This window comes from Schistocerca piceifrons, chromosome 9 (genome assembly GCF_021461385.2).
Source record: "Schistocerca piceifrons isolate TAMUIC-IGC-003096 chromosome 9, iqSchPice1.1, whole genome shotgun sequence".
Lineage (NCBI taxonomy): Eukaryota > Metazoa > Arthropoda > Insecta > Orthoptera > Acrididae > Schistocerca > Schistocerca piceifrons.
In genome coordinates this window covers 105,153,580-105,297,758 of record NC_060146.1, presented here as the reverse complement: position 1 = coordinate 105,297,758, position 144,179 = coordinate 105,153,580, and the positions used below count along the sequence as shown (strand labels likewise).

The following is a 144,179-nucleotide window of genomic DNA, read 5'->3' as shown; positions in this document are numbered from 1 at the left end:
GCCGTAGGTAGCGGCCACCTACTGCAGTAGTAGCCCTTGTGCGGCCTGAGCAAGGCATGTGATCGAGTAATCCTGTCTCTCTGTATCTCCTTCATGTTGGAACAACATCGCTTTAGTTCACTCCGAGACGCCTGGACACTTCTCTTGTTGAGAGCCCTCCCTGGCACAAGGTAACAATGCGGACGCAATCGAAGCGCGGTATTTACCGTCTAGGCATGGTGGAACTACAGACAACAGGAGCCGTGTACCTCCTTCCTGGGGAAATGTCAAGAACTGATCGGCTATTGGACCCCCTCCGTGTCATAGGCGCTGCTCATGTATTTTTGTTTACATCTTTGGGTGGGTTTAGTGATATGTCTGGTCAAAGGAACTATGTCTATGATACAATATCCACAATCAACTTCTATCGTTAGGAGTTCTGGGAACCGGGGTGATGCAAGCCTTTTTGATGTGTGTATTTTGGAACTTAAACAGCGTTAAATATGACGAATTACTTTCAAGGAAACGATCTGTTGACAAGTGGGCAACAACGATTCGAAAAATATCGTGCTTCCGAAATACAACTAGGTCCTTATTCAAACATAGTAAGAAATGGTATCGATAGGGGATCCCACACTGACTGCATATTTCTAATACTTCCTGAAGGCTTTTGACACTGTTCCTAAGAACCGACTTGCCGTGCAGTTCTGGGCGCTACAGTCTGGAACCGAGTGACCGCTACGGTCGCAGGTTCGAATCCTGCCTCGGGCATGGATGTGTGTGATGTCCTTAGGTTAGTTAGGCTCAATTAGTTCTGAGTTCTAGGGGACTTGTGACCTCAGCAGTTGAGTCCCATAGTGCTCAGAGCCATTTGAACCTAAGAACCGACTTCTAATCAAATTGCGTTCCTGGGGAGTATCGTCCCAGTTGTGTGACTTTCCTATCAGAGAGATCACTGTTCGTAGTAACTGATGGAAAGCCAGCGAGTAAAACAATAGAGATATCTGGTATTCCCCAAGAAAGTGCCATACGCCCTCTGCTTTTTCTTACCCGTATAAACGATTTAGAAGACAATCTGAGTAGACGTGTCAGATTGTTTGCAGATGATGCTGTCATTTACCGTGTACTAGAATCATTAGAAGGTGAAAACCGATGGCAAAAAGATTTTGACAAGGTATCTCTACGGTTCGAAAAGCTGCAATTGAATCTAAATATTGGTAAGTGTGGCGCAATCACCATGAGTGCTAAAAGGAATCAGTTATATTTCGGTTACACGATAAATCACACAAATGTAAGGGCTTTGAATTCAAGTAAATACTTGAGAATTTCAATTATGAACAACTTAAGCAGAAACGATCAGATAGATAATGTTGTGTGTAAAGCAAACCAAAGACTGTGTTTTACTGTCAGAACACTTAGTAGATACAACAGGTGCAGTTAAGAGACAACCTACACTACACGTGTCCGTGCTTTGCTAGAGCTTTGGTGGGTAGTATGGGGTCGTTAGCAGATAGGATTGACGGAGGACATCGACGAAGTTCAGAGAAGGGCAGCTCGTTTTGTATTGTTGCGAAATGGGGGAGAGAGTACCACGGATTGAAATTTTGAAATTTCAGTCACCATCTTTCTCCTTCGAATCTGAAAATATTTTATTGACATCAACTTGCATAAGGAGAAATTATAATAATCGTAATAAAATAAGATAAATGAGAGCTCGTACGGAAAGATCTTGATGGTCATTTTTCGCTATCGCTGTTCGAGGGTGGAACGGCAGAGAAATTGTCAAAACGTGTTCGATGAACCGTCTGCCAGGCGAATATGGGTGAAGTGTAGAGAAGTCATGAACTCGTAGATGCACGCTGAAGCGAACTGCGATTTGCTAATCCTGTTCAAATGTGATTCTGGTTTCTTTACGTTTGACGTTGTAGGTGAACGTATTAGCGAATTGCATGTTGTCTGTTAGCTATTGGAGGACGCACTTGTGTGTGTAAGGGACACCGACTTTGTACCAGAAAGGGACACCGACTTTGTACCAGAACTTTATATCCTACACTGCGGCACTGGAAGGAGCTTTCGGAAAGATGTCCAGTCAGATAACGCATGTGGAACGAGATAACAGTGCCACAAACCACTGTCCCACTGCCTGGAAATGAGGTCCAACAGATTTCTGCCCCTACTGAAGCAGTTTTAAGCAAACTGTAACTCATGTATGGTTCGTGTGCTTTTCTTATTAAGACTGTCACGTTACGTTTACGAATGCAAGGTTTCGCTGCGATATGTACTGGTATTCTCTCTTGCTTTGAGCCTCATAAAGTAATTTAAAATACACGAGCGTTGGGTCAACCACGGTTCGGCATTGTCAAGTGGAGACGGTCTTTTTTTGCCGCTGCAGTCTGTAAACAACCGTGCCGTCCTCTGTGACGTCTTTGGTGCTCGCTATGCGTCATATAAGGTAAAGTTTTTGATACATGCTCCCTTCAACCTTCCGATGGGCAGGTAGAAAGCGGACATCGTATTGCTACAATATTATGGAAAGGACAGTTGCTACTCTTTATATTGCAGAGATGCTGAGTCGCAGAAAGGCACAACGACGCCTTCGTCGAAAACAGACAACACACACACACACACACACACACACATACACACACACACACACAAACGCCACTCACACACACAGGACCACAGTCTTTACCCGACGAAGTCAGCTGGCTTCAGGTGCCAGAGACTGTGATCATGTGTGTGTGAGTGGCGTTTATGTGTGTGTGTGTGTGTGTGTGTGTGTGTGTGTGTGTGTGTGCGCGCGCGTATGTTGTCTGTTTTCGACGAAGGTGCCATTAACCGAAAGGTCACTTCCTGGCAGTCTTTTTGTTGTGCCTTTCTGCTACTCAGAACCTCCACTATATGGTGAGTAGCAACTGTCCTTTTCATACTACTGTTACATTCCATCCTGGATATCAAATTGTTTGATTTTATAGTATTTCAGTCTACGAGACATTTGATATTACACGGATTAATAGTTTCCGAGACTGTATGATAAAAGAAGCGATCGGGATAAAAACTGGTGAAAGCCCTGAATAAAGACTCCAGCCTATAGCTAAACATGTCTTGCGACTCGGCCATGGGAAGCTTTAAGCGTGCGCATCGGATACGCAACGAAAAGTTTTCCTTACACTTCACTGACGTCGCAGAAGATAACGTGGCTGTATAAGGATTGTAGCAGCAACCCGACAGTTACCACTTGACAATGGCCAAGGAGTACTCGGCAGAAAGCTCGTGGATTGTGAACCGCCTGATGCGGCTGTAAGCGCGAGAGAATTTTATCTGTCATATCAAGTATTGGCAATGTTTACCTTGAGCCGAGATAGATGCTGAAAATGTATTTCGGACAGACGTTACTGCCCACTGAATTTCATCTGGACTTATAACAAAACAGACTCAGGTAAATTCATGTTTTGTTGAAGTCGTCAGTGATTTCTTGTAGATATTTTGCTTTAATTTTCCTCACAGATAAATATGCAGACATGTAAAGACAAGGAGGCATGTCGGCCTCTCCAGGAGCCTGTTATAAAATCTAACCTCTTGTTGTTGGGAACACCGGCTTGCAGCGACAGTCTCCAAGAAGACACCGAGAATCCTGCGGCGACCTTCCGCAAGCTCTTGTAAACGCAGCGCACATTGCATAGCTCAGAAAGGTGCGGCGTTTGCCATAGCTTGCTGAAAGCGCTGCGCTGCGCCGCCGCCGCCAGAGAAGACGGGGGCGGCGATGGAGGGCAAGAAGGTGGCAAGAGGACGGACCACGAGGTGGACGACGGTCTGCGTTCAGATTGTTGTATTTTTTTATTGTAATTGCTATTTTTCGAACACCCATCAATAACGTAAAGTGCCAAATCCACAACTCCTGCCGATATATTCATCATGTAGCCTGTTGTCCAGGGATGCATGTCCAGAGTTTCATACGTTTTCAGATCACCTTTTAACTTTATATATAACATTGAAACACTTCTTGAAATAAGACAGTCTTAATTGTAAGATCTATTTTGTTCACAGGAAATGAAGCGTTTCTCCGTTTTTTGGGAATTATCAGACAAGTGTAAAAATTAATGTGGAAAACCAACATTTGTCGATTAATGCCATACGTGGGCATTAATGGATCAATGTTGATTGTCGAACGTAATTTTTACGCCAGTCTGATGATTCCCGACGGCCGCTGTGGTTGAGCGTTTCTAGGCGCTTCAGTCTGGACCCGCGCTGCTGCTAGGTCGCAGGTTCGAATCCTGTCTCGGGCGTGGATGTGCGTGCTATCCTTAGGTTAGTTAGGTTTAAGTAGTTCTAAGGCTACGGGACTGATGACCTCACATGTTAAGTCTCATAGTGCTCACAGCCATTTGAACCATTTGATGATCGCCCAAAGGGGCGAAATGCATTATTTCCTGTAAACAAAAAAGTTTTTGCAACCGAGACTGTCTTATTTCAAGAAATTCATAACTGGTTGCTGTTTCAAGCGCTCAGTGTGGAATGGAATCAATTTTACAAAGAAACAAAAAAATGGTTCAAGCACTATGGAACTTAACATCTGAGGTCATCAGCCCCTAGACTTAGAACTAATTAAACCTAACTAACCTAAGAACATCACACACATCCATGCCCGAGGCAGGATTCGAACCTGTGACCGCAGCAGCAGCGCGGTTCCGGACTGAAGCGCCTAGAACCACTCGGCCACCGCGGCCGGCACAAAAAACACATTGAATAATATTCGTTTATTATACGCAATGCAACAAACAGCACGGCTGTTCAAACATTTTCGAAAATGTAGGCGTTCGTTACGTATTTAGATCTACTGAATTAGAACGTGGTACTTAAAACGTTTTATCACCCACAGTTTTTGCAGAGATCGAAGACACTTGCAATACTGATAACATGCACAAATACACCATTTGAAGCAACTGAGTATGGGAAGAAAATTTGATCAGAATTTCGTGGAGGTCCATATACCTATCCGCAGCCTCTGCGGATGTTAGACGCGGGTGACAATCGTGACAGAGATATCGCGCACGAGACGGATGACATTGGCTTAGAAATGGGCACAGATGAGGGCCATCTTCTCTTCACCCAACCATATCTAAATGATTTAGTTAGTGATCAAGTCTGCATGAAAGACGTTTGTCAGCAGGTGCGACATCCGTTACATTTTACAGAAAAAGGGACTCTGTGTTCACGCAATATTTTGCTCACAGCGTTTGGTTAGTGTACTGCAGTGACCTACGAGGTTTGATGCGTAAGTTCAACGTCCCATACGAGAAAGGTGACTGGAGGATGTTTGGATCAGAGCAACGTTCCGTACGTGCCAGGTAACTGGAGACTGGTTATTGACTCCTCTAAATGAAGCATGAAGGCATTTCTGGTGCACAGTGGTAACATGTACACCACAATAATTGTCGGCATTTCCGCATACCTGGAGGAAACACATGAAAACATGAAAGTGCGTTCTTACTGCCATTCGTAATCAGGATCACAATTGGATGGTGTCTTGAAAGTGTTGGATGCGGTTCTAGGACAACAACTAGGATATACCACGTGCTGTGTACGACTTCATAGACGACGGTAAGGAGAGTTGGGCAACAGAGCGTTGCGGCAACTCTCGTCGAAGGAAAGCTGAACACGAGCTGAAATGATTAGTGAACAAGTTAACACAATAAACAGAAGATTTACTTAACTCGAGTTTCTCAAAGTGTATGAGGGCTCATTACAAATAATGCAGCAAGATAGTGTGTTCGGGTCTCACTGTTAATAAGGATGAGGCTTACTAAAGTAGGTACGAACGATAATGTCGGAGTCGTGACTAGGTGGTATTTGCATAGCGTAGCATAGCGAAGAGGATCCAAGTGCGAGTTGGTAGTATCGCGGCAGCAGAAGGCGCTCGTGGTCCAGAGCTGCTCCAGCGGGCGTACTGCGTTGGATCCAATGGATACTGCAGAACTGCTGTTAGCGTCTGGCAGAAAACTGCAATTCCCTTGCCAAATTTGATTCCTTCAGGGTGGTATTGATGCGTGATACTACTTACCTCCTCACCATCGTCGAGAATCCACATACGGCAAGGATCTCGCGATGGCGGGAGAAATGTCGGTATTTGGGAGAATGGATGGCTCCAAAGGAAGAACTTCCCCCCGGACATTCAGAGAAGCGGTCCATATGGAGGTGTCTCAATAAATTACGATCAACCACGACGAGATGCAAGACCAATCAGTGGACTTGGGGTTTCTCTGTGGACTCAGTTCGTTGCCAGTGTGGCGTTGAGCAGACTAACAGCTGTTTCCTTTTGTGTTCCTCATCACCAACCACCAGCGCAATGCAACACCTTATAAGAGCTACACCAAATGCACTATATATATATTATTCTCTCAGAGACAGGAAAGGACTTCGAATAGCAGTTGAACGGAATGGACAGTATCTTGAAAGGAGGATAGAAGATGAACATCAACAAAAGCAAAACGAGGACAATGGAATGTAGTCGAATTAAGTCGGGTGTTACTGAGGGAATTAGATTGGGAAATGAGACACTTAAGGTAGTAAAGGAATTATGGTATTTGGGGAGCAAAATAACTGATGATGATCGAAGTAGAGAGGATATAAAATGAAAAATGGCAATGGCAAGGAGAGCGTTTCTGAAGAAGAGAAATTTGTTAACATCGAGTTTAGATTTAAGAGTCAGGAAGTCGTTTCTGAAAGTATTTGTATGGAGTGTAGCCATGTATGGAAGTGAAACGTGGACGATAAATAGTTTTGACAAGAAGAGAATAGAATCTTTCGAAATGTGGTGCTACAGAAGAATGCTAAACATTAGACGGGTAGATCACATAACTAATGAGGAGGTATTGAACAGAATTGGGGAAAAGAGGAATTTGTGGCACAACTTGGCTAGAAGAACGGATCGGTTGGTAGGACATGTTCTGAGGCATCAAGGGATCACCAATTTAGTATTGGAGGGCAGAGTGGAGGGTAAAAATCGTAGAGGGAGACCAAGAGATGAATACGCTAAGCAAATTCAGAAGGATGTAGGTTACAGTAGGTACTGGGAGATGAAGAAGCTTGCACAGGATAGAGTATCATGGAGAGCTGCATGAAACCAGTCTCTGGACTGAAGACCACAACAACAATATATACTTTTGACAAGATAAATAAATGAATAATCGTATAGTGTAGATAAACGAACGACGATGTGGGACGCCAGATACTTGTGGCAATAAGGAGAGGGTAGCTAAAACTGAGGTTAGTGTTGAGCTCTCATTCACGCCCTGGTGTACACCTCGAGCCTGCCCAGGAACACCAGCTGAATGACTGGGCAGAGGATGTGCACCCACATCCAGAGGCCGAATAGCATACATAGATGGAGACATCTTGAGGGCTGCCCTAGGACCCGAAGTGGCACGTGGTACAAATCCCGAGAAGAGGGACCCATCCCCAGATGACAGTGGCCTTCGAGATGGCGACGGCTGTGAAAGGGGTTCGACTTCCATTGGCTCCAGGACCGGCGCCGACGGCGCGGGAACCACGGATACGGATGCAGATAGGGTTTCTGGGTCCGGAAAGACATGGATCAGAAAGCACAAAGCCAGTGGCAGGGTCACACAATGCTCATGGGTGAATTCGATTGTAGTGGCGCTTCAGCAGACATCTCGGTACCTGTAGTAGAAACATAGAACATCCAAGAAGTCGTACAATGGTGACTCGCTCCCAGCGTCTCCGCCCGCCATACAATCTGCGAAATACCGAATCGCTAGAGCAATACTTTGCCTACCTGCGGGGAGTGGATGCCGCCCGCCATGACGGATGCAGCAACTGAAGTAAGGTGCGGCGGCCTCGTCGATGTAACAACTCCGCCGGCGATGGTCCGTTGCGTGGCTGGCAGCAGTAGGAAGACAAGAACAGCAACGTAGCTTGATCCTGTGTGTGGCAGGGACGACGTTTGTCCATCTGTTGCTTAAAAGTTCGCATAAAGCCATCAGGTTCTTCGTTGAATTGCAGGTCAAACAGTGCACTCGTAATGCGGTTGATGCCAGAGGCTGTCAAATCTGTTCACTCAGCGTTAGAAAAATGAGATCCGTTGTCACTCACAATCATTTCAGGTAACCCCTCCTGGCGAAAGATCAACGACAAGGTCTGAGTTGTGCAACGAGCCATACTAGAGAGTATGCAACCATGAAGCGATATTTGCTGAGAGCATCAACGATGATGAGCCAGCATGTATTCCAGTAAGGACTCGCGAAATCCAAGTGGAAACTTCTCAGAGGTGCTTGAGGTTTGGGCCATGCAAGCAACTGCTGAGGTGAAGCTGACTGATGTTCAGTACGGGATTAGCACTTAGAAATCAAGTGTTCTATTTGTGTATACATTCCATGGCAAGTGCAAATGACATCACGCCAACTGCTAGGTGTGAATGAGAGCCCAGTGAATTTGTTGTAACCAACGAATCACTTCAGGCTGGAGAGCCTGGCGAACCACAATACATGGCTGGTCATTAGCTGTGTGAAGCAAAATGACACTGCAAGGGTGTGCCTATGCGCAAAATATCACCAAACCGTAGAATTGTCTGGCTGGACACGGCCAACCATTGCGTAAGTAGTGCAACAGAATCTGCAAATCAGGACTCTCTGCTGTGGCCTGAACACTTTTCCGGTGATTGAGCGGAAAAAGTTAAGCAAAGCATATCTGTCTTGTGCACCAATGTAGCAACAAGAAGCACAGGTCTCGTCCACTGTTGAATCAGGGACAACAGGGTGGCCAGAGAGATCATTTGTATTGACATGTTTGGATGTGGGCAAATACACAATCTTATCTTGGTTATCTGACAAAATAAGAGCCCGCCCGTGCAGCTTCTGCGCTCTGCGAGTTGGGACTGACTGAGAAGTGCTAAACAAAAGTTGAAGAGGTTAATAGTCAGTCAGCAAGTAAAATTTTCTTCCCGAAAGATAATGGTGAAACTTAGCTATACCATAACCAATGGCGAGAGCCTCATTTTCAATTTTGCGGATAATTACATTGAGCTTTGTTCAACAACTTCGAAGCAAAAGCAGTTGGTCTGTCAAGAGAACCAAATTCATGCGAAAAAGCTACACCGATTCTGCAAGAGGAAACATCTGCAGCCAAGACCACAGGTTTAGCTGGATCAAAACGAGGAAGGCCTCGATCACTAAGCAAAGTGTCTTTCAAATTCTGCGATCAAACAAAAGGAACAGTCTTCTTGCGCAAGCGATGCAAGGGAGCCGCGATGTAGGAATAAATCATATGTAATACGTGAGCTTCCCTAACGTAGACTGCAATTCCCGCAAATTGTGTAGATGTGGGAGTTCATGGATGGCAAGCAAATGTTACTGCAATGGGCGAACACACTGGCTATTAGTGACATGTCCTAAGTGTGGTGTCACCGCCAGACACCACACTTGCTAGGTGGTAGCCTTTAAATCGGACGCGGTCCGGTAGTATACGTCGGACCCGCGTGTCGCCACTGTCAGTGTTTGCAGACCGAGCGCCGCCACACGGCAGGTCTAGAGAGACGTCCTAGCACTCGCCCCAGTTGTACAGCCGACTTTTCTAGCGATGGTTCACTGACAAATTACGCTCTCATTTGCCGAGACGATAGTTAACATAGCCTTCAGCTACGTCATTTGCTACGACCTAGCAAGGCGCCATTACCAGTTACTGTTGAAGCTGTAAAACATGTACCGTCTAGAGCGACGTTCACCATTTGTGGATTAAAGTTAAGTATTCCACCAGCTACGTCAGTTTTTTCTAAGTTTAATTTCCATGTCCTGTTCCAGACCTCACGCCAGCCTGCGTGAGCTAAAACGCGTGTCTTTCTGCTTCCTCTAGTAGTACCGGGTTGGCTCTCTTGTCAACCCACAACACTAAGTACTCAAGTTAAGTCTGAAAAAACACACATTTGACTGCAGACAACACTTGAAACAGAGTGCCAAGATTGTTCTTATGGAGTGCGACCTGAGACGACAGCGTCATCTAAATAATTCGAGCAAAACGGAACTTTTGCATTCAGCTGCTGCAGAAAACGCTGAAATATGACGGATGCAGAAGCACTGCCAAACGGCAATCTTAGAAATGTAAGAGACTCACATGAGCGTTAATGGCAAAGATCTCTTTCAGCTGCTCGTTTAGAGGGATCTCCATATAAGTGTTGCACAAATCAACTTTAGAAAAGTAACGACTGGCACGTAATGTATCATTCAATTCTTCTGAGTGCAGTTAGTGATGACTGTCAATGACTGGGGATTTACGAAGTCGACCCACGACTGCAGCCAGCAAAACGGCTTCATTTGAAGAAAGTGATGGGGCGCCCACTGACTGGCAGTAGTGGGTGCTGCGACCCCGCTGTCTTACGTACCAGTAAGTTCCTGATACACCTGTTCTCGAAGAGCAAGAGGATCAGGACGAGCTCTAACAAAACGTGGCTGTGCATTGTACTTCATTGTGACGTGGGCAACGATATTATTAGCTTTGCATAAACAATCAGAAAGCAAACCCTGAAATTCTGCACACAACTGAGTAACGCTGTACCAATATCAAAGGATGAAACAGAAAGCACATGGTGATTATAATTAAAGTTAAACTTTCAAACCGCTGTAGGAATAATACCACTGGTCAGAATGACGTCAAATTGCAACGGAGTATTATCGGAGAAGGGGAAAAACGCATGGCAGAAGAAAAATAAATAGTTATAAAATAGAGCATTAGATGGCGCTGTAAACACCTTAATTTAACAGTGGTCGACTACAAATCACAAATGAATCATACAACAATGCCTTAGGTGTACATCTGACATTAAACATACTGTATTACTCAACGTGCATCGGTATACAGATGTGATACTGTTAGTTACGTAAGCCCATACATCACGCAAGATCAGATAATATCACATCGGATGGGAAAAATCGGTTTTTCATTGCCTTAAGCCATAAAACTGCATAAAAAGCACCAATCACATCGGTTTTTAATTGTCCTGAGGCCAAAAGCCGCATAAAAGCATCAGTCAAAATCAAATCGGATTATTAACATACGTTTGACTGGCGCAAGACAAGTTCAATATGCTGTCCGCCGATTACCGTAGCAAATTGAAATCGAGAAACAGCATGTTCCGCAACTGATCGAAGTGTTTCCGACTCACGTTCAGAACGTGCTGCGCAATGCATGCCTTCAATGCAGCTAAGTTTGCAATCGGAACACTGTACACATCTTTCAGATAGCCCCACAGCCAGAAGTCACACGGATTAAGATCAGGTAATCGGGAAGGGCCAGGCTGTAGTAAAATGGAGGCTGATAATTCTACCATTTCCGAAATGGCGCTTCAGCAGCTGCTTAATTGGATTTCCAATGCGATGAAGTGCGCCAACTTGCATAAAAATGATATTCGAACCAAGACGTGGCTCCGTTTGCAACGCCGCACACGAACTCAGGCGAAGTCCACCGCCCGTAAGCCAAACTTGTTATGTAAAGGGAAGCTCTGCGCTTCGGTTGCCCGCTGCCTCAGAACACTGGAACACAGACCACACCCGACAACAGGAGGCCAAAAAACTTTTAACTTTAACATTCAAGACTGGAATAATCTCTTTCAAATTCTGAAGGTGGCAGGGGTAAAGTACAGGGAGCGAAAAGCTATTTACAATTCGTATAGAAACCAGATGGCAGTTATAAGAGTCGAGAGACATCAGAGGGAAGCAGTGGTTGGGAAGGCAGTGAGACAGGGTTGTAGCCTATCCCCGATGTTGTTCAATCTCTATATTGAGCAACTAGTAAAGGAAACAAAAGAAAAATTCGGAGTAGGTATTAAAATCCATGGAAAAGAAATAAAAACTTTGAGGTTCACCGATGACATTGTAATTCTGTCAGAGACGGCAAAGGACTTGGAAGAGCAGTTGAACGGAATGGATAGTGTCTTGAAAGGAGGATATAAGATGAACATCAACAAAAGCAGAACGAGGATAATGGAATGTAGTCGAATTAAATCGGGTGACGCTGAGGGAATTAGATTAGGAAATGAGACACTTAAAGTAGTAAAGGAGTTCTGCTATTTGGGGAGCAAAATAACTGATGACGGCCGAAGTAGAGAGGATATAAAATGAAGACTGGCAATGGCAAGGAAAGCATTTCTGAAGAAGAGAAATTTGTTCACATCGAGTATAGGTTTAAGTGTCAGGAAGTCGTTCTGAAAGTATTTGTATGGAGTGTAGCCATGTATGGAAGTGAAACATGGACGATAAATAGTTTGGACAAGAAGAGAATAGAATGTGGTGCTACAGAAGAATGCTGAGGATTAGATGGGTAGATCAGATAACTAATGAGGAAGTATTGAATAGAATTGGGGAGAGAGGAGTTTGTGGCACAACTTGACTAGAAGAAGGGATCGGTTGGTAGGACATGTTCTGAGGCATCAAGGGATCACCAGTTTAGTATTGGAGGGCAGCGTGGAGGATAAAAATCGTAGACGGAGACCAAGAGATGATTACACTAAGCAGATTCAGAAGGATGTAGGTTGCAGTAGGTACTGGGAGATGAAGAAGCTTGCACAGGATAGAGTAGCATGAAGAGCTGCATCAAACCAGTCTCAGGACTGAAGACCACAACAACAACATTCAAGACTGACCAATAAATTAACACTATAATATCAAGGCTAAACAACAGCTACTTTCACTCGCAAGTCCTTTCTTTGACTGAAACAGTACGTAATAAAGAAAGGCTAAGAGTTGAAAATGAACTGGCTCACGAGAAGCGACTCTCACTAGAACTTAATGACACACATATTGGCCACTTTAAGTGGGCCTGCAAAGCTCAAGACGGTAATCTTCAGAAATAAAATCTCAGAGTGCCCGAAGGGACATATTGACATGGATTAACCGATATCGTAAATAAATTAAATACTTGCTAATAATAGCTAATGAACTAACATTATGGAAAGACATCAATATTATGCGGAAGCAGAGCACACGCTCAGTAAGAGGCGTCAAATGAAATCGAACACACGCGTCACGCGTCCGGCAACGTCTTACTGTACCAAGAGCGGTCACAATCACAGTTAACTAAGCGCCCTTAGTAATCAGAGTACTTAGCTGGGTGTCTTGGTGCTGGAGCGATTTTGCGAAGATGTCAGACCATAACAGCGTGTCCCTCCAACGAAGCGGGCACTTCCACAGCTCACGAGGTTGCAGGAGAATCCACAGTGCCGGCCAACTGCCGCCGCCTCTAGTATAACCACGTGACAACCGCCGTCCGGCCTCAGGTACGCCGTCTTCGCTTCTGCCCTCCAGCCAATCGCCGAATCGCGCACCGCCGCCTTCCATTCTCAAAGCGTCGTTTTTGTTACTCGCGGTCGGCACTCGCTTATATCCCGAGCCGACCCAAGCCCCAAGCCCCAAGACAAACCTCTGTACTAGGAAATCGATCGTACTCACGTCAGAGATACTACAGGCGCCGGTCCCGCCTCGGTTCATTGGTGTCGCAGGATGTCAGGCTTTTTCCCTGGTTCGCCAGACTTGTCGCCAATCGAAAATGTGTGGGATGTGTTGAAACGACACGTGCCGTGCTGTGTCCCAATGCCAATCACCACAGATGAACTTTGGAACCAACTGGATGCAGCATGGATGGCTATACCATAGGACGCCATTTGCGCCTTGTACGCGTCGATGCCATCACGCATGGAACTATCAAGGCCCATGGTGGAACCTGGGCACATGCTGCACCAAGGTTTTTTTTCTGCAGAACATACTATTGTAAATGTCCTGTGAATATGAACGTCCTATCTCCAGTCTTTCGAGGGTTTTTTTCTGGACATAATTTTACGCACAAGCGATGATCAGTCGCTCACGTCACGGCCAAGGAATACGAATGTTTGTCGGTACCCTGTACGTGATGCGCTGCGATGTGCACGTTGAACTTGGTCGGACTCGTTACAAATACTGTGGACAGAAACTGTGCCTCTAAGGGTTTGAATTGGTGCCAGGGGACAGAAATATGAAGTGTGACCCTCTAGTGCAAAGAGACAGAATACTCTTGTGACCTGTGCGCATCAAGCTAGGCACTACGAAGCAGTTTGTCAAGGCACTACATAAGCGTGCCAACTGATTCAAATATCTGTGTTACAAGTTCCCCAACCGGTCAGACGCTACATTGAAAGAGGGCATTTCTACTGGTCCCAGTATTCGGAAATAATGGTCGATGAACATTTCCCGCCGGCCGCGTTGGCTGAGCGGTTCTAGGCGCTTCAGTACGGAACCGCGCTGCTGCTACGGTCGCAGGTTCGAATCCAGCCTCGGGCATGGATGTGTGTGATGTCAGGTTAGGTTTAAGTAGTTCTAAGTTCTAGGGACTGATGACCTCAGATGTTAAGTCCTATAGTGCTCAGAGCCATTTGAAGATTTCCCTCATTCAATGAACGCCGTGGAGAGAGGAGTCTGGATCAATTTTAAGTGTGTGGTTCAAAACTTCATGGGAAACAATAGTAGCCCAGAGTATATCGACATTTTTGAAAACATGTTGAGCACATCCAAAATGCTGAAATGCTGGATGAGTTGGAAGTTACATTTTTTTAAACTCACTCCTTGTGTTTTTCCTCGAAGCCTGGATGTTATAAGTGGGGACCAGGGTGAAAGAGTCTGTCACGATATGCGGGGCGCGGAACGACAGTACTACGGAACTTTGGATGTTTGGATGATGGGCGGCTTCTGTTGAATGTTTGACCGTGATCATGCAGAAGTGCTGCATAAGAGGAAAAGCAAGGCACCCTCCATGACAACAGAAATCGCAGAATCAGTTTGGTTGTTTCATGGTTTTCACCAATATCCCCGCATGCGTATGTTCCCTGTGCGCATATTTCAATATGTTGTTGTTCTAAACTTGTATTCTACTTCACCATTATTCATCTGCCGTATATACAGGATGACTATTATTGAACTATATAAAATAAAATCGTCATAACTTCTGAAGGGTTTGCATTAGGACGTTCAAACTGCAGACTTTGCCGTGTAGTATAATGGGATTTAGTATGTTGGTTTAGCGACGAAGCCCACTTTCATTATGATGGGTTCTACAATAATCAAAACTGGCGCATTTGGGGGGCTGAAAATCCGCATTTGGCGATCAAGACGGGTGACTCTGTGGCGTACAATGTCCAGTCACGGAATAATCGGTGCGACATTCCTTGACGGCACGGTGACTACCGAACGGTGCTTTAAGGTTTTGGCAAATGATTTCATCCCCATTATCCAAATTGACTGTGATTCCGACATGATGTGGTTCAGGCAAGACGGACCGGGCGAGGTGGCGCAGTGGTTATCACACTGGACTCGCATTCTGGAGGACGATGTTTCAATCTCGCGTCCAGCCATCCAGACTTAGGTTTTCCGTGATTTACCTAAATCGCTTCAAGCAAATGCCGGAATGGTTCCTTTGACAGGACATGGCCGACTTCCTTCCCTAATCCGATGAGGCCGATCACCTCGATGTTTGGTCTCTTCCCCTCAAATCAACTTAAGCCAACTCATGCAAGACGGATCTCGACCCCCCATCGAACCAGGGGAGTGTTTGATGTCCTGGAGGAACACTTTGGCGTACTCAGAGGCCACTGGCATGGGCCTCGATTGGTCGCCATATTCTCCGGATATGAACAAATGCGACTCATTTTCGTGAGGCTTTATTAAAGACAATGTGTACAACAATAACCTTGCTGAAAACAGCCATTCAGGAAGGCATCGTCATCGTCGGTGTTCCGACGCTTCAGCGGGTCATGCAGAATTTCGCTTTTTGCGCCACCTCGTCGCCAATGATGGCAGGCATATTGAATATGCCATGCCCTAAATTCGAATATCTGAAGTGACGTTTACATGTTGAATGAAGTTTGTGCAGCTGGCCTGTGTGGCCGAGCGGTTCTAGGCGCTTCAGTCTGGAACCGCGCGACCGCTACGGTCGCAGGTTCGAATCCTGCCTCGGGCCTGGGTGTGTGTCATGTCCTTAGGTTAGTTAGGTTTAAGTGGTTCTAAGTTCTAGGACACTGATTACCTCAGATGTTAAGTCTCATAGTGCTCAGAGCCATTTGAACCATTTGGTAATCTCTTACTAAAATAAATCGATAATATGACAGTTGTCCAATAACAAAGCGAAATAAAGGCATAGTCCGTTCATAAATAACATTAAAAATCCCGTAAGTATAAGTGACATACAATCAGCAAATATATACATCGTGTTTCGCAACTCTAATTACAGGTTTCTAAGAGATGTAGGTGGGATTTAGTAGAAGACGTTGTTATAAGGAACCCATGTCCAGAGATGTATTTCTTAGATATGAAATAAGATCGAATAGCGGATCACTTTCAAATCTCATGCTTCACGGTACGCACACAAACTGAGAGCACTGTTGTCAGCCCCTGTTGCAATTATGACGTCACATGCCATTTTCGTGTGAAAACAAGAAAGGACTGCGAGAAACTGGTAAGTTCACAAGTATGTAGGAGGGATCACTGTGTTGCTACATGGACGTACTGAAGAGGATGTTCGTCGCCACATTGGCGAGAACCTGACAAAGACTATTTGAAACATTGGCGATGCCATGGGCTACTATGGCCTACATCAGATGGGTTACAGGTTAATCTCTCCGCTGTGGCTGTACCGTAATGCAGGAGGTTTCATAGCGATCTCATCTCCGAACTCATTTTACCTCCAAACGGTATATTTCTGGATGCGAGTTCCACATCAACACTTCATCTGCTAAGCTCTCTCTACAACCCCTAGAATCCTGTAACAGCAACTGCGTAACACTCACTTTAATGACTTGACTTACACATGCTTATTCAGCTGTTCGTACTGCTAGTTTCCATGCAGTCCACAATGCCTTTAGATACCACGTACAAGATTTCCATATTCTCTTGCTCCCTACATGCAAGCTATTAGTCCTACAAAAAATGAACAAGACCTTTTTGTAGGAAATTTAATGGACTAATATTTTGTACTTGGATTCGTTTCTGCTAGAGGCCATAGTTTTCTAATTATTTTGAAAAACGTACAAAAGCGATCTTGAGGCGCGTTTTTATTGAATATCTCGAAAGCTTGGGTGTCCAGCAAAAGCGTATCCCAGTGCATAATTTAACTACATTAAATTTCCTACAAAAGTTCTTGTTGATTCTTTCTGTGTGACTAATGGTTTGTGTGTAGCGAGTGAGAGAGTATGAAGATCTTGTTCGTGGTATTTGAAGGCATTGCGGGCTGCATAAGACCTAGGAATAGGCGCAGATGAATCACCATATCTGTAGCTGCGCTTGAAAATGAGCCATGCTAGATACGAGTAGTCGAAAAGTGAAATAATATGGTAGTTTTGGTGTGATGCACATAATTGTATTTCATACAGTTTATTGAAGCTGAAGCTGCAGAAGAGCATACACAAAAAAATTTTTACTGAAAGAAACTGGTCTGAAACTGGTACAGCTCGAAATCGGTGTACAGTGGATCACCATGCATACAGTAAAAGGTAATTTTGAAGCCGTGGGTAAATCATGTGGCCGATGAGTTCTGTCGCGTAGTGCAGATAGCAAATGGAATTCCTTTACGGAATCTAATTTCATTTCGAATGACACTGGATGGAGAAACTGAATCGATTCGTGAATACTGCTGAATAATATTGTTAGAACGTCCAAAGAGAGAGTGCTGATATGATGTTAACATACGCAGGAAGAATAGAGAATTTGTTAGACACTACGCGATTGTTATTCGAGAACATTTTCCACCGCGCGGCAACGAAACTCCGGGCGACAAGAATAATATTTTCACACCCCTCGAACGGAATTTGTGCGTCCACCGCGGCTTGGCACAGCTGCGGAGAGCGTAATGCAATTGTTTCACCGAGTGACGTAATTACACCGTACACGCGGTCGAGCTGCGTGTCCGACGTCGCACAAAAACGCGTTGGCAAACCCTCTGCCACCGCCATCGCGTTACCTCATTCCCGCCCACTATATTGGAATAATATTTTCACTGGCGATCGCCGCTGGCGGAAGGGTGCGTTAAAAGGGTAGCTTACTGTTCCACAACTCGGCAAGACTTTTTTACACTCCCAAGCACTTTATGGAAGCAACTGAATAGAGAATATTGAATTGTCCCAGTAACGACCCTTTCACTTTCTCTGCCACACCTTACAACTGCATCCTTTTTTTCCATTTTCTTTCTCCACTCCCCGCTATTTTTAATTCTTTTCATCATTGAATCGATAGCAAAAAAGGCCTATGTAATATTCAGGCGAACATCCTTTTTTCAACCTTATGCAACCGTCACACGGAGATCCGACGATAAAAAATGTTTGGATATACTGAAGTCGAGTTTCTTTATAAGTCCGTAATAATTTTTCGTGGAAGGCAGAGATCTGGGTTGAACCCCCAGATGGCAGACCATTTTATTTATACAACCCGATCTCTTACATCCAACCAAAGCTAAACGCACAGAATGCGTTTTATAGCACAGTTACTTAAAGAATGCTAAATGTCAATAAAATGCTAGTAATAAATGTAAAATTGCAATCCGAAACAAAACTTGAATGTATCTAATGCTATTTGGATTAACAGTACTCGCTTAACAACTAACACTAATATCGATGCTAATACTCCTTGTGGCGCAGGAAATCAATTCAAAGTCCGTGAATAAGGTCAAACACAAATGAAATACAGGGAAATGTTTTCGTACTTGCGAATACGGGCAACTTCTAACTGTAGAATGGAATGACGGCATTGAAAATCTGTGCCGGATTGGGACACGAACACGATGTGATATTGCATAGTACTTCTTACAAACATCTAACACGGGGGAACATAGCACAGAACTACACAGCGCTACAATATCGTACAAATAAAATAGCCAGCGTTCAGTGCGCAAGACTACTAAACTTAATATCTAGTACAATCTAACAAATACTAAAATACCTTGCCCCTCGTAATCCATTTAGTTATATAATAATGAGACTACGAAACAATGTACAAGGATGTCGAAACAATGAAGGAAAATTGGAAATGAGCGATTAGCGTCATTACCGGGAGGCCCCAAGCGGAGCAGGTCCGGCCGCCTTGGTGCAGATCTTATTGCATTCGACGCCACACTGGGCCACCTGCGAGCCGGATGGAGACGAAATGATGAAGAACACAACACAACTCCCAGTCCCCAGTCCCTGAGCGGAGAAAATTTCCGACCCAGCCGGGAATCGAACCCGGGCTCGTAGGACGGCAATCCGTTACGCTGAGCACTCAGCTATCTTTTATTTTATTTATTTATTTATTTTCATTTTGTCCGATATAGTTCGTTGCGTTTGGTCTGGGATGACATCACAAGACATCCGTTCAAGTTGATCGTTGATTCCTTGAGTCAGTTTCTTTTTTCTATTGCAGAGAGCACGCTGCCCGCTGACCGAACACGCTGAGCTACCGTGCCGGCAGCTGTCGGGGCGGACATAACAATGAAACCTGTAAAAGAATGACAAGAAGCAAATGATGTAATGAGATACTAGCTTAGGGCGCAATATAAAAAAACAGCAGAAGACGCCACTCTAAAATCCCAGAGTAATACTAATACCCTCAGTTAACAAAAGGTACAGTAAATAGTTAATTAAAACACATTGAACTAGGCTACCCATTGCTGACCACAGGCCACAATAAATGAGATCAATAATTTATCCGATACCAGCAGTAAGAGACAGAACAGGCAATGCGTCGAGCACAGTTAACAATGGAATATTGATCCCTTGGAGTTTAACACAGTAGGCCCTGCAGCAGCGTTAGCAGAGCCAAAAAATGTCGACTGGTGGAAAAAATTGGTGTAGTCGCAAGTGTTTGCACTGTGGTGGGAGAGAGTACCGTCAATAACACACCACAAATCCTGACCAACGGGATGAAAGTGTTGGGGTTGGGATGGAGACGGGGGAACGTTGCGAGGTCATTTTTTTATGTTTCTCTTCAATAATTCGAAAACTACGGGTTTTAGTGAATAATGCTTTCCCAGTAAACTTATATTTAATTCCGTATGAAAAAGGTCCTGTTCATTTTTTCTCTACGGCTAATAGTTTCTTCATTGCAGGGGGTGCAAAAATAGCGGGTTAATAAATATTGTTTTAACGGTGTAAAAACATTTGCGTGCACCAGCATTGCACTCTTTGGGCAGCAATGGCACAGATCACCGTCTATCCTACTTTGCAGACCAGTAAGCCTCCGAACGCTAGGTTCGCTGAAGTGTAGTGGACGTCCAACCACCACAGATCACCGTCAGACCTACTTTACAGAGCAGTAAGCCTCCGAACCCTAGGTTCTGTGAAGTGTAGTGGACGTCCAACCACCACAGATCACCGTCTGTCCTACTTAACAGAGCAGTAAACCTCCGAACCCTAGGTTCGGTGAAGTGTAGTGGACGTCCAACCACCGCAGATCACCGTCTGTCCTACTTTACAGAGCAGTAAGCCTCCGAACCCTAGGTTCGGTGAAGTGTAGTGGACGTCCAACCACCACAGATCACCGTCTGTCCTACTTAACAGAGCAGTAAACCTTCGAACCCTAGGTTCTGTGAAGTGTAGTGGACGTCCAACCACCACAGATCACCGTCTGTCCTATTTTACAGAGCAGTAAGCCTCCGAACCCTAGGTTCACTGAAGTGTAGTGGACATCCAACCACCAGAGATCACCGTCTGTCCTACTTAACAGAGCAGTAAACCTCCGAACCCTAGGTTCGGTGAAGTGTAGTGGACGTCCAACCACCACAGATCACCGTCTGTCCTACTTTACAGAGCAGTAAGTCTCCGAACCCTAGGTTCGGTGAAGTGTAGTGGACGTCCAACCACCAGAGATCACCGTCTGTTCTACTTTACAGAGCAGTAAGTCTCCGAACCCTATGTTCAGTGAAGTGTAGTGGACGTCCAACCACTTAGCGCCTAGTTGTAATTTCACTGTCCTTCTACCGCTTCCCATAAACGCTCACGACAGTAGCGCGTGAACGTTCGACAAGTTTCCCCTTTTTCGAAGCACTCGTTCACAGGCTCTGCGTAATAATAATCTGCTCTTTGTCATGGCCTATTATCTCAATTGATTTCCCCATTAGCAGCCCATATTTTCGCTTGGAAGATCCACGCTCCGTGTTTGCTCTGCTTACATATTTTTTTTACCGCGTCAGGTGCCCGCGACGCCACATGCCTGTATTCGACGCTGAATGGCTGAAATATAGATTGATAAGCCAAATCGTTACAATCATTATCGTAACGTTTTGGCTTATCAGTGTATACTTCAGTCTCAAACTGCACAGTGGTATCATTACTGGTTTCCACTTCTTACAGACAATTTCAGTGCCATTGTTTGTAGCTCCCAAAAAGAGAACTCAACAGGCCACTGACTAAATGCGCGAGTAATTTCCTCTGCTGGGAACAATTCAATTTGGTTCTTCTACCGAGATACTGAAACATTTTTTTAATTTTTTTGATGCAGAAGGATCTACTGTTTAACGGAATTGTGAACTTATTGGAAAGACATATGCAGGTTTATAACGTCTGCTGGGATTCATAGCAAAATTTTGGCAAAAATAGCTGTGTAATTATCTAGAGGCAAGTGCCACGGTGGCAACGACCTTGCCGCAATGGATATACCTTTTCCCGTGAGATTACCGAAGTTAAGCCCTTTCGGGCGTGGCAGGCACTTGAATGGGTGACCGTCCAGGCCGCCATGCGCTGTTGCCATTTTTCGGGGTGCACTCAGCCTCGTGGTGCCAATTGAGGAGCTACTCGACCGAATAGAAGCGGCTCTGGTCACAGAAAACCAGCATAACGACCGGGAGAGCAGTGTACTGACCCCACGCCCCACCTATCCGCATCCTCAGCTGAGGATGACAAGGTGGTCGGATGGTCCTGATGGACCACTTATGGCCTCAAGACGGATTCCTCTCTCTCTCTCTCTCTCTCTCTCTCTCTCTCTCTCTCTCTCTCTCTCTCTCTCTCTCTCTCTCTCTCTCTCCCACCTCTAAGTGCCATGGTAAGCTACAAACCGCCGTTTCTCCTACACTAAAGGCGTAATCATCATAGAACAGAGGTCCACTCGTTGCTAGTAACGGCAGATGGGTCACACATTCAAGATGAAGGCAGTGCATGTCCCCAGTCGGGCATACAGTTTACGATTCCAAGGATTTTCTAAATCTCTTAATGCGAATGCTAGGATGGTTCCTTCGAACGACATAGCAGTTCTACCTCCCGGCCCTTCACCATTCAGAGCTTCTGCTCCGCCTTCAGTGAATTCGTCGACGACGCATTCTTAAGCCCTGAACTTCCTTACAGCCCGGAGTGTTGGTTAAGGGAATCGCAGATACGTACACTACGTATTAGTGGACGTTAATATGGGAGTTCTCCATCACTTCCATTTATGATGTCGTGAACGCTTTCAATGAAGTTTCTGAATGTGTGTGTGTAGGAATGGGAGCCTATTCTCCCCCAAAAACCGAAAACATTGAAGGTGGTGTTCTTGAATGCTGGGGTTCGCAGCGGTCCACAATCTAATTCATCCCATTGTGTTCAGATCGGTACACTGGACACGCCAGTCCGTTTCAGGGATGTTACTGTCAACAAACCATTGCCTCGGAGATGCTACTTTATGACAGGATCATTTTCATGCACATACAATCAGTGATCGTCTACGGACTGCTTCTATATTATGCACGGTATACAGTTCTGCAAATATGTTCATATTCATCTGCATTTAGGTCATCTTAAGCGCAATGTGGCGTCAACACCCTAAACACGAATAAACAACCCCATGCCATAACACAAACTCCTCTCTGATTCATTCTTAGCATTACATGTGTTGGCAGGTACCGTTTTCCAGGTATTCGCTATACCCAAACCCAAATATCTTCGTAGAGTGATACATCATTCCAAATCTGTCAACTTCACCACCTGAAGCTTCACTTCACACTGACTACAGAAATGTATCGTCTGTAAGGAAGTGACAGATCATTGTACCACATTCGCTTTAATCCCCTACACACGGTCACTTTCATAGGGGGACTAGGTGGACTGCTGGAAGTACTTTGAAACTCTCGAGTGATTTCATTCTCAGCCTTTTTTTTTTTTTTTTTTTTTTTTTTTTGCAACCATCCTCCTTAATGATTGACGGCACCATATCTGGTATTACTAATGGCGCTGGAGGATACTAAGCAATTATTCTACAGCGTTTGTAATATGGTTGCTTCCATTTCAGTACCTAGTGCGTCACTAAAATTTTCGTGTGATGTTGCTCCAATTATGGGGCATGCACCGTCATAAGGTAGCGATGTTTTTCAGTTTTTACAGCAATTTTTTCACCCTGCAGCGGAGTATGCGCTGATATGAAACTTCCTGGAAGACGAAAACTGTGAAATTTCATTCTGGAAACATCCTCCAGGCTGTGGGTAAGCCATGTCTCCGCAATATCCTTTCTGGTTGGGTTGATTTGGGAAAAGAGACCAAACTGCGAGGACATCGGTCTCATCGGATTAGGAAAGGATGGTGAAGGAAGTCAGCCGTGGCCTTTCAAAGGAAACATCCCGGCATTTGCCTGAAGCGATTTAGGGATATCACTGAAAACCTAAATCAGGATGGCCAGACGCGGCATTGAGCCGTCGTCCTCCCGAATGTGAGTCCAGTGTGCTAACCACTGCCCACAGTATCCTTTCTTTCAGGAGTGCTAGTTCTGCAAGTTTCGCAGGAGAGCGTCTGTGAAGTTTGGAAGGTAGGAGACGAGGTACTGGCAGAACTGAAGCTGTGAGGACGGGTCGTGAGTCGTGCTTGGGTAGCTCAGTCCGTAGAGCACTTACCCGCGAAAGGCACAAGTCCCAAGTCCGAGTCTCGGTCCGCCACACAGTTTTAATCTTGCCAGGAAAATTCAATTTATGAGTCGTCTGAGCAAACGTCTTCGAAGGTATCGACCTGAATAGACACCTTGATTGCAGTCAGCATCCCCAGGTGTAATTCTTTGGTTTCATAGCTGCCACTGCGACTGTTATGTTACCGTGACAGCGGCGTCCCTTTCATTACACACTTTTTCATGGCGGCCATCTTGGCCTTTACGTTACCTGGCAAACGTCCGCCCCAGTAGCTGAGTGGTCAGCGTGACGGATTGCCGTCCTCTGGGCCCGGGTTCGATTCCCGGCTGGGTCGGAGATTTTCTCCGCTCAGGGACTGGGTGTTGTGTTGTGTTCATCATCATTTCATCCCCATCCGGCGTGCAGGTCGCCCAATGTGGCGCCGAATGTAATAAGACCTGCGATATGGCGGCCGGACCTGCCCCGCGAGGGGCCTCCCGGCCCATGACGCCAAACGCTCATTTCCATTACCTGGCAAACGACGGCGTTTTGAATTCTTACTAGACGGCACTGCCTAGTAAGTATACAACGACGTGCATATATTTTAACGATTGTATCTCTTAATGTAATTTTAGCTGTTGTTATGTCTTTATGAAATATCCGTATGAGTATACAATAACTACTATCTAGTTTATTCGTTTATTGACAAAACCTTTATAAGAACTATAATTTTCAGTACGATAGGGTCCGCAGCTGCGATGAATTTTTTGGATGATTTCGGGAAGCCTTCAGCTGCAATTCTCTTTATTTCATGTACGATTGTAAAATTTCGCCCGTAGGCCATTTTCAGGTGTCTAAAACGGAAGTTTCATTCATTGGATATTTTAGTAAAATTTATGATTTTGATGTAGGAAAGAAGTCATATCTGTAGATATTCTAGGAGCATTATAACTTGCTGTATAGATGATTTTTTAGTAGTACATTATGTCATATACGTCTGACAAACAGGAAGAAAATTTAGTACCTGATATACAGAACACACGACAATAAGCGACAATAACCCATTCACATTTCCCGCACACTTAAAATACAGCAACTACAAAATATCTAATATGGGTCAATCAATTCAAATATTGCATAAGTTAGAGAGAGGAAAAGTCATGGATGTAATGGAAGAAATTGGAATCTACATACATCTGAAACATCAGTCAGACAGAGTTTTAAATCAGCAAAAAGACCTGCGAAAAGGAAAATTCCTAGACAACTTTCTACCAGTTCCACGGCGAAGCGTTACAGAAGCATAGAAAGTAAAAATTATCGCTACACGCAGTACTAAATATGACTGTAATGCACAACATCACCATAAAGAAGTTTTTACTGGACTTTCGTGGTTCTCAGTACTATTTCATTAGAATATTGTGATAAGTGTAATATGTAAGGTCTCTGTACCAACTATTCAAAAATGACGTGCTCCTACAATAGCAGAACAAATATTTACATGTTATTTTAAAGAAATTACATTCAGTCATATTTACACCAACGATGAACTGTAATCACATATAACTGAGAACAAAAGTATGCAGGTTAAGTAGCAAATTTCTGTAAAATAATTATAATCGTGCTAGTGTTAAGTACGTTGTATATAAGAGCTTTGCAACAACAGCTCGAAAGTAACGTGCTCCTAAAATAGCGTGAACACCTCGAAGTAATTTATGAGCGTAACATGATGTCATAGGAGCAACGACGTATATGACAATCTGTTAGTAAACAATTATCCATAAAGTAAGTTATAATGCGCCTAGTATATTTACAGGTATGACTGGTCCCTATATCAAAATCACAAGTGTCCCTAATGTGTCCAATGTATGAAACTGCCGTCTTAAGGCTGCATTTTACAATCGTACAGGAAATAAAGAGAATGGCAGCTGAAGGCTTCAAGAAATCGTTCAAAAAATTTACAAGAACGATGTGTTTATTTTTCACACCAGTGTCACTAGACGGCACTGCTTCTTCTCTCGTTCTGTAATTTTGTTTTTATTTAAATATAAATTATTACTTGCCTGCTAGTTTATAATATTTTAACTTCTTATGCACTCATACTTGGTCTGCGAGAAGTTAGTTTTCCAATTTCATACAGCAACGACTTTTAACTTTTTGTGAAGCGTTTGCCATTGGCTTTTGTTGACTTAATCCATAGTCGGCGCGGGAATTGTATAGTGTCTGACCCGTGGCTCCACAGTCATGAATCACAGTGTAGGATCGTAGTATCACGTGGAAAACCGAGGAGCCGTCAGCACCGGCTATACGGATAAACGATACAGTATTTCTCTATTTTCTTTTAACCCCGTATATACTAGTACTGTCCGTAACTGCTGTTCCTACCCTTGCAGGACCCAAAAAAAACTGAGGGCGGCTTTATCACAAGCCGAAACCGGTCATAATAAACAAAATGCTATTAAGGTCTCGATTGTTATTTTTAACAAAAGTATAGCGCCAGATCGCTTCGCTCCAAGGACAGTGTTGTCTGAATTTATGGCTACTGTCTATCAATGTACGAGCGTCCCCTGGTCTTCGTATAGTTGTCGTTGTTTCTCCTCATTTTCAGTTAGTCACGTTAGCAACAGTCAATTAGGGCAGCTGTAGAAGGGTTGGAAGGTTCCTGATGGATCTGGTACTCGGGTGACAGCTAATGACTTATCCACGTTTGAAATCGCCGTGGTCTCCCTACTGATCTACTCGGCTGCTACTGCTACTGACAAGTCGATACTGCCCACCTCCTGTTATGTTGGCAGGACGTCCCTCGTAACAGTGCCGTATTATACAGGGTGAAAAGTATTTAAACCGACAAACTCTGGGAGGTTGTAGGGGACATCAAAACAAATTTTTTTCCCTAATGTCATTTTTTCCTATGAGGAGTATTTAAACCGGTAGAAGAACTGTGCTCTGGGTGGATAATCAACTGGTTCCAGATTGTGGACACACTATAAGTGAAATTGACGTAGCAACTGCTCTCCAAGGACTGTTCTTACATTCGTCTGATTCGTCCCCACGTTACGTGCAATTGCACGAGAGCTGATTGAAAGATCCCACTCCGTATGCTGCAAGACAGCTTCCTCAAATTGCAGCGTTCTTATCGTGCGACAGCGACCCTGTCCAGGTAATCCGCTAAATGACCCGGTCTCATGCAGACGTTGGTACCCAACAGCAAAGGTCGTATGATGCGGGATACGGCGATTAGGATATTGTTGTTGATAAACCCGCTGTGCAGCTCGTCCGTTGAGGTGCGCTACGTACTACGCACCAACCATATCAGTGTACTCACTCCAGGCGTATCGCTCCACTAGTCAACAGAGACAATGCACTATTACACTGGTGGACAGCAGTTGCCTACAACTGAAGAGCGTAATACGCCCTCCAACAACTGAAGATCTAATACGGCCTCCACCGGTTTAAATAATCCTCATAGGAAAAAATGACATTAAGGAAAAATATTTGTTTTGATGTCCCCTGCAACCTCCCAGAGTTTGTGGGTTTAAATACTTTTCACCCTGTATAGTGATGTTCAAATACTTTTTATCACTTAGTGTGTTTTGTAACCCATTCCTAACCGTACTTCAGAATTCGCTCATCTAACTGGAAACAGCGTGATATAAATTGTATCGACCTGAAAGAGGACTCTGCCGTAAGGTAGATGCGTTTTTGACGAGAAACGACGTCTTTCTGTGTGATATCAGGATCGTTTCATTTTGCTGTTGAAATAACGTCGCGTGCATAAAAGTTGCTTGCATTCATTCGGGTTGTCACAATTTCTGGCTCGGTCTAACACCAATTCAAGCCTTAAAAAGATAATAGTGAGGAAGAGAGCGAGGGAACATCACTATCTGATGAATGTGGATGGAGCAGCAGGGAGATCCGACACGCAGAATCGCCTATGTCTGAATTTACATCTACCTATATTCTCCGCAAGCCACCGTGCGGTGTGTGGCGGAGAGTACCCCATACCACTACTAGTAATTTCCTGCACTGTTTCCTGTACTGTTCCAATCGCAAATAGAGCGAGGGAAAAACGACTGTCTATTTGGCTCCGAATGAGCCCTAGCTTCTCGGTCTTACCTTCGTGGTCCTTACGCGCAATGTATGTTGGTGGCAGCAGTAGAATCCTTCTACAGTCAGTTTGAAATGCCGGTTCTCTAGCCCCACGCATAGAACGGTTTTTTTTATGTCATTGCCACTTTCTGTGGAAGTGTGGGTGGTAATTTTTTGATCCACTGATCCCACATAAATGAGAATAGACGAGAACCGCGAGTGTTCGAGCTTTACAGTGACGTTAAATTCCTCGTAGACAACAAAAGCGATGTAAAGTCGAGGTGATTTCCATTGTTACTCACCCGAGCCTTTATGCCATCGTAAAATTCGGCGTTATATTCTACGCAGCTCGGCTGTGGTTATGTGAGATGCGACTTACAAAAAAATTTGCAATATAGTACGGTTAAGCAAAACCGCCTACCTTCGCGGAACTCAAGTGAGGGGGAAGGGGGGGGGGCGAAGGAGGGGGGGGGGGGCATTCAGCCATTCACCTGAATTAGAACTGAAATGCTGCTAAGTCCGTGTACTGCTTTTTAATACCGTATTTCGTACCGAATGCACATTTCCAAGAATAGCTTCAAAATGGTTCAAATGGCTCTGAGCACTATGGGACTCAACTGCTGTGGTCATAAGTCCCCTAGAACATAAAACTACTTAAACCTAACTAACCTAAGGACATCACACACATCCATGCCCGAGGCAGGATTCGAACCTGCGACCGTAGCGGTCGTGCGGTTCCAGACTGTAGCGCCTTTAACCGCTCGGCGAATAGCTTCATATTCACCGTTTCAGCTGGGTATCAAAAACCCCAAATTATGATGTCAACGTCATATAAACTGTGTCAGTTGTAGATTATAGCATGCGTTTGGTTTGAATTCGTTACGTTTTGATAGATACATAAAAAATTACAGTATAACACAACACAAGGTGAGCATTAATAAATCCAACAGATTACTGACTATAAATACGAGTAGAGGACCAAAAGCCGGCCGGGGTGGCCGTGCGGTTCTAGGCGCTTCAGTCCGGAACCGCGAGACTGCTACGGTCGCAGGTTCGAATCCTGCCTCGGGCATGGATGTGTGTGAAAGATGTTAAGTCCCATAGTGCTCAGAGCCATTTGACCAAAAGTCTTAAGAACACGCTTCCGGAAATGCATCGATGCCACGGTTGATGGCGGTGATGAATGAAAGTTTCTCCGACCACGTGCCGTGTCTGTAGCCCGCACATGACGATTATGCAGATCTGTGACACCAATTGTGGTAATGATTGCTTCGTCGATACAGAAAACTGATGATATAAATACCATAATTGTGATGATCTGGCGCAAAAACTATCGACAAAATCCTTTCCGTAGAGGGGAAATTCGCTACTGATGATTACTGCCTCGTTGCAGTTCATGGGGATGCTAGGGGGTGTCACGAAATCGTTCTTTGGCTTACACCTTGTTGGAGCGAGACTTGCCCGAAGCTTGTGCTAGGGTTCGCCGCAGTATCCTATAGAACCCGGTTCTGCATGTCTGGTGCACGCACCTCGGCTTGTTCACGACATGAATACAGAAAAGTTCTGCTGCTCATTGTACGCTGCGTCAATCATATAGCCAGCAACACACAAGGAACTCACATTACGTTGTCAGGAAAACTGTCATTCGTCAGCGCCATCTATCGTGGCAATGATGAATTTTCGGACACATGTTCATAGTACTTTTTTACCACCAATTCCAGCCTGAAATCCGTGCCTGCAGTTTGCCAGTTTTAATACACTACTGGCCACTAAAATTGTTACACCATGAAGAAATGCAGATGACAAACGGGTATTCATTGGACAAATATGTTATACGAGAACTGACATGTGATTACATTTTCACGCAATTTGGGTGCATAGATCCTAAGAAATCAGTACCCAGAACAACCACCTCTGGCCGTTATAACGGCCTCGATACGCCTGGGCATTGAGTCAAACAGAGCTTGAATGGCGGATGGCGTGTACAAGTACAGCTGCCCATGCAGCTTCAACGCGATACCACAGTTCATCAAGAGTAGTGACTGGCATATTCTGACGAGCCAGTTGCACGGCCACCATTCACCAGACGTTTTCAATTGGTGAGAGATCTGGAGAATGTGCTGGCCAGGGAAACAGTCGAACATTTTCTGTATCCAGAAAGGCCCGTACAGGACCTGCAACATGCAGACGTGCATTATTCTGCTGAAATGTAGGGTTTCGCAGGGATCGAATGAAGATTAGAGCCACCGGTCTTAACGCATCTGAAATGTAACGTCCACTGTTCAAAGTGTCGTCAATGCGAACAAGAGGTGACCGAGACGTGTAACCAATGGCACCCCATACCATCACGCCGGGATGACGAATACACGCTTCCAATGTGCGTTCACCGCGATGTCGCCAAACACGGATACGACCATCATGATGCTGTAAACAGAACCTGGATTCATCCAAAAAATGACGTTTTGCCATTCGTGCACCTAGGTTCGTCGTTGAGTACACCATCGCAGGCGGTCCTGTCTGTGACGCAGCGTCAAGGGTAACCGCAGCCATGGTCTCCGAGCTGATAGTCCATGTTGCTGCAAACGTCGTCCAACTGTTCGTGCAGATGGTTGTTGTCTTGCAAACGTCCCCATCTGTTGACTCAGGGATCGAGACGTGGCTGCACGATCCGTTACAGCCGCGCGGATAAGATGCCTGTCATCTCCACTTCTAGTGATACGAGGCCGGTGGGATCTAGCACGGTGTTCCGTATTACCCTCCTGAACCCACCGATTCCATATTCTGCTAACAGTCATTGGATCTCGACCAACGCGAGCAGAAACGTCGCGATACGATAAACCGCAATCGCGACAGGCTACAGTCCGACCTTTATCAAAGTCGGAAACGTTATGGTACGCATTTCTCCGCCTTACACGAGGCATCACAACAACATTTCACCAGGCAACGCAGGTCAATTGCTGTTTGTGTATGAGAAATCGTTTGGAAACTTTCCTCGTGGCAGCACGTTGTAGGTGTCGCCACCGGCGCCAACCTTGTGTGAATGCTCTGAAAAGCTAATAATTTGCATATCACAGCATCTTCTTCCTGTCTGTTAAATTTCGCGTCTGTAGCACGTCAGCTTCGTGGTGTAGCAATTTTAGTGGCCAGTAGTGTAATATTCATCCTGTTATTCTGTTCATAACTTATAAAGTACCTGTATGTTTTGCTAATTACTGTTGACTGTGACACTCTAATGAAGTAACTTCACCGGCCGTGGTGGCCGAGCGGTTCTAGGCGCTCAGTCTGGAACCGCGCAACTGCTACGGTCGCAGGTTCGAATCCTGCCTCGGGCGTGGATGTGTTTGATGTCCTTAGGTTAGTTAGGTTTAAGTAGTTCGAAGTTCTAGGGGACTGATGACCACAGATGTTGAGTCCCATAGTGCTCAGAGCCATTTGAACCATTTTTGAAGTAACTTTCACAAGTTGCTTCAACTTTTATGTTTTTATGAACTGTTCCGAACATCATCGGAACGAAACATGATTGGGCACCGCACAGCGACTCATATTTGTTTCATCGGGTTCCGATCAGGCGAATATCGTGGCGAAGACATCAAGTACATTTCCTATCATGCCGCTAAAACCATAGTAACAAGATTCTGGTCTTGAGCCACAATCACTTAGCCTGAGGTACGCATCAAGCACGGAGTCGATCAGGTCCGCTGTAATGTTATGGTTGCCCACAGCTGTCATAGAGCCTTCGATTACTACGACAGGTTCCATGAAACCCAGATGAAAATCCCCTCTTAGCACAGAATGGTACCCATGGCCCACCAGCCTGTGACACAAGTGCGTGCATGTTTCAAGCAGCGTCCTCCAGCAAAAAAGTGTATCCGGACGCAACCATCGACTTGGTGTTACAAGAAAATTGATTCTTCCGACCAGGCGGCATGTTTCCATTCATCCATAGCCAAGTCTAGATTGCAGACAATCTTGTAAGTAGGGCAACCGCTTAAAAGGCAGAAAACGAATGTTGGGAAAAAAGTTTCCGAGATTTTCGCTCTAATGTTTTAGTTATATGTTCACGTGGAGATGTGGCTTCTAATGCCACAAAATCGGTAGTGATTCCATAATAAAGGACTAAATGCAGCAATACAGCTGTGGCGGTTTATTAATACCCAAGATGACAAATGTAGATTATCCAATTCACATTGCGGTCGCAGTGTGACAAAGTCAAATTTAAAAGAACACAAAATCCCCAAGAACTTCCGCAGAAACTCGAAATTCAGTGCGAACTTCAATGAGAAATGCTTTCACCAGTTTCAAAAAGAAAAAAAAATATCTGTCTCGACATACGGTAGAAAACCCAAAGAGATTCTGGTCATATGTAAAGTACACCAGCGGCAAGACGCAATCAATAATTTCTCTGCATTATGACAATGGTTATTTCACTTATGACAGTGCCACTTGCAGCAGAGTTATCAAATACTGTTATCCGATATTACTTCAGACAAATAGGCAAATAGATATTCCAAAATACGAATCAAGAACAACTGACGACGTGAGTAACTTAGAAGTAGTTACCTTAGGTGTAGCGGAACAGTTTAAAACACTTAAGAAAGGCAAGGCCTCCTATCCAGAACGTATACCAGTCAGATTCCTTTCATAGTACGGTGATACAATAGCTCCATATTTAAGAATCTTATACATACAATCGCTGACTCGTCGAAAGCTCCGTACCCAAAGACTGGAAAGTTGCACTTGTCGCACCATGACCCAAGAAAATTTCACATGTATGTCACTAACGACTGTTTGCAGTAGGAGTGTGGAACATGCACTGTGTTCGAATATTTCGAATTACCTCGAAGCAAACGATTTATTCGCAAACATTCAGTACGGATTGAGACTAAGTAATGAGTGCTGTCGACAGGGGATGTCAAGTTTATTCCATAATTTTAGTTTTCCAGAACGGTTTAGGCACCGTTCCTCACAAGCGACTTCTCATCAAATTGCGTCTCTGTTAGAAAGGTCTGAGTTCGCAATAACTGACGGAAAGTCATCGAGTAAAACGTAAGTAATATTTGGCGTCCCCCAAGTAAGTGTTATGGGCCCTCTCCCGTTGCTGATGTATATAAAGTGCTTAGGAGACAATCTGAGCAGCCATTTAGGCTCTTTGCAGATGATGCAGCCATTGAAAAGTCATCAAAATAAATTGAAAAATGATCTAGACAAGATATCTGTATGGTGCGAAAAGTACCAATTGACTCTGAATCAAGAAAAGTATGAAGTCATTAGCAAGAGAACTAAAAGCAAACCGGTGTATTTCGATTACACGATAAATCACACAAATCTAAAGGCTATAAATTCCACTAAATACTTATGGATTACAATTATGAATAATTTAAATTGGAACTGTCACATATATAACGTTATGTGGAAAGGAGGCAATAGCCCGTGATTTGTGGTCAGAGAGCAACAGGCGTACTAAGGAGACTGCTTGCACTACACTTGCGTGCCCTCTTCTGGAGTACTGCTGTGTGGTGTGCGATTTGCATCATATGGGACTGACGGAGCATATCGAAAAAGTTCAAAGGACAGCAGGTTTTCTATTATCGCGACATAGTGCTACGGACATGATACGTGAATCGCTGTGGCAGTCACTGAAACAAAGGCGTTTTCTTTGCGGCAGGATCACCTCGTGAAATTTCAGTCACTACCTTTCTCCTCTGACTGCGAAAATATTCTGCTGGCGCCCACATACGTAGGGAGAAATTATCATGGTAGTAAACAGAGCTCGCACAGAAAGTTTTAAGTGCACGTTTTTCCCGCACACCTTTCGAGAGTATAACGGTAGCCGTGCACTTGTTTGTGAATTACCGAATAATCATATAAAGGTAGATGTCATTCAGTCAACATGGGAATAAGAAGGGGTCGTCTACTGCGAACTGCTTGGTTTAACAAGGTGCACTGAATAACGTGCTCCGGGCCACTTCACACCCCGTATCTTACCCGACGGCGGTGATATTTTTCTGCAGGATAACTGGCCGCGTCACAAGGCGAGAATTGTGCTACAGAGGTTTGAGGAGCGTGATACTGATCTGACGTTGGTGTCTTGGCCGCCATATTCGCGTGTTCTAGACCCTATGGAACACATCTGGGACGCTGTCGAGCGCCAGCTAAGCACCCACAAACCTCCGGCCCGTAATTAACGGAAATCGCTCTGTGCTTAGCCGTCAGGTGCCGCATGCGACCATAAACCTCGTCGAATCAATGCCACACATGGTCGCTGTTGTACTGGGTTACAAGGGAGGACCACCACCATCGGTGTGCTTTTGTGTCGTACAGGTAATGATCGCTCTAACATTCCTTCCCCACGGACCTTCCATTTATCTTTATACACCCCTATTACATCATTGATTGGCTCGTCTTTTAATACTTTTGTAATATCTCCAGTATTTCTTTTACCTACTAGGTCAAAAATTTGGCTTCCACCGTTTTATCTCGAAGTTAGGGGCTTTATTGTGAAAAACTTACAAAAAAAGTGTGATTCATAGTATTGCCCATCGCTGGTCACTACATTCTCCCATCTCCTGGGACCTGTGCTGTTCCTGATCTATATAAATGACCTGGGTGGCAATCTGAGCAGTTCTCTTAGGTTGTTCGCAGATGACGCTGTAATTTACCGTCTAGTAAGGTCATCCGAAGACCAGTATCAGTTGCAAAGCGATTTAGAAAAGATTGCTTTATTGTGTGGCAGTTGATGCTAAATAAAGAAATGTGTGAGGTGATCCACATGAGTTCCAAAAGAAATCCGTTGGAATTCGATTACTCGATAAATAGTACAATTCTCAAGGCTATCAATTCTACTAAGTGCCTGGGTGTTAAAAATTACGAATAACTTCAGTTGGAAAGACCACATAGATAATATTGTGGGGAAGGCGAGCCAAAGATTGCGTTTCATTGGCAGGACACTTAGAAGATGCAACAAGTTCACCAAAGAGACAGCTTACACTACACTCGTTCGTCCTCTGTTAGAATATTGCTGCGCGGTGTGGGATCCTTACCGGGTGGGATTGATGGAGGACATCGAAAGGGTGCAAAAAAGGGCAGCTCGTTTTGTATTATCACGTAATAGGGGAAAGAGTGTGGCAGATGTGATACGCAAGTTGGGATGGAAGTCATTAGAGCAAAGACGTTTTTCGTCGCGGTGAGATCTATTTACGAAATTTCAGTCACCAACTTTCTCTTCCGAATGCGAAAATATTTTGTTGAGCCCAAACTACATAGGTAGGAACGATCATCAAAATAAAATAAGAGAAATCAGAGCTCGAACAGAAAGGTTTAGATGTTCGTTTTTCCCGCGCGCTGTTCGGGAGTGGAATGGTAGAGAGATAGTATGATTGTGGTTCGATGAGCCCTCTGCCAGGCACTTAAATGTGAATTGCAGAATAATAATGTAGATGTAGATGTAGATCTTTCGGATAGCATACGAATCCCGTGGCGGAAGAACTGGGCGTCTTTCTTGGGGATCCATGAATCGATTCAATTTTGCACTTGTTCATATGATAGGAAGTGCTGGCCAGCCACTCTCCATGCAACTGATCGAAAAAGGTGGCAGTCAGAAAGAGCAACGTATGGAGGATACGGCGGGAGGGATAGGACTTCTCATTTCAACGTTTCCACGTATATTTTTACGGGTTTTGCGACATGGGGTCGAGCACTGACCTGCTGCAAAATTACCTTTACGTGTCTATCGCTGTATTGTGGCTGTTTGTGTCTCAGTGCTGGGTTCGAACGCATCAGTTGCTTTCGATAATGATGTCCTGTGACTGTCTTCGTCTGTTTCAGTAGCTACGGAAACGTTGTGTTTTCCACCGCCATGCCGGTCTTCGACATCAAAATCAGCGTTCTTAAGGCGTTGAAAACATTCTCTGCACGTTCTTCCACTAGTAGTTCCCTCACCATTGGTCTTACCCAGCATTTTAAGACGCACAGCTGCAGATTTCTTCATGTTAAAGCAGAAAACTAAAGCTTTCCGCAAATGGTGAGAAATGAGTACGTAAGGTGACGTACGTAACCGAGAATAACCGAATGATTCTATCACAAATCGACTATTCCACCTATGACCACCCACCCGAACCCTACTTCCCGCTACTGCCGTCTATTGCAAAACGGCGGAAGCAAAGTTGTTGAACTAATATCTTTGGAAATCCTTTCAGTGCTGTTAGGAACCTCATTTCAGACGATTGGCAAATATTTCTGTGCAGTTTTGTAGGGAAAGTACAGCAACCGCCATAGTTTTATGTAATGTATTGTTAGTTTCTTTTCTCACCGTGTTCGTGACAGTGCAAGATCTTCTTAAAACTGCTGTTCTCTTCTGAAAGAACCATTTATTTTTTTCAACATAGCGTTTTAATTACTGTGTCGAAAAAAATAACGTTGCGTAATTAAGGACTAGTTGAAACATAGTGGCGAGTAACAACAGCGCTTCGGAAAGTATGGAACTTGTTTACTTTATTCCAGTCTATGATTACAGAATATTCTGTCCTCAGACTATGGATATCGGTCGGTGGTGATAATCTTCCGATATGTTTAGAACACCGTATTTTTAATTATGTTCGACGAAGCGTAATAGATTTTGTTTGTATCTCTTGACGATGCCACTCTGGCTTTATTGTACAGCGTGTTTCAAAGTCTTTGCAACAACTGTTGTTAGACTGGTACAACTGTTGTTAGAAACAAAATGATAAGTGACTTTTCCTGGCGATGTTAGGCCTTCTCCGGCCCTGGGACGATGAGATTTCACCGAATTAGCAGAGTCTGCTAACCAGATCTGCTGCATACTACCCACCCCAGTAAACAGATAGTCATTTTCAACAATGAAACCACGAGAGTCGTGTCTCTAAGAGGAGAAAGATATCTTGGAAACGAATCAGAAACTTTAATTTGGCCCAGTCTACAGATTTTCATGCTATGTAGATGACTGGATGATAGGCAACACGCATTGCATACGAGCGCCGCAGAATGCCTATTTCATGTTATCACTCGGGTGCATAACCGCTCTTAAGCGACACCTAGCGTAGCATCAGTGTACACTTTATCTCTCACACTCGTTGTTCCCCATGATGTCTTCTACCACTCCTTGATCTTTCTGTGAAGACACTGAAACAATCCGTATTTGGATACGTGTTAAACAGATCTGAAGATGGTCCCCATTCACTGAGGCCTATAGTCTGAGGACGAAAATATTTTTGTGTTCACAGAATGGAATAAAAGGAACAAATTATACGTAACTAATGTTTTGTTTGTTTGCAGGTACGTATCAGTAGTTCAGAAACACTTTGAAATTCCGGTACGATAGTGGCAAAGCACGACAATTATTTGGAAATTTGTGTTAAGGTCTTACAGGACCAAACTGCTGAGGTTATCGGTCCCTAAGCTTGCCCACTAATTAATCTAGCTCAGACTAACTTACGCTAAGGGCAACACACACACCCATACCCAAGGGAGGACTCGAACCTCCGACGGGGGAGCCGCGCTAACCGTACCATGCGCCTAAGACCACGCGGCTACCCCGCGCAGCGCAGCACGACACTACAGGTGCAAAAACGAAATGGCGTATTCCATCGATAAATTGTTGGATCGTGTGGTAACAGCGGAAATGGTGGGGCTGTGTTAGCCTAATGCAAATACTGTTTTTTGGCGATATGTTTCTGCCTGACACAGTTGAAACATTCCGCTGCTGCTAAAATCTGATTACAGTGCGATACTCCACTTCATCATGTTCCTGCAAACAAAGCAAAACTTCATTATCTTCCGGTATTTTCTGAAGGTGAATAAAATACAGGGAGCGGAAGGATATTTACAATTTGTATAGAAACTAAATGGCACTATTAAGAGTCGAGGGACACGAAAGGGAAGCACTGGTCGAGAAAGGAATGAGACAGAGTTGTAGCCTATCCCAGATGTTATTCCATCTGTATATTAATCAAGCAGTAAAGGAAACAAAAGAAAAATTTGGAATAGGAATTAAAATCCAGAGAGAAGAGATAAAAACCTAGTGGTTTGCCTATGACATTGTAATTCTGTCTCAGACAGAAGTGGACTTCGAAGAACAGTGAGCGGAATTAACAGCGTCTTCAAAGGAGAATATAAGACGAATATTAACAAAAGAAAAACGAGGATAATAGAATGTAGTCGAATTAAATCAGGTGACGAAGAGGGAATTAGATTACGAAATGAGACACTTAAAGTAATAGATGAGTTTTGCTATTTGGTAGTAAAAGATGGTCAAAGTAGAGAGGATATAAAATGTAGACTGGCAATGGCACGGAAATCGTTTCTGACAAAGAGAAATTTGCTAACATCCAGTAAATATTTAAGTGTCAGGAAGTCTTTTCTGAAAGTATTTGTTTGGAATGTAGCCATGTATGGAAGTGAAACATGGACGATAAATAGTTTGGACAAGAAGAGAATAGAAGCTTTCGAAATGTGGTGCTACAGAAGAATGCTGAAGATTAGATGGGTAGATCACATAACTAATGAGGAAGTATTGAACAGGATTGGGGAGAAGAGAAGTTTGTGACACAACTTGACCAGAAGACGGGATCGGTTGGTAGGATATGTTCTGAGGCATCAAGGGATCACCAATTTAGTACTGGAGGGAAGCGTGGAGGGTAAAAATCGTAGAGGGAGGCAAAGAGATGAATACACTAAGCAGATTAAGAAGGATGTAGATTGCAGTATTTATATGGACATGAAGAAGCTTGCACAGGATAGGGTAGGTTGGAGACCTGCATCAAATCAGTCTTTGGACTGAGAACCACAACAACAACAGCAACCGTTACTTTTTCCATGTGATAGCTAAAACTTTAAAAACAGACATCGATTTTTAAGTTGCTTTTTTATTAAAGATCTTTTTGATGCATACTGCGTGTTTGACTGTTACATGTACACATGGAAGGGTAGAGAACAATCTAAATTACGTCAGATAGGTAAAACGTTTTATAAGACACACGAGGGCACGTGCTAGTGCAGCTACTAGTTGATATGGCTTTAATATTTTTATATTTATATTATATCTCCCTTTATTAAAACATAATAAGTATATTGTTCATCACAGTTACTAAATAGTTAATAGATGGCGCCAAATGTCAGTCACATGCTTGGTTGGTGCAATTTGGCTATTCCGCTATAGATATAGATGGTACTAACCTCATTATCCCTTGTGTCTTATAAATTTTTAAAAGATTTAAAAACATTTTACCTATGTGACGTAATTTAGATGTTTTAATAATAGTAACGGAGTCACAAGGAGTGAATACGGAAATTTTATTACTTGCCGACAAGTATGAAATAAGTTGGACTACAATGTAAAGAATTTTCTTATGTTTCATTTTATGTAATTCTCATGTACATTTGAAGTGGGTTACTTCCCTTGAGTCTGGAACCACGCGACTGCCACGGTCGCAGGTTCGAATGCTGCCTCGGGCATGGATGTGTGTGATGTCCTTAGGTTTAAGTAGTTCCAAGTTCTAGGGGACTGATGACCTCAGAAGTTAAGTCCCATAGTGCTCAGAGCCATTTAAACCATTTTTTAACTTCTCTTGAATTTTATATACGCAGTTCATGTAGATGGTGCCGTGTAGCCAACCGACGTGTTCTCCATACAGCCTGCCTTCCGCAAACAGTAGTATTCAATGAACTGTGGGTGAAGCCCGACCAACAGGGACTTACATGCTTTGACCGAAAATAATAGTGGTATGTAATACACAAACCATATGAGTTAAGCCATTATTTGTTACTTTTTATGACATCATCTGACTATTTACTTCTTGTATTCTTAGCATTGAGAATGGCTAGCTTCTAGCTGAAATCTAGATCTGCATAATAAAACTGAAGCAAGGACGACTAATTGCTGCAATCTATAATTCACAAATAACAATACTTATCAAATAACACCGAAGAGTTTCAGAAAAATCAAGCTGAAGGAAATACCACGTTAGTGAATGAACTACATCGCATTCTTCGTGTGAACAGAATATCTTGGTTGGTCAGAATTCCACGCTACCTTCGCTGACAATAACATGACAGAAAACGGAAGCATTGTCAACCAAAGGAAGATGTACACCCCTCAACTTCTGCATCAACTCTTTCAGTCAGAGGAGCAACGGCGGCAGAAGTTGCAGCATCAACAACAACAACAGTGACATAAACTAAGGGCGCTTCTGGCAGATAAAAGTAAAAGGGATGGACTGAAGTTGGGCGCCACCACACTGAGGGAATGAAAACAAAACTCACACACACATATAAAGTGTCTACACGCACGCACGTACACACACACACACACACACACACGCACACGCACAAATATGGGCGCGCGCAATAATAAGGCGGAGACGACGCACATCTTGAGGCACAAATAAAAGAAGAAGCCGAGCTCTGAAGATTGCAGATCCACTTTTCCCGGAATTCCGTCGGTTTTTTATCCGCCGCACTATACGGCCGACACTCTTCCATCATCGGCAAGCGAAACGAGTTCCACGTTTCGCCGAACTCCGGACAATATAGGAACGAGGGATAAATGAAATAAGAAAAATAAAACCATGCCTGTGCCTGATGTTCTCCTACGCCACCAGTCGCACTCAAACTCCGTTATAATCTGGAAAGTTCCCATCCGTAATGCTTAGGCGAAGTTCATCCGAAACCAGGTCAGATGCAATGATCAGGAATACCCGTGGCGTGAATGTTTACAGAAGTAGTACACGGAATTTTAACTATCATATTAGGCTTGTATAGGGTAGTAATCTGTCCACCTTCCACCTTGGTAGCCTCTCTCTGGAGGAAGTTATTTAGATAAGACTAGCCAATATATGTTTTTGGCCGTCAGCAATCACATAAAATTGCTAACTAATTATTTTTGTTGTATATGTGAACACCAATGTAGCATTTACGACTTGAATCCCTCATCCGTTGCCTTATTTTTTCAACATTAATTTATCGATGGCATAATTTATTCAGTTCAATTACTGCATTTATATCTTCACGATACTACATTTTTGAAGACTGCATTTATTACATTATACCTGTTCTCAGTAAAATAACAGCTCCTTTTCCTACCACTTTTCCCTAGTCGTGTAATACTTTCGAACTAGTTCTTATGCGAACGTACAGTTATTTTGTAGCTTACAACTCATTTTCACAATTTACAAGGTGACAGTTATTGAAATATATGAAGTAAAATCGTCATAACTTATGAACGGTTTGCGATGGTACGTTCAAACTGCACGGTTAGCCGCGACGCGTGGTGAAAATTAGTGGGCGTGGTATGATTTGGTTTAGCGACGAAGCCCACTTTTATTTGGATGGGTTCGTCAATAAACAAAATTGGCGCATTTGGGGGATCGAAAAATCTGCATTTCGCGTTCGAGAAGTCTCTTCATCCTCAACAGGTGACTGTGTGGTGTGCAGTGACCAGTCACGGAATAAATCGATGCAATATTTCTTGCTGGCACGGTGACTACCGGACGGTACGTTAAGGTTTTGGAAGATGATTTCAGCCCCATTATCCAAAGTGACTCTGATATCGACAAGATGTGGTTCATGCAAGGCGTAGCTCGGCCCCATCGATGCAGGAGAGTGTTTGAGATCATGGAGTACCACTTTGGCGCACTCAGAGCCTACTGTCATGGGCCTCGATTGGCCGCAATACTCTCCGGATCTGAACACATTCGTCTCATTTTTATGGGACTATATTAAAGACAAGGCGCACAGAAAAAAAAACCAAAACCACTGCTGAGATGAAAACAGCCGTTCAGGAGGTCGCCGTCAGCATCGGTGTTTGCGCCACATCATCGCCAATGATGGCAGACTATCGAACACGTCATAACCTAAATCGTAAAATCTGTTGTGACGTTAACATGTTGAATAAAGAGTGTACCGTAGTTTGTAAATGTTGTAGCTTGGCAAGACAGCCAATCCACTATGACCGGTAGCCGAAAGGCACGCGTTAAGCTCACGCAGGCTGGCGCGAGGTCTGGAACGGGACAATGTCTTGAGACTAGCAAAAAAGGTACGTAGCTTCTGGAATACTTAACTTTAATCCATAATTGGTGAACATCGCTCTTGACGGTACATGCATCACAAGATAAATAGCTAATGATAAAGGCGCCTTGCTAGGTCGTAGTAAATGACGTAGCTGAAGGCTATGCTAACTATCGTCTCGGCAAATGAGAGCGTAATATGTCAGTGAACCATCGCTAGCAAAGTCGGTTGTACAACTGGGACGAGTGCTAGGAAGTCTCTCTAGACCTGCCGTGTGACGGCGCTCGGTCTGCAATCACTGATAGTGGCGACACGCGGGTCCGACGTATACTAACGGACCGCGGCCGATTTAAAGGCTACCACCTAGCAAGTGTGGTGTCTGGCGGTGACACCACAGTAAATGGTTTATTTTTTTCATATAGTTCAATAATTGTCACCTGTATGTGCTTAACACATGTCACTGATGCACGTGTGTAGCGCTGCATTTGCCATGTGACCGACTCATGTGTTCGCTTATGCCGGGCCGGCCAGAGTGGCCGAGGGGTTCTAGGCGCTACAATCTGGAACCGTGGACCGCTACGGTCGCAGGTTCGAATCCTGCTTCGGGCATGGATGTGTGTAATGTCCTTAGGTTACTTAGGTTTAAGTAGTTCTAAGTTCTTGGGGACTGATGACCTCAGTAGTTGAGTCCTATAGTGCTCAGAGCCATTTGAGCCAGCTTATGCTGGAAATTACAATTAAAGTCAAGTTACAGTTTTGCTGTACATTCTGAAATTACTTTGAAGTCAGTTATATTTCGGCAAATATCCACACCTAGAAGGGACTTCAGAAGTCTTTCTGGAACATATAACAAAACTGTAATCTGACTTTAGTTTTATGTCCAATATAAACAAACAGATACGTCGGCCACTTGGGGACTGATGCACTGCATCAGACAGGCTAAAACTGTCCTTGCTACGCAAACAAATAGGGAAAAGAGAGCTACAAGCTACAGTAGGTCAGAAAGTGCACCAGTTAGTTCAACTTAAATACATACGTCCAGAGAAGTAGTAGCTAAAAGAATATTTTTATGACGGCGGAGCTGCAGTATTTAAAGTACAGTCAAAAAATCGAAGTATGATGAAGATACAGTGTGCCTAATATGGAAAACACAACGTGTTGTGACTGAGAATTCCCAATTTTTCACAAACACAACATTTATTGAGGTAATTTCACAAGGTTAATGACTGAACATCAAACGAAAATGTAGCAATAACGATGCCAGTAAAAGTCTCCTAATTGAGGCAAACAAAATTCACTTCTAATTTTCCACAAAGGTTCGTGGTAACACACACACTAGTAAGAGTCCAATTCTGAGACGTAATCTTCAGCGGTTGAAGTATACGAGGTCGGCATACGGAGTGAACTGAACTTTGGGGCTGGTTCTAGCCCCTAAATAACTGTCTCCAGCTAATCAAGTTTTGGCATAGTGATACTTCCTGCATGCCGTGGCTCGAGCTCCCCCTGCAGGAAGTAGTGCTCGGAATGTCTGTTTCCCTTATCTTGTATGTAAATAGCCGGTGTTTATTATGTTGCTTTTAGCACGCCTCGGACATAGACAACGCCGTACTCTGTGGTGTAATATGGGTTGCCGGCCCTCAGGGGCTATCGCGGCTCCGGCATAACACAACGTAACATAGACAACCACACACACCATCAGCAGCTTTGGCAGAGTATCTTAAGGTGCATGATGGGCCAGTTTTATTTAACCTACTATGTACACTGAGATGACAAAAGTCGTCGGATACCATCTAATATCGTGTCCTTTTGACCGGCGTAGTGTTACAACTCGACGTGGCGTGGACTTAGAAAGTCGTTGGGAGACCCCTGCAGAAATACTGAGCCATGCTGGCCCTATAACCGTTCATAATTGCGAAAGTGTTGCCAGTGCAGGATGTTGTGCACGAGCTGACCTCCCGATTACGTCCCACACATTTTAGATGCCATTCATATTGGGAAATCTTACTAGCCAAATCATTCGCTAGATTTGTCCAAAATGTTCCTCAAACCAGTCGCGAATAATTGTGGCTCAGTGACATAAAATCTTTGTTTGGGAACATTAAGTCGATAAATGGCTGCAAATGGCCCCCAAGTAGCCGAAAGTAACCATTTCCAGTCAATGATCGATTCAACTGGGCCATAGGACCATTCCATGTGAACACAGCCCCACTGTCGTGGAGCCGCCACCGGCTTGCACAGTACCTTGTTGACGACTTGGCCCCATGGCTTCGTCTAGTCTGGGCCATAGTCGAACCTCTCACCAACTGAGATCTGAACTCATCTGACCAGTCCTCGCCAGTCCTCTATAATCCAACAGATATGAACACGTGCCCAAGAAGGCGCTGCACATGATGTTGTGCTGTTAGCAAAGGCACTAGCTTCGGTCGTCTGCTGCCACAGTCCGTAAACGCAAAATTTCACCACACTTTCCTAACGGATACGTTCGTCATACGTCCCACATTGATTTCTGTGGTCACTTCGCGTAGTGCTGCTTGTCTGCTAACACTGACAACTTTACGCAAACGCCACAGCTCTCGGTCGTTGACTGAATGCCATCGGCCGCTGCGTTCTCGCAGGTAATGGCTGAAAACTGGTATTCCCAGAAAACTCCTGACTCTGTGGATCGCGGAATACAGAACTCCCTAACGATTTCCGAAATGGAATGTACCATCCATCTAGTTCCAACTACCATTCCGCTTTCAATGCCTGTTAATTCTCGTCGTGTGGCCATAATCACGTCACATGCCTTTTCACGTGAATCAAGCAAGTACAAACCACAGGTCCGCCAATTCACTGCCCTTTTATACCTTGTGTACTACCGCCGTCTGTGTAAATACAAATCCCTATTCCATGATTTTTGTCACCTCAGTGTGCAACACGCCAACAGAAGGCGGATGAATGTCCGAAACACGTCTTTGGATACATAAAACTATGTATAAAATGAGACTGCCTGATGAATTTATTCGAGGTGTTTTTTCTTTTGCTTCTAATACAAAACACGTCCATACGTTATAACACAAAAGAAACTGGTACGCCTGCCTAATATCGTACAAGGCCCCCGCGAGCACGCAGAAATACCACAGCACGACGTGGCATGGACTCGACTAATGTCTGAAGTAGTGCTGGAGGGAAATGACTCCATTAATCCTGCAGGGCTGTCCATAAACCCGTAAGAGTACGAGCGGGTGGAGATCTCTTCTGAACAGCACTTTGCAAGCCATCCCAGATATGGTCAATAATGTTCATGACTGAGTAGTTTGGTGCCCAGCGGAAGCATTTAAACTCAGAAGGGTATTCTCGGTAACAATTTTCGACGTATGGGGTGTCGCATTGTTCTGCTGGAATTGCCCATGTCCGTCGTAATGCACAGTGGACATGAACGGATCCAGGTGATCAAACAGGATTCTTACGTACGTGTTACCTGTCAGAGTGTCATGTAGACGTATCAGGGGTCCCATATCACTCCAACTGCACATGCCCCATACCATTACAGAGCATTCAGCTTGAACAGTCCACTGCTGACACGCAAGATCCATAGATTCATGAGGTCGTCTCCATACCGGTTCACGTCTATCCGCTTGATACAGTTTGAAACAAGACTCGACCGACCAGGCAACATGTTTCCAGTTATCAACAGTCCAATATCCGTGTTGACGGGTCCAGGCGAGGCGTAAGGCTTTGTGTCGTGCCGTCATCAACGGCATATGAGTGGGCCTTCGGCTCCGAAAGCCCATATCGATGACGTTTCGTTGAATGGTTCGCACCCTGACACTTGTTGATGGCACTGCATTGAAATCCGGAGTAATGGGTTGCACTTCGGTCAAGTTCAACGGTTCTTCACAGTCATCTATTTTATTTTATTACATATGTTATTGGTTCCGTTCTACCAGCGACAGCGATGTTGGAGATTTGATGTTTTACCGGATTCCTCACATTCACGGTACCCTCGTGAAATGGTCGGACGGGAAATTCCCCATTTCAACGCTAGCTCGGAGATGCTGCATCCCATCGCTCCTTCTCCGACCATGAAACTACGTTCAAGCTCAATTAAATCTTGAAACCCTTGTAATCTCGCCACGGAAAATTACCCTCTACCACGCAATAATTAATAATGGTCAATCAAATCATCCACATTTATTCACTTTTGAAAAGTATCTGATCGGATTTTCTAGTAATATATGAGCCGACAGCTCGTCGACGCCAAGGTATTTTTCTAGTACGTTTATTCTTTGGAATAACAGAGATACATATATGTATTCTCCATGGTTGTTAGGGACGGATAACTAGGACAGCTTCGGAAGTATCTGTTGGAAGATTGTCGTGTTGCTAAAAGGGACATATTTGCTCTTCTTCTCGCTAAAGCGAGCAATTAACGTTTGTGCCACTAGCGGGTTATTTGAAGAGAGAGAAAAACTGTAAACGCAAATTAAGTAAGACTTGGAATCAACAGAAAACGGAACATGTAATGGAGTTGGATTGAATATACAATTTTCCTCAGAAATAAGGTTTGTGACCCTCTTATTCTAGAGTGAATGACGAATGAGTTCTCTGTCTGAATCATTGATGATTGTCTTGGCCCTGTAATTAGTGGGGAAGTTTCAGTTGTGACGAAGAGAGCCTGCAATCACCGAGATTTAAAAAAATCGTCCAAAAAGGCTTCGGACACATCCGAAATTCTAAATCTGTCGTAAAATGAACAAATTGTTCAAACGATCGATTTTCCCAACTGAATGCAGCGCATAACAATAATAATAGATATAAAGATCTTTTACAGCAAGCCAGCCGCTGAATATTAATACGAAGGGCTCCACCAGAGATTCTATTGGGCTGAGTTCACGTAATGAAATATTATATTTAAAACTGTATATAGATAAAGGACAGAGAGAGAGAGAGAGAGAGAGAGCGAATGAAATTAGAGAAAATACGCAGAATCCTTCATTAGTATAATTGTTTGCCTGCCTTATCACGGATCAGCCTAAAGATAAAACGGGAGGCCCTTACTTTACTGTACAGGTTTATGTGTGAGAGACATTACACCAAGTTAGCGGCAAGCTGCATTCACATACTTTCATCATTTAAAGTATAATCCATTATACCCTGTCATGGTGGCAGCACTAACCAATCTAACAACTGCGCCAGCCTCCTGTTGTGTTATATAGGCATTGCCGACCGCAGCGCCGTATTCTGACTGTTTACGTGGATCTGTATTTGAATTCGCATGCCTACACCAGCTTCTTTGGCGCTTCAGTGTAGAAAATAAAATGAAACCCCATGTGGCCTAGCGATATACACAAAAAAAAAAGTTTTGCATGACCCCAGTTCCCAGAGACTCCTGAAGGAAGACGTTGACTTTGATACTGTATCACAGACACAGTCTCATTGACTTCAGAGATGTCAGATAACCTGCCCAAACATGTAAACAACCATGCATGAGCAGCTCCTGTTGGACGGAGGGGGTCCGACAGCCGTTCAGTTCCAATCATTCCACCAGGAAGGAGGTACACGGCACGTGTTGTCTGTAGTTGAACCATCCCTAGACGATCAGTACCGCGGTTCGATCGCATCCGCATTGTTACTTTGTGCCAGGAAGGGCTGTCAACAAGGGAAGTGAACGAAAGCGATGTTGTTCGGACATGGAGAAGATACAGAGAGACAGGAACTGTCGATAACATGACTCGCTCAGGGCGCCCAAGGGCTACTACTGCAATGGATGACCGCTACCTACTGATTATAGCTCGGAGGAACCCTGATAGCAACGCCATCATGTTGAATAATGCTTTTTGTGCAGCCACAGGACGTCGTGTTACGACTCAAACTGTGCTAAAAGGCTGCATGATGCCAAACTCCACTCCCGACATCCATGGCGAGGTCCATGTTTGAAACCACCACACCATGCAGTGTGGTACAGATGGGCCCAACCACATGGCGAATGCACCGCTCAGGATTGGCATCACGTTCTCTTCACCGATGAATGTCGCATATGCCTTCAACCAGACAATCGTCGGAGACGTGTTTGGAGGCAACCCGATCTGGCTGAACGCCTTAGACACACTATCCAGCGAGTGCAGGAAGGTGGAGGTTCCCTGCTGTTTTGGGATGGCATTACGTGGGGCCGACGTACGCCGCTGGTGATCACGGAAGGCGCCCTAACGGCTGTACGATGCGTGAATGCCATCCTCCAAACCATAGCGCAACCATATCGGCAGCATATTGGCGAGGTATTCGTCTCCACGGACGACAATTCGCGCCCCCATCGTGCAAATCGTGTGAATGACTTCCTTCACGATAACTACATCGCTTGACTAGAGTGGCCAGAACGCACTCCAAACATGAACTCTATCGAACATGCCTGGGATATGAAAAGGACTGTTTATGGACGACGTGACCCACCAACCACTCTGAGAGATCTACACCGAATCTCCATTGAGGAGTGTTACAGTCTGGACCAACAGTGCCTTGATGAACATGTAGATAGCATGCCACGAGGAATACAGGCATGCATCAATTCAAGAGGAAGTGCTAATGGCTATTAGAGGTACCGGTGTGTACAGCAATCTGGACCACCACCTCTAAAGGTCTCACTGTATGTTGGTACAAGATGCAATTAACTGAACACTTTGTTGCTAAATGTTTAATAAGTTATTATTTTCAATTTTTTTAAAATTACTATTTCAGGCTGACTGAGGTGTTGAATGCATCACGTATGTGACATGTGAAACTTGGAATTTGTTAATCGGTACTTGTGCGAGAGCATACTTGCCAATATGTTGCAAAACGCTGCACATAAAAAAGGGATTTTCTGGCACTGATACTTTGGGTTCCATTGGTGGTGATAGGGTGGGATCCAATGGTTCGACTGGACCTTGGGCAGGCAACCATTTGTGCACCCACCAGTACGAGCGTCTTAGTGTCACGATCCTACAATATAAGAAAAAGATAGAAATGTTACACATTTTCTCCTGTTTATGTAAAAGGAGCAAATCGGTTGGTTCATTTTCTATTTGATCTTGTCTATGGTGGGCTTAATGGAACTTCTATAGATACCATTAGTTTATGGGTGGTTCCTCGGAAAACTTCCCAAAAAGGGTTTTTACTGCATTTTCGCAATTACCAGTAGACCAAAAAACAGCAGAGGATTTCAGCATGGTTATACACAGAAATTGGCTGAAATTTTTACTCTACATTCCTAAGATTGCGACCTGGAACTACCTCTACCTGTATAAGTAATATACGCATGTAACAATTATTAAATACACTCCTGGAAATTGAAATAAGAACACCGTGAATTCATTGTCCCAGGAAGGGGAAACTTTATTGACACATTCCTGGGGTCAGATACATCACATGATCACACTGACAGAACCACAGGCACATAGACACAGGCAACAGAGCATGCACAATGTCGGCACTAGTACAGTGTATATCCACCTTTCGCAGCAATGCAGGCTGCTATTCTCCCATGGAGACGATCGTAGAGATGCTGGATGTAGTCCTGTGGAACGGCTTGCCATGCCATTTCCACCTGGCGCCTCAGTTGGACCAGCGTTCGTGCTGGACGTGCAGACCGCGTGAGACGACGCTTCATCCAGTCCCAAACATGCTCAATGGGGGACAGATCCGGAGATCTTGCTGGCCAGGGTAGTTGACTTACACCTTCTAGACCACGTTGGGTGGCACGGGATACATGCGGACGTGCATTGTCCTGTTGGAACAGCAAGTTCCCTTGCCGGTCTAGGAATGGTAGAACGATGGGTTCGATGACGGTTTGGATGTACCGTGCACTATTCAGTGTCCCCTCGACGATCACCAGTGGTGTACGGCCAGTGTAGCAGATCGCTTCCCACACCATGATGCCGGGTGTTGGCCCTGTGTGCCTCGGTCGTATGCAGTCCTGATTGTGGCGCTCACCTGCACGGCGCCAAACACGCATACGACCATCATTGGCACCAAGGCAGAAGCGACTCTCATCGCTGAAGACGACACGTCTCCATTCGTCCCTCCATTCACACCTGTCGCGACACCACTGGAGGCGGGCTGCACGATGTTGGGGCGTGAGCGGAAGACGGCCTAACGGTGTGCGGGACCGTAGCCCAGCTTCATGGAGACGGTTGCGAATGGTCCTCGCCGATACCCCAGGAGCAACAGTGTCCCTAATTTGCTGGGAAGTGGCGGTGCGGTCCCCTACGGCACTGCGTAGGATCCTACGGTCTTGGCGTGCATCCGTGCGTCGCTGCGGTCCGGTCCCAGGTCGACGGGCACGTGCACCTTCCGCCGACCACTGGCGACAACATCGATGTACTGTGGAGACCTCACGCCCCACGTGTTGAGCAATTCGGCGGTACGTCCACCCGGCCTCCCGCATGCCCACTATACGCCCTCGCTCAAAGTCCGTCAACTGCACATACGGTTCACGTCCACGCTGTCGCGGCATGCTACCAGTGTTAAAGACTGCGATGGAGCTCCGTATGCCACGGCAAACTGGCTGACACTGACGGCGGCGGTGCACAAATGCTGCGCAGCTAGCGCCATTCGACGGCCAACACCGCGGTTCCTGGTGTGTCCGCTGTGCCGTGCGTGTGATCATTGCTTGTACAGCCCTCTAGCAGTGTCCGGAACAAGTATGGTGGGTCTGACACACCGGTGTCAATGTGTTCTTTTTTCCATTTCCAGGAGTGTACATTGATTGATGATTGATGATGACGGCTTTATCAGTGATATATCCTGATATAAACTGACGAGTATGCCCGTGATGAGTGAATGGTGCATTACGTAAACTTGGAGGGTACAATTCGTCAAAATTGTTTTACCTGTAAGTTTAAAAATTGTTGGAAACATAAATTTTTGTCATCAAACGCCAGCCGCTGATCCAAGACGGGTATGGACAGAAAATGGTTCAACTATTTACATTTTATTTCTAAGATCCCGATCTCGAACAGCCTTGAAAATTTACTTGATATTTTTATCCCTTTCCCAGATACAGAGGTTTTAAGTTACTCTACTCGTACACGTAAAATATGCACCTAACAATTAAAGTTTTGCGTTATTTCAATTTCACGTAAGTAAACTATTTTCGGCAGGTATATACGTTATAAACCTATGATTTTATTAAACTGACTGGTGTACCTATGAATGAATGAATGAGTGAATCATTTGCGTAAATTCATAGGCAGTTCGTGAGGAAACGCCAAGATAAGCATTTTTCACCTTTTTTCCCCGTTAGCAGCGGATCAAACCCTTGTCGCGGATTCCAAGACGACTATGTACACTAAATGGCTGTAATTTTTGCGATATACTCCCGAAATTCCTGTCTCGAACAGCTTTGAAAGTTTTCTTGATATCTTTATCCGTTTATGAGATACAAAAGTTCAAAGTTACGCCACTTGTGCACGTACAACACGAACTTAAAATGCGCTGCGAGGAGAAAACGTAGTTTATAAAGTGATTTAGCACAGAGAAATATGCTGTAAAGTGTTTCCGTTCAGAAGAGTTCTGGGAACTCCAAGTTGTAGTACTGAAGCCCATGCAAAATTTCTTTGCACGTAAAATTCCGTCTGAGGTGTAAAATTAGTTTTGCGTTATTTTAATATCACGTAAGTAAACTATCAAAATGTTACTAAACCATCGGGTTCTTTTACATAAGTGACATGCTCTGCTGTGGCAGGAAAAGGATGTGGACTAGCGGAAAAATGCTCCTACCGGACCACAAAAAGGCAAATATGCTCCCCTTTATTAAAAGTCTCTGAGTGAAAAGTAGGGTTATCAACTGCCTCATTGCACCTTCTCCAGCACCTTTAAAATTTTTCACCGGAACAATTGCGTGCCAAGGTATCCGCGCGTTTTTATGCTGGAAAAGAAGGAGACAGTAGTTGCGGAAAAGAAACGGACAAGTGATGAATACCATAAGATAGTAGAGACTAGTTGTGGAATAGAAAGAGCTAAGAAGGCAATGGCAGTATGAGAGAAAGAGAGGGACGCAGTGGCAGCTGGACATACTACGCAGTGAGAGAACAGTGTCAGGAAAAGAGTGGAGGAGATAGAGCCAGTGGGAGAGGAATACAGTGAGGGAGAAAATGGAAGTGGTAGAGAGCGAGTGATAATGAAAGACAGAGTCTACTACAATAGCAACGAGGAAGAGGCTGAGATAGTGACAGTGAAGAGAGACGCAAAGTGTGGAAAGATTGAAGGAGATAGTAGCAGTAAGAGAGAACTAGAAGAGACAGTGAAAGTGAGAAGAGACAGTAGTAGTATGACAGAACAAAGGCTGCTGTGGCTGTGAGACAGTGATAGTTGGAAAGCCACGAAGAGGTAATGACGATGAGCTGGGCCGAATGAGTGAGTGAGAGAATGGGCAATTGGGAGTGGATGGGCATGAGAGACTTGCAGCGACAGACTAGAGGGTGTGAGGATTTTACAGTTAGGACAGCTTGTCGGACTGATAGGTGAGTTGAATGTTGCAAAGAGCGCCTATACTTTCGCATGCTATATTTTTCTCGCTGAGCTCAATGAGCCCTTTAATTATATTGCTATAAACTTATTGTAAAATAGCCAGTTTAGGTATTCTAGAAACAAACTCTTTACTTCTCTCCTTACGACATGTAGAGGTGGGGTTTGAGCATTTTTCTAGCTTGTATCGAAGAAAAATTATGTATTCTTTCGATATTTTGGATGATAACCGTACAGCTACCGTCAAACTGAGTCGGTGACGCCATTAAAACTACTTGACAAATAATTTGCAGTAAATGCGTACGGTTTATGTAAATCACTACAGGTAAATTCCGCATTGGTGCTTTTGAGGAGGCTAAGGCGATTTCTTTCTCCATCTTTGTGCTCTACACACTTGAGCCACGATTCTCATATTTCCATTGTGAGCTGGACGATAAGCTTTAATCGCGTTTCGTGATGTTTTATAAAAACAGCCCGCACACCATTGCAATGTAAAGAGTCATTCTGGGCTCAATCTAGTATTGTTCACCAGTAAAGCAATAGAATTTTGCAGAAAGGTCCCACTCATCCGCAGAGCTTTGCTACCATTTTGTACTCTAATAACTACTGATACGACGAAACCTTTTCTACGAAAGCTTCGTTCTATGGTCTCTTGTAAAATTTAATTCTGGATAATTTTGACGGCTCCTTTTACTTTCACGGCCATTTTTACATTAAAAACCGCCTGTATGAATTTCATCACTTCCCATACCAAATTTTCTCGTTAGCCATTACATTTTAGTGATGAGCCCCTACCAATAGTACTTCGTTAAGCGAAATTACTTCGCTTGCCGATGAAGTGTCGCTGAAGCATGGCCTCGCGATGATGAATGGGACGAAAATTAATTGCAGCAATTTGCATGAACGACGCTAAATCTTGTTAGCCGTGCGGCGTGCCGGTCATCATTATTAATTAGTATATCATCCATAGTCATTCAGTGTGGTCAGAATTAGATAGCATTACCGCAACATCCATTCAAGAACAACCCCATTTCCTCAGTACAGCAGCAGTTCTAATCCGTATAGGATGTACAGAAACAACTTTCTCTTAGTTCAAATAATTTGCTGAATACTTCAGATTATCGACATTCTTTGGGTTTGTAGATGCACTGCCGCCAATTTTCTCTCGGAAACTGGTGCTCATGTGAAGGATCTGATAGTTATAAGCCCTTAAGGACCCCATTTTATTAGTGTACAGTATAGACGAGTATGAAGCTTTTCGAGAATAATTTATTGTATTTTAATGCAACATTACAGTCGTTTCTCACCTTTAGTTTCCAATGTCTCCTATCTTTCCAATCTCACTCCTGCAAATTCCGCTTTGAAATTGCTCTTCTGACTCCCTTTTTCGATGTTCTTTTATAACATCCTCGTCGTTTTCTGTTACTTTGAATCCATTCCGCCATCTTCTAAGTCCATCTGTTCTGACCCGGAGGGCATACGTACCTGTGCCGTGTCATTCGTTTTCCTTCGATTGAATCCATTAGAGCGGTGCACAGGTTCATTCTTTCTTCATTTTTAATTTTTTCCGGTAGTGTCTACCCGCAGAAGCACCTCCAGAATCCCATCTCCCTGGCGATAAGGTCCTCTTAATTCTTTCAGTTATTCCCCATATTTCTGCTCCATACTTTGCTGTTTTTCCTACAACAGTTTTAAATGTCCTAATCTTCGTTCCTGATTTAAGAAGTCTGCTCAATAAAACTCCAACCTGTTGTTTGGCTGCTTGTCAGCTTTGACCAATGCTTCTTTTAATTTCACACTTACTGAAAACATTATTGTTATAGATGACTCCCAAATTTTTTAAAGGCCCACAGACTTTACTATTCCAAAGTCTAATGCCAGGTCTTGACTCACTCCTCCTGCAATCAAATTCTCTGTTTTTCTAAATTAATAGTTTAACCCCATTTCCGGTATTATCCGTGCACGTTTCTAATCATATAGCCCATGACATTCTCATCCTCTACAAAAATGGTTTGGTCATCAGAACGATGCAAAGTGAAGAAACTGTCGTCACTTTTAGACACACCCATATTGCGACGGATTGGTTTCCATAACCTTTCCAGCGTATTTTAAATACGAAGTTCCTCTGGCGAACCGCTGTCGTAACTCTTTGGCTACCGGAATCTCTCGATAGATTTTCCATCTACTTTTATTCGCCAATGTATAAAGCTCAAACAGTTTGAACATATAAATAACTCACACCACACCATTCTCTGGCTTTGGAGGCAGGAGAATACTATCACAAGCCTTCTTAAGATCAATGACGAAAGGATATGGATCTCTAAATATCACGCCTGTCTTTTTTCACGACCTGTTTTAGACACAGTATGTTGTCTTAGTAGTTCACTGTCTGTGATTTGATTCTCGCCTTTATAATTTTCCCGTAATTATAATGTGAGGACTGAATTTGTTACATTTACTCCTGTGTGTAAATTATACAGATTCTATAAGACACTAAAAAGTGGAGTACTTTGCGATAAAGAACCGACTACATCTCATGAGTGGCGCCCATCAGCTCGTGAAAAAATGCAACGAGCTTCCGAGTCGATATCTACAGAGTTGTCATACGAGACGGTGGAGAAACCAATGAGGTGCAAAAAACAGTGCACAGACATTGACGCAGTGTATTCTCATGTGCGTTATGTTCCATAAAAATGTGAAGTTTATGCAGCGTTTCCCAGGAGGAATAGTCAATACTGAGGGATGTGACTGCAACGATCGTTTGAAGCAAAAAAGTTTCATATGGACATATGATATATTCCGAATGTTTTTCAACCGAGCGAGGTGGCGCAGTGGCTAGCACACTGGACTCGCATTCGGGAGGACGACGGTTCACTCCCGCGTCCGGCCATCCTGAGTTAGGTTTTCTGCGATTTCCCTAAATCGGTCCAGGCAAATACCGGGATGGCTCCTTTGAAAGAAGAGGGCCGACATCCTTCCCTTCCCTTCCCTAATCCGATGAGACCGATGACCTCGTTGTCTGGTCTCCTTTCCCACACAACCCAACCAAACCCCCGAATGTTTTTCGAGATAGGACACATTTGATGTACATTTTTATTTATTTTATGTGTTAGTCAACACAGAAAAAATTATTTTTTAAGCGAAATTTTTCATGCCTATTCGATAGAGCAAATTAGTCCACTGGGATATTTGTTTATCGACACGCTTTATCGGGGAGAACAAAACACGAAAATAATGCAGTTGTTGCTTGTGCGTAATAGTCAGTTCGGGCCAAAGCGATTTTGTCGCTGCTGCAGTACTGGCTATTCTTCGTGTTTTGCTGCCCCTGTTAATACATGTCGACTGAACAAATATCGCACTAGACTAATTTGAGACCACTCTATCGAATGGGCACCTAAAATTACACTACTGACCATTAAAATTGTTACACCACGAAGATGACGTGCTACAGACGCGAAATTTAACCGACAGGAAGAAGATGCTGTGATATGCAAATTATTAGCTTTTCAGAGCATTAACAAAAGGTTGGCGCCGGTGGCGACACCTACAACGTGCCGACATGTGGAATGTTTCCAACCGATTTATCGTACAAAAACAGCAGGGGACTGGCGTTGCCTGGTGAAACGTTGTTGACCAAGAGGAGAAATGCGTACCATCACGTTTCCGACTTTAATAAAGGTCGAACTGTAGCCTACTGCCGCTCGCGTTGGTCGAGATCCAACGACTGTTAGCAGAATATGGAATCGGTGGTTCAGGAGGGTAATACGGAACGCCGTGCTGGATCCCAACGGCCTCGTATCACTAGCAGTCGAGATGACAGGCATCTTATCCGCATGGCTGTAACGGATCGTGCAGCCACGTCTCGATCCATGAGCCAAGAAATGGGGACGTTTGCAAGACAACTACCATCCACACGAACAGTTTAACGATGTTTGCAGCAGCATGGACTATCAGCTCGGAGACCATGGCTGCGGTTACCTTTGACGCTGCATCACAGACAGGAGCGCCTGCGATGATGTACTCAACGACGAACCTGGGTGCATGAATGGCAAAACGTCAGTTTTTCGGATGAATCCAGGTTCCGTTTACAGCATCATGATGGTCGCATCCGTCTTTGGCGACATCGCGGTGAACGCTCATTCCAATCGTGTATTCGTCATCGCCATACTGGCGTATCACCCGGCGTGATGGTATGGGGTGCCATTGGTTACACGTCTCGGTCACCTCTTGTTCGCATTGATGGCACTTTCAACAGTGGACGTTACATTTCAGATGTGTTACGACCTGTACCCTTCATTCAATCCTTGCGATACCCCACATTTCAGCAGGATAATGCACGACCGCATGTTGCAGGTCCTGTACGGGTCTTTCTGGATACAGAAAATGTTCGACTGCTACCCTGGCCAGCACATTCTCCAGATCTCTCACCAACTGAAAACGTCTGGCCAATGGTGGCCGAGCAACTGGCTCGTCACAACAAGCCAGTTACTACTCTTGATGAACTGTGGTATCGTGTTGAAGGTGCATGGGCAGCTGTACATGTGCACGCCATCCGAGCTCTGTATGACTCAATGTCCAGTTGTATGAAGGCCGTTAATACGGCCAGAGGTGGTTGTTCTGGGTACTGATTTCTCAGGATCTATGCACCCAAATTGCGTGAAAATGTAATCACATGTCAGTTATATATATTTGTCCAATGAATACCCGTGTGCCATCTGCATTTCTTCTTGGTGTAGCAATTTTAACGGCCAGTAGTGCACGCTTTAAGAAATCATTTTTCTGTACTGATAATACAGAAGACAAATTTCAATATACATTAAATGTGTTCTGTCTCGTAGAACTTTTGGAATAGGGCATACGTCAATAGGAAACTTTTTGCTTCAAATTATCGTTCCCGCCATATATTTGAATAGTGACTTTTCATCCTGGGACATACTGTATAGATCATTAATTCTTTCTAGAATACTGTTACTCTTGTAATTGGATTGCAAATATTCTTTGGATGCATCGTGTGAAAGTGGAAATCGGATAAACAGGTAAGCCTAAATTGTTTACCTGGTTAGAAAAATTTATTCCTATGGAACTATGCGATTTGTTACAGATGGTAGCTTAACTTACAAAACTTTTCATGGATACACTTCCACTTGTGCTACATTTTTGCCCGTATCAAGTGTAGGCGACATTCAATTTCTCTCCATGTCTTTGACATCATCTCTTCCTCCACCGCCTCGTATTTCTGCCGCAGGAGTTTTGCAAATCAGGAACTGCTGAATGAAACACTTTACCGTTAACGTAATGTCACGGAAATGAGAGTGGTTGTGTCTGACGAATGCGTTGACCACGACGCTCTACTGACCTATATGTCCCGAAGACTTTGTCCAAGATCCGACGAAGAAATAAATCCTAGTGTCGCAATCCATCACCTTATTGAAACAATATTAATGGTTGAAATTCCCGTTACTGAGGTGCAATGCAAATTCCAACAATTCCACGTAAACTGTTGCCGTAATGGAAGGCAAATTTGCAAAAAACGGCGTAAGCTTTACGAATTAAGCTACCACGTACATCAAATCAAATAATTGTGTCTAGTGTAGTTAAGAACCATTTTTTCTTATCGGGGAATGACTTTATGCTCAGCTTATGAAAAGTGCTTCACCAAGAACCTTTAGCGCGAGATCAGTGTTTTTCAAAGTTTGGGGCAATGTCCTTCCCCTCTAACTAGTATTAAATAATTCAAATTTAATCTCATTCTGAATTAATGCCGATCTTCAACAACAGTACGAGGTGTGACCGCCATAGATACGAATACAATCTTGAATTCGTAGTGGCATAGAAGCAAACCACCTCCGAAAGTTATCTTGATAAATTTCTTCCCATGCCTGAAACATATTCTGTGTCAGTTCATGAAGATTTCTGGCTGGAGGCTATTTGTCCATCATAACGCAGACAGATCCTGTGGATGACAGATCAGGGGACCAGGCAGACAGTCAAGGACCCGTTCATTCCTCGGAGCGTTTGTGGTTTGAATGGAAGTGTGGGACGTTGCATTATCCTGCTGAAATACGTCATTTGGTACCTGGTCATGAAGCGTATCGCAATAGTATTTGCTATTCTTGCCACATGCTGCTGCGCATTCAATCACCCTTCATTAATTATCAAAAAAGTCCTCTTCTCATATCTAAATCTCCCAACACCATGATTCCATAAGTTACAGAGGCGTGGTTTTCAGCAATAGCTGCGCCCTGCGACCTTTCATTTGGTTGTCTACGACTGCTTCCCGTTGATAAGATGACTAAAAACCAAAACGATCCTGAATATTCGTTGTGAAATCTAGATTGAAACCGAAGAAACTGAAGTAAGGTGGGATATTAAGGAGATGGGACCTGGATAAGTTGAAAGAATCAGAGGATTTTGAGAGTTTCAGTGAGAGCGTTAAGCAACGATTGACAAAAACAGGAAAAATAAATACAATAGAAGAGGAAATTAGAGTCTTAATAGATGAAATAGTGAAGGCAGCAGATCATCAAATAGGTAAAAGGAAGCAGTTGTATGAATTAAGAGTTCAGATGGGAAAGCAGTCTCAAAAAAAGGAAAGGCTAGAAGGTTGAAGGAGTACTATATAGAGGGCTTGGGAGATGTACTTCAAGGCAATATTATAGAAATGGAAGAGGACTTACATGAAAATCAGGTGCGAGATATGATACTGCGAGAATAATTTGACAGATTACAGAAAAACCTAAGTGAAAACAAGGCCCCTGGTATTGGCGATATACCGACAGAATTACTGATAGCGTTGGGGGAGCCTACCATGACAAAAGTCTTCCATCTGGTGTGGAAGATGTATGAGACAGGCGCAAATACCCTCGGAGTTCAAGAAGAGTATGAACTATTAGTTTGATAAATCATCATTGCAAAATTCTAACACAAATTCCTTACAGAAGGATGGAAAAACTGTTAGAAGCCGACCTCGGGGAAGATCGGTTTGGATTCTGGAGAAATCTAGAGTGTCACGAGGCAATACTAACCCTAGGACTTTTCTTAGAAGTTATGTTAAGGAAAGGCATAAAGCTTTTGACAATGTTAATTGGAATTCTGAAGATATCAGAGGTAAAATACGGCGTTTGAAAGGCTATTTGTAACTTTTACAGAAACCGAATGGTAGTGATAAAATAAAAGGGAAGCACTGATTGAGAAGGGAGTGACACAGGGTTTTAGCCTATCGCTGAAGTTATTCAAACTGTACAGTCAGCAAGTAGTAAAGGAAACCAAAGAAAATTTTGGAGTAGCAATGAAAATATAGGGAGAATAAATAAAAACCTTGAGGTTTGCCAATGACATTGTAATTCTGTCAGAGACAGCAAAGCACTTGGAAGAGAACAGCTGAAGGAGGCGGAGTGGACACTGTCCTCAAAGGACGATATGTGATGAACATTAACAAAAGCACAACAAGGATAATGCAATGTAACTGAGTTAAATCAAGTGATGCTGAGGGAACTGGATTAGGAAACGAGACACTTAGAGTAGTAGATGAGTTTTGTTATTTGGGCAGCAAACTAACTTTTGACGACAGAAGTAGAGAGGATATAAAAATGTAGACTGGCACTGGCAATAAAAGCGTCTCTGAAGGAGAAACAGTTTTAACACTGAATACAGACTTAAGTACAGGAAATATTTTCTGAAACTATTCGTATAGTGTGTAGCCATGTATGGATGAGAAACATGAGCGATAAATAGTTCTCACAAGAAGAGAATAGAAACAGTTGAAATGTCGTGCTTCAGAAGACTACTAAAGATGAGATAGGTATATCACGTAATTAATGAGGAAGTTCTGAAAAGATTTGGGGAAAAATGAAATTTGTGGCGGAAACTGACTAAAAGAAATGATCGGTTGATAGGACGCATACTGATATATCAAAGGATCAAGAATTTAGTATTGGAGTGTGTGTATAGAGTAAAAATCTTAGAGGGAGACTGAAAGATGAAAAGAATGAGATTTTCACTCTGCAGCGGAGTGTGCGCTGATATGAAACTTCCTGTCAGATTAAAACTGTGTACCGGACCGAGACTCGAACTCGGGACCTTACCCTTTCACGGGCAAGTGCTCTACCATCTGAGCAACCCAAGCACGACTCACACCCCATCGTCACAGCTTTACTTCTGCCAATAGAGCACTTGCTCGCCAAAGGCAAAGGTCCCGAGTTCGAGTCTCGGTCAGGGACACAGTTTTAATCTGCCAGGAAGTTTCAAAAAAATGAAAACCTTAAGCTCATACAGACGGATGTGGGTTGCAGTATTTCCTAGGAGATGAAGATGCTCGCACAGGAGTGATTAGCTTGGAGAGCTGCATCAAACCAGTCTCCAGACAGAAGATCACAACCACATTAAGAATACTGAACACCACAAATGCCATGCAGTGTTGCGTTTGGTTCTCGCTCTGCCCCTCGCAAGTCTCTATTGTGTGAGGTATGGTGTCAGCAGTAAACGACACATTACAAGTGGAGATCTCAACCCAGCTTGCAGTAGTCTGCTTCTGCCGCTGTAACACTCCACCTGCGACCTCTTCCCAGATTTCTGCTATTACGATTCGTCTGTTCATCAGAGGCAGCCGAGCAGCGGTACAATCTTCTCGTGGTACTGTCCTCCTGGAACAATCCATGGCTACACCTCTGGCCCCACTGTCGTTCTGGGTCCATGTCGTTCTGAGTTCACTGTGCCAAAGGCAGCTGCCTATCCAATGTGTAATGATGCTGCCTCGACTGGTGCCAGTGATTGAACTTACTTGAAAATCACCGGCCGGGTGGCCGAGCGGTTCTAGGCGCTACAGCCTGGAACCACCCGATCGCTACGGTCGTAGGTTCGAATCCTGTCTCGGGCATGGATGTGTGATGTCTTTAGGTTAGTTAGGTTCAAGTAGTTCTAAGTTCTAGGGGACTGATGACCTCAGAAGTTAAGTCCCATAGTGCTCAGAGCCATATGCCATACTCGAAAATCTGAAAGATAGCGGGCAGTAAGTAAAAACTTCTAGACAATGTAAGGGGAAATTAATCCTAAGTACATTTCTATTTTTATAGGGAAAAATCCAAAACTTTGTATAATTGCCTCCTTACCTCCGGCGCTTAAATCGAATTGTTGTTGTTCCACCTCGAGAGCTGTGAAATACAATGCGTTCCAAAAAAACTCGGCCACCCATAGGGGGACGAGGAAGCTGAATGAACCTACACGGTTGAAAGGGTTTGTGATGTTATTTCAGTGATTACTAAATGAATTAAAATTTACAAAGATCATGGTAGTATGAACCCAGAGCCCACGTCTCAGTAGGGTGTGCCACCCACCATTCCACTCCCAGACCTCAAAACTTAAGCGTATTCCGGGCGCTGATAACCTCGTTGTTGTGCGCCCTGAAACACTAATAATCTTAAGCGTATTCTGTTGGGAAGGATGTCATAAAAGCCGCTGCATCCTCTCTTGTGGCAAGCTGGCCCACAACTCTTGTACTGGTCCTTGATAACGTTCATAAGAAACGGAGTTGACATTGGAGCTGGTCTGACATGTATTACCAGGGACAGATCTGATAACTTTGCTGGCCACGCCAGTATCTCTACTTCACATTCTACATTTACATCTACATCGACATAGATGTTTCGCATCGAACGGTACGTGGCGGAGGGTAGCTATACCACTACTAATCATTTCCTTTCCTGTTCCACTAGCAGTAGAGCGAGGGAAAAACGACTCTCTCTACGCCTCTATATGAACCTTAATTTTAGTATCTTATCTTCCTGGTCCTTACGCGCAAAGTACTTTGGCGGCAGTAGAATCGTTCGGCTTCCAGCCTCAAATGCCAGTTCTCTGAATTTTCTGAGTAGTGTTTCTCGAAAAGAACGTCGCCTTCCTTCCAGGTAGAAGCATCTACGTAACATTCACGTGTTGTTGGAACCTACCGGTAATAAGTCTAGCATCGTGCCTCTGAACTGCTTCGATGTCTTCTTTCAATGCCATCTGGTGAGGGTTCCAAACATTCGAGCAGTACTCAAGAGTAGGTCGCACCAGCGTCCTGTATGCAGTCTGTTTTAGAGGTGAACCACTTTTCCTAAAATTCTTCCAATAAACTGAGGTCGACCGTTCCCCTTCCCTACAGCAGTTCTTACACGCTCGTTGCATTTCAAATCGCTCTGCAACGTTACGCCCAAATATTTAAAAGACTTTATTGCGTCAAGCAGGACACTAGTAACACCGTATCCGAAAATTACAGGCTTATTCTTCATACTTATCGTTATTAACCTATATTTTTCCATATTCCGGAACTAGCTGCCATTCATCACGCGAATTAGAAATTTTGTCCAAGTCGTCTTATATCTTGTTGCAGTCACTCAACTTCGACACCCTGCCGTACATCACAGTATCATCAGCGAACAAACTCAGATCGCTGCCCACCCTGTCTGCCAAATGATTTATGCATATAGGGAACAACAGCGGTCCTATCACATTCCCTGGGGCACTCCTGGCTATACCCTTGTCTCTGATGAACACTCGCCGTCGTGGAAAAACTAGTGGGTTTTGTTGGTTAAGAAGTCTTACAGCCACTGACTTATCAGTGAAATTATTTCATGTGCTTGTACCTTCGTTATCGTCCTGCAATGACGCATCGTGTCAAACGACTTCCGGAAATCTAGAAATATGGAATCAGCCTGTTTCCCTTCATCCGTAGTTGGAAGTATATCATGTGAGAAAAGGGCAAGTTGAGTCTCACGATAGTTTCTTCGTGAAACCATGCTGACTCGCACACATAAGCTTCTCAGTCTCACGAAAGTTCATGTGTGCATGAATATTGTCTTGATGAAAAATGGCAACACGATGATCTCAAATGAGAGGTAACACATGAGGGCGCAGGATGTTCACGAAGTATGGTTGTGGTGTCAGTGTTCCCTGACCACTACCAGTTGTGACCTGAAGTCGTACTTGGTGGCTGCCTACACCATCACCCTACGAGTAACACAATTGTGCCTCTCCAAAAATATGGGAAGACCGCTAGGACGCCACCAATCTCGTTGACGATGGTCATCCTGGGTGGTACAAAACCGTAGTTCGTCGCTAAAAACCATGCGACGCCATTCGTTTGCAGTCAGTGCTTCGTGGTCGTGGCACCAGTGCAAATAAATCCGTTTGTATTGTGGTGTTAACGGAAGCCTACGCATGGAACGGTGATTCCCTAGTCCATCTGCCGGTAGGCTCCAAACGGTGGGCCGGGATGACGTAGAGTCTTGCAGGCAGTCCATTACTTGTTCTCGGAAGGCAGGCGCTGAAGGGGTTGGAGCGTGATTGGTTCGCAATACAGTGATCCTCATAATCGTAGACATACGTTATCGACCGGAGCTTTGACGTCGAGTGTGCAAACCTTGTCTTTCCAACATTGGGCTAGTGCCACGTCCGAATGCCACACACAAGTGGAAACTGTACGATTCTACCAGCTGGCCAAATGGAGATCCACAGTGAGGTTCCTTACAAACATCTTGCTAGAAACGTCCAATAAACATGGGTCCACAAATCAACCGTTGTCGAAATACAACACGTATTGTGTTGCGGTTCATCAGTGTCTAGGAACACATGGCATGCCTAGACGTTAAAGTAGGTGTTTGAAATGTTGACCACACGTCTGAATGTAACACTGAACTCGCACCTTAAATGAGTTGCGAATCATATCAGGCAGTCCTGGGAAACTCTGTAAATGCTGTACAGCCTCATCAGTCCGCAAGCGTAATTCCTCAAGAGAGTTGACCTCAGTAGCGTTGACCAAGGCTCTGACCTGACCCCAGACAACGAAATGCATCGAATTTAAATCCGAAGACTTTCGAGGCCATGGTACAGGCGCTCCTCTACCTATCTAATGTTGGCCACACATCCGGGTTAGAAGCTGGCGCACTCACTTAATGTAATTGTGCTGGAGCGCCATCAAGCATGAACCACATGTTCAGGCGTTGGTTCAGTGGGACATCATCATGTACATCTGGAAGTACACCCCGAAAAAATCGTATATATTGCTGTCCAGTTAGTCTCTGTCCTAGGAAGTGTGGCCTAATTTTGCAGCTTCCAGGAAGTCCCGTCCAGACTTTCAACTAATAACGCTGCTAATGTCGTGATACGTGTATTGTATTAGGACTGATGATGATGATGAAGTCCCATACTCCGAGGAGCGTAGGGGATGATGCGGGAGACCAGCACTGCCGAATAGGCACGGTCCTAGCGGAGATGGTTTGTGTTGTGGATTGGCAGGAGCCAACCCACGGAGTTTGGAGGAAGCCGAAAGGCACGCGCTTAAACTCACGCAGGCTGGCGTGAGGTCTGGAACAGGACAAGGAATTCAGACTTCAGAAAAAGGTGATACTTGGTGGAATACTTAACTTTAATCCATCAATGTTGAACGTAGCTCTTGTCCGTACATTATTTGCAATATCAATAGCAACTGATAATGGCGCTTTGCTAGGTCGTAGCAAATGACGTGGCTGAAGGCTATGCTAACTATCGTCTCGGCAAATGAGAACGTATTTTGTCAGTGAACCATCGCTAGCCAAGTCGGTTGTACAACTGGGCGAGTGCTAGGAAGTCTCTCTAGACCTGCCGTGTGGCGGCGCTCGGTCTGCAATCACCGATAGTGGCGACACGCGGGTCCGACGTATACTAACGGACCGCGGCCGATTTGAAGGCTACCACCTAGCAAGTGTTGTGTCTGGCGGTGACACCACAATTTGCCATTGCCTTCCTCCAACCGTAATGGGGATGATGATGATCATGAAGACGACACAACAATACTCAGTCATCTCGAAGCAGGGAAAATTCCTGAACCTGCATAGTAAGTTAAATCTTCCATAGATGCGAGTATGGTTTGATAAACCTGGTAAAATTCCATGGAAAAATAGCACATTTTTGTTGTGCCTTCGTTGTTGATAGCTTGATTATTCCAAGGATTGTATACAGAATTTCAATACTGTACAGCGTACAATTCAGCCGTGTGATTTGATCAGTATGTTGACTGTGATTGAAAATGGAGAAAACCGAGTACAAATCTAAAGAGAATTAGGTCAAGTTCACATAAATCATCATTTGAGACCATTTACTTTTGCTCGAATAAATTTAAACATGGTCGAACAGGCACCAAAGATGACGCATGCTCCAGCAGTGCACTTGACACATCGAAGGAAACCATTGGCAAAATCTATGATATCCTGATGCAAGACCGGCGAACAAAAACTACTGAGGTTGTTGAGACTAAAGGCATCTCAACTGAGTGAGCCCATAATATCCTGCACAGTCAGCTGGCTATAAAGAAACCGTGCACATAGTGCGTGCCGCGATCGCTCGTAGTCGACCAAAAGTGCACCCAGCACAATATTTCAACACAAGTCTAACGATGCTTAATCGCAATCCGCAAGCCTTTTTGCGTCGATTTTCGACTGTTGATGAGACCTAGATCCATCATCACACACCAGAGTCAAAACAATGCACAAAGGCTGGGGTAAGTGGGATTCCCAAGGTATAATCCCCACAGATTTCCTGGAAAAAGGCATAACCAAACCTGGACATTTTTATGCTTCATTGTCTGATCGTTTGAAACTTCCATTGGCTGAAAGAAGACCAAGGTTGGATCGGAAAAAAGAGATCTTTCACCATGATAATGTACCATCCCGTGTATCAGAGATAACAATGACATAATTGCAGTAATTTGTCTTTGAACTGGTTCCTCATCCACCCTGGTCACCAGTCTCTGCCTCAGTGACTTCTTCTTGTTCACTGACTTGAAACATTGGCTTTCTGATTAGAAATTTTCATCAAATGATGAAATGATAGTTATAGGTAGTGAATATTATGCAGAATTTGATAGACGCTGATGTTCCTATGGAATGAAAAAGCAGGAGGATCACTGGACCAAGTGCATCTCCCTCAGAGGAGACTATGTCAGGAATTAAAGTGAATTGTTTACGTTGATGCATGCTGTCTCTAGCATACCGGTCAGCAAAGATGTAGCGCGAAGATCAAAATGGTTCAAATGGCTCTGAGCACTATGGGACTTAACATCTGTGGTCATCAGTCCCCTAGAACTTAGAACTACTTAAACCTAACTAACCTAAGGACATCACACACATCCATGCCCGAGGCAGGATTCGAACCTGCGACCGTAGCAGTCGCGCGGTTCCGGACTGAGCGCCTAGAACCGCTAGACCACCGCGGCCGGCCAGCGCGAAGATCGATAGGCACTGGATCAACTGTGCTTATCATGAGGGAGGCCAGAGACACACCGACAAGCAACAGGCTGCCAACGCCCTCTCAACAGCAAGTGTTTAGGCTGCCACCACTGACCGGAAGGCCTCAGGCTACGACAGAGCATAGCGACCAGAATAATGACTAAAGTTTGTAATAGTCAGATTACCGATATTGTCTGCAAGAGGACTATTACTGATGACCTTGTACCACAGATCATGGACTTTATTCCAGCTAAGCAAAACTTACAGTTGTGTAAACAAAGAGCTGTATTAATACACACGTTCACCTGCCAAGGTAGCCAAGAGTGCTAATGCGCTGCTTCCTGGCCTTGGATAGGCGCACTGACCGCAGATCGAATCTGCCCAGCAGATTAAGTACGAGACCTGGTGTGCCGGCCAGCCTGGATGTGATTTTTAGGCGGTTTTCCACATCCCACTAGGTGAATACTGGGCTGGTCCCCACGTTCCGCCTCAGACATCAGAACATGTTTCCACTATTCCATGGCTTACACTAGACCCAGACAGTTGGGGTGGTGACAGGAACGGCATCTGACTGCCCCTTAAAATTGACATGCCACATCCGATTAACCAGCATACCCTGGAAGTCGGGATTAAAGCTTGGAAGGGGATTAATACACATGTTCATTCCTGTTGTAGAAAGAGGATAATGGCCACTCATAACAAAATCTTCTCCATTGCTTCCTAACAGTGCAAACATTGTTTACGAAACAAGCATTTTTCTTGCTTTTTTGCTGGACCTATCAAACCAACCTCGCAATTTGAACCAATATGGTGTGGAAAGAATCTACTCATACAACTATAGTTGAAAGCCAGTTTTAATATTATGAAAGGATAATCCATCCTGGATTTTCCATTGTCTGAAAACTAGTTTTCTTTTTATACTGTCTGCCAGTTTTTTTCAAAAAAATTCGTCCATTGAGTAGGAGTTATCCACAGCAAATACGGAAAGTGCGGGAGATACGCGTGACAGAAATATGATGGCAACCGATTAGTGCATCTAATTCGTGGTCTCCAGCATTTTCTGTGTTCGTTGGTAAGAAACAGTTGCACGTGAGTCTTACAAATACCGGGTGATCAAAAAGTCAGTATAAATTTGAAAACTTAATAAACCACGGAATAATGTAGATAGAGAGCTAACAATTGACACACATACTTGGAATGACATGGAGTTTTATTAGACCCACCCCATATTGCTAGACACGTGAAAGATCTCTTGCGCGCGCCGTTTGGTGGTGATCGTGTGCTCAGCCGCCACTTTCGTCATGCTTGGCCTCCCAGGTCCCCAGACGTCAGTCCGAGCGATTATTGGCTTTGGGGTTACCAGAAGACGCAAGTGTATCGTGATCGACCGACACCCCTAGGGATGCTGAAAGACAACATCCGACGCCAATGCCTCACCATAACTCCGGACATCTTTATAGTGCTGTTCACAACAATATTACTCGACTACAGCAGTTGTTGCGGAATGATGGTGGGCATATTGAGCATTTCCTGTAAAGAACATCAACTTTGCTTTGCCTTTTTTTTAAATTCTAATTATTGCTATTCTGATCAGATGAAGCGCCATCTGTCGAACATTTTTTGAACTTTTGTATTTTTTTTGTTGTAATAAAACCCCATGTCATTCCAAGCATGTGTGTCAATTTGTACCTCTGTATCTACATTATTCCGTGATTTTTTCATTTTTCATATTTATTCTGACTTTTTGATCACCCTCCATTTTCGGGAACAGTTTTATTTAGCTCAAGTTTTATGGTACTGGAGAGTTTCTTTGAGAACAGGCCAGTGAAACGTCCTGCTAGAGCCTCCTCTTAGTGTCTCCCCCCAGCCAAGGAGCTGACATTTGCGCTCGGAACTCCGGCAGCTGCGCGAGCTGGATTCAGGCCGGTGTTGACTTTGCTGACCTGTCGAGAACACTGCATCGATTCCACGCGGCACGGCAGCCGGCCATTAACGTCGCTGGATTTCCTCCTGCTAAGTGTTTACCGTACAAATATTTTGTTGCTCGTTGAGACCTATCGGCGAGACGGAGACGGGGGACTTTGTTCGCCGTTCTTTTTGGGCGCACGTGGCGCAGATGTAGGTCATCTTTGTTTACGTGCCTCCGTAAATCCAAATTAACGGCGCTTAGCGCGTAACTACAACACTGTGAACATTTGTTGGGCCGCCGGCGCGTTAAGTACTGTTGTTAAGCGAGCGTTGTGTTTGCTCGTGGATTATTCGCCGCTGTAAACACCAGCGGTCAAGTATTCCGGCTGGCCATTCTCTCGAGTGTTTCATTTACCTCGTGACGGAAGCGCTTGTACCTAATGGCGTAACGTGCTAAGCGCAAATTCTGTTACTGATACATACTGTTAATCACAAATAAGACAATACGTTTATGTACATGGGACATTCAATAATTAACGAGGCAAATCGATGTAGAAATGAAACAGTTTAAAGGAGTAGTTTCGTACTTTCATGGCTTTAGGATGGCATCACTGAGATGGGCTGAGAACAGCTGACGGATAAAAAATTGTTTTGATTATAACCTGAGTGCAGCAAAGATGGCGTACTGCTTGAAGTTTCCACATAAGTTGTTCAAGTTCAGTGATCCATTGAGGGTATATATATATATATATATATATATATATATATATATTTTTTTTTTTTTTTTTTTTTTTTTTTTTTTTTTTTTTTTTGCTCTCTGACAGTACATCTACATTTACGTGATTACTCTCCTATTCACAATAAAGTGCCTGGCAGAGGGTTCAAAGAACCACCTTCAAACTGTCTCTCTACCGTTCCACTCTCGAACGGCGCGCGGGAAAAACGAGCACTTAAATTTTTCTGTGCGAGCCCTGATTTCTCTTATTTTATCGTGATGATCATTTCTCCCTATGTAGTTGGGTGCCAACAGAATCTTTTCGCAATCGGAGGAGAAAACAAGTGATTTAAATTTCATTAGAAGATCCTGTCGCAATTAAAAACGTCGTTTTAACCATTGCGACTCCAATTCACGTATCATGTCTGTGCCACTATCTTCCCTATTTCGCGATAATACGAAACGAGTCGCCCTTCTTTGAACTTTCTCGATGTCATCCGTCAGTCCCACCTGATGCGGATCCCACACCGCACAGCAGTACTCCAGAATAGGGCGGACAAGCGTGGTGTAAGTAGTCTCTTTAGTAGACATGTTGCACCTTCTAACAGTAAGTGTTCTGCCAAATAATCGCAGTCTTTCGTTTGCTCTACCCACAACACTATCTATGTGATTGTAATCCCTAAGCATTTAGTCGAATTACATAATGCAGGTTTGTGTGACTTATCGCATAATCGAAATTTAGCGGATTTGTTTTAGTACTCACGTGAAAAACTTCACACTTTTCTTTATTCAGGGTCAATTGCCACTTTTCGTACCATACAGATATCTTATCTAAATTATTTTGCAATTCGCAGTTTTGTTAGAAGACGCTTGTGAGGAACGGTGCCGAAAGCCTTCTGGAAATCTAAAAATATGGAATCAGTTCCCTGTTGATAGTACTCATTACTTTATGAGTATAACGACCTGGTTGTGTTTCACAAGAATGATGTTTTCTGAATCCGTGCTGACTATGTGTCAATAAATCGTTCTCTTCGAGATACTTCATAATGTTCAAATACAGTATATGTTCTAAAACCCTACTGAAAATCGACGTTAGTGATATGGGCCTGCCGGCTGCTGTGGCCGAACGGTTCTAGGAGCTTCAGTTCGGAACCGCGCCGTATTTCGAACTGTGCAAAACTTTACTAGTCTTGGGGATTTTGCGTTCTTTTAAACTTGGCATGTTTTTTTCGTTGCTTCTGCAACGACGATCTGGCCCGTTTTGTGTACCGTGGGTGATCAGTAACATAAATTATTAATTTATGTGGTATATATCTCTCAATTACAGTCGATACTATCTCTTTGAAACCATTCCACAGCTTTTCAACGCTCACATGATCAGATAGGAAAGAGTGAAGACTGTCTCTTAAAAAAAGGCGTTAAGAGCATTTTTATCAGCCTTTTTTAAATAGATATACTTTGCGTTTCTTTTTGATGGTTGTAAGTGTTAGGGTATTCAGCCTAGCAGCAACAGCCTTGTCGTCGCTATTCCCTGTACTCATCGTGATACTCACTACTCAGGATTGTTTGTGGTTAAGAGGTCAAGTATGCTTTCGCAACCACTTACGCTTCGAGTGTTCTCATGAACTAATTGTTAAAAATAATCTTCTGAGAAAGCACTCAGTACAACTTCGGATGACGCTTTGTTCCTGCCGCCGGTTTTAAACTTTCAATTTTTCCAGCATATGGAGGATATATTAAAGTCACCACCGACTATAATTGTACGAGAGGGATACTTATTTGAAATGAGACTCAAGTTTTCTTTGAACTGTTCAGCAACTACATCTTCTGAGTCGGGGGTAGGTAAAACGATCCAATTAATAGTTTAGTCCGACTGTCAAGTATATCCTCTACCCATATTATTTCGCAGGAGCTATCTACTTCTATTTCACTACAAGGCGAACTATTTCTGACAGTAATAAATACTCCACCACCAACTGTATTTAATCTATCCTTTCTGACCACTGTTAGATCGTTTAAGAAAATTACGGCTGAACGTATTTCTGGTTTTAACCAGCTTTCTGTACCTATAACTACTTGAGCTTCAGTGCTTCCTATTAGGGCTTGGAGCTCTGATTCTTTCACAACACAGCTACGACGATTTACAACTACAATACCGATCGTTTCTACAACTACCTTACTGTGTTTCACCTGCCCCCTGTTAGATGGGCACCCTTTCTGTGGTTTCCTGAGATCCTGCAACCATAAAAACCGTCCAGTCCCTTCCGCACAGCCCCCACTACCCGTGTAGCCGCTTCCTGTGTTTAGTGGACTCCTCATCAATTAAGCGGAACCCGGAAACCCAAAACCCGATGGCGCAAGTCAAGGAATCTGCAGCCCACAAGGTCACAGACCCGCCAGAGCCTCTGATTCAGACCCTCCACTCCGCTCTTCAGCAAAGGACCACAGACGGCTGTATCGACGATGGTGAGCTCCGTCTTAATCCCCCCAAAAAGACTAGTAGTCTTTACCATTTCCTCTAGCCGCTAGAATCTCCTTCGATCCAAAGCGACACACGTCATTGATATCGACATGAGCCACCAGCTGCAGTTGGCTGCACCCTGTACTCTTCATGGCATCCGGAAGCACCCTTTACACATCCGGAATGACTCCCCCCAATATGCACATGGCGTGCACACAGGTTTCCTTCCGTTCCTTGGCAGCCACGTTCCTAAGGGAAACCATCACACGCCTAACGTTGGAGCTCCCAACTACCAGTAAACCCACCCTTGCGGGCCGAGAAGCTTGCTCTGGAACACGGTGGACGACTGCATCCGGCACAGAGACATCGTCAGCCACAGGCAACACCCGAAACCTGCTCATCTAATGAACTGGGGAGACCATAAGATCGGCCCCTCGTAAAGTTTTTCGCTGTCTGCCAGACTTTGGAATGATCTCCCACTCCACCACAGGTGAGGGGTCTTCCTCAGTGCAGGCAGTACCTGAGGTGACCACAGCAGTGGACCGATCGGGGAACACGTGGGACGTGCTCGACGTCCCTCGCATCCCTCGTCCGACCCCCCATAGTGATGCCCCTTGCCAGCAGCCTCAAGCTGTGTGACGGAAGCCAACGCAGCCTGGAACTGTGAGCGAAGGATCGCCAACTCAGCTCGCATCTGTACACAGCAATCACAGTCCCTATCCATTACTACAGTCACTTTTGTCAGAAGCTCCTAAAAATATGTGTTATTAAAATAAAAGGTTGTACCTAGTAAGCACTCGAACATGCAGGAAATTACAAAGATAATCTAGTAACTACACAGGCATCTGTAAATAAGTCGCTTCTGTTGGAAGCTCGTAAAAAATGTAGCAAACGAACTGTGTACTCACCTTATTATCGGGAGGAACACAAAGTGTTCTGTTCAAAAATGGTTCAAATGGCTCTGAGCACTATGGAACTCAACTGCTGTGGTCATCAGTCCCCTAGAACTTAGAACTACTTAAACCTAACTAACCTAAAGACATCACACACTTCCATGCCCGAGGCAGGATTCGAATCTGCGACCGTACCGGTGTGGCGGTTCCAGACTGTGGCGCCTAGAACAGCACGGCCACTCCGACCGGGTAGGTGTTCTGTCTCTGATGGTCTATCCGACACTGAGCTATACTAAACAAAACAAACAAAAGCCTGTACGATACGGCAAAATCAGGCTAAAATCGTTTCAGGAATGATCTTACAGTATGGTACAAGTTATTCGACCTACAGAAACGTTTATCAGAGTGTTGCTCATTGTAAGTGAGTAGTATTTACTTGTGTGTCTTTGTGTGTGTTTTACCATAAATACACACCTGGGAATGTGAACTGACAACCTAAATGTGCTACTGACCTCAAAGCCACATCAATTACATGAATTTGAAAAGAAACTTGTGTGTGTGAAAACAGGTATTATTTATAAGCAAATAAATAAGCAAACCAATAATTTCACGCTCAGTAGACTTGGCCAGTATGAACTGTTTGGAAAAAAGAAAAAACAACGTAACTGTATAAAAAACAAACCAGACTCTAATGTCGACCAGTATAAGAATGTAACCTGAAACATACGAAAATTTCTGCGCTGACATACGGCCCTGGTAAAACAAAGAAACTGACAGAAACCACATTGCGCAAAGAAAACGAAACAATCACGTAGCATGAATTTCACCTGCAGAATAAAGTATTGGCAGAAACAATAGCACAGCAAGGCTCAGAAACAGCTAAAAAAAATATTACTAAAAACTAACTACAGTTGGTCCAGGGAAATTGGGTTCATATCATTGACACAGAACGCCAATGAAGCATATGACTCAACCTTTAAGTACTGAAATTTCAGTTAGGAAGGAACTTGTCAAAGAAAACAATTATAGCCTCTAATATGAAAATTCATTTACTCTAATAACTTCCATGGTACAGTAAATTAACTCAGAACATCAATCAATAGAATAATTTTAAGAAAACTTGACATTGACGAGGGTGAAGTGCACCAACAATTCCAATCAACCAAAAACAATAATAAACTTTTTACCTCAACAAATAATACCTTGTTCTTCATTTCAAAACCTTTTTTATGTCCATGTGCTATTCAACCATTGTTCTGAGTCATCGTTCCTCCACGTAATAAATTTGCAGCTCACATAGTTCCAAAAGTGCATCCATGCATTACACTGTACACTCAATAAACCCTGACCTGCTGCACACCGCAGCTTTCCACTACCGACTTTCAAAAGATTCTACGACTCCACAGCGCTCCATCGCGGACACACGTACTGTTGCCTGACATTTGTTTCTCTGACCACTGTTCTTCAAACATATCATTTTCCTCTACAAATTAACACCTTCAGTGACAGCATAAAAAAAAATAGCCATCTTACAACAGTTCAAAAACGGCCCAGAAATGTCCTGGCCGGCTTGTTGAAGTATCAAATCCTGCACTTGAAACGGGCATTGACAACATTATTCGTGAAGTTTAAGTTAAGTTTAACATACAACAGAAACAGTTCCAGTAAGTGTTAGCACTGTTCCTAACGTTATCAGTTACAAGTTCAAGTACAGCAGACATAGTGCAAAGTGGGTCCCGAATGATTTAAGGCAAAATCGCAAGGAAACAGGATTCAAAATATGTACAAACTTGAAAGAACTCCATGAAAGGGAAGGTGACCCTCTTTTAAAGGGGATCTTAACCGTGAGAAGCTCGTATTCAAAATTTTTAACCAGAGTCCAAAAGACAAAGCATGGAATGGAAGCACACCAGTTTACCTGTCCGAAAGAAATTCAAGGCGCAATAATCAGCGGGAAAAGATATGTTGACGGCTTTTTGAAACCCAAGATGTCGTTTTTGGTGATTTTTTGGTAGATCAGCGTACAATAAACAGTGACTACAACTGAGATATGCTAATGAATAAAACAAAGCTAGCATGAGAGGAAAACATTGCAGACCTCAAAGAAGGTGCGTGATATTGCTACACGACGATGCTCGCTCACACACCGCCCACCTAAACAAAGTAAAAATTGAAAAAAAAAGGATTGGCAGATAGAACGTCATCCAACTTACAGTCCAGATTTGGGCCCCTCACGTTTCCATCTGTTTCATTCTCTCAATGAGACATTACTTGGAAAAAAGTTCAACCTCGAGGGGGTAACAGAATTTTTGGCAAAGTATCTCAAGCAACAAAACAAGGACTTCTTTGCACCAGGTATAAAAAAGTAGTTCATCACTGGGACAAGTGTATTACTGTTCATGGGGATTGTGTAGAGGACTAGTAGAATAAAATGCAAATGTCGTGTGACTAGGGCCTACCGTCGTGTAGACCGTTTGCCTGGTGCAAGTCTTTCGATATGACGCCACTTCGGCGACTTGCGATTCGATTGAGAACTAGTAAAAGTCTCATATTGTAAAAATATTGTTTTTTTACATGAATTTCTTTCTTTAATTTCATATAAATCTACATGGATACTCTGCATATAACACTTAAGTGCCTGACAGAGTGTTCTTCAAACCAATTTCATAATAATTCTCTATTATTCCAATTCAATCTGGTTCCTCTCAGAGTATGCAGACACAATAGCACCTTTCTTAGCAAGCATATGCAACCGCTCACTTGACGAAAGATCTGTTCCTAAAGACTGGAAAGTAGCACAGATCACATCAATATTCAAGAAGGGAAATAGGAGTAACCCATTGATTTACAGACCATGTCACTGACCTCAATTTGCAGTAGGATCTTGGAGCATATACTGAACATTATGAATCACCTTGAAGAAAATGACTTATTGATACATAACCAACACGGAGTCAGAAAATTTCGTTCTTGTGCAACACGCCTAGTTATTTATTCGCATAAAGTAATGAGTGCTGTCGACATGGGATCTCATATCGATTCCATATTCCTACACTTCCAGAATGGTTTTGATACCGTTCCTCACAAGCGACTATTAATCAAATTGCGTGCATATGGAGTATCGTCTCTCAGAGACGTCACAGTTCATAGTGATGGACGGTAAATCATCGAGTAGAACAGAAGTGATATCTGGCGTTCCGCAAGGTAGTGTCATAGGCCTTCTGCTGTTCCTGATTTATAAAAATGATCTAGGTGATAATCTGAGAAGCCCCCTTAGACTGTTTGCTGATGATGCTGTAATTTACCGTCTAGTAGAATCATCAGATGACCAATCCCAATCTAGAGAGAATTTATGTGTGGTGCGAAAAGTGGCAATTAGCACTAAACAAGGAAAAGTGCGAGATCATTCACATGGGTACTAGAAGAAATCCGATAAATTTTGGGTATACGATAAATCGCACAAATCTATGGGCTGTCAATTGGACTAAATACCTAGGAATTACAATTACGAGCAACTTAAATTGGAAAGACCATATAGATAATATTGTGGGGAAGGCGAAATAAAGACATCGCTTTTTTGGCAGAGCACTTAGAAGATGCGAGAAATCCACTAAAGAGACAGCCTACATTACACTTGTCCGTCCTCTGCTGGAACACTGCTGCGCAGTATGGGATCCTTACCAGGTAGGATTGACGGACGACATCGAAAAACTGCAAAGAAGGGCAGCTCGTTTCGTGTTATCGCGCAATAGGAGTGAGAGTGTCACTGATATGATATGCGAGTTGGGGTGGCAGTCACTGAAACAAAGGCGGTTTTCTTTGCGACGAGACCTAATTACGAAATTTCAATCACGAACTTTCTCTTCCGAATGCGAAAATATTTTGTTGACACCCACCTACGTACGGAGAAATGATCATCATAATAAAATATGAGATATCAGAGCTCGAACGGGAAGATTTAGGTGTTCGTTTTTCCCACGCGCCATTCGAGAGTGGAAGGTAGAGAAGTAGTATGAAAATGGTTCCAGGAACCCTCTGCCACGCACTTAAGAGTGAATTTCAGGGTAACCATGTAGACGTAGAACAGCACGCGGAAGAAACGAACATCTATATCTTTCCGCGTGAGCTCTGATTTCCCTTATGTTATTATGATCATCGTTTCTCATTATATGGGTTGGTGCCAACAAAATATTTTAGCATTCGGAGGAGAAAGTTGGTGTTTGAAATTTCGTGAGAAGAGTCAGCCGCAACGAAAGACGCCTTTGTTTTAATGATGTCCAGCCCAAATCCTGTATGATGTCAGTGACACTCTCTCCCCTATTTCGTGGTAATACAAAACGTACTGCTCTTCTTTGCACTTTCTTTAATGCCTCCTGCTAAGGATCCCAGACCGTGTAGCAGTATCCCAAAAGAGGGCGGACTAGCACAGTGTAGGCAGACTCTTTAGTAGATCTGTTACATTTATTGAATGCCCTCGTATGTTATCCATATTGAGTTTCACAAGTCTATTTTTTGTGTTTGTTTCTCATTTCCTTCAGAAACAGTAAGACTATTTCATCGAGATGGCTCTCAATCTCAAGCTAACTGAAAATAATTCTACAGTTGTGAGGAGTCTACAACAGCGTAATTTTGACGAAACAATAACGAGTAGCTATGCTGTGTACTAGGATGATTGTGTTCAAGGTAGTAAATCATATTACGTCTTCGCTAGAAACCACTGGTGACGACCACCTGTTACGAAGCTGATTTCGACTTGAAAGAAATGGCTTAGGCGGTTCTGAAATATTTACCATCGTAGTTGGGTGGGGGTGAGGCAGAGTCGGGAGTTGCAAGCGAGTACGAGCCGGCCTCCCAGAGTTTATCAGCGGCAACTATCGACCAACTGGATCTCTTTCTGCCTCGGCGCGACCAGGAGAACTTATAATTAGATTTCTCTTTCCGAATGTCCAACTGGGGCCACCGGAAGGCTGGGGACTCTCAAGGCGGCTGCGCTGACGGCCTAACTGAATACCGAAGAGGTCCCCTGGTGGTAGCCCGGAACGGACGAGGCTTTCAGTGTGTTTCGTCGAGAAAGAAGCAGACACCACACACCGTAACGTCGCTTACAACCGGAAAGGACAGCATTTTTCCAACATTCTTCTGTGGTTATTTCATTCTCATTGCCTTCTTCCTTGTCAGGCGCAGAATTGAACACTCTAACGTGTCTTCCACATACTATTTAAATCATTAACTCTGAAGGAAGAGCATAAGGAGGATTAGGGCGTCATATCCCGAGAACGTTGTGGATATGGAGGCAAATGCTCGGAATCTACAGGATATCCATAAAAAATGTCCCAGTTAGCTGCAGCCACAGTCACGGTAAATTTTTTGAATGACGTTGCCGCCATTTGATTGTAATAACTTTTATTTTATCGTTGTGCGATCCAGATTTTCGCCTTGGGCCATTTTCAAGTACAAAAACTTATTTATATGTCAAAAGACATCAGACTGGTATGAAATACAAGTCCTTGTCAGAAAAGCATATCTGGTCATATGGTCCAGATCCGACATTAGTAGCCGGCCGAATTGGCCGTGCAGTTCTAGGCGCTGCAGTCTGGAACCGCGAGACCGCTACGGTCGCAGGTTCGAATCCTGCCTCGGGCATGGATATGTGTGATGTCCTTAAGTTCTAGGGGACTAATTACCTCAGAAGTTGAGTCCCATAGTGCTCAGAGCCATTTGAACCATTTGAACCGACATTAGTAAAACTGAGAACATCTATGAAACACCTAAATAAGTCGCGATAGGCACAACAAAAAGTTCACACAATTATAGCTTTCGGCCATAAAGGCCTTTGTCAGCAGTAGACACACATACACACATACACACACGCACACACACACTCACGCAAACGCAACTTGCACACACGTCTGCAGTCTCAAAGCAGCATCATTTTTAAAAAAAATGTTATAACAGGTAAATTTAGACTATTTACAGCATATCGCATATCAAATCGAAAGTAAACTAATCTAACTTTTCGTACAAATGTTCTGTATGTTGGCCTTCAGTTACACCACACAGTGCGGTTTCAGTTCTCTGACATTGCAGACGCGTGTGCAAGTTGCGATTGTGTGAGTATGTGTGTGCGTTGTGTATGTGTGTCTACTGCTGACAAAGGCCTTTATGGCCGAAAGCTATAATTGTGTGAATCTTTTTGTTGTGCCTATAGCGACTCAGCATCTCCGCTATGTGGTGAGTAGCAACTTTCCTTCTCCGGTATTGTTACATGCCATCCTGAATTTTTCCATTGTTTGACATCTAAATAAGTTGCAGACTTTCATTTCTGGACCCTACAGTGTTGCACATATCTGCTAATTGGTAAGTACTTTCATACACAGCTGTCCTATAAGGTCGAGAAATGAAAGTCTGCAACTTATTGTTATGCTGTAGAAATGTTCTTGTGTTTACTAATGACATCTGAACCATGTGACCAGATATGCTTTTCTGGTAGGACTTGTATTTCATACTAGTCTGATGTCTTTTGACATATGAATAAATTTCTGTGGTTGAAAATTGCCCAAGGCCGAAATCTGCATTGTACAACAATAAAATAAAAGTTGTTACTGTCTCAGGAAGTCGTTTCTGAAAGTATTTGTATGGAGTGTAACCATGTATGGAAATGAAACATGGACGATAACCAGTTTGGACAAGAAGAGAATAGAAGCTTTCGAAATGTGGTGCTACAGAAGAATGCTGAAGATTAGATGGGTAGATCACATAACTAATGAGGAGGTACTGAATGGGACTGGGGAGAAGAGGAGGTTGTGACACAACTTGATTAGAAGAAGGGATCGGTTGGTAGGACATGTTTTGAGGCATCAAGGGATCACAAATTTAGCATTGGAGGGCACCGTGGAGGGTAAAAATCGTAGAGGGAGACCAAGAGATCAATACACTAAGCAGATTCAGAAGGATGTAGGTTGCAGTAGATACTGGGAGATGAAGAAGCTTGCACAGGATAGAGTAGCATGGAGAGCTGCATCAAACCAGTCTCAGGACTGAAGACCACAACAACAACTGTCAAATGGCGGCAGCATCGTTAAAATAATATGTTATAACAGGTTAATTTAGACTATTTCCAGCAAATCATATATCAAATCGAAAGTAAACTAATCTAAGTTTTCGTACAAATGTCCAGTATGTTCAGTTACACAGCACAAATCGAGCCTAAAATCCAATTCATTGCACATTTTGGTTAACAAGGCCAGAGTAATGAAAGCAATAGCCTCTTGAATTATGTGTCGCAACTCCAGCAAATCATTAAATACGGGCTAAATGTATAAACGATCTTTTATAAAATCCCAAAGGAAAGAATCACATGGCGCGACATTAGGTGAACGTGGAGACCAGCGGTAAAAAGCTCTGTCGTACTGACCTTTACGACTAATCGGACGACCAGGGACTCAGTCAGGAAAGTCACCTTCCCGTTGCAACACATCTGTTATAAAGTTATAACCTACACCACACTCAGCTAACAGTAGCCGGTATGGACGCGTGTGTAAAACTTCATCACTGTCGTCTTTCGTAACTGAAATCCAAGATTTGCTTTACCAACAGATTTCTTAGGACAACAAAGGTAAGGAACTCTGACACGGTCAACCTCCTCCTCAGACACTTTGGGTCGTCCCATGCTTTTACATTTACGCACACATCCTGTCACTTCGAACTGGCTGTACCATAGGCAGATGTTGTTGCCACATAGGGATCACATATAGGTTTTATATGACATGTATACTGAACTACAGTTATTTACTCTTAGAAAATTTCAGAACATAAACCGCTTTACACTCAGAAGTCACCATTTTGTGTATGTGGTACTGCAAAGGGGAAAATAACAAAGCAATACTCGCGTTTGCATTTACATAAAGGTGTGACCTCAAACCAACAGTCTACAATGCTTACAGTTAATACTACCAAAATATATAACTGGAACTTTCTTTTATAGACACCACGTATCTTACTTGTTGGCTATTGTCATCAGATGCCACCAGCTGGTTGCGTATCTAACGATTTCCAGAGGAAATAGAAATTTCATTTGCGTATTTCATTACTGGAATGTAGTCGAATTAAGTCGGGTGATGCTGAGGGAATTAGATTAGGAAATGAGACACTTAAAGTAGTAAAGGAGTTTTGCTATTTGGGGAGAAAAATAACTGATGATGGTCGAAGTAGAGAGGATATAAAATGTAGACTGGCAATGGCAAGGAAAGCGTTTCTGAAGAAGAAAAAATTGTTAACATCGGGCATAGATTTAAATGTCAGGAAGTCGTTTCTGAAAGTATTTGTATGGAGTGTAGCCATGTATGGAAGTGAAACGTGGACAATAAATAGTTCAGACAATAAGAAATAGAAGCTTTCGAAATGTGGTGCTACAGAAGAATGCTGAAGATTAGATGGGTAGATCACATAACTAATGAGGAGGTATTGAATAGAATTGGGGAGAACTGGAGTTTGTGGCACAACTTGACTAGAAGAGGGAACGGTTGGTAGGACATGTTCTGAGACATCGAGGGATCACTAATTTAGTACTGGAGGGCAGCGTGGAGGGTAATAATCGTAGAGGGAGACCAAGGGATGAATACACTAAGCAGATTAAGAAGGATGTAGGCTGCAGTAGGTACTGGGAACTGAAGAAGCTTGCACAGGATAGAGTAGCATGACGAGACAACAAAAACAACATTTCATTACTGAGCGAATTTAAAAACTGAAAATGCAGTCGTAATCTCTTCATTAACAAGTGTAATTTTACGTTAGAGGTTTAATACAATATGCCAATTATTAAAATTGGAAATTCTGTATATATAAGGGTAATACAAAAGTAAGGTCTCCTATTTTTTATAAATACATAGACCTGTTTATTTCTACTATGGTTTACATCAGTTTACAGCTTGAATATTTAGCTATTTTTGGACATAATCACCATTTCTGTCGATGCATTTTTGTAGACGCTGTAGCAGTTTTTGTATGCCTATGTCATACTAGCTCGCCGCCATGCTGCTCAGAAAGTTATGAACTACTTCTTTCACCTCGTCGTCGGAGCTGACTCGCTTTCCGGCCAAATGTTCTTTTAACCAAGAGAACAGGTGATAGTCACTGGGCGCCAAGTCAAGACTATAGGGTGGGTGGGTGATTATGTTCCACCGAAACTGTTGCAGGAGGGCAACGGTTTGCCGAGCGATGTGTGGGCGAGCGTTGTCATGGAGAATGTGCACGCGCTTGCTCAACATTCCTCTTCTCCGGTTTTGAATTGCCTGTTTGAGTTTTTTCAGAGTCTCACAGTACCGGTCAGCGTTAATTGTGGTCCAAGCGATTCAAGTCCGACGACGAGGTGAAAGAAGAGGTTCATAACTTTCTGAACAGCATGGCGGTGAGCTGGTATGACCTGGGCATACAAAATCTGCCACACCGTCTACAAAAATTCATAGACAGTGTTGTGGGTTGGCAGGAGAGCCAACACCGGGTACTAGAGGAAGCCGAAAGGCACGCGTTTTAGCTCATGCAGGCTGGCGTGAGGTCTGGAACAGGACAAGGAAATTAGACTTTAGAAAAACGGACGTAGCTGGTGGAATACTTAACTTTAATCCATAAATGGTGAAAGTCGCTCTTGACTGTACATTATTCACAATATCAATAGTAACTGAACATGGCACCTTGCTAGGTCGTAGCAAATGACGTAGCTGAAGGCTATGCTTACTATCGTCTCGCTAAATGAGAGCGTAATTTGTCAGTGAACCATCGCTAGCAAAGTCGGCTGTACAACTGGGCGAGTGCTAGGAAGTCTTTCTGGACCTGCCGTGTGGCGGCGCTCGGTCTGCAATCACTGATAGTGGCGACACGCGGGTCCGACGTATACTAACGGACCGCGGCCGATTTAAAGGCTACCACCTAGCAAGTGTGGTGTCTGGCGGTGACACCACAGACAGAAATGGTGATTATGTCGAAAAATAGCTGAATGTTCAAGCTGTAAACTGGTGTAAACCATTGCAGAAATAAACAGGTCTACGTACTTATAAAAAAGTAAGAGACCTTACTGTGGTGTAACCGCCAGACACCACACTTGCTAGGTGGTAGCCTTTAAATCGGCCGCGGTCCATTAGTATACGCCGGACCCGCGTATCGCCACTGTCAGTGATAGCAGACCGAGCGCCACCACACGGCAAGTCTAGAGAGACTTACTAGCACTCGCCCCAGTTGTGCAGCCGACGTTCATAGCAATAGTTCACTGACAAATTCGCTCTCGTTTGCCGAGACGATAGTTAGCATGGCCTTCAGCTACATTTGCTACGACCTAGCAAGGCGCCGTATTCAATTGATAGTTAATATTATGAAGCATGTACCGTAACGAGAGATGTTCTACAATTGTGGATTAAAGTTAAGTATTATATCAACTACGTACTTTATTTGCAATTCTCAAGATATTGTCCTGTTCCAGACCTCACGCCAGTCAGCGTGTAATTAAACGCGTGCATTTCGGCCTCCTCTAGAAACACAGTGTTTGCTCTTCTGCCAACACTACACTTACTTTTGGGATTACCCTCGTAGGTCTTCAGGCAGCGTAATATACAGCGTACAAGTTTCTCGCAGTATATTTATCCAGTAAATAAGAATGATAGCAATTAGTGACTTCCAAAAAACTTTAAACATTTTTCCAAACATTTTGGAGATATTTTCTTCTGACACCCCGTCGCCTTTCCTCCATGCAAAGTAATTGACCTCTTATTACACTTTCTCCGTTAATGCTGTTGAACTTCAGCATGAGACATAACGTTCGCATTTTGTATTTCTTTGCTTCTATTTGTATTCGCAACACATTTTGCAGACAGTATCCACATGTGCCATCGAATCTATCTTCAAAACTATATCATTGTACGGAACATAGTTTAGTAGATGTGACGTCGCGTGAGATGCGTGGAGGACAAGCTTTTCTTGAACTGGACAGTAGATTACTTAGAATATAGTCATCCGGTGTTTGATAATGGGGGAACTTAGCGATATGCAACAAACTTTAAGCGTATTTCCAAACCTTTTCTAATTTTTTTTCTAGCTTATAAAGTAATGAAAGGGAAACAGTTTATCAACTTTTTAATGTTAGTGCGATGGATGCTGATCATGCTTTAAAACTTCAGCGTCAGTGATGGTTCTGCGTCTTCAACCATAACGGTTCTACTTGAATCACGTCAGGACACTGGTACTGCCCTTTTCCGTAGGAACAATTCCCACCCATTCACCTCAAGCGCTTTAGGGAAATCGTAGAGTGCCTAAATTAGAATAGCCTGACCGGTATTCGAACCGGCGTCCTTGGGAATGCGGGCGCAGCGTCTTAACACTGCCTCAGCCACTCGGCTCTGTCATTTTCTTTGAACTGCCAATATCTGTCACAGTGACACGTTGGATCCAAATTTGAAAAAGCTGACCAAAACTATATTTTAAGAAAAGTACTGAAAGTTAAATTAAATACGTAAATAGTGGGGATCGGCCGTGAGGCGTATCGAGATGCTGCGTGTAGTTGCGATAACGCTGTGTCCCGGATGGCACAGTGGTTACCGCACCTGCCCAGTAAGCATGAGATCCTGGATTCGAATCCCGGTCCGGTGCACATTTTCGCTCGTCGCCTCTGATTCCGCTTAATGCCTTGCTGCATCTGACAACAGTGTTCCCCCTTCAATTTATATACAGTTCAATTTTCGATTCACGTGTTGCATGATCGCGCTGCTAGAATTTTGTCATCGTAAAGGAGTGTTCTTCATATGTAGATGCAGAGGTGACTTTTTAAAGCCGAATACGGTTCTCTGTCAATGTAGAAAAGAGTACCGTAACTGTATTTCAAGCACATATAACATTTATTGTACAAGACGTGTGTGTGGTTTGAGGTTTTCGGGCGCTAAACAGCATGGTCATCAGCGCCCAAACGCATAGAAACAGGAACACATGCGGTGAAGGGACGGAGACGGACAGCGAACAAGGAGAACGGCTAAAAGACACAGATCTGACGCAGTTCCAAATCCTCACATACAGAAGCAAAACAAGAGCAGAAGAAACGCACTAAAAAAGGAAAGGAAACACAAGGAAAAGAGAACAGAAATCGAAGTGAAACAAGACATCTTTTTAAACAACAACATTAATGGGGATGTAATAAATAGGCAAATGTATTGATGTTTGTCACAAGTCGTGAATTCCATTCATAAATCTGTCCTGGGTAACAGTAATTTTTATAACTAGTTAATAAATCAAGCAACATTAGTATTTTAATCATAAAATTAAAGTAAAAGTTGGGCATTTACTCACACGAGAAAATATTATTGTCTTCTATTAAATCATGAACTATGAATTTTCATTATTTGAATGTTATTCTTACTCGTTGTTGTTAGCTGGCATATGGCGTTGTTGTGGCGAACATCAGTGCAGTTCTCCACTCCAGTCCATCTTGAGCGATCCTCTCCGTGTCCACTGCAGCTCATACCCATCCCCGCCAGCTCACTTCATTCAAGTTTTGATCTCCCGTTACAGTTTTAAACCCCCCCCCCCCATCTTCATATCTTAGTTTCGTGCAACGCCATATTAACTATTCCTGCCTCACCATGTGTCCTATTACCTAATCTGCCGTCTTTTGTAGTTGAGTAATTCATTTCTTTTCTCCCAGTTTCGACTGCGTACCTCTTCATTAGTTATCCGACCTACTCACCCAATCCTCAACATTCTTCTGTTGCACCATGTTTTAAAAACATAAAGTTTCTCACAAACGTTTCGCATAGTATATGACTCTAGAGCGGTGGCCCAGCGGTTCTAGGCGCTTCAGTTCGGAACCGCGCGACTACTACGGTGGCAGGTTCTAATCCTGCCTCGGGCATGGATGCGTGTGATGTCCTTTGGTTAGTTAGGTTTAAGTGGTTCTAAGCCTAGGGGACTGATGTCCTTATAAGTTAAGTCTCATAGTGCATACAGACACAAAACAAGGCAAACTTGATATTTGTCGACTTCAGTGCCAGCAACCACAAACTGGAAATAATGGTTTGAGTAAACCCTACGTATTTATCGGGGCAGAATCCAAACATACAATAAAACGGAGGGGGGCGGGGGATTCCCATTTGAAAATATGAAATTAACCCCGTCCAGACGGGAGGTGTTAGGAGGTGGCCATTTGTAGCACAGACAGATTTCCCCTTTGCTAATATTAACTCTTCGTCTAGAACATTTTTTGGTGCAGTGAGTCTTTTTGGAGGTATATAGTTGTCTCAAGTTAAAAGAAAATAGTATATTACTTGACAGTGACAGATACTGCAAGAGATACGGTGTAAATCACGATGCGATTTACTGTCAGAATTCCGACAGCACACCATCCTTCAGAGTACATTCAGCTTATTACTTCCTCCTACGTTACTTGTCGCGAAAACACTGGGAAGTCAAAATTATGGAGATGCGAGGTCACACGGAGGCGTCACTCCTGACTGCAACAAGAATGGTGGGGGTGGAGTGACGGTGGTACAATTAGAAGTATGTACCCTTTTTTGGAAATGCGCAAGTTGACGTAGATCTTCCACAAGTTGTTTATCATCCCTGTAAGAGTTACGTGATTCAGGACGAACGAGGTAGAAACAAGCTTGGCAGATCGCCAGCGACAGAGCGCCCCCTTAACAGGAGACTAAACTTGCGGCGACTCTATAACTCCAAGTTGTGCTGTCCGACATTGTGGCCAATGAAACATCAATTCGGAACTCGGCGACCGCAATTTATCATTTCCCGTCGACGGAACGCTGGGGCGCCATCCAGTACACTCCTTCTCGCTCGACCCAGTTCCTGCAGACAAGGAGAAATGATTCAGAACCACCTCCGATGACCGAGAATTTGTAGAGCGTACTTCTAATTACGACTGCTGCTTTTCGCTACTGCGTCTTCGCTGCGAAACCCTGTAAATCAAATATCTCTGCCTTGTAGAATGAGATTTTCACTCCGCAGCTGTGTGCGTGCTGATATGAAACTTCCTGGCACATTAAAACTGTGTGCCGGACCGAGACTCGAACTCGGGACCTTTGCCTTTCGCGGGCAAGTGCTCTACCAATTGAGCTACCCAAGCACGACTCACGACCCATCCTCACAGCTTTACTTTTGGAAGGTGGGAGACGAGGTACTGGCTGAAGTAAAGCTGTGAGGACGGGTCGTGAGTCGTGCTTGGGTAGCTCAGTTGGTAGAGCACTTGCCCGCGAAAGGCAATGGAAGGTGGGAGACGAGGTACTGGCTGAAGTAAAGCTGTGAGGACGGGTCGTGAGTCGTGCTTGGGTAGCTCAGTTGGTAGAGCACTTGCCCGCGAAAGGCAAAGGTCCCGAGTTCGCGTCTCGGTCCGGCACACAGTTTTAATCTGCCAGGAAGTTTCATCTCTGCCTTGTTATTACTCGATCTGAGCTGGATGTACAGTTAAGTAGTGTCGGATGGAGAAAAGCAGGCACATAACAACTAAAACAGATCTCAAAGCGAGATGCTTATAACAGTTTCCACAACGAAATTTTGTCTCGAAACCTGGCAGAAAATCCAAAAATATTCTGGTCATATGGGAAGTATGTTAGCGGCAAGAAACAATTAATGCCTTCCCTGCACGATAGCAATGGAGATACTATAGAAGACAGTGCTGCCAAAGCACAGTTACTAAACGCAGCCTTCCGAAATGCCTTCACAAAAGAAGACGAAGTAAATGTCACAGAATTCGAATCGAGAACAGCTGCCAACATGAGTAACGTAGAAGTAAATATCCTCGGAGTAGTGAAGCAGCTTAAACTACTTAATAAAAGCAAGTCTTCTGGTCCAGACTGTACAACAATTAGGTTCCTTTCGGAGTATGCTGAGGCATTAGCTCCATACCTAACAATAATATACAACCGTTGGCACGATGAAAGATACATAACCAAAGACTGGAAAGTTGCACGGGTCACACAAATATTCAAGACAAGTAGTAGGAGTAATCCACTAAATTACAGGCTCATATCGTTAGCGTCGATATGGAGCAGGATTTTGAAACATATATTGTGTTCGAACATCGTGAATTATCTCGAAGAAAACGGTCTATTGACACACAGTCAACATGGGTTTAGAAAACATCGTTCCTGTGAAACACGACTAGCTCTTTATTCACATGAAGTGCTGAGCGCTATTGACAAGGGATTTCAGATCGATTCCGTATTTCTGGATTTCCGGATGGCTTTTGACACTTACAACACAAACGGCTTGTAGTGAAATTGAGTGCTTATGGAATATCGTCTCAGTTATGTGACTGGATTTTTGATTTAGTGTCAGAGAGGACACAGTTCGTAGTAACTGACGGAAAGTTATCGAGTAAAACAGAAGTGATTTCAGGCGTTCCCCAAGGTATTGTTATAGGCCCTTTGCTTTTCCTTATCAATATAAACGATTTGGGCAACAATCTGAGCAGCCGTATTCTGTTGTTTGCAGATGACGCTGTGGTTTATCAACTAATAAAGTCATCAGAAGATAAAAACAAACTGAAAAACGATTCAGAAAAAATATCTGAATGGTACGAAAAGTGGCAGTTGACCCTAAATAACTAAAAGTGTGAGGTCATCCTCATTAGTGCTAAAAAGAACTCGTTAAACATCGATTACACGATAAATCAGTATAATCCAAAAGCCGTAAATTGAACTTTATACCTAGTATTACAATTACGAACAACTTAAACTGGAAAGAACTCATAGACAATGTTGTGGGGAAGGCTAACCAAAGACTGCGTTTTATTGGCAGGACACTTAGAAAATGTAACAGACCTATTAAGGAGACTGCCTACACTACGCTTGTCCGTCCTCTTTCAGAATACTGATGCGCGGTGTGGGATCCTTACCAGATAGGACTGACGGAGTACATCGAAAAAGTTCAAAGAAGGGCAGCACGTTTTGTATTATCGCGAAATATGGGAAAGAGTCTCACAGAAATGATACAGGATTTGGGCTGGACATCATTAAAAGAAAGACGTTGTTCGTTGCGAGGATCACTAACTTTCTCCTCCGAATGTGAAAATATTTTATTGACACCGACCTACATAGGTAGTAACGATCACCACGATAAAATAAGGGAAATCAGAGCTCGTACGGAAAGATATAGGTGTTCGTTCTTTCCGCGCGCTATACGAGATTGGAATAATAGAGAATTGTGAAGCTGGTTCGATGAAACGCTCTGCCAGGCACTTAAATGTGATTTGCAGAGTATCCATGTAGATGTAGATGTAGAGATGCGACAAGTCGCACCAAACAGCGTCTATATTACACGTGCAGTTTCACAAGTCCTATTAAAACTTGCAGACGTTCTAGAACTGTCTAATTATTAGGTTGGTGCATAAGTTTGTAGCGCTTTTGTTTCACGTGTTGGTATTCCGGCTCCTATCAGTTCTTTTTTTATTGATTAACGTTTTCATTTGTTGTTCGCTGTTGGTATCTGAGTTTACACATTGTCATTTGGGTATACTGAGTGGAGTTGTGGTCGGTAGAGGATGGGAAACCAAGTGGAGAAATCCGATAGGTTCATCTGTTTGAGTTCAGTAGGGGGGTGAAGGCAGCGGAGGTAGCCTTTCCACTGGACAGAGAACGGTAAGGAAATGGTTTTCTCGTTTTCATGAGGATGAGGATCGCTTTTCCAATACTGATTCTCCACGCTCAGGAAGAACTACGGGTTTTGGTGGAGGTCATTTAAAAGCATTTATCCGCAGTCACCCACGTCAGTGTACTCTAGAACTGACAAATGTGACGAACTATGATCATTTTACCATTATGAGACATTTGCATGCAATGGGGAAGCGTATGCGTCTCGTGGAACAATGATGATGTGGTGTACTACGAATTGCTTCCTCCAGGTTAACCGTCACTGCTGACAAATACTGTCAGAAACTGAGGCGTCTTGCAAACGTAAATGAAGAACGACGACCAGCAAGACTGCGTGGATTGATGTACTCCACTCGCGCCCGAATTCTGCTAGATCGGCAAAAAACACTATACAAGAGTTGGCATGGGAACTCATTGCGCAGCCGCCTTACTCACCTGATCTTGCGCCATCAGATTTTCAGCTTTTCCGGTCTCTGTCGAACAACATTCAAGGAACTTACTTTCCGGATGAAAATCCGTTCCGAACATGGCTGGACGAGTTCTTCGCCTCAAAACCACGTGATCTCTGCAGCCGAGTAACCTGAAATTACCCCAGCGTTGGAGGACTGTTCTAAGGAGTGAAGGAGAATATATTTTTGATGAATAATGTCTGTTATGTCTACCTGTTTTGTTTATTAAACTTACGGAAAAAGGCTACGAGGTTACGCACCAGCCTAATAGAATAATAAGGAACCAATCCCCGGAAATGTAAATCTGAAGAATCGACGACTTCCAAATGTCTCGCTTTTATCACTAGGTTGGGATTTGCTACGAAAGATGGAAATTTATTAAAAATATGACCGTGAAGACGGACTATGTGACACAGAGTTATAACTAAACTTCAGTACGCTCGGTAATACTATGCCACTTTCATGTTCTCGTACTGACAGTTCCTAATTAGAATGAAATCATAGCCGCGCGGGATTAGCCGAGGCCCGCATCTCGTGGTCGTGCGGTAGCGTTCTCGCTTCCCACGCCCGGGTTCGATTCCCGGCGGGGTCAGGGATTTTCTCTGCCTCGTGAGGGCTGGGTGTTGTGTGCTGTCCTTAGGTTAGTTAGGTTTAAGTAGTTCTAAGTTCTAGGGGACTTATGACCACAGCAGTTGAGTCCCATAGTGCTCAGAGCCATTTGAACCATTTTGATTAGCCGAGCGGTCTCGGCCTGAAGTCATGGACTGCGCGGCTGCTCCCGGCGGAGGTTCGAGTCCTCCCTCGGGCATGGGTGTGTGAGTTTGCCCTTAAGATAATTTAGGTTCAGTTGTGTGTAAGCTTAGGGACTGATGACCTTAGAAGTTAAGTCCCATAAGATTTTTTTTAAAAAAAGGGAAATCATTTCGCAGTGACAAATGAAAAGTTGATACAAAGTAGATAACGATGTGTGACACTTCACTACTTGATCACGTAATAATCTAGTAACGTGACAACTGGAGTAATCATTCACAGTGCCATATACATAGGTTCAAATTCATTCAAGGATTAATCAAAATAACAACTTACAGAGATAAAATACTGTGTTTACTGAACTGAATGGTTTACTGCAATGGCTGAAAGAGCACCCTCGTTATAAATCTTTATACTCCAATGCCCAAATAATTTGTGACGGAAGGTTGTGAAACTAGTTCAGAAAAGAAATCAGCTGTTTACACTCATTTTAATTCAATAATTTCGGAATGTGAACACAAACTGTTCGTGAGAACAAGTAAATATCACTCAACTAGATTGTCGCTATGATCCAGCTGTTCAGTGGCAGATACATTATTTCCATATCCTTCCTTCATTTCCTTTACGGCCATGTAATGTTAACTATTGCTGATGGGCACATCTCTTCTTGTAGTATATAGAGTCACGTTATAAATATTCCTCCACATGTATTTCGTCGGTCATCACATAAGACTCACAGTAGCACAGAGTACACGCCATTGCCACAAACAACTGACTGCCACAGGCTACTATCAAACTAATAATAAAACTAAACTATTTCCGAACTGGCCTTGGAAGGCCCAACAGTACCGACCGGCCGCCGTGTCATCCTCATTCCACAGGCGTCACTGGATGCGGATATGGAGGTGCATGTGGTCAGCACACCGCTCTCCCGGCCGTATGTCAGTTTGCGAGACCTGAGCCGCTACTTCTCAATCAAGTATCTCCTCAGTTTGCCTCGCAAGGGCTAAGTGCACCCCGCTTGCCAACAGCGCTCGGCAGACCGGATGGTCGCCCATTCAACTGCTAGCCCAGCCCGACAGCGCTTAACTTTCGTGATCTGACGGGAACCGGTGTTACCACTGCGGCAAGGCCGTTGGCAATACTCCCAAAGTTATTACGACAAAATAAGGTTCTCCATAAATAGAGTAGCTCTCATATAAGGACACTAATATTTCACATACTTTTGTTTCTTGTTAACAACGGTTCTACATTTCAGTATAGTTTAATTTCTGAAATAACTGAGTACACAAATAACATTATCTGCAAATGCCCTGCCTCCGGGAGGGGACTGCCAAGGGGGAGGTTACCATGAGAAAAAGATTGAATAATCTACGAAAGGATAACGTTCTACGAGTCGGGGCGTGGAATGTCAGAAGCTTGAACGTGGTAGGGAAACTAGAAAATCTGAAAAGGGAAATGCAAAGGCTCAATCTAGATATAGTAGGGGTCAGTGAAGGGAAGTGAAGTGGAAGGAAGACAAGGATTTCTGGTCAGATGAGTATCGGGTAATATCAACAGCAGCAGAAAATGGTATAACAGGTGTAGGATTCGTTATGAATAGGAAGGTAGGGCAGAGGGTGTGTTACTGTGAACAGTTCAGTGACCGGCTTGTTCTAATCAGAATCGACAGCAGACCAACACCGACAACGATAGTTCAGGTATACATGCCGACGTCGCAAGCCGAAGATGAACAGATAGAGAAAGTGTATGAGGATATTGAAAGGGTAATGCAGTATGTAAAGGGGGACGAAAATCTAATAGTCGTGGGCGACTTGAATGCAGTTGTAGCGGAAGGAGTAGAAGAAAAGGTTACAGGAGAATATGGGCTTGGGACAGGGAATGAAAGAGGAGAAAGACTAATTGAGTTCTGTAACAAGTTTCAGCTAGTAATAGCGAATACCCTGTTCAAGAATCACAAGAGGAGGAGGTATACTTAGAAAAGGCCGGGAGATAGGGGAAGATTTCAATTAAATTATATCATGGTCAGACAGAGATTCCGAAATCAGATACTGGATTGTAGGGCGTAACCAGGAGCAGATATAGACTCAGATCACAATATAATAGTGATGAAGAGTAGGCTAAAGTTCAAGACATTAGTCAGGAAGAATCAATACGCAAAGTAGTGGTATACGGAACTACTAAGGAATGACGAGATACGTTTGAAGTTCTCTAACGCTATAGATACAGCAATAAGGAATAGCGCAGTAGGCAGTACAGTCGAAGAGGAATGGACATCTCTAAAAAGGGCCATCACAGAAGTTGGGAAGAAAAACATAGGTACAAAGAAGGTAGCTGCGAAGAAACCATGGGTAACAGAAGAAATACTTCAGTTGATTGATGAAAGGAGGAAGTACAAACATGTTCCGGGAAAATCAGGAATACAGAAATACAAGTCGCTGAGGAATGAAATAAATAGGAAGTGCAGGGAAGCTAAGACGAAATGGCTGCAGGTAAAATGTGAAGACATCGAAAAAGATATGGTTGTCGGATGGTCAGACTCAGCATACAGGATAGTCAAAACAACCTTTGGTGACATTAAAAGCAACGGTGGTAACATTAAGAGTGCAACTGGAATTCCACCGTTAAATGCAGAGGAGAGAGCAGATAGGTGGAAAGAATACATTGAAAGCCTCTATGAGGGTGAAGATTTGTCTGATGTGATAGAAGAATAAACAGGAGTCGATTTAGAAGAGATAAGGGATTCAGTATTAGAATCGGAATTTAAAAGAGCTTTGGAGGACTTACGGTCAAATAAGGCAGAAGGGATAGATAACATTCCATCAGAATTTCTAAAATCATTGGGGGAAGTGGCAACAAAACGACTATTCACGTTGGTGTGTAGAATATATGAGTCTGGCGATATACCATCTGACTTTCGAAAAAGCATCATCCACACAATTCCGAAGACGGCAAGAGCTGACAAGTGCGAGAATTATCGCACAATCAGCTTAACAGCTCATGCATCGATGCTGCTTACAGGAATAATATACAGAATGCTGGAAAAGAAAATTATTGAGAATGCGCTAGGTGACGATCAGTTTGGCTTTAGGAAAAGTAAAGGGACGAGAGAGGCAATTCTGACGTTACGGCTAATAATGGAAGCAAGGCTAAAGAAAAATCAAGACACTTTCATAGGATTTGTCGACCTGGAAAAAGCGTTCGACAATATAAAATGGTGCAAGCTGTTCGAGATTCTGAAAAAAGCAGGGGTAATCTATAGGGAGAGACGGGTCATATACAATACGTACAACAACCAAGAGGGAATAATAAGAGTGGGCGATCAAGAACGAAGTGCTCGTTTTAAGAAGGGTGTAAGACAAGGCGGTAGCCTTTCGCCCCTACTCTTCAATCTGTACATCGAGGAAGGAATGATGGAAATAAAAGAAAGGTTCAGGAGTGGAATTAAAATACAAGGTCAAAGGATATCAGTGATACGATTCGCTGATGACATTGCTATCCTGAGTGAAAGTGAAGAAGAATTAAATGATCTGCTGAACAGAATGAACAGTCTAATGAGTACACAGTATGGTTTGAGAGTGAATCGGAGAAAGACGAAGGTAATGAGAAGTAGTGGAAATGTGAACAGCGAGAAACTTAACATCAGGATTGATGGTCACGAAGTCAATGAAGTTAAGGAATTCTGCTACCTAGGCAGCAAAATAACCAATGACGGATGGAGCAAGGAGGACATCAAAAGCAGACTCGCTATGGTAAAAAAGGCATTTCTGGCCAAGAGAAGTCTACTAATATCAAATACCGGCCTTAATTTGAGGAAGAAATATCTGAGGATGTACGTCTGGAGTACAGCATTGTATAGTAGTGAAACATGGACTGTGGGAAAACCGGAACAGAAGAGAATCGAAGCATTTGAGATGTGGTGCTATAGACGAATGTTGAAAATTAGGTGGAATGATAAGGTAAGGAATGAGGAGGTTCTACGCAGAATAGGAGAGGAAAGGAATATGTGGAAAACACTGATAAGGAGAAGGGACAGGATGATAGGACATCTGCTAAGACATGAGGGAATGACTTCCATGGTACTAGAGGGAGCTGTAGAGGGCAAGAACTGTAGAGGAAGTCAGAGATTGGAATACGTCAAGCAAATAATTGAGGACGTAGGTTGCAAGTGCTACTCTGAGATAAAGAGGTTAGCACAGGAAAGGAATTCGTGAATTCGTGGCGGGCCGCATCAAACCAGTCAGTAGACTGATGATAAAAAAAAAAAAAAAAAAAAAAAAACAGACAGATGGCGTTACTGGTCACAGTTACAGAACAGTGGCACATACTCCGAAGTACCCCCACATCGGATTATGAATTATAAGCAAAATTTTCCTCGAGAAATCTGAGTCTCACCTTTATCCACGATAACGGTGGGGTATGAAGAAATGAATTAAAATATATGTCGCGGCCAGGAGTTGAACCAGTATTTCCTTGCTTACTAGGTAGGAGTGCTAGCCATTACACCATGGTAGCATTAGAGCTACTGTAACATTACTGCACGGAATGCCGTTCCCAACACAAACTTAGTTAACATAAATAGAGATTATGCAGTGCCCCTACGTTTCGCAGCACGTGACTTTACGTTGCTGCCTTACACGCTTCATGGGTCGTGCGCAGCAGAGACAATGAGCTCTTGACTGTGAGCTCCTCAGGAGCCCATGGCCTAGAATGGTCAATGAGTGGAGTACTCGTCAGCGGGTTGTTTTCAAAGTCTAGAGTACCGCTTATCCGTGGAGCATCTGAGTCAACACTCGTAGTTTCGAACGTACCAGTTTCTTGCAGCCTTTGATGTAGTCGGACAGAAATGGTATGTGACGTCATAATTACAGTGTGGACTGAAGACAGCGCCCTCTTCTCACTTTGTGAGCGTACGAGGTCTGTTCAGATAATTCAAGAACTTTGTCCACAAAATTTTTGTACATTTACTTTTCACTTACTGAGCATGGTGTCCTTCGAAATGCTCTCCTCCACAATTAAGTCACAGCTCCCAGCGCCAATTCCACTTCCGGAAGCAGTCTTGGTACGCTTTTGCTGGATTGCGCGAAGCACCGTCTTGCGAATTTTTTTTTTATCTCGTCTACTGTTGCAAATCTTCGTCCTTTCAACGGGGTATTCAACTTTGGACATAAAAAAAGTCCGCAGCCGCCACATCTGAGGATTTCGGAGGACGATACAGCACAGTGATTTCGTTTCTTGTGCAATAGTCACGCACCAACAGATATGAATGTGCGGGTGCATTATCGTGATGCAAGAGCTGTGAATTGCCTCGCCACATTTCAGGCCGTTTCCTTCTCACATTTTCTCGCAGGCTTCGCAACACGTCCCGATAGTTCCGCCGATTAATAGTTTGTCCCTGTGACACGAATTCGTGATGAACTAACCCTTCAAAGGAAACTATGAGCATGACTCTGACGTCAGACCTGACCTGACGATCTGCTTTTGGTCTTGGAGAACCTTTCTGGACCCAATCTGAAGCTTGAATCTTGGTCTCAACATCGTAACCATAGACTCACGTCTCAGCAGCTCTTAAGGAACATCTCGTTCATATTTGTGCGATCCAAAAGCTGTTCAGAAATTGCGAGGCGAAGGTCTTTTTAGTCTTGACTCATCAGCCACGGGCCAATTTGGCGGCGGCCGGCCGCGGTGGTCTAGCGGTTCTACGCGCTCAGTCCGGAGCCAGGCGACTGCTACGGTCGCAGGTTCGAATCCTGCCTCGGGCATGGATGTGTGTGATGTCCTTAGGTTAGTTGGGTTTAAGTAGTTCTAAGTTCTAGGGGACTGATGACCATAGATGTTAAGTCCCATAGTGCTCAGAGCCATTTGAACCATTTGAACCAACTTGGCGGCAACACGATGCATCTCAAGATGCTGTGTCAGGATTTTCTGACGTGATTCATTTTACGCTCTTCTGCAGCCTCTTGGACAGTCAGTCTTCGAATGGCACGCGCAGTTTCGTTGACTTTCCTGACATGAGCGTTGTCGGTAGATGTCGAAGGACGTCCTGAACGAAGGTCGTCTTTAACTTCCGTCCGGCCATTTTCAAACCATGTAAACCATTCTTAAAACCGAGTACAGCTTAAGGACTCGTCACCGTAGGTTTCCTCCATCGTTTGAGGTGTCTGTGTAAAGGTTTACTTCAGTTTCACGCGAAATTACATGCAGACGCGCTGCTCCTCTAACTCTGCCATCGAGCAATTCGCAAACTATGCGACACAACGTCCTCCTCAATACAGCCCTGAACGCTAAGAATCGTAAAACAATTAAACTTTCGTCAGTTAGACATTAAACACAGGCGTGTACAGGTATGCCAACCGCATTTCGCTCCAACTCGCCATTGGCGCGAAATTACTCATGTTCCGGAATTTCTTGAACAGACCTCGTATACTGAAGGGAAGGACTTGATAATGAGCCAACCCTCAAATTTATTTTGCATCCGAAGGGTACATTTCTGTACATCCGTTTGTCGTGAAAACTTTTTCTATTATGTCTCTTCTTCAATCCCTAGAAGTCTCTAATAAGAATTACGAATGACTCTGTATGTTTTGAAAACAGATTAAAGAAAAGGCCATTATTATTGACTACGTATTTAAAATTGGGAATAAACAAATTGTTCCCCGCGAAGCACTATGTATGTCCGATGAAACAGTAAAATAAGCAGTACTTGTGAATGGAGTGAGACAGGGTAGTGGTTTCTTCTCGAGGTTATTCAATCCAAAACTGAGCGAGCAGTAAAAGAAACCAAATAGAAATCTGCGAAGCAATCTTCGGATTGAAGACTAACAACAATAACAAAGATGTTTCATCTGTAAAAGGTGCTCATCTTATTTGCCGCAGGCCGCTGTGAGCGAGCGGTTCCAGGCGCATCAGTCCAGAACCGCGCTGCTGCTACGGTCGCAAGTTCTAATCCTGCCTCGGGAATTAATGTGTTTGATAACCTTAGGTTAGTTAGGTTTAAGTACTCCTAAGTCTAGAGGACTGATAACCTCAGATGTTAAATCCCATAGTGCTTAGAGCCATTTGAACAATTTTTTCATTTGCCAGTAGCCTTCTTTTTATTTACAAACCAGCTACTAGAAATGCTGAATATGTGGGTATCAAGAATTACGTTGCTTGGCCATTTAAGGTGCTGTGGTTGGCACATATTTGTACTAATAACGTCCATGCATACGAAAGTTTGACACGTTTCATTGACGTATCAAATGACATCGCTTCTCTTTGCTGGTGCTGTTCTTGGGAAGCTCTTATGCTACGGAGTGGAAAAATTCCATCTTTCCTCCTTATATGGTACGCTCAAGGAAGGAAATATATCTTCTCGGACAGTAACCTCAATTAATTAAGGCAACATGTTTCTCTATAATTACTAGATGGACATAAGACGTGTAAACACACACACACACACACACACTAAGAGTGAGAATTTTTTTTGTAATTTAACCGTATGGCTAGGGCACCCCGTCGGGCAGACGATTCGCCGGGTGCCGGTCTTTCAATTTGACGCCACTCCGACGACCTATAGTCCATGAGGATGATAAGGTGATGTTGAGGACAGCACAACACCCGGTCCCTGGGCGGAGAAGATTCCTCGACCCAGCGAGGAATCGAACACGGGCCGAGAGGGTTGACAATCTGTCACGCTGACCATTCAGCTACCGGGGGGCGGACAGAGAGAGAGAGCGGAGTGAGCAGTGACGCATTAATTACATTTAACAACACAACCTCCAACGGATAGGAGTTATTTGGCAGATCATGTTACGCTCAGGCGGTAAATTATCAAAAGGCAAAGAAGAGCTCTATATAATAACTTGAATTGTTCTTGGGATGAGAATATCATAAACGGGACTGAAAAAATTTGGGAGCTTATGATCTATTTCGTAATGAAAGATTGTTCGCCAGGGACAAGATGCTGGAGGCATCACGACGCAACTGGCATATCTCGTCAGTTTGTAAGCCTTTGTGTGTGTGTGTGTGTGTGTGTGTGTGTGTGTGTGTGTGTGTGTGTGTGTGTGTGCGTGTGTGTGTGTGTCTGTACATATATTTGTGTAATATTTAATATTGGATTATGGTGTGTGAGGACGCAATTCTGCAAATAAATGCAGTGCCCTATGGCAGTTTTCTTAATGAAGTTTGGTCAGTGAATACGAGCGCCTAAAACCTACACTGAGGTTACAAAAGTCGTAGGACACCACCTATTACTGTGTCGGACCTCTTTTTTTCCCCGGAGTAGCGCAGCAACTCGACGGGCCATGGGTTCAACAAGTCGTTACAAGTCCCCTGCAAAAATATTGAGCCATACTGGCTCTCTAACCGTTCGTAACTGCGAAACTGTTGCTGGTGCAGGATGTTGTGCACCAACAGGCCTCTCGATTGTGACCAGCAAAGATTAGATTGGATTCATGTCGGTCGATCTTGGTGGCTATATCGTTCACTCGAATTGAAAATGAATGTTCTTCGAACTTATCCTGAACAATCGTAGTCCACTGACATGGCGGTTTGTCATGAAATGGTCTCCAAGTAGCTTAACATTTACAGTCAATGATCGGTTCAGTTGAACGAGAAGACCCATTGCATTCCCTGTAAACACAGCACACACCTTTGTGGAGACACCACGTGCTAGCAAAAAAAAAATTGTTCAAATGGCTCTGAGCACTATGGGACTTAACTACTGTGGTCATCAGTCCCCTAGAACTGAGAACTGCTTAAACCTAACTAATCTAAGGACATCACACTCATCCATGCCCGAGGCAGGCTTCGAACCTGCGACCGTAGCAGTCGCGTGGTTCCGGACTGCGTGCCTGGAACCGCTAGACCACCGCAGCCGGCACGTGCTAGCACAATGCCTTGTTGCCAACATGGGTCCACGGGTTCGTGCGGTCTGCGCCACACTCCAATTCTACCATCAACGCTTATTGACTGAAATCAGGACTCATCTGCCCATGCCACTGTTTCCTAATCGGCTAGCGTTCGATCGATATGGTCACCAACCCAGAAGGGGGATGTCGTCAAATGGTTCAAATGGCTCTGAGCACTATGGGACTTAACTTCTGTGGTCATCAGTCCCCTAGAACGTAGAACTACTTAAACCTAACTAACCTAAGGACATCACACACATCCATGCCCGAGGCAGGATTCGAACCTGCGACCGTAGCGGTCACGCGGTTACAAACTGAAGCGCTTAGAACCGCACGGCCACACCGGCCGGCGGGGATGTCGTCCTATTACCAAAGGCACTCGGGTCGGTCTTCCTTTGCCGTAGCTCATTAACGCCAAATTTCGCCGCACTGTCCTAACGGATTAATTCCTGCGGTTATTTCACGCACTGTTCCCAGAATGAGATTTTCACTCTGCAGCGGAGTGTGCGCTGATATGAAACTTCCTGGCAGATTAAAACTGTGTGCCCGACCGAGACTAGAACTCGGGACCTTTGCCTTTTGCGGGCAAGTGCTCTACCAACTGAGCTACCGAAGCACGACTCACGCCCGGTACTCACAGCTTTACTTCTGCCAGTACCTCGTCTCCTACCTTCCAAACTTTACAGAAGCTCTCCTGCGAACCTTGCAGAACTAGCACTCCTGAAAGAAAGGATATTGCGGAGACATGGCTTAGCCACAGCCTGGGGGATGTTTCCAGAATGAGATTTTCACTCTGCAGCGGAGTGTGCGCTGATATGAAACTTCCTGGCAGATTAAAACTGTGTGCCCGACCGAGACTCGAACTCGGGACCTTTGCGTTTCGCGGGCAAGTGTTCTACCAACTGAGCTACCGAAGCACGACTCACGCCCGGTACTCACAGCTTTACTTCTGCCAGTACCTCGTCTCCTACCTTCCAAACTTTACAGAAGCTCTCCTCCTCGGTAGCTCAGTTGGTAGAGCACTTGCCCGCGAAAGGCAAAGGTGCCGAGTTCGAGTCTCGGTCGGGCACACAGTTTTAATCTGCCAGGAAGTTTCAACTCACGCAGTGTTGCTTGTCTGTTAGCACTGACTACTCTTTGCAAATGCGCATTGGTCGTGAAGTGATGGCCGTGAGCCACTGCGTTGTTCGTGGCGAGAGATAAGGCCTGAAAACTGATATTCTCGGCACTCTCTTGGCACTGGATCCCGAGATATCGAATTCGCTAACGGAATGTCCCATGCATCTAGCTCCAACAACCATTCCACGTTCAAGAGTCCATTAACTCCCGTTGTGCAGCCGTAATCATATCGGAAACCTCTTCATATCAATCACCTGAATACAATTTACAGCCCTGCGCTGCCCTATAACGCCTTGTGTACCCGATATTACCGCAATCTCTAAATTTCCATAACCCTTTGTAATGCAGTGCACAGCAACTTAAGATTCATGAACCCTTTGTTCGGATGGTCTGAAGATTATCGTAGTTCTTGGCGTTTGTGGATTTAAATAGTGCTTATTTCTTACGTGGATTATCACAAGCTGAGCACATGGAAAATCCACTGTAGCTGAAAGCATTTACAGGCCGTCGACGAAGGCACGCAATCACTTCAAAGAGCTATAGTTTGGATACTATTGGATATGCTGCATCGTGATTTGTTGTTAAATGCTTAGCAGCTCTCAAAGTTTTTTTTCTGTTGTACCAAAATTTCAGTGTGTGACCCATTTACTGCTCGCAGAATATCAAGGCGATATTCGAGTTCTGTGAGTCAGCATTGCAACATCAACAGTTCTGACTGCTTCATTGATCTGGCTACGAGGGGTAGCGATGTTAAGGGCGTTGTGTACGTGCGATCCATGACATAAGCACAGAAAAGAAGTCCAAGGGAGTGACATCGGAAGGGTGCGAGACCAGTGCGATAGAACAACCACGACACAGCCCGTCTGTTTAAAGGTTTCGAAACACCCCATTATGACTGTTTTTGAGGGTAATACCGTCTCACACTGGCCTCGGTATATTTCCACAACACAGTTGTCACAGATTGGATCCTACACACGAGACGACACATTGCGCTTACCTCCTGCTCTATCGCCATTTTGATACACTCCAAGCCAAATCTGCAACAGCGGAGGAAGTGAAAAAAGCTTTGAGAGCTGCTAAACGTCTTACAGCAAAACCAAAATTTTCTATAGCTAATAGTTTCCAAGTTATGATTTTTTTTAAATAATAGGGTCTCTCCTGTAGTTCGGGAAATTACACAGGCCAACGAAATGTTTTTAAAAAAAACTTTTTTTACTTTAGTAGCTTATCTTCATAGATTTTTAAAAGCTGAATCCAAATCTTGCCTTAGTTTTTTTGTATCATCCATAGTTTTCGAGCACTATGCTTTTTATTATATAGTATAAAAATCCTATGCTATAGGGTAAACGTGGAAATTCATGTTACGCTATGTTACAACATACGGATGATTTGTATTTACAGTAAGCTACTTGAAACAATGATATGAGTTAATAGAGTCAGTTGGAATTGGTTTGTATTTCCTTTCTCTTTTTTCTTTGAAGCTTCTTGTGTAGCTTTTTCTACGACGAGTCGTTTGCTGAACTTCTCAGTGAAGTGACCAACAGTAGTCCCCCATCACGTCGGTGTTCCAGCGGCCTTGGTAGCGTTTTTACCGTCACTTTAATGTCCTGGTAAAAACGCTCTCTTTGGTCCTCACTAACATCTCGCTTACTGTCCGGGAAGTAATCAAGGTGACTGTTCAAGAAGTGAACTTTCAGGACCAATGAACATCCTAAAGTTTTAAACTTCTTTGACATTGTAGCTATAATAGCAACATATTCTGGGTCTTTTTCAAGTCCTAAGAACTAACCATGAGCAGAATAGCCTATTTCATTTAACACTATTTCTAAGTTTTCATAGCTTTCTTTCATATGTACAGAATGTCCAACAGGCATAGATGCATACGTGTTACCATTGTGTAATAAAACAGCCTTTAAACTAGTTTTGGATGAATCAATAAACAATCTCCAGTCCTCCTTTCTGTATTCAATACCAAACTCATTCATCAGACCGAAAATGTCTGAGCAGTACACTAAATCACCTTCTTGTTGAAAAAAATTGGAAAATTGCTGCTCTCTCTTCTGTAAATGTATATGCTGGTTCCAACTGCCAATAAGTTCTTTTCTTTTGATCTAGAGCCCAGCAATTCAGTTTTTTCTTTCGTTAAGCCCAGATCCCTAGCCACATCGTTAAGCTCGGTCTGAGTAAACAATTTGGGCTCTAGACTTTCTCTATTACAATAGAATTCATCATCATCTGGTTCATGTAAATCAGATTGTGCATCAGAGAATACTTCTGTTGGAATAGAATTTAAATCATCTGGTGGTTCAGGAACCGGCAAATCAACACCATGCCCTACTAGTCACATGGAAGGTTAGGGTAGCTTATTACCTTCTTGTTTTTCGAATTATGACCATTAATATCAACACTGCAAAAGTAGCAATCATCGGAGTGATTTCATGGCTCCTCCTTATCATAGGAACAGCAAATCTTAAGGCTTTTTTCTCCTTTTTGGACCATTTTCTCGGATCTTTAACAGACACATAACACACATTATGCAGCACCCAAGATTTATCTTGATCACCAAGTTTAGATCCAAAGTATGATAGATAAACCTTTTTCACAAAGTCTCTAATGTTTCTTTGGTGTTTCTTAATAACTAATTCCCCCCAAATACAACAAAAACTGTCAGCTGAGTTTTTACAACCACGATCAGACATTGTACTGAGCACATGTACAGAAAACGGGAAAGTGAGGTTAGGCTGACAGTAAACAAAACACCATCTGTTAACACAAAAATAGAATCGACCTTTTTTTGGCAGAAAATATTTTTCAGCAGTGATACCAACGTCATCTACATTCATTACACCTCATTTTAAAATAATTTTAACTCTATAAAAGTGTTAAATTCTTTACAAAATCGCTTAGTTTAATAAATTTAACTGTAAAATGTGAAGGTATGGTGGGTGATACAGTTTTTTAAGTATCATATTTGGATTTCCCACCCTAAAGATATAAGAATAATGTATTTTCAGCAAAAAAAGTTTTTTCATCGTTGGCCTGTGTTATGTTCGGAAAACAAAATGTAGAAGTTAATGCTAAGAAGAATGTTACAATGTGTAACTACTGCTGTTTGTGTGATGGATGACTGAAACGAGTTGAGTTCACAAATAAAGAGACAAGTTGCAATACATAACCACATCCCATGAGCAGTAGGATTGCTATTAGCATAATGTCTCCTGGACGTAACTAATTTTCTGTCTGGGCTGTGTTTGATTTTTATTTTTACAGGGAGTATGCATACTCAAGAAATGATCTTTTACGTTGTCTGGAGGTCTGTTCGTTTTCCGAGAAATAATCATCAACATAAATATTACATCATAATGAAACATACCTCCTTAACGCCGTACATATCACTGCAAACACATGCTTCAGCGAAAAAAAAGGTTGATGTATTGTATGTAGGCCAAATATGCTTTTTTTTTTTTGGAAGATAAAACGCATTAGTGCCTCATTTACAACCAGTAGCAATTTACTCCTTGCACAAAAGAGGGAGCATTAATCCCTTCGCCTATAGCAGTCCCTTTTTTTCTCTTGCAGATGCGTAATAAAAGTGGCTGAAAGGGATTAGGGCGCTATTACAAATCCGTAATTCACAGAACAGCTCTGCAAGCCTCTGTTTGCCTCCCTTTTTTCTCCGCTGGAGTAACGGTCAGTTGCATTTTATTAGGGGACCTCATACCGTTCAGAAAAACAATCTCTCTCAGTTTTATGTAGATTGCTTTTGTCGATTTGCGTCCACTCCAACATATTTATGTGACGATTCAGTGAATACAGCCCCTCTTTTATATAACTGGTTTAAAGATGGATTTCCCCCTAGCTGCTAGCAAACGTGATTGTTTTGTCATACATCGCACAGAAGTTTTTTTTGTTTTTTATTTCTATCTACGTTTGTGTACAAGGCATAAAATCTCTATATTTGACTGGCATTATACCACATTATCTATGTACTACGATAAAATGCATACAACACTCAAATTTTGTAAAAAGTGTATTTGAAGTATTTAAAGTTCTTATTCCGTGAGAGGAATAGAATATGCAAACTTGGTTAGATATGACGTTTAGAGACGATATTGTGTACAGTAGATGATAATTTCTGGCGAACAAACCAAATTTGTGAGTAAGGGAACATGGAAAAACTTTATCGCCTATCATCGTCATTAGCGGCAGCATTAGCACTTCACTTATAATGTGAAGCTCACAGTTTTACATTCCTGTGTATTCAAAGTAACGTTCCAGTGTTTGAGCCATTTTGAAATCTTATCCAAATCTGACTGAATGTTTCTGCAGCTCTTTTTCAGAGAGTTGCTCGTTATTTAAAAGCTACGTAAGTTGCAAAAAAAAAAAAAAAAAAAAAAAAAAAAAAAAAAACAGTGTGAGGTAGCTATTAATATCATCTATCGGGTCATTGATATAAACAAGAACAGAAAAGGTTGCCATGCAGTTCCGTGCTGTCCGCTGTGGCCGAGCGATTCTAGGCGCTTCAGTCTGGAACTGCGCTGTTCCTATGGTCGCAGGTTCGAATCCTGCCTCGGGCATGGATCTGTGTGATGTCCTTAGGTGTTTAAGTAGTTCTAAGTCTAGAGGAAAGGAATATGTGGAAAACACTGATAAGGAGAAGGGACGGGATGATAGGACATCTGCTAAGACATGAGGGAATGACTTCCATGGTACTAGAGGGAGCTGTAGAGGGCAAGAACTGTAGAGGAAGTCAGAGATTGGAATACGTCAAGCAAACAATTGAGGACGTAGGTTGCAAGTGCTACTCTGAGATGAAGAGGTTAGCACAGGAAAGGAATTCGTGGCGGGCCGCATCAAACCAGTCTGTAGACTGATGACAAAAAAAAAGAAAAAAAAAAGTCTAGGGGACTGTTGACCTCAGATGTTAAGTCTCATAGTGCTTCTACTTTTGTCGCTGAGCGTCCGCCGAAGGGATGCTGCGTCGGCCATATCCAGAGACCTTCAACCCAGTCGCAAACTGCGCTTTGTACCACACGCGGTTGTACGGCCTTTTATCGTTAGTAAAAGTTGGCGAATCAACGATTTTTCAAAGAGACATGCTACATCTACCTGATTTTCTTGACAGACGGCTTTCATGTGAGAAAAGCACTTGTTGTCTTTCGTATGTCGGATGCTTTCAGTGCCTGTGATGGGTCTCAACCAGTTTCGTAACTCTGTTTGCACGCGAGATGGTTCTTTAGTGAATACAGGAGCGAGGAACAGATGTCGTTCATGAGCAAAGAATTCAGATATTAAATTATTATACATTTAATATCAAATAGTAAAATTAATGCACAGCTTTTGTTTGCTGTAGTTACAGCGTCCGTTGCTAACAGTAGATCTGAATGTTGAAGTATATATAGTCACAAAGGTTTGCAATTCAGTCTTCAGTAAAATGATTCTACCGTAGACCATGAGCCCTACGAAAGTCTGTAAAATGTTATGAAATGGCGAACACGCAAAACGTGCTCAGTGCATGACTCTTAGAACTTGCCAGTTGATGAAACATCTATATGTCAATACATTTTCCAAAAATATCTATATGTATCGACGCTATTTTTTCCACCGATGTGTCGATATCAATACAGCAATATCGAATGTCGTTATTACTATTTTATATTATTTTTTTCGCAATTTTTGGCAAATATTTAAAGTTGTTCTTTTGAAGTTATAGTAGATCATAATTTTACTTTCACTGTGTGAAGGAGCTTTACCGCTTTTTGAGCTTTAAGGTGTATTGCTACTTATTGTTCTTTCAACATTCTCTTTTGACTGTGTGAAACAAGTATATGTGGCACAAAAGAAGAAGTCCGATTAGACTGTGGGATGGCGGAGTGAATGGAATAATGACTTCTGATGTGAATAAATAGCACACCAGTTGCATTAGTAATTAAAGCAACTGGTATGCTATTTACTTATATGTATATGGTGCTGTTCTTTCGGACATGTCCGAAAGAACAGACACCATTGATGACCTACAGCCGTCTAGAACGAAATTAGAATTATATTAATACCTTCAGCTGCTGACGGGAGTTGATATATATCAACGGGGACAGGTGAAAATTAGTGCCCTGGCCGGGACTCGAACCCGGCATCTCCTGCGTACATGGCAGATGGTCTATCCATCTCAGCCACCGAGGGCACAGGGGGTATTGCGACTGCAGGGACTATTTCGCGCACGCCTCCCGCGAGAGCCACATTCCCACCTTGTATGTCCACACTCTACATTCTTAGTGTCCCATCCCAACACACTCATTACTCGTGGAAGACATTCTTACCAAGTACCGTAAGAGTTCGGGGAATAGACACCGCACAGAAGAAGAAGGTCATGGCCGGTATTGCCAGAACTACACTATTGGCCATTAAAATTGCTACACCAAGAGGAAATGCAGATGATAAACGGGTTTTCATTGGACAAATATATTATACTACAACTGACATATGATTACATTTACACGCAATTTGGGTGGATAGATCCTGAGAAATCAGTACCCAAAATAACCACCTCTGCCCGTAATAACGGCCTTGAGACGCCTGCGCATTGAGCCAAACAGAGCTTGGATGGCGTGTGCAGGTACAGCTGCCCATACATCTTCAACACGGTACCACAGTTCATCAATCAAGAGTAGTGACTAGCGTATTATGACGAGCCAGTTTCCCGGCCACCATTGACGAGACGATTTCAATTGGTGAGAGATCTAGAGAATGTGCTGGCCAGGGCAGCAGTCGGAAATTTTCTGTATCCAGAAAGGCCCGCACAGGACCTGCAACATGCCGTCGTGCATTATCTTGCTGAAATGTAGGGTTTCGCAGGCATCGAATGAAGGGTACAGCCACGGGTCGTAACTCATCTGAAATGTAACGTCCTTGTTCAAAGTGCCGTCAATCCGAACAAGAGGTGACGTGTAACCGAAGGCACCCCATAGCATCACGCCGGGTGATACGCTAGTATGTCGATGACGAATACACGCTTCCAATGTGCGTTCACCGCGATGTCGCCAAACACGGATAATGCTGTATACGGAACCTGGATTCATCCGAAAATATGACGTTTCGCCATTCGTGCACGCAGTTTCGTCGTTGAGTACACCATCGCAGGCGCTCCTGTCTGTGATGCAGCGTCAAGGGTAACCGCAGCCATGGTCTCCGAGCTGATAGTACATGCTGCCGCAAACGTCGTCGAACTGTTCGTGCAGATGTTTGTTGTCTTGCAAACGTCCCCATCTGTTGACTCAGGGATCGAGACGTGGCTGCACGATCCGTTACAGCCGTGCGGATAAGATGCCTGTCATCTCGACTGCTTGTGACGAGGCCGTTTGGATCCAGTACGGCGTTCCGTATTACCCTCCTGAACCCACCGATTCCATATTCTGCTAAGAGTCATTGGATCTCGACCAACGCGAGCAGCAATGTCGCGATACGATAAACCGCAATCGCGATAGGCTACAATCCGACCTTTTTCAAAGTCGGAAACGTGATGGTACGCATTTCTCCTCCTTACACGAGTCATCACTACAACGTTTCACCAGACAACGCCGGTCAAGTGCTGTTTGTGTATGAGAAATCGGTTGGAAACGTTCCTCATGTCAGGATGTTGTAGGTTCGCCACAGGCGCCAACCTTGTGTGAATGCTCTGAAAAGCTAATCATTTGCATATCACAACATCTTCTTCCTGTCGGTTAAATTTCGCGTCTGTAGCACGTCATCTTCTTGGTGTAGCAATTTTAGTGGCCAGTAGTGTATATACTTACACGGATATGGTGTCTGTTCTTTCGGACATGGTAAGAATATCTTCCACGAGTAATGAGTGTGTTGGGGTGGGACACTACGAATGTAGAGAGTGGACATACAAGGTGGGAATGTGGCTCTCGCGGGAGGCGTGCGCGAGATAGTCCCTGCAGTCGCAATACCCTCTGTGCCCTTGGTGGCTCAGATGGAAGCCGGCACGGTAGGTCAGCGTGCTCGGTCAGAGGGTTAGCTGCCCTCTGTAATAAAAAACTGAGTGAACAGATCAACAAAGAACCTGAACGGGTGTCATCGAACGTCCGTCCCGAACAAATACAACGAACAATATAGAACAAAAATGAGATCAAAAAAAAAAATGGATAAAGCGTCTGCCATGTACACAGGAGATCCCGGGTTAGAGTCCCGGCCAGGGCACACATTTTCACCTGTCCCCGTCAGCAGCCGAAGGTATTAATATAATTCTAATTTAGTATGCTATTTCTTTCCATCGGCATTCTTCAACAACAGTTGCTGAAACTGGTCAACAAAAATCTAAATGACAAGACAGATCCCTGCGGTTGGTGGAGACGTGTGAGGGGAAATGCTGACGTAATCGGCGCTCGGCGCTACCAACAGAAACTGCAACGTTTAGCTTTAGTACGCACTTTTGACTCTGAAACTGCTAGGTCACTGTCGTTGGCAGAAATGAAAAAATAAAGAAGTCGACATGAAGTGTTCCGTACAAATTGGATAGGTGACGAAACCGAACGAGTGGCCCATCGGACATATTTTTCGTGCGACTTATATGCGGTTACCACTGTTAGCAAAGTGGTTATCGCTAAGCTTGAACGTGCATAGTTTTCCTTTCAATTCTTGCTCTAAGGGGAATAGGCGGGCTGCTAGCTAGTTGACTTACAGAATATTTATGTATAAATCAACACTTAAGCATACAGCTCTAAAACCGGGCCCGCAGCTCGTAGTGTAGTGGCTAGCGTTGCTACCTCTTGATTACGGAGTCCCGGGTCTGATTCCCGACCGGGCTGGGGATTTTCTCTGCCCGGGGACTGGGTGTTTGTGTTGTCATCATCATTCATGAAAGAGGCTACACTGGACTTGGTACAGATTGGGTACGGGCGCTGATGACCTCGCAGTTGAACACCCCACAAACCAAACATCATCATCATTATCCTAGATCTTTAGACTACCCCGCGTATCGGATGGAGAAGAAGATTCAAGAATTAAAAACTTTGGATCGTCTCTCTTATTCTGAGGCCAGGAAGAAATATGACCGCCTCCATCCCGTGACGTTGACAACTTCGTTTTGAACACCCCACAAACCAAACATCATCATCATTATCTTCAACCGGCAGTATATTTGCAATGTGCAGCCGATATTTTTATAGGTCGGTTCGTCTAAATTTTCCCGTCGGTATACCAATACTTTTTTTCAGTATATCGACACCCGATAACGACAGTTTTTTTTTTAAATACCGATATTTTTGAAAACATGAACAGTCGCAGTTCGAACTTACTTAGGCCCGCCGCTGGAGCTCCGGACAGGGGATGCTCGCATCTCATTGGCGGTAGCGTAGTCGTTGGTGGCAGGCAGAGCTCTCGTGCAGCACTGGCGGCTGTAGGAAACGCCGAGATGTAACGGGCGGTGATAATTTTGTTTGGGCTTAGAGTGCGTTTAGAAATCTACAGCAGAGATATTTCAGTCACGTTTGCCATCATTTAACGCCAAATGGCTGCCACTGCTGTTCATGGTGGTGGGGGCGGCAATAATAAAGTTATACAGTTACTTTAAAATTATCATACACGATTCGATTGACAGCAATGTTTCACCAGCGTCTTTGAAATAAGTCAGTTGTAAGCGTTGGAATTACGTGGAATGCGTTCATAGCTTCATTTGTCCCAACAATCTTGTATAAATCTTGTGAAACAAAGACTCTGAGACATGTCACTTGGAACACCTCCGGTAAGCAGATCTTGGCACACATAGCATGTACCTTCTAGTAATGAATGAGTGAAATGTGTCCTCTGAGTCTTTCGCGACGCATACATGAATAAAACGTCCTCGGATTTCAAGTCGCGTCAATTCGAATAAAATCCTCGAGCTTTCGATGACCATCTCTGCCATCGTCGTCAGGGGTTCACTGACTGACGGGGCAGCTACGATTTCTGGCGTATAGGCATGATGACATCATCAGCAGCCAATCAGATAAAACCTCTGTGGCGCGCGCGCTGAACTCGACCCGGGCAGCTAGCGGAGCTATTGCCCGTGGCAGCACCGTTGACGTCAGGTGGCGCCAGGGGCAGGCGCCACGTTTGAAACTGCCGCTCCCGCGTCGCGCACCTGTCTCTGCTTTCTTTCGATGTCCAACGCCCGTCCCCATGCCCTACTGAGTGTGTACCCATGGTCTCTGTTGTTGCTGTTTAAACGAATCCCGGCCGCTTCCTTTATAACGGAGTCCCAGTATGTAGACACATGAGCCAACATTTTTTGTATTTTCGAACTGTATTTCATGTCCGTTTTCTAGGCAATGCACCGCTATGGCCGACTTGCCAAGCTCCTTTTGTTTTATATGGCGCTTGTGCTCAGGACAACGCTCCGCAACCGTACGAATTGTGTCCGATATACATGCTTCCACATTCACAGGGTACACCATACACGCCGGACACTCGGAGAGCAATGTCGCCTTTAACTGATGATGATGATGATGATGAGTCCCATACTTCTTTACAGAGCGTAGGGGAACGACGCGGGAGACCCGCGCCGCCTTACTAGGCAAGGTCCTAGTGGAGGTGGATTGCCATTGCCTTCCTCTGACCGTAATGGGGATGAATGATGATGATGATGAAGACGACACAACAACACCCAGTCATCTCGAGGCAGGAATAATCCCTGACCCCGTCGGGAATCGAACCCGGGACCTCGTGCTCGGGAAGTGAGAACGCTACCGCGAGACCACGAGCTGCGGACCGTCTTTAACAGGGCGCAACATATCTCGTATCTTGGGGGCGGGCCGGAACACTGGCCTAAGCACATGCTTCTGCAGCACACGTCCTAACTTGCTGCTAGTTGCTCCACAGTATGGCATGAATGTTGTCCGTTTGGCGTCTCCTATTGATTCACCAGGTGTCTTTCGTCGGCGGCCCTTGAAAGCGATTACGATGTCTTTTTTGCTGTATCCATTTTCCCCGAAAACACGTTTTAAGTTCTGCAATTCAGACTGTAGGTGGTCGTCGTCAGAGATAATCTTGGCTCTAAGAACCAACGTGTTCAGGACCGGGTCGACTTACGTGCGCGCGCCACAGTGGTTTTATCTGATTGGCTGCTGATGATGTCATCATGCCTATAAGCCAGAAATCGTAGCTGCCCCGTCAGTCAGTGAACTCCTGACGACGATGGCAGAGATGGTCATCGAAAGCTCGAGGATTTTATTTGAATTGAAAACCGAGAACGTTTTATTCATGTGTGAAATATTTTTTTCCACGATTTGACACTTGGAACAAGTCATAAGGACATGCAACAGACTGCCGAGAAAACAGTGGCACTGAAAACGTGTTTATTAAAAAACTGGACTAAACATGTCTTCCATTTCCACTCTTCAGATGCTATCGTGGCCAGGTTTACTCTTCTTTTTATTTATTTCCCTGTTTTTCCAGTAATCGTCTTCCGGCGCCCAAATAAAGTCATAGACCTGTTCTACTTCCTTTCAGAAGTGTTGTTAAATTTCTTCTTTTTATCGAATGTGATTGAATTTCTCGCCTATTTTCAAACTTACTCTACGAAATTTGTGAGTGAAGCGGTTCCCTTCGTTCAAACTGATGAGTTTTTTTGTGTGTGTGTATCATAAAGCCTTAAAGAAAAGGGATCCGCTTCAAAGGCGGTAAAAAATGGGAATATACAAGGGTTCTTCATTTCTTCTGATACTGTTTCAATTGATGATTATTTTTAATATTGTAACCTCCACACAAAAAATATAATAAATAATATGAGTATGATTCTAATTTAGTGTAACCTCCCCACAAAATTCTTTCTCATTTGTAACCTCCCTACAAAATTCTTTCTCATTTAATCTAAGCTCAAAATTCATTCATATTTAGCGTAACCTCAAAACAGAAAAATTCCTAAACCTCTCAGCAGTAAAAATTATAATTATGTCCTTCACATTCAGTATAACATCCCAATAAAATAATTAAAATTCAGTAACCTGGTAATAAAACAATGTAACTAACCTCTTAATTAAATTGTCGCTCACTTATGACTTTTCAATAATTCACTGTGAATTTAACCTGGTAAATTTTGGACGACAACAGTGCTGCGTCATGGCCCTGAAAGATCATTCCGAATATAAAACGGAAAAATTCTTACCTCAATGAAGTCGCCGGATGTATCTGCTCTTACAATAAATTTTTCCGGCACAGCTGGCCGACCTGTCTGTCATTTATGAAAGGAAGCAACTGATCTTTCTATTGCAATAATCGGGATGATCATGGATGGCAGAAATTAGTAAATTCTTTAAATTGTAACGAATGGTTGTTAAAAGTTACTTTTTATGAGGAAGATTATTATTAGAGAGTTTTAAAACATATACATGGAACTTGAGATAACATTTCTACATATGCGCGAGGCTGCTTTTTTTTTACCTTATACATTAATACTCAGGCCCCGACATCGCTGCACCGCGACCGGGCCAGCCAACACGGTACATCAGACCAGACCAGAGCAGACTCCAGACTAGCAACAACTTACTGCTACAGCTACACAGTTCCTACTGCAGTCAACACTGGTCTCTGGTCAGAGATTCTCTTATACCTTGCATATCGTAGGCAGCGCATGAGCAATACATCGAAATTACATCTGCTCGGACCTCTTACATAACCCTCCACTGGGGGGACAAAAATTTGGCAGCGATGGTGAGTCAACTGGACTTGCCATGAGCAACAAATTTTTCTATAATCTACTTTATTAACTAAGTTTACATATAAGTGCAGAACATGAAATGAAGTAGAGTGCACATGCACTGAGTACAGAACATATTAAGAAATGACAAAATGCATACGCAATGAGTACAAAACATATTAACAAATGATATAAAGTACACACGCACTGTATATATTTCTTCCCATTTTACAAGAACTAGGATAGGAAAGGGAAGGATTGCATCATGGTTGTAGCACGTAGCTGCACTGAAAGTCCGTATCTTTCTACAGAAGCACAACACCAAGTGAGACAATCTGAAGTTCTCTTTCCTGAAGTATTAATCAGTGTAGCCAAGACACTGAAATGTCGTATTAATATTCAATGTTATCATTTTGGTAGTACATTAGGTACACCAAACAGTGGGACCATAATAACATCTCCATCGTTCAAGGTGGTGGACAGCGTGATGTGTCAACACCACACTCCTGCAGAATTGATACTTTTTCACCAACGTAGAATTAGTGCAAAATCCAAATATAGTGCTCCATTATCTTGAGGATGGACAGGACAAACGGATATTGCAGTAATTTCTGGTAATTAGGTCAGAAGGTGAAGGACATTAAGTATTATGCTAGTCATCATTGAGAATTACATTAGTCTATCAACTGAATTGAGCAATTGTTGGCACTCATTGCCTAGTTACTAAATATTTCTGTACTATGTATGGAGTATTACAGAACATTATTCATAAGTCAGCTGATTACACTAAATATTGGCACTAATTGGTCAGTTACGAAGCATATTTATGCATTGTTCAGAAGTCATCATTCAAAACAAGAGTTAATTAATGGCATAGCATTAACATAATTCATCTAGTTATAGTAATCATTGGCACTCATTGGCCAGTTGCAAACCATTTTTATGCATTATTCAGAAGTGATCATTCAAAGCAAGTGTTAATTAATGGCATACCATTTACATAATTCATCTAGTTATAGTAATCATTGGCACTCATTGGCCAGTTGCAAACCATCAGAAGTCATCATTCGAAACAGGAGCTAATGAGTGTAGCATCAAGCTACTGGTATTCATATATAATAGCATGTAAGTGACATAAGACAAATTTCAAATATAAGAAACGGTGGCATTCATTGGCCAGTTACAAAGTATTCATATAGTTTTATAAAACATTATTCAATATTATTCAGAAGTCATCATTAAAAATGAGAGTTAATTATTGGCATAGAATTTACATAGTATAACAAAAATATTATTTACAGAAATTATTGGAATAGTATTTATGCATTATTACAAAACATCATTCAGTATTACTCAGAACTCATCATTCAATTGACATAGGACATATTTAAAATGTAACACACTATAACTATTATTCAAGGTCTGTGGTTCAATAATACATAGATATAATGGATTCAATACATCTGACAAATCTGCATTATATTTAGTACTATAATTATCTCTTAAACTAGTAGCATTATTTGGGACTGGTAATACATTTTTTTGTGTGTGCTATCAATGCATTGCGTTGGGATCGATAATTAATTGCTGGGGCATGTAAATATTTGCTTTTGACTTATTGCTGCAGATAAGGATTAGTAACGTCATTCGTCATGAGTCAGCTGTAGCAAGGTTATGAAACAAGCAGAGGATATGTGATCACATTCATGAATGACACACACAAATGGGTAAAAAAAATGCAAGTACTAGAACAGGTTTAATAACTAACTGCTTATAGCACATTAATTTCATGAATAGCTTCTCCTGGAAAAAATACAAAATGGATTATTAAGCTGAAAGAAGAAACGCATATTATTCTGAAAAGTAGTGAACTTCGAATTAACAGGTAATGAAACGTGTACTCAATATGTATGTACTCTAGCTGTCCTTTCCAAAACATTCAGCCATTATACCATGCGACATAAGACATACTGTCAAAACGAACTGCAACAAATACTTAAATAACTACATAGCATCTCTTAACTAACAGTAAATATAAAAACTTCATCATTATCCTCATCTGCAAAGAAAAACTTCATTATTCATATTACCATAACTTCATCACTATCATCAGCTGCAAAGAAAAAACTCATTATTCGTATTATCATATTCTTCATATAACTATTCATCGTCATTCATTATCATCTGCAAAAAGACACTTCATTATTCATTATTCATATTACCATTTACTTCATACAACTATTAATAGTATAGAGTTTCTTATTTCTAGCATATTTCATCACTAAAACTAAGATGTGTAGTTCTGTCTGACAGCCTGCATCAATCGCCTTGTATTCTGAAAGAAAAATTATAAGTTAAGACTACTATCATACGATGTGTATAGTATATTCTTGTTAATGCTTGTTAATTCTGATCCATTTACTCTTCATCACATGGTATTCCATTTTCTTTCGTTCATTCCGAAGGTGAAATTCCCATTTCATAGTAATCCACTGTGGTTTGTTTAATTTATTTCTTGTAGACGTTATTGCTTTCTGAAAATAATGAATAAGGATTAATATTTTGCATTTAAATCATATACCCATTAAATAAAAACTGGTTTCTAGTGATCTAATTAAGCATACAGCACAGCTTGACAGAAAACGTATTATGTCAAAAACATAGAGAGTGTTCAGGTGCAAAAATGTACACACAGTCTCATAATGCAGTGCTAAGAGTGTAGAATAGTCAAGATATTGAGATATCATAAGGAAAAATGTTCAAGTCAACTGGTGTTTGTTATATCTTAAAGATTTCGTAGTGCATACAAACAAAACAGGAAAACAATCATACATACACGAAAAATGGAAAATGTGCACGGTCTGATATATAACGACAAGAAATGACTTTCTTTGTGTTCAGCTTGTATGTTGTGTAGTTGATAGAGGCGAGAGTTGAAGACTTTAATGGAGAAAGAATTGGTAAAATTAATATGTCACTAGATAGAATTGCATAATTGGTCATAAAATATGTAATTTTATCTGGAAAAATGTGCACGGTCTGATGTGTAACGACAAGAAAAGCGACCTGCTAACATTACCTTGCCGGGCACTTGCCAAGAAAAAATATGATAATCATCAGTAAGTGTTCATATAAATATCTGCAAATGGCATTACAGTGTGATAAATCATAAAGTATGTTCATTCAATAAAGGGTTTAATATTGGAGACATGGTGATTGCCTTTACTTTTTCTGGTTCTCAGAGTTTCGACGTGTACTACATTGGGGTGAGGAATGCTGCGAATTCTGTATGGACCTGTGTATAAAAGCTCAAATTTACTGCATCTACTCTTTCCTCTGTTGGATAAATAATGTGTGCGTACTAATATCTTCTGTCCAATGTGAAAGTCACGGCGTGTACGAAACTCCTTTTGCTTTCTTCTCCGGCGCTCTGTGGCACGTTTGATGTTCAGCGCAATGTCAATTATTTCATTGTGTCGTAGTAGAGATATATGAAAGGATACTAATTCTTTAATTTTGTTAGGTGGTTCAACATTTTTCAATATAACAGTCGGAGATAGTATAGTAGATTCATTTGGTATCGAGTTAATTACATCCTGGAATGACAGTATGTGTGTATCCCAATCGATATGTTTTTATGGCAGTATATTCTACATAGTTTACCAATCTCTTTCATTAGACGTTCACAAGGGTCCGAAGAAGCGTGATACATGGATTTATAAATCGGAGAAATGTTTCTTGCTCATAACATACGTGTCCATATAGCAGATCGAAATTGTGGTCCATTGTCGGAAATTACTTTCAATACATGCCCTACATGAAATAGAAAATGTTTTACAAATGCGTTCGAAACAGATTTAGCAGTAGCTTTGCGTAACGGAGTGAAGGTAACAAATTTCGAAGATAGTTCAACAGCGACAAAGATGTAACAAAATCCTCTATTAGTTCTGGGAATCGGACTAAAAATGTCTACAGCGGCCATGTGTCTCAATTTAACAGGTACAGTGGGATGTAACGGAGGAATATGTGAAGTCGTGTCTGACTTAGCTTTCTGGCAGATTTTACATGGCGCTAAAACTCGTCGAATACGTTTCTCCATTTTGGCAAAATAACAGTTCTGTCTCAGTATAAGAAAACATTTTCTGGGTCCGTAATGTGCGTAACTTAAATGAGTATACCAAATTAATTTGTTAACAAGCTCGTCAGGAATACATAGTAACCAATTGTTGCTGTCAGGGTGAGAGCGGCGAAACAGAATATTATTGCGTACAGTGTAATGGTTTCTAATGGTAACATTATTCCTTTCTTGCCAAAGGTGTTTAATTTCTTTACAATATGAATCAATTCATTGGATTTACCGCCTAAAATGAAAATTAAAACCGCGCCAAACTAGGCATTGTTTGTCAGCGGCGCTCTTTGTGACGAATAACGGTGTAAGTAGTTGGTACTCACACAACGGAAATTACTTGGTAAAAAGATAATCGGACTTCGATGCTCCATCGGTGTCACCTGGCAAAACGTTTCGAACTTAAGATAAACGACCAGAGATCATTTGATTCAAATAATTAACTCAGGGAAACTGAAGTGTGATCTTCATCATTATCATCATCATACGATAATGTGAAACAAAATACTCCAATTATTATCGGCAAAAAGTTACCACAAAGGCACTTGCATCTATATCGTGTCTCTGCCAAAAGTGAAACAATGAAACAAATCCACGTCGCTTTTTCACAGGTAACGTGATTGTACGTTCGTAAAACAAAGATAAGTACAACATCAAAAGTAAATAGATACGAATTTTCCAAAAGTCTTTGCCTTTTTAAAAATACAGCTCCTTACTGTTCAGTCAATTTAATTACCATAATTCGTAAACAGTAAACCTCTTTGTGATGCTTAGCGCCGCTCTTGTAAAGCCTGACACTGAAGTCAACTGAGCATCTTCATAATGCTATCACGTCAGATAAACAACGGTTAACGAATCATGCCACTCTTCCTTGTATCTTCTCTATACCATTAGTCGTGTTTGATAAAAGTCCCAAACTGGTGAACAATACTGATAAACTGGTGTAAAGTATTGTAAGCCTCTTGTTTCGTGAATTAATGCTATTTCTTTGCGATTCACCTTATCAATCACAGTGCGGCATATGCCATTGCTACAGGTGTGTGGTCTAAACCGGCGCATGCAAAGATGAGTGGTGTAAGGCTTAATGAACGTGTAGGCCAGTCACAGGATGCATGAAGCCCACACAGATGGGACAGCTCTACCACGGTTCACGTTTCGGCATTCCCAACTCTGGTGGGGCAGCTCATGAACATAACGAGCTGTTCAAAAAGACATTAGATGAGCGTCATCTACTACACTACTGGCCATTAAAACTGTTACACCAAAAAGAAATGCAGGTGATGAACGGTTATTCGTTGGACAAATATATTATACTAGAACTGACATGTGATTACATTTTCACGCAATTTGGGTGCATAGATCGTGAGAAATCAGTACCCAGAACAACCACCTGTGGCCGTAGTAACGGCCTTGATACGCCTGGCATTGAGTCAAACAGAGCTTGGACGGGGTGTACAGGTACAGCTGCCAATGCAGCTTCAACACGATACCACAGTTCGTCAAGAGTAGTGACTGGCGTATTGTGACGAGCCAGTTGCTCGGCCTTCATTGACCAGACGTTTTCAATTGGTGAGAGATCTGGAGAATGTGCTGGCCAGGGCAGCAGTCAAACATTTTCTGTACCCAGAATAGCCCGTATAGGACATGCAACATGCGGTCGTGTATTATCCTGCTGAAATGTAGGATTTCGCAGGGATCGAATGAAGGGTAGAGCCACGGGTAGTAACACACCTGAAATGTAACGTCCACTGTTCAAAGTGCCGTCAATGCGAACAAGAGGTGACCGAGACGTGTAACCAATGGCACCACATACCATCACGCCCGGTGGTACGCTAGTATGGCGATCACGAATACACGCTTCCGATGTACGTTCACCACGATGTCGGTAAACACGGATGCCACCATCATGATTATGGCCCTATTTGCCCAAGAAATTCACAGTGCCATAGACAATGGCGAGCAGATTGATGCCGTATTCCTGGACTTCAGGAAGGCATTTGATACGGTTCCGCACTTACGTTTAGTGAAAAAAATACGAGCTTACGGAATATCGGACCAGGTTTGTGATTGGATTCAGGATTTCCTAGAAGAAAGAACACAACATGTCATTCTTAACGGTTCAAAATCTGCAGATGTAGAGGTAATTTCGGGAGTACCGCAAGGAAGCGTGATAGGACCTTTACTGTTTACAATATACATAAATGACTTAGTTGACAACATCGGTAGCTCCGTGAGGCTATTTGCAGACGACACGGTTGTCTACAAGAAAGTAGCAACATCAGAAGACTCGTACGTACTCCAGGAAGACCTGCAGAGGATTAATGCATGGTGCGACAGCTGGCAGCTTTCCCTAAACGTAGATAAATGTAGTATAATGCGCATACATAGGGGCAGAAATCCATTCCAGTACGATTATGCCATAGGTGGTAAATCATTGGAAGCGGTAACGACCGTAAAATACTTAAGAGTTACTATCCGGAGCGATCTGAAGTGGAATGATCACATAAAACAAATAGTGGGAAAAGCAGGCGCCAGGTTGAGATTCATAGGAAGAATTCTAAGAAAATGTGACTCATCGACGAAAGAAGTAGCTTACAAAACGCTTGTTCGTCCGATTCTTGAGTATTGCTCATCAGTATGGGACCCTTACCAGGTTGGATTAATAGAAGAGATAGACATGATCCAGCGAAAAGCAGCGCGATTCGTCATGGGGACATTTAGTCAGCGCGAGAGCGTTACGGAGATGCTGAACAAGCTCCAGTGGCGGACACTTCAAGAAAGGCGTTACGCAACACGGAGAGGTTTATTATCGAAATTACGAGAGAGCACATTCCGGGAAGAGACGGGCAACATATTACTACCACCCACATATATCTCGCGTAATGATCACAACGAAAAGATCCGAGAAATTAGAGCAAATACGGAGACTTACAAGCAGTCGTTCTTCCCACGCACAATTCGTGAATGGAACAGGGAAGGGGGGATCAGATAGTGGTACAATAAGTACCCTCCGCCACACACCGTAAGGTGGCTCGCGGAGTATAGATGTAGATGTAGATGTAGATGTAGATACTGTAAACGGAACCTGGATTCATCCGAAAAAATGACGTGTTGCCATTCGTGCACCCAGCTTCGTCGTTGAGTACACCATCGCAGGCGCTCCTGTCTGTGACGCAGAGTCAAGGGTAACCGCAGCCATGATGGTCTCCGAGCTGATAGTCCGTGCAGCTGCAAACGTCGTCGAACTGTTCGTGCAGATAGTTGTTGTCTTGCATACGTCCATATCTGTTGGCTCAGGGATCGAGACGTGGCTGCACGGTCCGTTACAGCCGTGCGGATAAGATGCCTATCATCTCGACTGCTAGTGATACGAGGCCGTTGGGATCCTGCACGGCGTTCCGTATTACCCTCCTGAACCCACAGATTCCATATTCTGCTCACAGTCATTGGATCTCGAACAACGCGAGCAGCAATGTCGCTATACGATAAACTGCAATCGTGATAGGCTACAATCCGACCTTTATCAAAGTCGGAAACGTGATGGTACGCATTTCTCCTCCTCACACGAGGCATCACAACAACGTTTCACCAGGCAGCGCCGGTCACTTGCTGTTTGTGGATGAGAAATCGGTTGGAAACTTTCCTCACGTCAGCACGTTGTAGGTGCCAACTTTGTGTGAATGCTCTGAAAAGTTAATCATTTGCATATCACTGCATCTTCTTCCTGTCGGTTAAATTTCGCGTCTGTAGCACGTCAACTTCGTGGTGTAGCAATTTTAATGGCCAGTAGTGTATATGGTAAGCTTTATGGATCAAAAAGAGTTAAATCAAGATATCGGTACCTCAATTATACCTTTTATCAACCATCTGTCGGTTAATCTATTTCAGAACATCCACCAAGTAGTGTTGAATTTAACTACAAGTCAAGGGAAATGCTAAACCGTATCAGAACTTTTTTCTTTGAGTCATCAGTTTTCTAACTTTTTATTTTATTTATTCTTATTTAGCGTATGGCTAATACAGACATATCACGAAATTAAATGACATATACATATGTACATATTGACTCACAATAAACTTACGTTTGTCTTTACAACTGAATATCCAGTCTTTCAATCCAGCACACTGTATCTGGAGTTGATAGCAGGAAGTCCTCTTCGGCGCCGTGATAGGCTCGAATCCTGCATTCACTGACAATATGGTGAACAGTCTGGTATGGAGCCCCGCAGTCACAAGCTGGTCCAGGCAGCTTCTTCCACTTAAAGAGAGCATCCCTGCATCGGCCATGGCCGGTACGGATTCTGTTGAGAGTAGTCCAGGTCTTGCGTGGTAGGTCGAATCCACTTGGAAGTTTAGCACCTGAGAAGATGCTATGCAGGTGCACATCTGTCACTGCTTCCCACTGACCTTTCCATTCTTCAAGAGGTTTGAAATCCTTAGCAACCATGTCAGCAGCATCGCACAGAGTTGGATGGCATGATTTCAGTCTCTTACGATTTAAAAGTAGCAGGTCGCTATGCACGGGCAGGTTAGAATTCCTGGAGATTTTGTGGAATTCCCTCATAAGGGCAGTAGATCTGCGTAGATCAGGAGGCATTATACCGGTTATCAGTGGAAGCCAATAAACTGGAGTAGATCTGGTTGCGCCAAATATTATGTGCATTGTCGTATTCAGCTGGGTATCATCAAACCTCGTATGGTGACTGTTCATCCAAATAGGTGAACTATACTCAGCACTTTTGTACACCAAGCCCAGAGCTGAAGATCGCAGGGTGGTTGCTGAAGATCCCGAGGTAGTTCCGCATAGCTTATGGAGGCTGTTGTTTCGAGTCCTCAACTTTTGAGCTAAGTTTAGAAGGTGTTGTTTGAAACATAGTATACGATCCAAGATGACACCAAGATATTTTGGGTTCCAGTTATGACGAAGAATTCTGCCTCTGAAACTTACTTCCAGTTTTACGTTCGCCAACCGATTATTTAGATGGAAGCAACACACTTCTGTTTTACTCACACTAGGTTGGAGTCTCCAGTTTTCTAACTGCTTTGATGCGTCCCACCATTAATTTCTCTCCTGCGCCAACCTCTTCAACTCGGATTAGCAAATGTTCAAATATGTGTGAATTCTTAAGAGACCAAACGGCGAAGGTTATCGGTCCCTAGACCTACCACTACTTAAACTAATATATGGTAACAAGGGAACCTCCCCATCGCACCCCCTTCAGATTTAGCTACAAGTTGGCACAGTGGATAGGCCTTGACAAACTGAACACAGATCAATCGAGAAAACAGGAAGAAGTTGTATGGAACTATGAAAAAAATAAGCAAAATATACAAACTGAGTAGTCCATGCGCAAGATAGGCAACATCAAGGATACTGTGAACTTAGGCGCGCCGTGGTCCCGTGGTTAGCGTGAGCAGCTGCGATATGCAATGTCCTTGGTTCAAGCCTCCCTCGAGTGAAAACTTTTAATTTTTTATTTTCAGACAATTATCAAAGTTCAGGCACTCAAACATAATCAACTTCGCTTTCCAAAATTCCAGGACATGTTCAGATTTGCTTGGACACATGCAGGATTTGACGGTCTACACACGGAAAAATTTGACAACGTTAAAAACATATGTTTTGACAGAGCACAAGGAAAACTGTGCGACTGTGAAACTGTTGCATTCATTTGTTGCAGTTTATGTGAGAAACTCTTATGTTTTCATCACTTTTTTGGGAGTGATTATCACATCCACAAGAAAATCTAAATCGAGCAAGGTAGAAGAATCTTTTTACCCATTCGTCAAGTGTACAAGTTAGATAGGTCGACAACATATTCCTGTCAGGTGACGCACATGCCGTCACCAGTCTCGTATAGAATATATCAGACGTGTTGTTCTGTGGAGGAATCGGTTGACCTATGACCTTGCGAGCAAATGTTTTCGGTGTCCATTGGGGAGACACGTCCTTTCGTCTACTAATCGCACGGTTTCGCGGTGCGGTCGCAAAACACAGACACTAAACTTATTACAGCGAACAGAGACGTCAATGAATGAACGGACGGATCATAACTTTGCGAAAATAAAGAAAGTAAAATTTTCACTCGAGGGAAGACTTTAACCAAGGACCTCTCATTCCGGCGCTGCTCACGCTAACCACGGGACCACGGCACTGCTGAGCTCACAATGTCCTTAATGTTACCTATCTTGCACATGAACTACTCAGTTCGTATATTTTGCTTATTTTTTTCATAGTTCCACACAATTTCTTCCTGTTTTCTCGATTGATCTGTGTCCAGTTTTTCAAGGCCTATCCACTGTGCCAACTTATAACAAAATCTGAGGGGGGTGCGATGGGGAGGTTCCCTTGTAAGAACAACACCTACAGCCATGCCCGAGGGAGGACTCGAACCTCCGGCGGGAGGGGAGTAGCATTTTCAACTTACGTCCCCAATTATTTGCTGAATGTATTGCAATCTCTTTCTTCTTCTACAATTTTTACCCTCTAGAGCTCGCTCTAGAACCACGGAAATTATTCCCTGATTCGGCATTCGTCTGTAGCACCACATCTCAGAAGCTTCGATTCTCCTCTGTTCCGGTTTCCCACAGGGCCACGTCTCACTAATATATAATTTTGTGGTCAAAACGTAGTCTTGGAAATTTATTCCCCAAATTAAGGCCTATGTGTGGTACCAGTAAACTTCTCTTGTCCAGGAATGCTCTTTTCGCCAGTGCTAGTCTGCTTTCGATGTCCTTTCAAAAAGGTTCAAATGGTTCTGAGCACTATGGGACTTAACATCTGTGGTCATCAGTCCCCTAGAACTTAGAACTACTTAAACCTAACCAACCTAAGGACATCACACACATCCATGCCCGAGGCAGGATTCGAACCTGCGACCGTAGTAGTCGTGCGGTTCCCGACTGAGCGCCTGAACCGCTAGACCACCGCGGCCGGCAGATATCCTTTCTGTTACTTAATATAAAACTTTCTTCTTCCTACGATTTACTCTCATTCCGTATTTTGTACTTACTAGACTACTCATTCCATTCAGCAGGCCAAGTAACTGTGTACCCCAGTAAAAATCTCGTAGAATGTGGCCTAGTAGAACTTGCTGGCGATAGTTGCGACGGTGGAACACCACAACATCGAGCATCTTATAACATGCCGAAATTGTCCTGTATGTTGCCGCCTAGACGACGTCTGGCTAAGAAAAGCTGCCTTTGACTTAGAGCAGCATTGGGCCGAAAACTGACAGATCTCGCCACGAAAAAGGGAAAGTGCGTACGTCGAGGGTCAACAGTCAGCCCCTATTCTAATCGTCGATACTCAGCAGGTTTTCTGGCATCTTGATACAGTCCTCTGTCTGCCACTAGTACGCCAGTAAACTTTGGAAGCTACAGCTCTCCCCTGCAGTTGCTACGGAGCCTTACTGCAGCGCCCGTGTCGTTCGAGGTGCATACGTTTCACCACACGCCAAGGGTAACTCTGCCTCTACACGTACCCCGTTACCTTACAACACACTTTGTATGCTCCGTCTATTTCCGGAAGGGTAATAAAGACCCGGCGAACCGTGCGAGGTGAGGCCAACACATGAATGGCCCGTAGGTTCGCAGGCAGGTGAGCGGGGACACGCCCTCTACAGTCGCGACCCATTCCTGTGGGGCGCGAAGCGTGCGCGACCCTCAGTGACGCAAAGAGAGAAGGGAGAAGACATTCCGCAGCGTCACCACGTGCTCGTAAATTCTGCTCCGGCCGTGTAGCGCTGGACGAGAAAGAGGACAAGCGCGTGAGACGAGGCGCGAGTCGCTGACGTTGTGGGCGGCGGCCGCTGGGGTCTGGCGTACATGATTCAAGACGCGGGGGCCTTCCACACTGCCTGTATGTGTAGCTTCCACAAGAAAAAAAGCTGCTAAGCTTTGGAAGCTCACCATTGTCTTCAAATTTTAACTTGGCTCGACTGTTTAAACATCTACTTAATTGATTTTATACCTACTATTGAGGCAACCCCACGTGACAGCCCACTGTAACTCAAAAACATTCAGTGACAGCGATTCTACATCTACATCGATCACAAGCCACCGTACGGTGCGTGGCGGAGGGTACCCTGTACCACAACTTGTCATTTCCTTCCTGGTTCCACTCGCGAATAGAGGGAAAAACGATTGTCTGTACGCCTCCGTATGAGCCCTGATTTCTCGTGTCTCATGAAATGTTCAAATGTGTGTGAATTTTTAAGGAACCAAACTGCGAAGGTCATTGGTCCCTAGACTTACACACTTCTTAAACTAACTTATGCTAAGAACAACACACACACCCATGCCCGAGGGAGGGGCTGCGCAATCCGTGACGTGGCGCCTCAAACCGCGCGGCCACTCCGCGCGGCTCGTGTCTCATTTTCGTGCTCCTTACACGCATTGTGTGTTGGAGGAACTGAATCATTCGGCAGTCGGCTTCAAATGCTGGTTCTGTAAATTTTCTCAATAGTGTTTCTCCAAAAGAACGTTGCATTCCCTCCAGGGATTCCCATTTGATTTCCCCAAAACATCTCCGTAACACTTGCGTGTTCGGTAATAAATCTAGCAGCCCGCCTCTGAACTGCTTCGATGTCTTCCATCATCCGATCTCGTACGGATCTAAAACACTCGGGCAGTACTCAAGAATAAGTCACACCATCATCCTGTATGCGATCTCCTTAACAGGTGAACCAGTCTTTCGTAGAATTCTCCCAGTAAACTGAAGTCGGCCATTCGCCTTTCCTACCAGAATTCTCATATGCTCGTTCTACCCCATACCGATTTGCAGCATTACACCCAGATATTTAAACGACTAGACTTTGTTAAGCAGGACACCAGTAATACTCTATTCGAACATTACAGCTTTGATCTTCCTACTCGTCCGCAACGACTTCCAATTTTTCACATTTAGAGGTAGCTGTCATTCCTCACACAAACTGAAAATTTTGTCTAAGTCTTCTTGAATCTTCCTACAGTCACTTAGCTTCAATACCTTACCGTACAACACCGCATCATCAGCAGGTTGATGCCCAACCTGTCAGCCAAAACATTTATGTATAACAATTAACTTTCGTGAGAATAACGTCAAAATTGTTCATGTGTTCAGAAAAGAAGATTAGTTGGTAGCATCAAAGGAGATTTACAAGGCTAATAGACTCTTAGTGAAAAGGGATAGACGAACACTCGTGTAACGCTTACACTATGTGTTCAAAAGTATCCGGACACTCCTCAAAAACATTCATTTTTCATATTAGGTGCATTGTGCTGCCACCTACTGCCAGATACTCCATATCAGCGACCTCAGTAGTAATTAAACTTCATGAGCGACAAGAATGGGCACTTCGTGCAACTCGGGGACTTCAAACATGGCCAGGTGATCGGGTAACACTTGTGTCATACGTCTGTACGCGAGATTTCCACACTCCTAAACATCCCTAGGTCCACTGCTTCCGATGTGATAGTGAAGTGGAAAAGTGAAGGGACACGTACAGCACTAAAGAGTACAGGCCGATCTCGTCTGTTCACTGACAGACACCGCCGACAGTTGAAGAGGGACGTAATGTGTAATAGGCAGACATCTATCCAGACCATCACACAGGAATTCCAAACTGCATCAGGATCCTCTGCAAGTAGTATGACAATTAGGCGGGAGGTGAGAAAACGTGGACTGCATGGTCGAGTGGCTGCTCATAAGCCACATATCACGCTGGTATGTGCCAAACATCGCCTCGTTCGTTGTAAGGAGCGTAAAAAAAGAAAAGGATTCAAATGGCTCTGAGCACTATGGGACTTAACATCTGAGGTCATCAGTCCCCTAGACCTAGAACTACTTAAACCTAACTAACCTAAGGACATCACACACATCCATGTCTGAGGGAGGGTTCGAACCTGCGACCGTAGGAGCAGCGCGGTTCCGGATAAGGAGCGTAAACATTGGACGACTGAACAGTGGGAAAACGTTGTGTAGAGTGACGAATCACAGTACACAATGTGGCGATCTGATGGCAGGGTGAATGCCCAATGAACCTCTTCTGCCAGCGTGTGTAGTGCCAACAGTACCGGTAAAATTCGGAGGCGGTGGTGTTACGGTATGGTCGTGTTTTTCAGGGAGGGGGCTTGCACCCCTTGTTGTTTTGCGTGGCACTATCACAGCACAAGCCTACACTGACGTGTTAACCACCTTCGTGCTTCGCACTGTTGAAGAGCAATTTGAGGATGCTGATTGCATCTTTCAGCACGATCGAGGACCTGTTCATAATGCACAGCCGGTGGCGGACTAGTTACATGACAATAACATCCCTGTAATGGAGAGGCCTGACTGAGTCCTGACCTGAATCCTATGGAACACCTTTGGGATGTTTTGGAAAGCCGACTTCGTGCCAGGTCTCACCGACCGACATCGATACCTCTCTTAAGTGCAACACTCCGTGAATAATGGGCAGCCATTCCCCAAGAAACCTTCCATCACCTGATTTAACATAAGCCTGCGAGAGTGGAAGCTGTCATCAAGGCTAAGGGTGGGCCAACACCATATTGTATTCCTGCATTGAGGGCGCCACGAACTTGTAAGTCGTTTTCAGCCAGGTGTCCGGATACATTTGATCACATAGTGTATGTCCATGTATACTGTGCGAGCTTAAGCAGCACTGATATTTTTATCATACACTCAAAATATTAACCTGTGAATTCTAGTGATTCTTCGACAGACCCATTAAGATAACTGATCTGGAAGTAGAGCTGTCGGCAAACTTTATTCATCAGCAAACTACGACGAAAGTACTTAAGGGAAAGCTGAAAAATTACATGAAATATGACAGTAACGCTGACGCAACGAAGGGAGTGCTTTACGTAATGAAAAACGACTATGTGCACATCCGCGATGTTCCGAAAGCAGGCAGAGGAAACTTCAACATGATTAGCAGACGAATGCGTTTTCTTTTTGGAGAGGTAATCCAGTATTCACGATTTTAAATATTAAATAGACAGACGTGTAAATGCGACTGAAAACAATCACAGGCATTACATAGATGGGCATGGTGTATTACATCTTTACAGTATTCACATATATACTCTGAGGCGCCAAAAATAGTGGGGTAGTGGTATGCACATAGACTATATATATGACTGTAGTATCGCTTTCACAGTGTACACAGGGTTTAAAAGTGCAGTGCATGGGGAGAACTGTCATTTGTACGCAGGTGATTCATGTGAAATGGGTTCCCATGTGTCTATGACCGCACGACGGATATTAAGAGAGTTTGAATGCGGGATGGTAGTTGGAACAAGACGCTTGGGACATTCTATTCCGTAAATCGTTAGGGAATTCAGAGATCCACAGTGTCAGGCGTGTTCCTAAATACCAGGGCGTTACCTCTCACCACAGACAACGTAGTGGCCGACCGCCTTCACTTAACGACCGAAAGCAGCGGCGTTAGCGTATAGTTGTCAGTGCTAACAGACAAGCAACATTGCGTGAAATGAACTCAGAAATCAATGTGGGACGCCCGACGAACGTATCCGTTAGTGCAGAGCGGCGAAACTTGGCGTTAATAGGCCGTGGCAGCATAAGACCGTCGCGAGCTCCTTTGCTGACAGCACAACGTCGCCTGCAGTGCCTCTCCTGGGCTCGGGACCACATCGGTTGGACTTTAAACGACTGGAAATCCGTGGCCTGCTCGGACGAGTCCGGATCTCAGTTGATGAGAGCTGATGGTAGGGTTCGACTGTGGCCCAGACTGCACGAAACAATGGACTCAGGTTGTCAACAATGGTGTGGGCTGTGTATACATCGTACGGACTGGGTGCTCGGTTATATTTGGCTACTGGAGACCATTTGCAGCCATTCATGGACTTCATGCTCCCATAAAGCGATGGCATTTTTATGAATGATAATGCGCCATGTTATCAAGCCACAATTGCTACAAAAATCCTGCACCTGCAACACTTTCGCAATTATGGACGGCTATACAGGCTGCCTCACTCAGTGTTTCTGCAGGAAACTTCCGACTTGTTGAGTCCACGCCGCGTCGTGTTTCTGCACTAATCCGGACAAAGGACGTCAGACACGATATTAGGAGGTATGCCATGACTTAGGTCAACTCACTGTAGTATTACCAAAGCAATTTTCTCCGGTGTTGTTAAAATGAGACAGGTATTAAATAGCACAAATGCTCACAAATCTACAGAGCCAAGAAAAATTCGGGCACTCGGACTTCGCAGAGCGATTCGTGACATACTGGCAATACAAACATGTCTGTCACAAAATTTCATCCTGCGCATACTTCGGGCAGTGAATGGACTTTAAAGATAGGCAATCTGGCAAAACTGTAATCACATTTACGGTAACTACCTCTGTCAGTAGAGACAGCATTACCGCGCGGGGTAGCTGCTCGGTCTAGGGCGCCTTGTCACGGTCCGTGCGGCTCCCCCCGCCGGAGGTTCGAGTCCTCCCCCGTGCATGGGTATGTGTATTGTACATAGCGTAAGTTAGTTTAAGTTAGATTAAGTAGTGTGTAGGCTTAGGGACCGATGACCTAAGTAGTTTGGTCCCATAAGACCTTACCACTAACTTAAAAATTTGCTGTGCAGTTGGTGCTGTGGATATTGTTTCGGGCTAACATGTAAGAGATTGAGGGTTCGAGTCCGAGTCGAGACTTACTTGTTTTGTTTTGCTAAAAGTAGTTAGCGTGGTACGATATGTGGCATCTTAATCGTCATATAGCGATTACATTGGGTCTTCTACAAAACATTTGCGATTACGTAATATGAACACAGAAAGCGAAATGCTTTCGCGCCACTGCATCTACTAGATTCCAAACCTTTTTTGTATGTACTCTCCCCCAATGGTCCCACCGAAAGTATTCGCAAAACCCGTTGCTAACTCTATTGGCGACGTAAGAACCTACAAAAATGTAATCGACTTGAAACTGACAAGAATAACGGGTGGTATTAATCTGCACCAACTGTACAGCATTAATGTTATATGCTGACAGATGTAGTTCCGGACACGTCATACAGCGTTGCCACATTGCTAGTCTTTAACGTCTATTTCCTGCCCGAAATACGCGTTGGATGAAATTTTGTGACGCACATTTTTGTACTACCACTATGTGAGGAATCGCGCTGCGAAGTTCGAGTGCGTGAATTTTTCTGCCCCTGTAAAGAGTACGAGTAGATATTGGTATCTACGTGGACCCAAGATTCCAAACTGACCACAAGTGAAAACTAAGATACTTTTCAGTTGGTAAATAATTACGAATAGTTATGCAACTAACCATGATTTCGATAAACAAACGCACCCTACAGGAATGTGGCTGAATACGCATGCAGGACATTGCTTGATCCAAGAGCACGTAGCGATCTGGTACAATAAATGTGAGGTAGTATAATAAACTGTAGCCAGTATCCACGTCCGAACAGTACGAGATACAGCCCCAGAGTTATTTTCCAGCTCACAGCACGCTACAAACCAACCGAATATTTGTGTAAACGCGAGTGATTTGCTCGCACTAGTCAAATTGCCACACCTGCACAGGATGCTCCTACTTTACACGTGCATCGCATACGGATGCAAAGTGTGGCCAAAGAAGTAAGATGACTAATTACTTCGTTTAAATCGGCACTTCTAGGCAGCCTCATCATACGGATCGCTACTACACCGTCCGGTCACATTAATGTGACCACCGCGTTCTACGTCATCATAGAGTAGCCGCTCAGAGACGGCAGGTAGTGGCAATAACAGCGGGGGGATATATAAGGCGCGTCGTGTAGGGCCCCCGCGGGCACGCAGAAGTGCCGCAACACGACGTGGCATGGACTCGACTAATGTCTGAAGTAGTGCTGGAGGGAACTGACACCATGAATCCTGCAGGGCTGTCCATGAATCTGTAAGAGTACGAGGGTGTGGAGGCCTCTCCTGAACAGCAAGTTTCAAGGCATCCCAGATATGCTCAATAATGTCCATGTCTGGTGGCTAGCGGAAGTGTTTAAACTCAGAAGAGTGTTCCTGGAGCCAATCTGTAGCAATTATGGACGTGTGGGGTGTCGCATTGTCCTGCTGGAATCGCCCAATTCCGTCGGAATAACAATCGACATGAATGGATGCAGGTGATCAGACAGGATGCTTACGTACGTGTCTCCCGTCAAAGTCGTATATAGACGTACCATAGGTCCCACATCACTCCAAATGCATACGCCGCACACCATTACAGAGCCTCCACCAGACTGAACAGTCTTCTGCGGACATACAGGGTCCATGGATTCATGAGGTTATCTCCATACCCGTACACGTCCATCCACTCCATACAATTTGAAACGAGACTCGTCCGACCATGCAACATGTTTCCAGGCATCAACAGTCCAATGTCGGTGTTGACGGTCCAAGGCGAGGCATAAAGCTTAGTGTCATGCAATCATCGAGGGTACACGAGTGATCCTTCGGCTCCGAGAGCCATATCGATGATGTCACGTTGAATGGTTTGCACCCTGATACTTGTTAACGACCCAACATTGAAATCTGCAGCAATTTGCGGAAGGGTTGCCCTTTTCTCACGTTGAACGATTCTCTTCAGTCGTCGTTGGTCCCTTTCTTGCAGGATCTTTTTCTGGCCGTACGGATGTCGGATATTTGATGTTTTGCCGGATTCCTGATATTCACGGAACACTCGTTAAATGGTCGTATGGGACAGTCACCACTTCGTCGCTACCTCGGAGATGCTGTATCCCATCGCTCGTGCGCCGACTGTAACACAACTTTCAAACTGACTTAAATCGTGGTAACCTGCCATTCTAGTAGTCGTAACCGATCTAACAACTGAGCCAGACCGTTGTTGTCTTACACCATGTTCAGACTCTTGGTAACCCGCCATTGTACCAGCAGCAATGGATCTAACAACTGTCTTTTATAGGCGTTGCCGACGTCAGCGCAGTATTCTGCCTCTTTACATATCTCTGTATTTCAATACGCGTGCCTGTACCACTTTCTTTGGCGCTTCAATGTGTATATATGTTCAGATTTGCAAACTGCTGCCGCCTGTTTTGTAAAGGCTTCGTCGCTACTGCTGGGGCCAGATGTCAGTTTGTGGTATGCAATTCCATGTCTATTGCACTGTTTGTCAATACAGGGACAATTAATGCTGCTTGTCAAGTGGCTCTAAGCACTATGGGACCTAACATCTGAGGTCATCAATCCCCTAGACTTAGAACTACTTAAACCTAACTAACCTACGGATATCACACACACCCACGCCCGAGGCAGGATTGGAACCTGCGACCGTAGCAGCAGCGCTGTTCCGAACTGAAGCGATTAGAACCGCTCGGCCACAGCGGCCGGTTGCTGTTTGTCGATGGAGCTGAAGTTGTATGATGATGTCCCAGTTGCGCTCGATTGGAGACAGATTTAGTGATGGTGCAGTACAAGTAAATATGTTGATACTCTGTAGACCATGTTTGGTTACAACAGCGGTATGTGGGCGAGCGTTATCCTGTTGGAGTACATCGCCTGGAATGCTGATAACGAATAGCATCATGACAGGTCGAATCACCACTTTCACATTCAGTTTTACAGTCAGGATGCGTGGCATAACCACGAGAATTATCCTGCTGTCTCACGAAATCGCTTCCCAGACCATAACTCCTGGTGTAGGTCCAGTGTGCTTAATAGGGAGACAGGCTGGCTGTTGGATCTCATGTGGTCTCCTCCTAATCAACACACGGTCATCTCTGCAGGACTAGTTTCTTCAGAAATCACAACAGACCTCCACCCCGCCCTCCAGTGAGCTCTTGGCTGACACCACTGAGGTGGTTTAGTGTCAGTGGACTGCACGCTACAGCTCGTCTGCCTTGGAGCTGTCCTTTGAAGTAAACATTTGTAACAGTCCGTTGGTGACTGCGGTGCCAACTGCTACCCAAATTGCTGCTGCAAATGCAGTACCATGCGCCAGAGCCACACGCCGAACACAATGGTCTTCCCTGCGCCCGCTGGTCATACTTCGCGTCCTGAACTTGTCCACCGCGGAGCTCGAGGTCACAGCACAAAGTAACAAGACGTGATGACGGGCATCTAAAAGCCGGAAACCGGTCGTGTGTTACCTACAGAAAAATAAAAAGAAGCTTAAGCAACTGAGGCGGTATATTCAACCTGTGCTGTAAGTACAGTTACTGTTATTGACCAATTATTCTTTCACACAGCAAAACGTCGTCAGGCAATTAAATGTCACAGCTTTTTGTTGCTGAGTGTGACATCAGTCTGTAACAGAGAGGAGCCAACGAGAAGTGTTCCGAATGTTGCCAACCTTTCAACGATAGGTACTTGGGGTGGAGAGGGGGAGGGGCAAGGAACAGTTAATCACTCTTTTACTTTAGCTAGTATACTGGGAACTAGTACCATACGAATCAAAGTAGATTACCAATTAATAATAAGATCGGTACATATGCGGCCTAAGATGCCGCTGCACAACGTCATTTTTGGTTCAAATGGTTCAAATGGCTCTAAGCACTATGGGACTTAACATCTGAGGTCATCAGTCCCCTAGACTTAGAATTACTTAAGCCTAACTAACCTAAGGACATCACACACATCCATACCCGAGGCAGGATTCTAACCTGCGACCGTAGCAGCAGCGCGGTTCCGGACTGAAGCATCTAGAACTGCTCGGCCACAGCGGCCGGCGTTAGTGTTGGCTCCTGAGGTCAGGGATTTCCTCTGCCTCGTGATGACCAGGTGTTGTGTGATGTCCTTAGGTTAGTTAGGTTTGAGTAGTTCTAAGTTCTAGGGGAATGATGACCATAGATGTCAAGTCCCATAGTGCTCAGAGCCATTTGAACCATTTTTTTGTTGGTTCCTGAGCCAAAATGTTTGACTGCCACACTGATCACACTACCAACATGGCACCCTTCTGAAAAGTTTTCCGATAAGTTGATTCACAGGGACCGAGAACATGCGGATAGGGGGCTCAGAAACCGCAGGAATGCTACTTCTTGCGAAAAGTTCAATGATAGGAACTGACATCTGATAGGGTCTAATGTTGTGCAGAAGCATCCCAGCGCACGCAGTGACTGATTGTATGCTGACGTGTACTTGTACTGAACTCACCGCTCTTTTCACTAATTAGACGTAGACTGCGCCCACTCGATGCATTACAAATTAACTGCTTCAGATGATCACTCGGTCGTAAAGTATTACCCAATAGTAATAAAAGTTGGTTCTGACGTATCGTAACAGTTTCGGGCACTTCATAAAGCTACCGGAAATTATCATTCGCTTTCCATATCCATCTTTTCACTTGTATTTGCTTCGTGCGGTTCAAGTTCTCGTATTTGGTGGTTTGTCATCGTACCACAGATACATGGTGCAAACTGGGGGGATTTTCTCTGCCTCGTGATGGCTGGGTGTTGTGTGCTGTCCTTAGGTTAGTTAGGTTTAAGTAGTTCTAAGTTCTAGGGGACTTATGACCACAGCAGTTGAGTCCCATAGTGCTCAGAGCCATTTCAACCATTTTTGCAAACTGGGATGTCTTTATGATGGTCTTTGACGATCGTTCCACGTATGTCTATGTCAGTGGCTGCTTAGACGCAGTGTAGCATAGTTTAAAATGTGTGTTTTGATTGGTTGGAAGTGGACCAAACAGCGCGGTCATCGGTCCCATCGGATTAGGGAAGGATGAGGACGAAAGTCGGCCGTGCACTTTCAAAGGAATCATCCCGGCATTTGCCTGAAGAGATTTAGGGAAATCACGGAAAACATAAATCAGGATGGCCGGACGTGGTTTTGAACCGTCGTCCTTGCGAATGCGAGTCCAGTCTGCTAACCCCTGGGCAACCTTTCTCGGTCCGTGACTTGGTCATCTATTTTATTCCAGAACCATATAATAATGCTAATTTCTAGTAAATTAAACATATAACACGTTAGCCTCAGTTGCAAATAGAAACCAATGTTTACCTAGGTTTCACATCAGCCAAAATAATTTGGCCCTCTTCAGAAGCTATTGACACTAAACTACTGCATGCCAAAGTTTGGCCATGTCAAGTATAAAACTATAGCACTGTATTACCCAGTCATAAATCTACATTACTTGGCTGAAAAGAAAGAGCAGGCCCCACTGCGCTGGCGAAGTCGGTAGGACGCGAGAGCTGCGCCGGAACTAATCGTGGCGAGCGGCTATGTACCGAGCACCGCTGATGCTCATGCGCATGCGCGCGTGGAAATGTAGATCCATAACATAGCTACCTATTCGTTAGGAATTGGATTAGTATAACCATTAAAACTGTTGATGGCGTAATATGTAACCGAACTTACTTCTGAGGAGAACGAGAACACTATAAACGGATTCGGAGCCCATAAGGAAAACTAGCTATTACTCGGCAAAATTATTCCTCAGTTTTGAATACATTACTATTCGACTAAAGAAAGTGGAGTCAGGCGTCGGAGACAGAAAAGGCGACGTAACATCAGGGCCGGTGAAGCAAAGGTTGAAAACCTTCAAAAAAGTTCTTATTTCTCAGTTGTAGCTGGTCATAAAGTAGGTTTATCAAGCAACAGGTGTTTAAAGACTTACAACTCCTCAAGGATGTCAAGGCTAGTGCCTTTAATCTCGCAATTTAATAGTTCTGTGTTATTTGGTGGATTGGGAGCATGGGCCAACTGAATTAGGTGCTCGGCAAAAGTCGAGCCACGTATACCGTCACCACTTTTCGTGGGTATGTGTTTTTTATATCTAGCTGAGAGGGCTCTCCCAGTCTGGCCGATGTAAGAACTCGGGCGATCACTTCAGGTGATTTTGTACACCCCAGAACGAGTTAATTTGTCATTAATATTCTTTAAAGAATGGACCAGCTTCTTCTTGAGGGTGTTATTCGCAGAATATGCAATCTTAAATCCATGGCTCTTTAAGAGTCGCCCTATTTTATAGGATGCTTTGCCTACAAAGGGAATAGAAATGAAGCTAGTGGAGTTACCCCTGGTGCGACACCTAGTGTACATGAGGTCGCAGATTTTCTTCCTGTTTCCTTCATAAAGAGTTGTCTCGCAATTTCTAGTTTATATGCATTATTATAGGCGATAACTTCTAGGGTTTGTCACTCGTTCTCCATTGGGTCTGCTGATAGAGGAATGGCGAGCGCTCGATGTATGCCAGAATGGAAGAAGCCTATTTTGTGGCCTGCTTCCATTCTTGCATACATAGCTTCTGAAGAAGGCAAAATTATTTTGGCTGAAACCTAGGTAAATATTGGTTTCTATTTGCAACTGAGGCTGTCGTGTTATATGTTTAATTATCACTGTTGCTGACGGCATTGCACGATGTTAAAAATTCTTAAATTTATACCTGCCAGTAAATTAGCCTATTACACAAATGTTCTCGCATTTCCTTCTGACAAAATTGGTTTATACAGGGTGTTACAGAAAGTTACGGCCAAACTTTCAGGAAACATTCCTCACACACAAAGAAAGAAAATATGTTATGTGGACATGTGTCCGGAAACGCTTACTTTCCATGTTAGAGTTCATGTTATTACTTCTCTTCAAATCACATTAATCATGGAATGGAAACACACAGCAACAGAACGTACCAGCGTGACTTCAAACACTCTGTTACAGGAAATGTTCAAAATGTCCTCCGTTAGCGAGGATACATGCATCCACCCTCCGTCGCATGGAATCCCTGATGCTCTGATGCAGCCCTGGAGAATGGCGTATTGTATCACAGCCGTACACAATACGAGCACGAAGAGTCTCTACATTTGGTACCGGGGTTGCGTAGACAAGAGCTTTCAAATGCCCCCATAAAGGAAAGTCTAGAGGGTTGAGGTCAGGAGAGCGTGGAGGCCATGGAATTGGTCCGCCTCTACCAATCCATCGGTCACTGAATCTGTTGGTGGGAAGCGTACGAACACTTCGACTGAAATGTGCAGGAGCTCCATCGTGAATGAACCACATGTTGTGTCGGACTTGTAAAGGCACATGTCCTAGCAGCACAGGCAGAGTATCCTGTATGAAATCACGATAACGTGCTCCATTGAGCATAGGTGCAAGATCAAACTAACATGAGCTCTAACATGGAAATTAAGCGTTTCTGGACACATGTCCACATAACATGTTTCCTTTATTCGTGTGTGAGGAATGTTTCCTGAAAGTTTGGCCGTACCTTTTTGTAACACCCTGTATAACCGAAGATATTTTCATGATGAGTTGTGTTCTACTCGAGTCTAATCATTTCGATAAAGTCTTGCAAATGGCCTAAGGGTGATGTCTAGATTGTGGAATAAAACCTGTTGTATCGTTAGATGGCGGTTGTATCTTTAAAATCGTTTTATATGACTGTGACTCCACATTATGGTACCACTATAAAATTTTCTTGTCTGCTACACTTCCTGGTGTTGCTATTTTGTATGGCTTGTCGTGTAGTGTGTCTCTTCAATGTTCAGTGACGAAGAATTGTGTAGGAACGTTGTGCTGTGTTGCCTTGTAAGTGAGCACGTACGGGTGTGTGAGCCTGGTAAGCCGAGAAGTCTGCTAGCACGTGGGAACAGGCGGTGTTCGTGACTGGCCGTGCCGACGGCAGCCTATCCCAGCCTCTCCGCCGCCGCCGCCGCCAGCGACTCGACGCCAAACCGGCCGTGAAATGTGATGACGGGATCCCTCCCCCCCCCCCCCTTGCCCACCAGATACCCCGCTGTCAGCCGCACCCCTCCCGTGCCGTTGACCCCTCCTCCCCCTACAAGGTCCGCGCTGTCCCACTTGCCAGAGACGGCCATGGCTGGGATCGGATCGCCCTCGCAGAACTAACTGCCCATCGAGCAGCTATCGATTCGTGCTGTCGGCGAGTGGTCGTGCGTGTGTGTGTGCGCGCGCGCGCCGTACGGGCCAGATAGCTGGTCGCGTTTAACCTCTCGTGTCGTCCAATTCCCCCAGGACCCTCTAGCAGCTTCTCTGCCGCCGTTTCCTTACCTTGTTCCCCCGTAAAACACTCGCCCTTCACATGTCGATTACGACAGTCAACTTGATTCTTCGACACCGCCTGTCGGCTTTGAGGTTTAACATTATCTCTGGCTGTCCTAGTAACGATCGAACACAGTGACAGCAATTTATGTGAAATTGGAATTATTTAGGAACTGGTTTCCCTTTAAGTACAGAAGGGGCTGCTCACTAAATTCCGAAATCCGATCTTCACCGAGGGTGTAGAGCATGTATTATTACCATCAACTTTCAAATCGCGTAATGATCATCATTCAAAGATAAGGGAAATAAGAGCTCGTACTGAGGCGTTCAGACAGTCGTTTTTCCCTCGCGCGATCCGCGAGTAAACAGCGGTGGCGGTGGCGGGGGGGAGGGGGGTAGAATATGATTTTGGCTTCCACCACGCACCGCTTGGTGGCTAGCGGAGTATATATGTAGATGTAGAAGTGGTCCGAGCTTAGTTACGTGTTATAGTGATGTTAACCTATTAACTCTTTGTTTTATCAGAGGTTGAAAATACCGCCACGGTTTGTAAGGTTCTTTTATTTAGAACACAACCGGTTTCGGGCCCTTACACGCCCATCTTCAGATGTCGTAAGTTGGAGCTGTGACTCCGAGAGCCACGATGGACGACTACAAGACGCGGTGTGTTAATAGAGAGCTTAGTTTTATTTGGACACTGCGTCTCGATGTTTTCAATACTGCGTTTCACTAGAAATGTTCTCGTGGTTTTTGGCTATATATGTTGGCATAATCTTTTAGCTTCGTATGCTGCCATCGGGTTTTTAATTTTCTATAGGTATCTGCTATTTAAGTTGCGCTTGTGGGTCAAGTGATGTTTGTAATACCGCGTTTCGGTAGTTCTTCCATTTTCTGCTGTGTACATTGGTATCGCCATTTTGGCTTTTTTTTATTACTCTCAGTTGTTTTGCTTTCTGTGTTGGCATTAGTCTTTCAGGTGAGCTGTACAGGTCAAATGATTTTCAAAAGATTCTGTGATCCCCTCAGCGAACATTTTCTTAATTTAATGTGCGAATGTACAATTTTGGCCTTAGGCATTCAAATACCTGAAATGGAAGCATTATACTTTCGATGCATTTGTATCACTTATGAATGTTATGTAAGAACAAGCCATATCCTCTAAGATACTCCACCGAGCGAGGTGGCGCAGTGGTTCCACAATGGACTCGCATTCGGGAGGACGACGGTTCAATCCCGCGTCCGGCCATCCTGATTTAGGTTTTCCGTGATTTCCCTAAATCATTCCAGGCAAATGCCGGGATGGTTCCTCTGAAAGGGCACGGCCGACTTCCTTCCCCATCCTTCCCTTATCCGATGAGACCGATGACCACGCTGTCTGGTCTCCTTCCCCAAGCAACCAACCATGTAAGATACTCCAGAAGGATTGTAACTTCCATTATACAGGTTTCCTTTGTGATATACTATGCCATGAATGTATTTTCTCATACCACAGGATATAATTGTCATAAAAGAAATTGGAAACAGTTTTCCGCAATTTTAGGAGTACGTTACTTTTGACAAGTTGTTACAAAGCCTTTTTTTTCTTTTTCGGGGTCATCAGTCTTCTGGCTGGTTCGATACTACCCGCCAACCTCTTCATCTCAGAGTAGCGCTTGCAACCTACGTCCTCAATCATTTTCTGTATGTATTCCTGGCTAAGACAAGTCTACTAGCATCAGACATATGCCTTAATGCGAGGAAGAAATTTCTGAGGATGTATGTCTGGAGTACAGATTTGTGTGGTAGTGAAACATGGACTGTGAGAAAATCGGAACAGAAGAAAATCGAAGCATTTGAGATGTAGTGCTACAGGCGAATGTTGAAAATTAGGTGGGCAGATAAAGTAAGGAATGAGGAGTTTCTGCGCAGAATCGGAAAGGAATACGTGGAAAGCACTGATAAGGAGGAGGGACAGGATGATAAGTCCTCTGTTAAGACATCAGGGGATGACTTCCATTGCACTAGACGGAGCTGTAGGAGGTAAAAACTGTAGAGGAATACATCCAGCAAATAATGGAGGACGTAGATTGCAAGTGCTGCTCTAAAATGAAGACGTTGGCACAGGAGGGGAATTCGTGGTGAGCCGCATCAAACCAGTCAGACGACTGATGACTCGGGAAAGAAAAAACCCTCCCTGGTCGTTGAGCTCTCGCGGATCTATGCTTAAGGGACTAGGAAGTCAAAGGGGCCGACTTGGAGCAGGAGAGGCATCACATGAAATTTTAATTTCCAGTGTCTATACTTTTACAAAAAAATTCATAAAACTTTGTTAGCATCAGCAGGAAAGATTCAGGATTCACACTCATTGCAGCGGAAGTTCGAAATATAACAAAATAAATTTTTTTACCTGTAAAATTTCATCATTTTTTCACTTACTAATGGCTGCATTTGTTGCTATAGGTACACTTTTCTTCATAATGTAGAGAGATTCTTCGATGAATTTTGCACAGCATACATACCATACTCACAGGTGTATGGAACTCTAGAATTTATTTAATTTATGAAAAAACTAATGAACTGTTATAGTTTAAACTTCATGTTCAGGAAAAACACAAATTTTATACTTAATTACCTCAATTTTTACCACAGATTTTAATAGATTTGGAAAACTCTATAGTTTCATACACCTTTAAGTATGGTTTGTATGCTGTGCAAAATTCATAGAAGAATCTCTCTTACTTATGAAGAAAAGTGTACCTATAGCAACAAATACTGCCATTAGTAAGTGAAAAAAATGATGAAATATCACATGTAAAAAATTCATTTCGTTATGTTTTCGAACTTCCACTGCTATGAGTGTGAATTCTGAATTATTCCTGGTCATGCTGACAAAGTTTTATGAATTTATTTGTAAAAGTATAGTCAGTGGAAATTAAAATGTACTGTGGTGCCTCTCCTGCTCCAGGTCGGCCCGTTTGACGTCCTACTCCCCTTAACAGATTCATGCAGATTTAGTTGAAGCTGTAACTGAGGTTTCCCCTGGACGTATTTTGCCTTATACGACCACGTGTTGATCAATTCACATTCTCTCTCTTAGATTTACGCAAGATACTCTCTGCTGAATAGTCATCGGATTTTGTTTCACTTCTAGTAGTAGTGCGGCATTTATTCAGAGTGTAGTGTAATGAGAGAGTGTAGGAGCATTAGATTCGTTTTTCGAATTCCTATTTCCTTGGACCATCCTAAGCACCCTCCCCAAAAAATAGTGTTTAGATTGACTCATTAAGATAAATCGTTAAAAGTTCGTGTAATGCAGAGGGTCACACCGATTTATTAACACTTTGCCGTCCGCAAGTCTCGTACAAATTCATTCGCTTGGTGCCGGCAGTGCTAATTCGGATTACTCGGCTTGTCTCCGGCCGCTTGTCACTTTTCCGTTGATGACAAGCTTCAGACACATTGATTTTGCGCGCTTTAATTTTCCGGAAATCCTCTATTTTGCCGTATCGTTCCACAAACTCGAATTTTCTTTTCAAGTAACTTCTCTACAAGTTCTACACTGTTATAATAATTATTCATGCAGAGGTGATGCCACTTTCCATCGGAAGGTGTCAATAGTTCCATCACTGTTTTTGATGAAAGCTGCCCAGCTCCGGGATATATGCTGAATGAGGAAATGTGTCCCGTACTCTAATCACACATCATCCGAATTAGTATGTCGTATTTCGTAATTTACGACGGATTGTAAACTTTAAAATTTAACCGTCCACGCCACGGTATCATTCCTTCATCACTTGAGATGTTCTGACTTAGGTTAAACGTTTTATTAAACTTTTTGGAAAAATAATCAATTACGAATTGCACTTTGACAAGCCGGTCGGCATTATCAGGTTTATTGTTGCCATCGGAAAAATGTAAAAATAATATTTGTCTGAATCGGTTGCAGGACATCGTTTTGCGAAATATTGTGTGTCTGTCAACGGATTCGTTAACCAATATTCATAGATCCTTACTTTTTTACGGTTCCCATAAGAATAGCAAGCCTAAACCATTTTCTACGATCGGGTCCCGTAACGTCGACAAATTTGGCATTGTTTTAATCCAGTTTCCTTCTATAGCGATGTTGACTGTTGTACTTGTTGGTTTCGTTGCTAATTTGTTCAAAATATAGATCGTTCCCAATATGTAATTCTACGAGATCCTCGACGTTCTGTGTATCTTTGGGAAATATGTTTGGACCCGGGAATCCTTCAGATTTATTATTGGTCCTCGGTAAATCAAAGTCTGACCACTGTGCACTGTCTTCTTCGTCTGATTCAGCCAAATCAGTTGGCAACCGTAGCGTTCGCCGAATTCTTCTTGGACATATTTTACTATCTTCCGAAGATGCTGCTTCACTTTAATATTTTTGAGATCCAGTATCTTCTCCCTAGTAGGCCAAGTCGACCGGAACGTCAGACAAGGCGTCCGCGCATTCATCGTAAATAATCGTATCGTCTCTTTCGTCTACCATGGTGAAAGGGCACAAGTACTTATAAAAAGCCGACCAGTGTGGCCGAGCGGTTCTAGGCGCTTCAGCCTGGAACCGCGCAACCGCTACGGTCGCAGGTTCGAAGCCTGCCTCTGGTATGGATGTGTGTGATGTCCTTAGGTTAGTTAGGTTTAAGTAGTTCCAAGTTCTAGGGGACTGATGACCTCAGATGTTAAGTCCCATAGCGCTCAGAGCCATTTCAACCATTTGAACTGACAAAAAAAACCTTGCTTACAGGTGTAACTTATTGTTACCTAAACAAAAAACCAACAGAATGCAACAGATACTAAAGTGCTGTCGCTGGCCACTGCGCGACACTGTGCTCACGACACCACTGTGGTGTCGCCGAACGGCATAGTGTTAATATTTGATTACTACTCTCTTGTCTGGACTTGGCCCACAAATAAATTACTCAATAGGCCTCGTGTATTATATGTTAAAGTATTTCATGGATTCAAGGTTGCAATCCCATTGCCCTCCCTTAACTTATTTGTCGACGAGTGTCTTGAAGGATTCACTGGCTGGGCGCGGGATTAGCCGAGCGGTCTAAGGCGCTGCAGTCATGGGCTGTGCGGCTGGCCCCGGCGGATGTTCGAGTCCTCTCTCGGGCAAGGGTGTGTGTGTCTGTCCTTAGGATAATTTAGGTTAAGTAAGCTTAGGGACTGATGACCTTATCAGTTAAGTACCATAATGTTTCACACACATTTGAACATTTGAATATTTGATTCACTGACTGAATTAGACGTCCTATTCTGTCCCCTTAATTAATATGCTAAATATGAAAGATAGTTATTCTTTGCGCGTCCCTTGAAATGAGTATCAGTTGCAAGTAAGTATTAGGGCCTAGAAGTGTTACGATTAAAGGACAGTTAAGGGAAAAGGAAAGTTAAAGCTTAAAGGAGAGAGACTGAAATAAGCATATGCCATCCTCCACTGCACTAGTAAAACATTATCCTCCACCCCACCATAAAAGTTTCGTGGTATAAATAGGAGTGCATGTAATTTCCATAAAAGAAGTTAGAAATATTTATTCTGTTATGGGAGCACGTAATTTCCGAATAGTTGCTGGAAAGATTTTATATATAATGTTGATCAAAGTAGTGCAATGAAACAATAATGAAAAACATAGAGATTGCATAAATGTGCTGACATAATATACCATTAAGGAATCTTCTATAAAATAAGTTATAATCATCCGAGATTATATTTGTGTGAAATTCGTAAGTGATACTGATGCATCCAGTGTATAATGCTTACATTCTAGGTACCCGAAAATGGCCTAACTTGAGAAACATTAAGAACTTGTTCAGCTTCCATACTATGAAACACATCTCTTCTACTTAAAGCTCTCTGTCTTCCACATTTCCGGAGGAGGTAGTATGGACCAAACCAAGAAGAAAGAAGTGTAGTAAACATGCGCTCTAAAATGCATACCTTAAGCGCTACGAGCACTATTTCGTCTTCGCTACTGTAAAATACC

At 43.6% G+C, this 144,179-nt stretch overlaps 1 pseudogene; it reads right to left on the bottom strand.

The window, feature by feature from the left end:
* Positions 1-91,470: 91,470 nt before the first annotated feature.
* LOC124717457 lies at positions 91,471-91,588 on the bottom strand (annotated as a pseudogene).
* Between the last annotated feature and the right edge of the window lie 52,591 nt (positions 91,589-144,179).